The sequence below is a fragment of the Podarcis pityusensis genome, assembly GCF_964106645.2.
Source record: "Podarcis pityusensis genome assembly, chromosome: 7".
Classification (NCBI taxonomy): Eukaryota; Metazoa; Chordata; class Lepidosauria; order Squamata; family Lacertidae; genus Podarcis; species Podarcis pityusensis.
The window spans coordinates 12,987,911-13,132,089 of NC_138031.1; the positions used below are offsets into that span (position 1 = coordinate 12,987,911).

A 144,179-nucleotide genomic window follows, 5' to 3' on the forward strand; every position below is an offset into this window, starting at 1 on the left:
TTAACCCACTCTGAGACTCTTGGAATTAAAGTCCTAAACTAGGGAGAGGGTTGCAAGCAAAATATATTTTAGTTTTATTTTTGGAGAAAGTGACTTAAAGATAATGAGATCTTCTTTAATGAGATGTGTATAAATGAATGCATTCCACCGATACAGCTGTTCCCTTGATTAATGAACCAATAACTCATTGTCTCCCATAGACATTGGATTATTGTTCCTGCCATAGCTGTCAACGTTTCCCGTTTTTAAAGGGAAATCCCCTTATTCCGAATAGGATTCCTCGCAAGAAAAGGGAAAAGTTGACAGCTATGTTCCTGCCAGTGTGGGCTGGGAATTGGATTTTGAAAGTGGCAACAGCAGCTTTCTGGACAGCCAAGATGCTTGCCTTGTCACCTGTGAAGCATATTGGACCTCAGCCATAGAGTCAGGTTGGTAAAAGAAACAGATTATTAGGCAGGGTTTTCTACAGATCCCTGGCAGGGTTTTTAACAAAGACCTGCAGTAGGGTTTCTCCTAGTTCACAGGGAAAGAGGCAGAGGACATCTGCAGACGGGGATGTCCTTAAGGGGGCAGTCAACTGTTAATTCTCACTGCCTTAATACAACACACAACCAGGAGTACGGTGAAGGTAAAGGGACCCCTGACCATTAGGTCCAGTCGTGGCCGACTCTGGGGTTGCGGCGCTCATTTCGCTTTATTGGCTGAGGGAGCCGGCATACAGCTTCCAGGTCATGTGGCCAGCATGACTAAGCCACTTCTGGCGAACCAGAGCAGCGCACGGAAATGCCGTTTACCTTCCCGCCGGAGCGGTACCTATTTATCTACTTGCACTTTGACATGCTTTCGAACTGCTAGGTTGGCAGGAGCAGGGACCGAGCAACGGGAGCTCACCCCGTCGCTGGGATTCGAACCGCCAACCTTCCGATCGGTAAGTCCTAGGCTCTGTGGTTTAACCCACAGCACCACCCGCGTCCAGGAGTATCCTGTTATATTTTCCTTTTGGGGTATGAGATGCCACACCTGTTGTTCCTTTAGTATGGACATCTGAATGAGATGTCAATGTGGCTTTAGGGACCTGAGATGACATCAAAAGTCGCAACATGGCAGCTTCACAACCAGCCACTTGAGGAGAAGAGTGACAGAGACAGAGAGGAAAGAGGCCAGAAGGTGAGAAAGAGGCAAATCGCTCCAGTCCAAGCCATGTCCAAGATAATGGATTAGAATCCCCCTTGATTCTTACATCTCACCAGGGTTCCTGACCATGACCAGAGATGTCTCCACTACAGAAATCCCATGACTTGCCTGGAACGCACTGGTTGGATCCCCAGACTGGATTGGCTTGGCAGTAGAGATGTATTTCCTTTCTGACCCTTGTTCATCACAATCAGGCTATCGATGGCTACTTCACTACTGTGAAGGCAACTACTGTAGGAGGCAACAATGCTTCTGAATACAGTCATACCTCGGGTTAGAATCATAGAATCATAGAATCATAGAGTTGGAAGAGACCACAAGGGCCATCGAGTCCAACCCCCTGCCAAGCAGGAAGCACCATCAGAGCACTCCTGACATATGGTTGTCAAGCCTCTGCTTAAAGACCTCCAAAGAAGGAGACTCCACCACACTCCTTGGCAGCAAATTCCACTGTCGAACAGCTCTTACTGTCAGGAAGTTCTTCCTAATGTTTAGGTGGAATCTTCTTTCTTGTAGTTTGGATCCATTGCTCCGTGTCCGCTTCTCTGGAGCAGCAGAAAACAACCTTTCTCCCTCCTCTATGTGACATCCTTTTATATATTTGAACATGGCTATCATATCACCCCTTAACCTCCTCTTCTCCAGGCTAAACATGCCCAGCTCCCTTAGCCGTTCCTCATAAGGCATCGTTTCCAGGCCTTTGACCATTTTGGTTGCCCTCCTCTGGACACGTTCCAGTTTGTCAGTGTCCTTCTTGAACTGTGGTGCCCAGAACTGGACACAGTACTCCAGGTGAGGTCTGACCAGAGCAGAATACAGTGGCACTATTACTTCCCTTGATCTAGATGCTATACTCCTATTGATGCAGCCCAGAATTGCATTGGCTTTTTTAGCTGCCGCGTCACACTGTTGGCTCATGTCAAGTTTGTGGTCAACCAAGACTCCTAGATCCTTTTCACATGTACTGCTCTCAAGCCAGGGTTACAGATGCTTCAGGTTGCGTTTTTTCGGATTACGGACTGCTGAAATCCGGAAGTACCGGAATGGGTTACTTCCGGGTTTCAGCAGTTGTGCATGCACAGAAGCGCTAAATTGCGCTTTGCACATGCGCAGAACTGCTGAATCGCAACCCACGCATGTGCAGATGTGCCGCTGCATGTTGCAGACTCTGCGGGTTGCGAACGTGCATCCCGCACGGATCACGTTCGCAACCCGAGCGTCCACTGTGTGGTGGCGGGAAACCACGGGAGGGGAGAGGGCTCTTATGGTCGAATCCTGCCTGCTGCTTTTTCACAGGTATCTTGTTGGCCTCTGTCAGAACAGGATGCTGGACTAGATGGGTCACTGGCCTGATCCAGTAGGCTCTTCTAACATACTTAAAACTTTGTTTCCGTGTTGCTGAAGCCAGTAGGGTAAAAGCCATGTATTAAATTGCAAAATATGAACTCCTTTGTCCTCGCCACTGGCATCTCACCCTTCATTACAAAATGTACCATAAAGAGATATATAATCTGGTAATATGCCAGCGATTTCCTGGAAAATATCTGCATTGGAAAGCAATTCACATCTTCCTCTGCTAATTTCATGCAAATTTCTTAAAAATGCAAGACATGTTACAACAGATATCTTTCCCCAGGCTGGATTTGTACCCGTCATCTCTCTTGTCTTCTCCTTTGTGCGGGGGAAAACAATTGTGTTTATCTAATTCCTTTTACATAAATGCACATTTTTATTTGGAGAAGGAGGAACCTCTATCTGAAAGGGTGGATTATCACTGCGCTTGCAAAGCTTGCGCCTCCTCCCCAAAACACAGGGTTGCTATTAAATTGAGAGCTATTACTTTGGAAGATGCCTTACAGCAAGAGAGGTCAGCTCAGACTGGCAGTGATAGACCATAGTTTCCAGCAAGAGTCTTCCCCGACCCCAGCACTAACTGGGAATGCTGAGGATTGAACCGGCAACCTTTCACATACAAAGCAAATCTTCTACCTCTGAGTTTAAAACAGCAGTATATTTTACAGCAGTGGTGGGGAATTTCAGACCCAGGGGCCAAATGTGGCCCTCCAAGCTTCTCCATCTTCTCCATCCAACACAGGACTCGAACCCACAACCTCAAGATTCAGAGTCTCGTGCTCTACCAACTGAGCAGTTAAGCAATAGACTTGATGCTCGAAACAATTTGTTTTCCCTTCGTGTGGTGGGCAATCTTGATTTCCTCCCTTTCTCATTCATAGAATACTTTCTATGAAAACCAATTCACAGAATACATCAGCAACATGGGAGCTGCGGCTGAACAGCTGTTCGCAGAGAGGTTACAGGCTATAATTTTAATTGCAAGCTCCTTGAGGCAAGCTTCTCACCCACGCAAAAATATTTGCTTCTCTTGCTTTGCAGTGGGCTGCCGATATTGACAGTTCTGTATGCGATACAGTGATCCTACTAATATTTTCCTAACCCATAACCCTGGTGTACTGTTTGCCATGAGGATCTGAGTTGCAGCTGCTGTCCTTTGTATTCAAAAAGGCATTGTTTCTGCCCCCACCCCTCAGGCATTCATTTTAAAGATGTTATATCTGTTTCTTTATAGAACAAGGACAAAGCCCTGTAAGGACATTTTAAAGATTGGGAGCCAAAGACTGCCAGTTAATTCCTTTCGTTCTCAGGGATATGAGCTTTGATATACCGGGCTTCTGATACATAAACTTGCATTTTTAAAAATGTCAACAGATAAAACTGCTTCAATCTGAAGCAGCAGGTGTGATGCAAGGCTGAAAACACAAGCCTTGAGGAATGCAAGGAGGTTTCTGGCTTGCACCTTGACCTCCCATTGGCTATTTTTACAAATGTAAATACAAGTGTCTGCAGAGAAGCTGCAGCTGAATGGATAAAATGCATTGTCTTAGAACAGGGGTAGGCAACCTAAGGCCCAGGAGCCGGATGTGGCCCAATCACCTTCTGAATCCGGCCCATGGACGGTCCAGGAATCAGCATTATTTTTACATGAGTAGAATGTGTGCTTCTATTTACAATGCATCTCTGGGTTATTTGTGGGGCATAGGAATTCGTTCATTCCCCCCCCCCAAAAAAAAATAGTCTGGCCCACCACATGGTCTGAGGGATGGTGGACAGGCCCATGGCTGAAAAAGGTTGGTGACCCCTGTCTTAGAATCATAGAACCATAGAACTGTAGGGTTGGAAGGGACCCCAGAGGCCATCTAGTCCAACCCCAGCAATGCAGGAATCTCAGATAAAGCATTCATGACAGATGGCCATCCAACCTCTGCCTAACAACCTCCAAGGAAGGAGAGTCCACAACCTCCCAAGAGAGACCGTTCCACTGCCAAACAGCTCTTACTGTCAAAAAGTTCTTCCCAATGTTTAGTCGGAATCTCCTTTCTTGTTTCTTGAAGCCATTGGTTTGTGTCCTACACTCCAGAGCAGGAGAAAACAAGCTCGTTCCCTCTTCCATGTGACAGCCCTTCAAATATTTGAAGATGGCTGACATATCTCCCCTCAGTCTCCTCTGTTCTGGCTAAACATACCCAGCTCCTTCAACTGTTCCTCATAAGGCTTGGTTTCCAGACCTTTGACTTTAATCCAGGGATTGGAAGGGTCTCAGCATACAGCTTACTCACCGCAAAAAAAACCCCTCATACCAATAATGTTCCCTAAATTTGTCAACTTAGGTGATTTTTCTAAGCAATGGACCTCAATTCATCTCAGTTCCAAAAATCCCACCTATGAGAAATGAATGGGAGAAACAAAAGGGCTTTCAATTGTGTATGTACTAAGCTTGGATCCTAGAACAATAGGCAAGTAGGATCCTAGAATGCAACTAGTGATTGGCTTGCAAGAAAAAACCAATCAGGCTCCAGGAAGAAATTAATCAGCCTATTAGGCTGGTAGGATCCTAGAATGCAACAACTGATTGGCCTTCAGGAAAAGACCAATCAGGCTCCAGGAGGGAAGCAGAATCAGCCAATCAGACGGGACTCATTGTGTAAATATTGTATATAAAAGCCTGAGGTTTGGGGGGCAATTCAATCACTGTTTTACAAGCTGCAATAAAGAGCATGAAATCACTACAGGACTCCGAGTATATTTCAAATTGTTTCTCTCTTCTCTATATTTTCATTCATTTCTCATAGAAACAAATTAGAAAGAGATGGGGGTGTACTTGTTTCATTTTTTTGCTCATTTTGCAAATGAACGCACATCTCTACCTGCAATCTAGTTTAATGAGCTTACATGATAGGACTCTGTGAACTTGAGTTTTTGAGCTTTTTCTGGTAGGAGGAGGAGGAATGAAAACCACCGGCCACTGCCAAGTAGTACAAAGTATCTGAGCTTGCTGGTCCTGGGTAGGAACCTCACCTCTTGCTATTTTCATGATCAAATACAGAGCAATTCTTTCTGGCTGAGGGAGTTCAGGCATCCAATTTGAAACACCAGGAGTGGTGTTCAAAGGCTCTCCACAGGCCACACCCTCTTTCCTCAGGCCACACCCCTCAGCAGTCCTGCTCCACACCTTTGAACTCTGATAAGGTTTTGTGCTTGCCTGGATAAGGACAAGAAGTAGATACAGTGGAGAGCCAGTGTGGTGTAGTGGTTAAGAGCAGGAGATTCATAATCTGGTGAACCGGGTTCACTTCCCCGCTCCTCCACATGCAGCTGCTGGGTGACCTTCAGCTAGTCACACTTCTCTGAAGTCTCTCAGCCCACTCACCTCACAGAGCATTTGTTGTAGGAGAGGAAGGGAAAGGGGAATGTTAGCCGCTTTGAGACTCCTTCGGGTAGTGATAAAGTGGGATATCAAATCCAAACTCTTCTAGAAACCAGCCTACTGTACAAAAGTAACACTTTCCCCAGCAGCACAGCAGGGGTTGCCAGTGCCCGGGGCCTCATGGAAGGGTGGTGGGGATGGGAGCAGGTGGAGCATGCATGTTCATTCAACTTCCTAATGGCATCCGTGTCACCCAGGAGATTGCAGCCATGGACACAACAAAAGAAGAGTCGTTCCGTTGTTTGGAGAGATCACTTCCTGGTTCATATAGAGAAGCCGTTTTCAACAGAGCCCAGCGACGGAAGCACACAGCTGTGCACACAGCGCCGGATATTGAAATTACACTCCTAACAATTTTGCTCCCTGGACAATCGCCCCATGCTATGCCACTGCTCCTCACACTTTTGCCTTTGGGTTCACGCACAACTGGCCTGTGGCCCCCAGAAGGTTGTGCAGAAGCAAACATGGCCCTTAGTTTGAAAAAGATTCCCCATGCCACGTCTGCATCCTCCATTCGTGACTCGGGTACACTTGTCCAACCCTGCTCTGATTGGCTCTACCACGTGATTCTGCTGGACATTGCAACTCAGCTCTGTAAAAGGACGACTAAGTACCGCATTGCCCACGGAGTTAAAAATCTGGTTTGACATTGGCAGCAAAAGATCCCTTCCGAACAATCCTTTGTTTTGTCTTCTACTTCTGTAGTCTTCTACCAATTATCTTCTGCTTATGTTCTGAATCAAAAGGCTTCTGGGCCACTTCAATATACTGTAATTAAATGCTTGCTGGTCAAGTTTACTTTCCGCCGAGTCATCTAAATCTGCTTTCGAAGGTGCTCACATATTATGGTAATCATATGCTAATTTTATACCGTATTCCTCTGAGAGCAGACCAGATGTCTACGACTCGTTAAACATGTCTTGATACTGTCTCTCCCCCCCCCCCAACCCGCCGCCCTTTGTTCTCATAATAAAGTTAACAGTATCTATGGTCAAATACTCTGCGGTTCAATTACTCATTTTTAAGAGAGGACAAAATGCATAGATTAATCAAAGACTTTGCAAGATGTTATCTCCTCCTGTTATGTTACTGCATCTTGTTATACGGTATTATGTATGTTGTGTTAAACGTTAAATTATCGCATGTTATGCTACATTATGGTTTGTTTATATACTGCTTTTTGGCCCGGAGACCTAAAATATAATACGGCAGTATAGTAGATAGCTCAGTTGGTACAGCATGAGACTCTTAATCTCTGGGTCGTGGGTTCAAGCCTCACGCTGGGCAAAAGATTCCTACATTGCAGGGGGTTGGACTAGATGACCCTCGTGGTCATTTTCAACTCAATCTCAATCAAATTTATTGTACATAGTCAAATACCTTTACAATGGACAACAGAGAATAAAAGGAAAATTTCCTCTAAACTCATACAATGTAACCTGTAGCAGTTTGCAACATAAAAGAAATTTACAACATTAACATTTAAGATTGGAGCGCATTCACACAGCTGGAACGGAGCTTCTTGGTTGACAGCACAAATTTGGCTACCTGGCCTGTAATGTTTGGGTGTTTATCTGCTAGGAGTTCAACTGTCACTTCCTGTGTGGATCGACCTGGAAGCCAATTAAGAATTGGCGTTATAAATTTTCCTCTGGCAGGGCAGGGCAGAGTCGTGCTCTCAAGCAACTTGCAAGTTACATGACATGGCCAATGGTTTCCATTTGGCTTAGTGACTCCCAAATTGTGCAGGTCTCTTCTACAGCTTCTGGCTGGAGATGCTTCTGGGCTTTTTGAAATTAAAAGGGGTGAGTCAGGTGGTTATGGGGACACAGCAGAGGTGTGGGGAAAAGTGGATTAGGAGAAGGCTCACTTCCTTCTCTCCTACTATTAGAACTCAGGGCTCATCCAATGAAGTTGAGTGTTGGAAGACTCAGGAGAGACACAACAAAGTACTTCTTTACACAGCACATAGTTAAACTATGGAACTCGCTCCCACAAGAAGCAGTGAGAGCCACCTATTTGGATGGATTTAAAAGGGGATTAAAGAAATTCATTGAGGTTAAGGCTATCAATGGCCACTAGTCTCGGTAGCTATTCTGTGATTCAAGGACCCGCCACCCGCTTGAGGATAAGAAAGACACATGGACACGCTATATTAGGTTAATGGGCTAAAAAAGGCCACAACTTTATTGATTACAGCATGTGAGAGGTCTCCAACCCCATCGTTCAGCCCGGACACTGAGATCCAGCACCGAGGGCCTTCTGACGGTTCCCTCATTGCGAGAAGTAAGGTTACAGGGAACCAGGCAGAGGGCCTTCTTGGTAGTGGCGCCTGCCCTGTGGAACGCCCTCCCAGCAGATGTCAAGGCAATAAACAACTATTTTACTTTTAAAAGACAACTGAAGGCAGCCCTCTTTAGGGAAGTTTTTAATGTCTAATGCTGTATTGTTTTTAATATTCAGTTGGAAGCCACCCAGAGTGGCTGGGGAAACTCAGCCAGATGGGCGGGGTATAAATAATAAATTATTATTATTATTATTATTATTATTGGCTTAGGCATTGGATAAAACAACAGAGTGTGACACCCCCTCAGGGAGGGGTGAGTCTATCAAGGGTTAACCACCAGTGGGGGGAGCCTGTTGATGCAAATACAACTGAAAGCTCCCCCTGATGTCACCGGGGGTCGTGCCATGGCCCTAGCCACCAGCAAGGGTGTCAGACAGGATCCATGACCGCCTGATTCCTTTACCGGAATACCCATAAAATGGAGGGGTAGGCGATGGCCACACCCTGCCCTCCAACACACAACCATATTCCAATGCCTAACTGCCAATACCCAAAAGTTGTGACAATTTGCTACGAGGTAGGCGGAAAAAAATTGATGCTTTTGAATTATGGTGCTGGAGGAGACTCTTGAGAGTCCCATGGACTGCAAGAAGATCAAACCTTTCCATTCTTAAGGAAATCAGCCCTGAGTGCTCACTTGGTCCATGGGGTCACGAAGAGTCGGACACGTCTAAACAACAACAACAAGGTGGAAAAGCAAGTGGCCGGTGCCAATTTGCCGGTTGGATAAAAATTCCTACCAGGCCCGACTTCCGGGTTGGCGCCACCGGCAATGGCGGAATTCCTCTGATCGGGAGGAATTTGCCTCATGGAAATTCGGGTCTGGCCGCCACAGCGAAGGCGGAGACCCACTAAAAATCACAGGCGGTTGAAGCCTGTGAACGTGGGATTCGGCGGGCACCTTTTACGCCACCCCTACTCGCGGGGAAACCCGGTTTTGGGGATCCGGAGCGATGTGGGGTGAGCGGCGCGGTGCTTCGGATCGACTGCTTCTTCCACGAAGCGAAGCCGCATAGCTGTTGCCGGAGAGCGCTGACTTTTTCCTGTGGACAATTTGATCTATAAGCAACTACCCGTGAGTAGAGTGAAGAATTGGATTTTTAAACGTTTTAAACGTGAGAGCATTTGGGTCAAAATTAAGGGAGAGAAGAATAACAGTGACCTCATTGTGGGAGTTTACTATAGATCCCCAAGCCAAACGGAGGACATAGACGATGCCTTCCTGGAACAGATGACCAAGCATGCAAAAGGAAGGGAGATAGTAGTAATGGGGGACTTCAATTACCCGGATATTTGTTGGATGTCAAACTCAGCCAAGAGCATAAGGTCAAACAGATTCCTCACTGGCCTTGCAGACAACTTCATTGTCCAGAAAGTGGGAGAAGCAACAAGAGGAACAGCCATTTTAGATCTGGTCCTAACCAATGTTGATGACCTGGTTAGTGGGGTAGAAGTGGAAGGATCATTAGGCGCGAGTGATCATGCTCTTCTGAAGTTTACTATACAGCGGAAAGAAGCAGCCAAGCATACTAGGACTCAATTTCTTGACTTTAAGAAAGCCGACTTCATAAAACTTAGGGAAGTGCTGGGTGAGATCCCATGGACAGTAATACTAAAAGGAAAGGGAGTTCATGATGGCTGGGAGTTTGTTAAGAGGGAGATACTAAAAGCACAACGTCAGGCAATACCAATGAGACGGAAACATGCAAGGTGCCTAAAGAAGCCAGGGTGGCTATCTAAAGAACTTTTAACTGAGTTAAGATTAAAAAAGGATGTGTACAAAAAATGGAAAAGGGGGGAAACCACCAAAGAGGAATTCAAACAAATAGCCAGCACGTGTAGACACAAAGTCAGAAAAGCTAAAGCACAGAATGAACTCAGGCTTGCTAGAGAGGTTAAAAGCAACAAAAAAGGCTTTTATGAGTATGTTCGTAGCAAAAGGAAGAACAAAGAAACAGTGGGGTCACTCAGAGGAGAAGATGGTGAAATACAAGCAGGGGACACAGAAAGGGCTGAACTCCTCAATGCCTTCTTTGCCTCAGTCTTCTCCGATAAAGAAAACAATGCCCGGCCTGAAGAATTTGGAGCAAATGATTCAGCAAAGGAAACACAGCCCAGAATAACAAAGGAGATAGTACAAGAATACTTGGCTAGTTTAGATGTATTCAAGTCTCCAGGGCCAGATGAACTGCATCCAAGAGTATTAAAAGAACTGGCAGATGTGATCTCAGAACCACTGGCAGTCATCTTTGAGAATTCCTGGAGAACAGGCGAAGTCCCGGCAGACTGGAGGAGGGCTAATGTTGTCCCTATTTTCAAAAAGGGGAAAAGAGAGGACCCAAATAATTACCGCCCAGTCAGTCTGACATCAATACCAGGGAAGATTCTGGAGCAGATCATTAAGCAAACAGTCTGTGAGCACCTAGAAAGGAATGCTGTGATCACCAATAGTCAGCATGGATTTCTGAAAAATAAGTCATGTCAGACTAACCTGATCTCGTTTGTTGACAGAATTACAAGCCTGGTAGATGAAGGGAACGCAGTGGATGTAGCCTACCTTGATTTCAGCAAGGCATTTGACAAGAAGCCCCATGATATTCTTGTAAAGAAGCTGGTAAAATGCGGTCTTGACTATGCTACCACTCAGTGGATTTGTAACTGGCTGACTGACCGAACCCAAAGGGTGCTCATCAATGGTTCCTCTTCATCCTGGAGAAGAGTGACTAGTGGGGTGCCACAGGGTTCTGTCTTGGGCCCGGTCTTATTCAACATCTTTATCAATGACTTGGATGATGGACTCAAGGGCATCCTGATCAAATTTGCAGATGACACCAAACTGGGAGGGGTGGCTAACACCCCAGAGGACAGGATCACACTTCAAAACGACCTTGACAGATTAGAGAACTGGGCCAAAACAAACAAGATGAATTTTAACAGGGAGAAATGTAAAGTATTGCACTTGGGCAAAAAAAATGAGAGGCACAAATACAAGATGGGTGACACCTGGCTTGAGAGCAGTACATGTGAAAAGGATCTAGGAGTCTTGGTTGACCACAAACTTGACATGAGCCAACAGTGTGACGCGGCAGCTAAAAAAGCCAATGCAATTCTGGGCTGCATCAATAGGAGTATAGCATCTAGATCAAGGGAAGTAATAGTGCCACTGTATTCTGCTCTGGTCAGACCTCACCTGGAGTACTGTGTCCAGTTCTGGGCACCACAGTTCAAGAAGGACACTGACAAACTGGAACGTGTCCAGAGGAGGGCAACCAAAATGGTCAAAGGCCTGGAAACGATGCCTTATGAGGAACGGCTAAGGGAGCTGGGCATGTTTAGCCTGGAGAAGAGGAGGTTAAGGGGTGATATGATAGCCATGTTCAAATATATAAAAGGATGTCACATGGAGGAGGGAGAAAGGTTGTTTTCTGCTGCTCCAGAGAAGCGGACACGGAGCAATGGATCCAAACTACAAGAAAGAAGATTCCACCTAAACATTAGGAAGAACTTCCTGACAGTAAGAGCTGTTCGGCAGTGGAATTTGCTGCCAAGGAGTGTGGTGGAGTCTCCTTCTTTGGAGGTCTTTAAGCAGAGGCTTGACAACCATATGTCAGGAGTGCTCTGATGGTGTTTCCTGCTTGGCAGGGGGTTGGACTCGATGGCCCTTGTGGTCTCTTCCAACTCTATGATTCTATGATTCTATGATTCTATGAAACGTTTTAATTTGGCACCGAAACGGGGAGGTTCAAAACAGGAAGTCCACCTCCCCCTTTTTGTAAATAAGACTGAGGCAAAGAGGCTGCAAGCTAAAGTCTTGGAAAGCCCATTGTAAAGGACTAAATTCTCATCAGTAAAAAATATTAAACCCCCCTTGGAAGCAGGGGAAGAGGGGGGAGGCTTTGGATTGTATATCCCTGCAGGAGTGAGTGAGGAAGTTAAAATACCACCGTTCCGAACCTGGAAACGGGCTGCCAGTAAAACCGATGTGCCTTGGAAGGTTCATTGACAGCGAATAGAACGTTCGGTGACAGTTAGCATAAGAGAGAGACATTGTTTCCATGGTCTTCGTCTGCACTTAAAAAGGAGTAAAGTAATGGAAAATTGAAACAATCTTACTGAACTTTATTAAAAAAGAAGGCAAGTAGCTGAAAACTGAAACTAATTTTGGATTATTGAAACTGTATTTAAAAGAGGACATACTGACCGATACAAATACAATTCACTTTCCCCTAGTGGAAGCTTTTGAAATTGGTTACTTGATAGGAGCTGGGCTAGGGGATTTTCCAGCTGTAAGATAAGAAAGTGTGAGACTTTGGAATTGACCTTTAATCTTTTAAGTGTTATGGCAAACGGAAAGGGAAAAAACAGACGGGATGTCGACAGAGGAGGCCTTAGTGGCTGCATTATTGAAAATAAACGATTCACTGGAACAACTCCACAAGAAAATAGATGCGAGAAATGTGAAATTGGATGTTGCAAATATTGAAATTGATTCAACTGTAGAAAGCTTAAATAACTTGGGACAAAAGGTGAATACTAATTCAGAAACCACTCAGAAACTGACACAGGAATCTACTTTGTTGTGGCAAACTGCAGATGAAGTCAGGGGAAAAACCCTTGCTGCTGAATCTAAAATAATACAACTGGAGAGGAGAGTCCCATCCATACAAAGACAACCTGACGAACATAAGTTGACATTCGTTATGATTGAACTTAAAGAAGAACGGATGAATTTGAGGACCAGAGCCCTATCTGAATTGGAAAAGGAAAGCTTGACAGAGTTTCAGGAGGCGATACTAACATTGGTTGAGAAAGAGAGGTATTTGGGGGTTGATATGACTGCCAAAAATGTGAATCTGCTTAAGGATAACTGTGAAGGATGTTGGATTGAAGAGAAGGGGGATTTGGAAATATGGACAAATCAGAAGTCGTCACTGTTGGGCCGAGTTATTGTGGTGGGGATGAGGGCTGCTGTGTTGTTGGGGATGTTGCTTTTGTTTCAAATACTGCAAGCTTTGGATGGGATGGAGGGTTTCAGGAGGTGGCAGAGGGATGCTCCTAGAGTTGTTTGGCAGGGCAGGAAGCCTCGAGTAAAACTTAAGATATTGATGGATGCCAAAGAAGGAGGAGGACCTGCCCTGCCAGACCTTTAAATTTTGCTGTGAACCATCTGCTTTTTGCTGGTTGAGAGAATGGTTGCTTTTTGAAAACATTGAAGCATTGGACAATGGCAGATGAAATTGATGGACTATATGGAATTGGCGGAAATGACTGATTGGCGGAAATGACTGGCAGAATCCGAGACCAGGGAGAAGAGTCGGTGGAAGAAGACTGGAAAAAGTTTAAAGACTATTTACAGAAATATTGTAAAATTAATGAATGTTAGAAAAATGTTGGAATGAAGTTACAGTAGTACTACTAAAGAAGCTTTAGTAGAAATGTTATAAGGAATTAAGTATAAATAGATTAATAGAGTATTAAAGGAAAAAATAAGGTTAGAATGAGTTAAGATAATTATAGGATAGAAAACAGAGATAGATGGAAAGGAATTGCTGAAATAATTAACAGAAGTGGAATACAAAAAGGGAGGTGTGAGGAGGTCATGGAAATAAGTGACTGAAAGATGGGAAAATGAAATTGTTTGATTTATTTTATTGTTGTTGTATTGTTTTGTTAGTTTAATGTATTAATGTATTGTATTGTATTGTGTGTTTTTTTTAGTGTTTAAATTTTTTGGAAAAGTAATAAATATTATTTTTTTAAAATAATAATAATAAAAAAATTCCTACCAGGCCCCTTGGCCAACAAAGGCAACCAACCACAGGTCCATAGCAATGTCAAGAACTGTCAGGGAACTGACATCAGAGCTAGAGGCGGAGGGGAGGCTCTCAAATGATGCTGGAGAAGGGCCCAGCAGGGAGAGAGGCAGCTCAGCAGATGGGGAAGCAAATAAGCGCAACACCAGGGATAAAGGGGGGCAGATGGGGGAATCAGCGAGAGGGCTCCAGGACTCTTTGCCGGACACCAGCGGGGAGAGCACGGGTCCTCCGCTACCCACGCCCTCCCTGCGCAGAAGACTTCCGCGCAGGGAGAGTAGGAGGAGACTTGGCGTCAAACAACTTTTATGTTGGAAAAGGTTTAAGAAACGCCCACTGACGGATTCTGCTAGCGACTGAGGCAGCCACGAAGTGAAGGGCTGTCCAGACAGAAATGTTTAAACAAGGCAACATAGCCAGGACAGGCGGCAACTTACACACGAGCAACCCATACTCATTACAAGAACCAAGCAATGAACTAAAGGGAGGGTGGGTGGGTGATCCGACGAAAACCAGCAGCGGAATGGCTGGGAAATGCTGCCGTGGCTAAACCCCGCCCCCAAGCCTCCAGCCAATTGGCTGGCCACCTGGGGGTGTGGCGCGGCAGCCTGGGCAGGGGGTGGAACGCAGGAATGCAGGAAATGTCTCCTGCTGACAACTCTTCCCCTCCTTTAGGAGGAGAGGCTTTCTCCCTCCACTGTCAAATGCTTTTGAATACTGTTGTAAAAAATGTCAGGAGGGAAGAGTGCTGTAGCTGTCAGATCCTGCTGGTGAGCATCCTATAGGCATCTGTGAGGAGAGGATAGTGGACTAGATGGGCCTTGTCAGGGAACTGCCATCGGCTCAGGGGCGAGAGGGGAAAAGCCAGCTGGATTACAGAGAGCCCCCAAAGATCGTGGGAAGCAGCACCTCCTCAGCAGAGGAGAGTAGCCACACCTCCAGTGGAGAGGAGCTTCAGGGCTCGGAGGAGGCGAGGCGGTGCCAGGACACCTTGCCTGGGCAAAGCGGGGAGGAGAGATGTCCTCCATTACCCATGCCCTCCTTGCGCAGTAGGCTTTTGTGCCGAGAGGGGAGGAGCAGACTGGGCGTCAAGAAACTACTCTGCTGGGGAAGGTTTAAGGACCGCCCACTCACGGATTCTGCCAGTGAATGAGCCAGCCACGGGAGAGTGGCGCTCTGGACAGATAAAGTTTATTTAGGCATCAAAGGCAAGGCTTCACAGCCGAGCAGGGAGGCATTTGCCTACTTGCTCTCGTGCAACACCTTGGAACCATAACAGGCCTTTTCTTATGTTCTGATGATGAAAAGCCAAGCAATTCTGCATTGCGAGGCTTCCATTAACAAAGTGACCATAATTGTGCCAATTGGCCTGTCAAGTCAATAACTTTTAAAATCATTGACGGTTCAAAAGATTTCACCAGCCTCGGTTTACGTATGTGCCAATTTATTAAAAGGGCAGATTGGCCTTGTCCTGCCTAGTCTTTTATTAAAGTAAAATTAAATAATTTTCGAAGTCAATTATTAATATCCCCCATCTATAAACCATGTCTCCATCTAGAAACCGTATTGACACGAAGTCTAGACATTTCAAGAGGGGATTCGCAGCATGAATATCAATAAAGAGGTTATACCGAAGACCGGGGTTGGGGGATGAAGAAATGATATTAATTTAAGAAAAAGCATTGGATGGTCGACAATGATAATGCAATAATTAAAAGTTCACATTTCCTCCAATTTCTTTCCCTACAGGTCAGCATTTTTACAAAGCAATTGCCAGATCTTCAACCAAATTTCCAGAGTTCTTTGGAGTTGTATCATTTTACACCAGATAGGAATCAAACACACACACACACACACACACACACACACACACACACACACGGCACACATTAACATAATAAAGCACAACAAATCTCTTTGTCCTGAGTCTATATCATCCAGGAATTGGTTTAACCTTCCCTTGAGCTCAGTTTGGCACGAGCGCTTCAACAAAGGATGCCTGCCAATGGAAATAAAAGAGATGCTTTCTAAAATGTTAATCCTCTTTTACACTGATGGTCCCCATTTGAAAAGGGAAATGTTGGTTATTTAATCAGAGGGCATATGCAAAAAAAAATCGTAGCATCTCATCACATCCCCCTTGTCGGATGCACTGTGCTTCATTTATGTGAAGTTGTCATATATATTTTTCAACCAAGCTAAGGATGAAAAACAAGAGGTTCTTCTTGGAGAATTTACTCAACAGGGCGTGCGCATCCTATGGCTGGGAATCTGGGCATCCCCGATCTGCCAGTGGTAGTTCTGAAGTGCCCAAACCATCTCCTTTTGGGTATCTATTAGCTGTCCTGGCCCTTCCAACCTTCAGCTTCATTCAATGTCCACTTAAGGTGACCCTGATCGTCAGCCTAAAATGACTGCTCTGTGTCACTTCGGTGTAAGGCTGACCCTGTTCTCAAACTTGCCTTGACTCCTCAGTTATTGATGCTGGCAAAGGGTGTCGCTTCTCTAATGGATAATGAAGGAGCGAGGAGGGGCGGGGTGTCAGATAAGATGATGAACACAACTGAAGGTAGTTTACATTAAGATGCTGCATTATTTATCAGCCAGTATTAGCCACTGGCATTTTAGACTACACGAAGAATTCATTACTGTCAATTGTCTTATTTGGTGATTCCCATTGGCAGGCATCAAAACCGCTGCTAATTTGACTAGAAGATATTTAAACACATGGAAATTCAAGATTTGAAGAGGCCAGAATTGATATGAACAGTGCTTTCAAAACCTGTACACAACGTGTGAGTAACTGTTATCTTTGCCAAGCTCAGGTTTGAAATAAAATTCATGCAAAAATCCAGTGCTATTTTTTCTAGACAAAAAGAGGTGCTGGAACTCATCGTGAAACCCCTCATTCCCTCAGAACGGCAATGGCTCCCACCTGAGAAGTGCTGGAACTGAGTTCCTGTGAGTTCCCCTTGAAAAAAAAGCCCGGCAGAAATCAAGTCTGTAGTTAAGTGGTGGTGGGTATTATGTGATATCCGCAGCCTCTCTTTAAATTCCTTGCCCCATGTCCAGCAAACTAACACGTCCCACATCAATTTTAACTTGAATGCTCCTCAGATGAGGAAGACTATTTCTGAATGACTAAATACAGTGGTACCTCGAGTTAAGAACTTAATTCGTTCTGGAGGTCTGTTCTTAACCTGAAACTGTTCTTAACCACTTTAGCTAATGGGGCCTCCTACTGCCGCCACGCCGCCACCGCGCGGTTTCTGTTCTCATCCTGAAGCAAAGTTCTTAACCCGAGGTACTATTTCTGGGTTAGCGGAGTCTGTAACCTGAAGCATCTGTAACCTGAAGCATCTGTAACCCGAGGTACCACTGTATAGGTTATATGCCCTCCAACTTTTTTACCTTAGAATTTGGGACATGGCCCTGCTCCCATGCAAATCATGTGGCCCATGCAAGATCACGGAGCCCAAACCATGTGTTTTGAGGCTCCATGATATTGGGTGAGCTCACACTACTCTATCAGAGGGACCATGGCTATTTCAGTTCTGAAACCCAGGTCTAAACCCATATTGAAGTGGATCTAGATAATCATGGTCATCCAGGGATACTTGTAGCTGCTCCACCACCCTCTAGCTGCCACCACCTTCCCCACAAAAGGGGTACTGGTGAGAGACTGGTAGTTATCACAAACCATTCACATGGTTGTGAAACTGAGTAAAGTTCTGGATCTGTTCTCAAGTCTCCTGTTGCAGCACATTTAATTATCTTTCGGAATGAGACAGTAATTGCCTCCTTTGCTCATGTTTCCAATGTATGTTTCACAGCATTGAGTCATGGCCAAAATACCTTCTTCCCAGGGAGTTAACCTACTTCAAAGGGAAGCAATAAGTTTAACTTATGGGCTATTTTTCTTTTTTAAGTATTCATACACATATGTTTCAACAAAAGCAAACGCGGCACTGGTTGAACGTTATCCTGAGGACCGGCCAGCCGAGATACAGCTGAACCTCAGCGAAATGCACACTGTTTTGGTATTTTTACACTGTCCTAACCCTCCGCAAGTAAATGCGTTGATGCAGGTAAGCATCTTGGCTTCGGCCCAACGTCAATTGGCAACATTAACATTACAGGAAATGCTTTCTTTGAAAGAGGGAAGGTGGAGGGGGCGGGGAGGGAGAAAACTTAACTTCTCTGTTGCCTCAAGCAGGCTCTGTTAGTGGTCCCGTTCCAAGGGTGTGGCAAATTCATTAATCTGAAGCACATATGGCTTCTGTGGGAACAAAGCCAGGAGGAACAGATGAGCTACCCGGATTGTGCTGAGGAAGAGGACAGTGTTACCGGAGCTGTAACTTTCAACTCGGGGCGGAGAAGGTTTTCCAGCCCTCCTCAAGGCCCCAATGCCAATTTAGGAAGTCAATGGCAGAGTGGTCTTCTTCAGTCCAGGGGCCGCATTCCATTTTGGGCAACCAACCAGGGGCCTGGAGGAAAAAAATAAGTGGGGCAACGAATGGCGAACACTAGATCTGTACAGCAGGTTAGTTTTTACACACACTGGATTCAGCTATAAAGCTGCAAATATAATGTGTTAAGTGCATTTTAGGTGCATTTACAGTAGAAGGCGATGGTGAACTTATGGCAAATTCAATATATTTTAAAAACATTTTTATAAAAAGCATTTTCACAGTGTTTTCTATATGTGTCTAGATTCCACCACTCTCACATAACCTTCAACATTTCTCTGATGAAAATACGGACATCCTATTCAACAACAACAACAATTTTATTTATACCCCACCCATCTGACTGTGTTCCCCCAGCCACTCTGGGTGGCTTCCAGCATATATTAAAACATAACGAAACATTAAACATACAAAAACTTCAGATGCCTTCTAAAGGTTGCATTGTTACTCATCTCCTTGGCTCAGGGGTCGCATAACTCCATAACCCTTCAACATTCGGGACATTCTAAGGAAAAGTGGGACATTCTGGGATCAAATTAGAAACCGGGATGGCTTCTGTAAATCTGGGACTGTCCCTGGAAAATAGAGGCACTTGGAGAGTCTGTTCTCTCTCTATCCTCCATCTACTGTAGGCAAACAAGATGGATCAGAGTTCAAGGGAGCATTCCAGCCAGAGCAAAACATTCAAGGAGCAAGAGCTGATGGAAGTTGATGGAGGTTTGGCTGGGGAGAGTTACAAGGGCCAGACAGAGAGGTCTGGAGGGCCACATCTGGACCTCTGGCCTAAAGTTCCCCACTTGTGGCCTAAATGGCTTAGAAACCAGTTTTCTCCATAAATCTCCTTATCTGGGTATGACAATCTGCTGGGATGCCCTAAGAAGCAGCTCGTCAGGTGGTACAGTCCTGCAATGGTCGCTTCCCAGCAGGTGGGTCACTGCTGCTCACTGGGATGGAGAGAGAGAGGTCAAGTGATGAGGGAATGTCAACAAAGAGCAGCAGTACCCTCAAGGGTTGGGGTGTGGGTTTCAGGAGGTAGCCAAAGATGCCGTCTCCTGTTGCCAGTGTTGGCTATTACTTCTAGTTGCACCCTGTAGGTTACAACCAAGAGGTCAGAAGTGTCCTAGGAAGAACAAGTCCCTTTCATCCTTGGGACACCACCATGTGTATGTCCTGCATTGGTTTTACTGTGTTCTGTTAACTGTAGAAGCATAAGCAGAGGTATCTCACGAGTGGGGCCTGCAGGCATGGATATATTGAATTCCCCAAATAAATGCCGCAACGACACCTGTAAAAAGTCAGGAGAGAAGTTGAACTCTTCTCTGCTCTCCAAAAAAAAGCATTATGAGAATCAGATGACTTCTAAAATAGAAAGTGTGATATCTGCATTCATTTAGCACAGAAGGTAGATTTCCACTACTACTAATTGTGGGAACATCCGAATCTTTGCTCTCTCTCTCTCCATTTTCCAATTTACATTTTGTTCCCATAAGTCCACATTATGTAACGACTGGAAGCTGTGCAGACTTGAAATCACTACCCAAAAGAACGCTGTTTCCCAGGCTTTGGTAGCTGGAAGGCTCAGAGCATTCAGACGCCCACAGAAGTTTTAATCTTTTAACACCTGGTTTGACGTCGGAGAGGCTGGCTTTGCTGCTGTAAGCTTTTGAAAAAAAAGGTGTTGCCATGTACCATGGAGGGCATAACAGAAGGTTTGAGGGCAAGAGTATTGCTACAGCATGCTTTGTGCTGACTCACAAGATTTGGCAGCAGAGGGGAAAGTGAATCACCCGGGGTTGACATATGCAAAAAACTTCTGATAGCTGGCTATGCACCATTTGCTCAGGGATTTAATCCCTTTAAGAAAAGGACTCCTCCCAATATCCAATACAAAGAACACAAAAGCTCAAAAGAATCTAAATATTATTATCATTTATTTTTTTATTTTTTAAAAAAAGGAAGGATGGAGGAACGGAAGAGTCTTGATTTCCGCGTAGGAAAGGTCTGTTCAGAATACCTGTGTCTATTCAGTGCTAAGCCAGAATTATCTGCCTACTGGGGAAGGATTTGATGCTGTGGCATCAGAAATATCCCCCAAGGGGACATGTCAAAAACAGGCCCTGGGCTTAGAGCCAAGGTAGTGTTTGCCAATGCCAGTTCCCTTATGGAAGAAGAAGAAAAAGTTGCCTCAAGGAAGAAATACATTGTCATTTTGATTGTTGACTTGTAGGGTACAACATCTGCTGAAGATGACACAACTGTGTGAGATAAACATTGGTACCAAGCCTATAGCTCTCTCTATCTCTCTGTAGATAGATCGATAGGCATGATAGTTAGAAGAAGAAGAAGAAAAAGAAAAAGAAGAAGACGAAGAAGAGGCAGAAGAAGGAGAAGAGTTTGGATTTGATATCCCACTTTATCCCTACCCTAAGGAGTCTCAAAACGGCTAACATTCTCCTTTCCCTTCCTCCCCCACAACAAACACTCTGTGAGGTGAGTGGGGCTGAGAGACTTCAGAGAAGTGTGACTAGCCCAAGTCACCCAGCAGCTGCATGTGGAGGAGCGGGGAAGCGAACCTGGTTCACCAGATTACGAATCTACTGCTCTTATCCACTACACCACACTGGCTCTCAGATAGATAGATAATCGATAGATAGATAGATAGATAGATAGATAGATAGATGATAGATAGATAGATAGATAGATAGATAGATAGATAGATAGATAGATATAGATAGATGATAGATTGATAGATAGATAGATAGATGATAGATAGATAGATAGATAGATAGATAGATATAGATAGATAGATAGATAGATAGATGATAGATAGATAGATAGATAGATAGATAGATAGATAGATAGATATAGATAGATAGATGATAGATATAGTTGAGGAAATATGATGGCCATCTTCAAATATCTCAAAGGCTGTGACATGGAAGATGGAACAAGCTTGACTTGAACCAATGGCTTCAAGTTACAAGAAAGGAGATTCCGACTCAACATCAGGGAGAACTTTCTGGTGGTAAGAGCTATTTGACAGTGGAATGGTCTCCCCCGGGAGATGGTCGACTCTCCTTCATTGGAGTTTCAAAGCAGAGGTTGGATGGCCATGGATGCTTTGGTTGAGATTCCTGCATTGCAGGGGGTTGGACTAGATGACCCTCGGGGTCCCTTCCAACTCTACAATTCAATGATTCTATGAGATAGACAGACAGGGAGATGGATTAGGGTGGTGAAAGAGGGCAGGGCTCCTGAACCTATAATAGTGGTGTAGGAGGGGGAATTTCAGCAGGTGGAACTTGTAAACCTGCTGAAATGCCCTTTTCTGCATAATTGCAGCTCGTCAGGTGAGTGAGCTACAATGGGTTGCCCTAGCCGCTGAGCAGCTTCCAGCATATATAAAAACATAATAAAACATTAAACATTTGAAAAAAACCTGCCCTTTACTGGGCTGCCTTCAGGTGTCTTCCAAAGGTTGCATAGTTACTTTTCTCCTTGGCTTGGGGGGTCTCATAACTCCATACCCTCCGATGAAAATAGGGACGTCCTACCACAGGGGTCAGCAAACATTTTCAGCAGGGGGCCGGTCCACTGTCCCTCAGATCTTGTGGAGGGCCAGACTAGATTTTGGAAAAAAATAAAATTGAACAAATTGCTAGGCCCCACAAATAGCCCAGAGATGCATTTTAAATAAAAGGACACATTCTACTCATGTAAAAACAGACTGATTCCCAGACCGTCCATGGGCTGGATTTAGAAGGCGATTGGGCCGGATCCGGCCCCCCTGCCTTAGTTTGCCTACCCATGTCCTACCACACCATCCAAAATTTCTCAGATGGAAATAGGGACATCCTAAGGGAAAGTGGGACATTCTGGGATCAAATTAGAAACCAGGATGGCTTCTGTAAATCCGAGACTGTCCCTGGAAAACAGGGACACTTAGAGGGTGTGTGGATGCTTTAGCTGAGACTCTTGCATTGCAGTGGGTTGGACTAGATGACCATTGGGTCCTTCTTCCTGCCCTACAATTCTATGATTCTATAACCCCACCCACCCACTAGTGTGCGGCCCAGAAGAGAATGTGGCCCATAGGCCCAAGCAGTTCTCCTGTCCCTGCTAAATAGCGAGGATAAGATCATTGCCACAGAGTTCATTTTCTGTCTCCTTTGCAGTACGGATGTAAACAGAGAGCTCCTTCCTTTCCATTGGAGAATATGATTCATTGGAGAGGGGCAATTAGCTAGAGGGTGCTTTGCTGTGCTTTGGAATCAAATAACCTAGATGCGTGTTGCACGTAGTGAGGGAAGCAACTGGAGTGGCGTGCTTCATTTGTCATGTGTTTTCTTTGCTTGCCCAGAATATTATGTGGCTTCGCGATGGCTTCCCAGCTATTGCAGTGCCATTAAGCCACCATTAGCCATGAGTTCAACAAGAAGGGTTGTAAAGGGCTGGATTTGCAAGGGATATAATGAGAAGACAGGGCAGGAAAAACAATGAAAGCGGGGAGAAAATCAATTTTAGTATGGATTGCAAATGAGGCACTGGGTGACTCCTCCGTTTGAGAAATTGTCAGATGTACAGCGCAATCCAAATCATGTACTCTTGGGGCTAAATCCGACTGCAATCAATGTGACAATTCCAAGTAAACATGGGCAGCTTTGCAGGCACAAAATAAGAAAAGGATAACAGTGATGTTCTGGTCCATTAACAGAGATGGGATGGAGTTTTGTCTCAGTGAGAACCTAGGTTGCTGGCAGTGTTTCTGATAAAACTCTATGCTCATTTTTAAAAGTAACTACAGTGGTACCTCGGGTTAAGAACTAAATTCATTCCGGAGGTCCATTCTTAACCTGAAACTGTTCTTAACCTGAGGTACCACTTTAGCTAATGGGGCCTCCCACTGCCACTGCGCCACTGCTGCACAATTTCTGTTCTCATCTTGAAGCAAAGTTCTTAACCCAAGGTTCTACTTCTGGGTTAGCAGAGTCTGTAACCTGAAGCATCTGTAACTTGAGGTACCACTGTAGTTTGCTCTGTCCAAAAAGGAGCTGGTTCTTGTTCAAGTTCGTCCTTCTATAAAACAAGCTAGTTCAAGTTCATCTGAATGAACTCTTGAGTTCATAAGCAGTTCATCCTCAGGAAAAACGAGAAGAAAAGACAGGACTAAGAATGTCGTCACAAGGGCGAGAGATCCGGAGGGTGGCAACATGAGAATGGGCCTTTTCTGAGGTGGCTCCCCATTTGTGGAATATTCTCCCCAGGAAGACTCAACTGGCGCCATCATTGTATATATTTAGGCGCCAGGCAAAAAAGTTATCTTTTCCCCAGGTCTCTGGCAAATTAAACAGTCTATGGCGTCTTAAACTGGGAGGTGTTACTGTTTTCGTTTGTTACTACAGTGTGTATTTTCATGTTTTTATATTGTAAACCACCCTGTGATCTTTTGATGAAGGGCAGTGTAGAAATTTAATAAATAATAGTAATAATCTACCAAATAACATAAGAAATGGGCGACTGGCTTGATGTTTCCTTAGCTCATTCATGGAACATTAAAGCTGGGACGTCTGGTCATCTTTCTGTGGTGGACGTACACAGAGTCTAGTTCTAAGCAGATGGATCAGGAAAGTTCTGCCATAATTTTTTATTTTTTATTATTAGTTAATTAAAAAACAAGCAATGGGGGAAAGACGTTGTATGCCCATTTGACATAAACTGTCAAACCAACTTAAACATATTTTCAGCTGTATTTAGGTTGTGATCCTAATCTTGGATTTTATCTTTTGGTGTGTGCGTGCGTGCGCACTTAGATTTCCTTATCTTTTGTTTATTTTTGGAGCTGTTTTTTGTGTTTTGGTTTTAAACATGTCACAACGTGCACTCTGTCTGCAGGATAAGCCACCAATAATTAATTAATTTTAAAAAGAGAAGCTGTCTCACAAACAACTGCTCAAAGGCCCTCAGAATAGTTAATTTAAGGAAGTTCTCCAAATGAAAGTTTGTCATTTCCTCTTCCCCTTTGGTCACCTACAATCCCGGGGGAGGGGGGGCAGATATCTGGAAGGTCAGGGCCCTCTCTCAAGTAAGGTGCACTGCATCTGAGAAGGTTGGGAGGTGGAGAAGGGAGAAATGGATTGGCAGCTTTTCTCCTGTGAATTTCCATGGGTTAACTTGTCTTAGGGTTCAAGCTCAATTTGGGATGATTTACCATCTCACGTTGCGCAAGAGGGTCCCCTCACTTATTTAAATAAGGCTGCATCCACACAGCAGTTTATCCTGCTCTACAGATGTCTCCCTGATTGTTAATTTTCACATTATGTCTGAACCTTTGCACAACGTAAAAGCCACTCCCCAAAACATAGCGAAACAAAGTGCAAGTCTTCTTTTTCTTTTTTGAAATAAACGACACGAGCATTAAATTTCTGACTTCAAATGTCCCTATTTTCCAGGGACAGCCCCGGATTCACAGAAGCCGTCCCGGTTTTTTCATTTGATCCTGGAATGTCCTGCTTTTCCTTAGGATGTCCCTATTTGCACCAGAGAAATGTTGGAGGGTATCAGGGGCAGAGTGCTGCCCACAAATGCCCGGGCTCCCTCTGCACTCACCCAGCCCCCTCTGCTGATGGGCGGGTGCTCACGTGCTGGGCGAGGGCAGAGGGGGCGCAGAAGATGCTTTTCATCCCCCGTGCCCTGCTCCCATGCCGTGTGAAATATACTCTGAGCCAAGAGTGGATTTCATTCTCTTTATTCAGCTCATATTGGTGGGGAAGAATGGAAGTTCCCCCAGAATGTCTGCTTTATATACATTATTTACACAATGGGCCCCACGTGATTGGCTAATTCCGGGATTCTCCTGTAGGCCAATCAGGTTGCGGATTCACTTCCACCTGGAGCTGGATTGGGTGGCTCCTGTGGACCAGTCAGACTGCTGCATTCTGAATCCTATTGTTCTAGGACCAATCAGACTGCTGCATTCTGAATCCTATTGTTCTAGTGTGGGAGTCATAAAGCCAGGCTCCGACATTCTAGGACCAATCAGACTGCTGCATTCTGGATCCTATTGTTCTAGGACCAATCAGACTGCTGCATTCTGAATCCTATTGTTCTAGGACCAATCAGACTGCTGCATTTTGGATCCTATTCAACTCAGTACATAACACAGTGCGTGAGCGCCCACTCATCAGCTGGCGGGTCCTTGTGCGAGTGAGAGCATGGCGGGCGAAGAACAGCCTCTGTGCTCTGTCCCTGCCAGGCACATGAATGCCCGTCTGCCAGCTGTGCTCTTTGCCCTCTACGCCCTGCCCCTGCCCAGCACCAGCTAGCTGGAAGGAATGGAGCAGGGCGCAGAGGGTGAAGAACAGCCTCTGCACTCACCCAGCGCCCATCAGCTGATGGGGGGCTCACACACTGGGTGCATGCATGGGACACCTGCTTCGTGCCCCCCATGTTTCTGCACCCAGGCCCATAGCCCCCTCCTCAAGCCCCTGGAGGGTATGGAGTTATGCAGTCCATTCCAGGATCAAATCAGAAACCAGGGCAGCTTTTTGTAAATCTGGAACTGTCCCTGGAATATGGGGACATTTGGAGGCTCTGCTAACTTACATCATTTCACAAAGGTTTGCTGCGATTTTAAACTGGGAAGCAGGTACTTAATGCCAATGGATGTATTTACCCCCTTTTTCATGAACCACAATGGCTATTCATGCTCAGAAGGGTATTGCAGAGTTCCTGAAAGTCTGGATATTTTACTTCTTTCGTCTCTTGGCTTCTGTCACTCAACCCATAAAAACTCGATTGACTCTTGTTTCAAAACCTTGTTTACTCTCTCCCACCCCCTCTTCTCTTTCTCTGAATCAAGCAAAGCTGGGAACCCTTTTCTTTTTGGTGCTTGAGAGATATCCCAATCAATATTTGGCTTTTATACAGTCGTTAACATTCTGTGTTTGTTGTTCCCAGACCTGCCAACTGTTTACACGCCAAACAGATCATGTTTTGCTTGTCAGGTTTCTAAGCCGGGTTTTAAATGTTTCATTTCCCTGACTGGTTCAGAGGACTTTCAGCCTGCACATTACAACACACGAAGTCCGAGACAATGTCGTGAAATGCTGTCTTACCCTAGACTTTGTTTTGAGGACTGGAGATGAAATATATATTAAGGTGCACGGCAAGTATATTTTGTCAATAAACAGAAGTGCATACTTTGGTTGCACGTATCGGGGAGGAAAGCTTACCTAAGTGCTATCAGCCCTATGCAAATCCACACTTCTAGGAGGAAAAGCAAAACAAGGATTGCCTCGCTGGAGTCTCACTTTGGCACTAATTTGCCCTCCCTTTGTCTGCAACGGTGGACAGAAGAATGATAACAATGCACATTTTTGACATCTAGGAATGGTGGTGCTTAATTTTTACACCCATTTGATGCACATTCTTAATAACCCAGTGATGTATAACATTTCACCAGTCTTCTCAATCAATGTGACAGCTGCAGTATGAGGGATGCTGGCTACACCATGCCAGCTGTCTGAAGCATATATTAAAAATCAACCTTTGTACTGAAAGAATGGTTGACATCTTATCTACAGTAGTGTTAAATCATCCAGTCTCCTGTGTTGCCTTGAATACATCTACATAACAATTCAGAAGAGAAGGGACAGACCATTTGAGAAAAATAAAGGCCAAGGACCAATCTACCCATTTCCCCCTATGCTCTGCTTGGTGGTCATAGAATCATAGAATTGCTGAGTTGGAAGAGATCCCTAGGATCACCTAGTCTAACCCACTCAATGCAGGAATCTCAACTACAGCATCCTGAACAGATGGCCACCCAACCTCTGCTTAAAAACCTCCAAGGAAGGAGAGTCCACCACCTTCCAAGGGAGACCATTCCACTGTCAATCAACTCTTACTGTCAGAAAGTTCTTGCTGATGTTGAGTCAGCATCTCCTTTCTTGTAACTTGAAGCCATTGGTTCAAGTCAAAGAACTCTACTTGCGAGGTTCTGATTTTGACCACTGATGGGGAGCCACTGGCTTTAACGGCTCTGAAATTTTTGAGGAAGGACTGTAGTGGCTGTGCATTCCGTTGGTCCCAAGTTTAATTTCCAGCATCTCATAGAAGAGCTGGTGAAGGTCCCTGCCAGTAACGCTGGAGAGCCCTTGTCCATGTGAGAGGGATATCTTCTTCTTACTGTGCAGCACAGAAGCCAAGTGATCTGCCCATGGAGAAAGAGATTGCTCTTTATCCAATGACTTAGACAAATTCTTGCCTAGAATGATGCATGCTTCTGAATTCCAGCTGCTAGGGTGCACAAGCTGTCCTACTCAGATCATTGCTCCAGGCTTCCCATCTCTTTGGACATCTCTTTGAACACTGAACTAGATGGGTCTTTGTTCTGCTCCAACAAGGATCTTCCCATGTAAGTTCACATAGCACAGAGATGGAGACTCTAAAGACCTCCAGATGTTGGACCCCAATTCCTATAATCCAAGATCATTGGGCATATACTTACTGAAGCTGACAGTCATCTACATCTGGAGGCCCACTTGAATGGAAACCATGACACTCTAATGTTTTTTTAAACAAAGCAAAACAAGCTAGGATTCCTAAGTAAGCTTTGTACGTAAACATGATCTTTCAAGTTTTATCAATCCACTCCTGTTTATAAAATTGTTTGGGAGACTTCCAGTTACATACTGTATACATGACTTCATTGTTGTAGGCAATTTCTTGAGAAGCTCTTTATCAGGAATCTAGGGTTATTGAGTCCAAGACCATAAAGAAGCATAACTTTAGGAATTATGTGCTATGTAATGCAAAGAAAATCCTGGAGGCCATCAGCAACTGTATTGCAGAACTCCATGATAATAATCCACACTATAATATGTGCAATTTCTTTCCTCTTTTAATCTCATTTTCTTCCTTTTGGTAGCTTGCATTTTAAACTTTGTTTCCAAATAAAACCGCATGCTTAAGAGAAGCATGCGACTCCCCTGTGAATGTCAGACTCCATGAAAGATTGCATTGAATAAAAGTTAGCAAGAGGTGCTACACGCTTGTAAACAGCATGCACTGAAATTAGTCCTGTGAGGCTGCAAACCTCTGATATTGAGTCTGGTAAATCTAGTTCAGTGTTGTCTACACAGACTAACAGCAGCCCTCTACAGTTTCAGACAGCAGATATTTCCCATCTCTACTTGAAGATGTCAGGGATTTAACCTGTATGCAAAGCAGAGACTTTGCTGATGATCTATGGACTTCCCCATGTTAGGGTAGAAAAGTCATAATGCAGTATTGTCCAGCTCTCCTGTTCATGCAGATACAGAGGCTGATAGGCTATACTTAATAGAAATATCCTGAATGGGTCTAAAATGCAATAATATTTTTTTTAACTACTGTATGTGATTAAAATGCCATAGCGGAGGACAGAGTGAAACAATGTTGTGATAATTCTACCATGTGCAGTTGTTTCTCTGTGTTCCAGTTTGACATTCCAAACACAACCATTATAAGTTCCTGGATTTTTTCCCCAAGTGGACCCCATTTCCTGCTCTTGGTGTGGTCTGTGTCTTGACTTCAGCCAAAACAGGTGAAAGCAGAGCTGCTGTTCAGGAAGCGGAGCCTAGTCGTTTTGCATTTTTAGGTGTGTTTTGATATTATCAGTAAGCACTTAGTTCTTCGTTCACCTGTTCCTAATTCCTCCGGGTCAATGGAGCAAGAGAAGGTATTTGGCTTGGTCAGGAGATAACCTTTGGATAAGAACCTCCTGCTCCACTCTTGTGTTGGGACTCCATTTAATTGTATAGTTGCTAATAGCCGGGCAGGCAGGTTATCGTTCCTGTAAAAAAACTGTTTCTCAAAAGAAGTGGAATGCAAACATGAGTGTAAGTTACAATTTAACCTTTTCAGAAATAAATTAGGCACCATCCTTTGGAATGTTGACCTTAGGTTGTGTGTGTTGGGTGTAAGTACCAAGGCTGAGACGAAAACAACTGAAATTAAAATTATGGCCATTTTTGAGGCTGTACATAATATAAGAACATATGACGAGCCTGCTGGTTCAGGCCAATGGGCTATCTCATCCAGCATCCTCTTGTCACAGTGGCCAACCAGATGACCATAGGAACCCTACAAGCAGAATATGAAAACAACAGTGCTGGGATTCCCAGTAACTGATATTCAGAGGTATAATGGTGTCTGACAGGGATAGGGGAGCTGATTTGTGCCCCAGGTTATGGGTTCCCAGTGTGCGTGACATCATGACATCATGTCATGATGTCACATCATGACGTCACATGTGCCTCCCCACCCCAGCCTCAGAACCTGTCTTCTGGTGCCACTGGAAGTCCAGGTTCTGAGGTCTCGCATGGTCTTGTGAGACCTTGGAAGTTGCATCAAGGGCCCTGCGGTATGGGGTGCTGAACATCCACAACAAAAATTTTGTAGACAACAAAGAGAGCCCCCTGTAGATGGTACCCCTGGACAGGGAGGTTAACTTCAGAGGTCACTCATCAGCAGCAGAAATGTCAATGGCAGGTGGCTCACCATCTCTGTTGCCTGGTGCAGGGGGTCCAGGGCCTGTGGATGTGTGGGGTGATGGGACCCCAACAACTGCCTGAGGATTCTGGGCACCAACATAAACATCAAGTGTACCTAATATCACCTGACAGAGGGTCAATTGTCGCTGCCAAAGGGGCAGGCAAACAGGTTTGTACTCACACACAGTTACTGTATGCCTCCATTTCAAACCAATTGCTCTGTTGTTTTCGTGTCCTGGGTGACTTAGATGACAACTTGGGCTAGTCCTGTCTTGCTTCATTGTTTAGGAGAACTACTGACAAGCTGACACTTTTTCTAAACTCTTATTTTTTTGTTTGTTCCTCATGATTCACATCCATTTTTATTTTTTTTTACTGCTGTGCATTTGTGTGTGTGGTCCACATTAAATATGAGAAGCCGGAGTTAGTCACCCTTTCTTTTGTGTGTGAGTTAAGTTAAAAAAAAATGAGAGAGGGAGCTCATTCACATTTGCTGAACGATATGCTCCAGCTGGTTTCAACTTCTTTCATCATATTTACCTCGGGCCTCTTATGTCAAGAGAGCAAATTAATGCACATCGCTTTGGGATGCTGATGTCATTGGTGACTAAGGACCACCTGTTCTTCCCGAGGCTGGTGGCTGAGTCATAATGACACAGCACTTTCTTCCCTAGACCTATCATTCACTCAGAACAGCTGTTCTGGCTTCTAATAAACCAATACAACTCTCTTTCTCACTCACCTTATTTTAAACACAGCATTGTAAGCTTGTATACCAGCAAATAACTCCCAATGTACACAGCAGGACTTATTTCAATGTAAACATGCTTTGGATCAGGCTGCATCGAATTCTGCTTCAAGACAGAACTTAAACACGTTTGGGATGCACTGATTAGGAACTGGTGGGCCCATTATGATCCAGTTTTACTCCAGTTCTATATGGGGTGGGGTGGGACTAAGTTCATCCTGCCTCACTTCTGTGTGGATTTTAAAGGGGAAATCCTTTAAAATCTGCATGGAAACGCAAACGTAAAAATATAACAAGGCAGAAATTGTCCAGTATGGTTGCGAACTGCCCTGAGAGGTTGTGAAGTGCCCTGACAGTGGTGAACAGCCCTGAGATCATAGAATCATGGAGCTGGAAGGGATCCTAAGGATAATCTAGTCCAACCCTCTACAGTGCAGTTGTTGTTTTTTTAAAAAAGCATCCAAGATAGATGGCCATCCTACAAATCTACGGATGAAGGGCAGTACTGTGGTACCTTGGGTTACAGACGCTTCAGGTTACAGACGCTTCAGGTTACAGACTCCACTAACCCAGAAATAGTACCTTGGGTTAAGGACTTTGTTTTAGGATGAGAACAGAAATTGCACCGCAGTGGCAGCAGGAGGCCCCATTAGCTAAAGTGGTACCTCAGGTTAAGAACAGTTTCAGGTTAAGAACGGACCTCCAGAACAAATTAAGTTCTTAACCCGAGGTACCACTGTATACAAATTTAATAAATAATAATAAAACAAATAAAATGAAAATGAAAGCACTTACAGGAGGTAGTCCATGGGTTGTAATGGCCTCAGTCCAGTATACCCGAAGGAGCGTCTCCATCCCCATCGTTCTGTCCGGACACTGAGGTCCAGTGCTGAGGTCCTTCTGGCAGTTCCCTCACTGTGAGAAGCTAAGCTACAGAGAACCAGGCAGAGGGCCTTCTCAGTAGTGGCGCCCTCTCTGTGGAATGCCCTCCCACCAGATGTCAAAGAGATAAACAACTACCTGACATTTAGAAGACATCTGAAGCTAGCCCTTCAGGGAAGTTTTTAATGTGTGACATTTTAATGTATTTTTAATCTTTGTTGGAAGCCGCCCACAAATTTATAATAACCCACATTGGCTCAGTTGGTAGAGCATAAGACTCTTAATTTCAGGACTGTGGGTTCGAGCCCCACGTTGGGCAAAAGATTCCTGTGTTGCAGTGGGTGAGACTAGATGACTCTTGTGGCCCCTTCCAACTCTATAAGTCTATGATTCTAATCCACACTTTCAGAAAAGTATAGCAGGTAGAGTACAACATACAGTGGAACCTCTGGTTGCGAACAGGATCCGTTCCGGAGTCCCGTTTGCAACATGAGCAGAACGCGGCCCACGTCTGCACAGGTCATGATTTGCCGCTTCTGCGCATGCCCATGACATCATTTTGCACATCTGCACATGCTAACTACTTCCAGGTCGCCGCGGGACGCAACTTGAAAATGCTCAGCCTAAAGCAAAAGTAACAAGAGGTACGACTGTATAAGGATAAAAACAACAAAATATCAATTAAAGCATTAATAAATACTGATTGGTAAAAGGAAAATGATCCATGTTGTAAAGACCTGTCCAGGCAAATCAGTTTTCACAAGACAACTGAAGCGGGTGGGGAGGTGTTTCTCCTGGCAAACCTCTACTGGGCTGCAACTTCCATTGTCCCTGATCACTCATAGGATTAGCTTAATCATGAAGTTCAATTTTGTGTCTATGCTATTCTAAATAGCTCATGCGGCAATATGATATGGTCCAGTTTTTAAAGGCAGCAATGCAATTGAGTCAATATCATAGCTCTAAAGTCTTATTGAAGCTTGAATGAGACAATAGTAACCCAAGTTAAAGAAGGTACATTTCTTGTCTCCCTCCAAATTCGCTGCCTTCTTCCGTTGGAAAATAGGTGAGTTTTAAGGTGCTCCCAGACTGTCCTTATTTTACAAGGAGGGATTCAAGCGCATGCCGATAATTTAGGTTTGGCCAATTAAGGTGCGTTAAAGCGCTCTGTTGCCCTATTGCAGTGAATCCACTTTTGAAATAAACAGCAGACTTTTTGCTGTTGGGAAAATGCATTAAAAAGCATGGGATGAATGAATGATTAAGGGGGGAATGTTTATTTTATTTTTTATTTTTTTAAAAGATATTTATTAAAATTTCAACATATTACAAAAATAAGCGAAAAAAGGAAAAGGAAAACAGATAAAAAAGAAAAAAATAGAAAAATAGAAAAATACAAAATACAAAATAAAAGCAGTTAAACAAACAGATTAGTCTTTCTATGTCTTATCCTTCATTTACTTGTTTCCTCGACCTCCTCACACCTCCCTTTTTTGTATTCCAGTTCACATATTTTGTTCAGCAGTTCCCTCCCCTCTTTTAAATATCCCAATCAATAATCATAAAGATATTGTACTTTTAGATTTTTACATATACATAGTAAACCCTTTTTTCATCTTCCCTTATAACATTTCAGCTAAGAACCACTTAGTTTTTATCGAACATCATTCTAACATTCATTAATTTTACAATATTTCTGTAGATAATCTTTAAATTTCTTCCAATCTTCTTCCACCGACTCTTCTCCCTGGTCTCGGATTCTGCCAGTCATTTCCGCCAATTCCATATAGTCCATCAGCTTCATCTGCCATTCTTCCATGGTGGGTAGATCTTGTGTCTTCCAATACTTTGCAATAAGAATTCTTGCTGCTGTTGTGGCATACATAAAGAAAGTTCTGTCCCTCTTTAACACCAATTGGCCGACTACGCCCAGGAGGAAGGCCTCTGGTTTCTTCAAGAAGGTATATTTAAATACCTTTTTCAATTCATTATATATCATTTCCCAGAAAGCCTTAATCTTTGGGCATGTCCACCAAAGGTGAAAGAATGTACCATCAGTTTCCTTACATTTCCAGCATTTATTATCGGGCAAATGATAGATTTTTGCAAGCCTGACTGGGGTCATGTACCACCTGTATATCATTTTCATAATATTCTCTCTTAGGGCATTACATGCCATAAATTTCATACCTGTGGTCCACAACTGTTCCCAGTCAGCAAACATGATATTATGTCCTAAATCTTGTGCCCATTTAATCATAGCAGATTTCACAGTTTCGTCCTGAGTATTCCATTTTAAGGGGGGGAATGTTTAAATACCCCGCAAGCAAATCAGAATGAATGCTCAATAAAAGCCAGACCTTCCTTAAGCTTTGTGGGAGCAGATCAGGTGGAATCCTCAATATAACAAAGGTCATCTGCTAAAAGTAAATTTTGAAATACTGTACCCCACTTCTTTGATAATCTGCTAGCAGAGACAAAATGTTTCTACTGGGTCTAGTAAAATCTAAAAGTAAATGAATTCAACTAAATTAATATTTTTTTGGGGGGGGGGGTTTAAGAAAACAGAAGATTTCAACTGAGAGGTGTTAGCTAACGTCCTACAGGACTGATGGGCAAACCAACTTCTGCAATTTATTTTGCCGACAACTTGGACGTTTTCAAGGAACCCACCAGTCCCTGATCTCAATGACCCCTAAAAAGTGCCCTTTCCATGAGAAAACAGCCAAATACGGCTGCCTACTATGAACTGTTAAGAGGGAACAGTCACGGCTAGCTGCCGACTGACTGGAGATTCATAAAATCACAATCCATTAAAAAAAAAAAAAGCACATCCAGTATGATCCTCCAGAGCTCCGTTTAAGATTTCAAAGCAGCAGCTTTTATTCTGATTCCGCTGGCCTCATTGAGAAGGAATGGGCAGCTGCTGAGTTCCATCACGGTCACTGAATCCTTGCAATTCATTCATACTCATGTCAGAGGCCCCACTGCACACACAATGGCATTCCTGGCAATGTGCTAGGCACCAACACACACACACACAAAATCTGTGTGTCAGCACTGAGCTAGAGACAGCCCAGCTGAAGGAGGAGAGAGAAATCAATTTTCACATACCCTCCAATATTTCTCCGATGAAAACGGGACGTCCTATTGCATAATAATAATAATGTTATTATTTATACCCCAAACATCTTACTGGGCTGCCCCAGCCACACTGGGCAGCTTCCAACATATATAAAAACATAATAAAGCATTAAACATTAAAAATCTTCACTATACTGGGATGCCTTCAGATATCTCCGATAAGTTGTATACTTACTTATCTCCTTGGTTTGGGGGTTGCAAAAAGGCCATGAATGATTCGAAGCCTAATGAAAAAGAAATGTTTTCGCCTTGTGCCTAAATAAATACAATGAAGGCACCAGGTGAGCCTTTCTGGGGAGAGCGTTCTACAAGCAGAGAGCCACTGCAGGAAAGGCCCTGTTCTTGGGTTGCCACCCTCTGGACTTCCTATGGAGGGGGCACATGAAGAAGGGTCTCAGATGACCTTGGCCCCTAGGAGTTGCCTCCTATGGGGCTCAGAAAGAGGAATAACTGGGCACAACCCCGCTGTCACCCCATCTCATCCCACTGCCCTCTTTATCCAATGAATATTATGTGCAGGATTCAAATCATAAGATGCAGTAGGTGTATCACAAGATACAGCAATGCTTCCTGACTCTGTGAGTCAAAAATTGAGACGATTGTCTCTTTCCAGCCTCATAAACATTTTGGGTAGGCTGTCTTCATGAATATTATGCAGGAGACCATCTCAGCCAGACTGGCACTGCAATTTCTGGAAAGAACTGTTAGCTAAACTGGCAGCTCTCTTTCTTCGCACACTTTAAGGTTATTTCATTGCCCTGCTGTCTGGAAGAATACAAGCTCTGTGTCTGTGACTGAGCTCAGATTCACTTGTTTATTAGAGGGAAAGCTCTCAGCCTCCAAAAGAATTTTATGAGATTGGACTGGAAGTTAGTCTTATCAGAGTGAGCAAGACTGAAGGCAAATGTAATCTAGCATTCTATAGCTTGCACGTATTAGATAGTTGTTCCTGTAAGAATCTGGTTAGGCACTGTGTGAACAGGTTGCTGGCCTAGGTGGGCCCATTGGTCTGATCCTGCGGGCTCTTCTTGCATCTACTTATCAACTGAAACTTATTTGCTAGAGAACTCAGACTGATGAGAAAGAAATAATTCTTCACACAAATTGTATTTAATTTATGGAATTTGCTGCCACTAGATATGGAAATGGCCCTGAGTTTAGTGGGCTTAAAAATCGGATTAGGTTCTATGGATGGCTACAGTTAAGGTGGTTATATGCAACCTCAAAATTGAAACATAGCATGTCATTGGACTACCAGTTGCTGTGCTAGGAATTTACAGAAATCCACTCACTGGGAAACACAAGAAACTAAGTACAGTGGTACCTCGAGTTCCAAACGCCTCAGGGTACAAACGCTTCAGGTTACAAACTCCGCTAACCTGGAAGAGTTACCTTGAGTTGAGAACTTTGCCCCACGATGAGAACGGAAATCGTGTGCTGGCAGCACAGCGGTAGCAAAAGGCCCCATTAGCAAAAGCACGCCTCTAGTTAAGAACAGTTTCAGGTTAAGAAAGGACAACCGGAACGAATTAAGTTCGTAACTAGAGGTACCACTGTACTGGCATTGTCATTCACATGTAGCATGAGCATGAATAGATTTCATACCTGTCAACAGCCCTAGATATCCCATTTTTTCCTGTGAGAGTATGGTTGCCATTTTGGGCACCTTGCTCTCTCTTGATTTGGGGCTGAGGTTTCACCCCTCAAAAAAAGTGCCTTTTCGGGTCTGCTATCTTGTACGGCTCCTCAAAATCAATGTTTTTTGGTGCTGTGCCCCCCAAAAGCACTTTTGGGGGTCTGCAATTTTGCACAGTGCCCCCAAACGTATGTTTTGGGGCACCTTGTCAAAAAACGCTTTTTCCGGATCCGCAATCTGTTGCATCTGGGATTTTGGACCCAGAGGATGGACCCAGATTTGGGTCACGTTGTGCTGAAGGGTATGAGATTTCAAATATTAATATTGTGTGTGCATGTGCACGCGCACTCAATTCTTCATATAACAAATTTACCACGAACCTTGGCAAACGGAATGCTATCCCAGAGCACACTTGATCTTAGCTGACAGGCACAAAATAATATAAAATGGCAGAAACAGAACAGTAAAGCTTTGATAGGGGTAAAGCTAAACAGTAAAGCTTAAGGTGTGATTACCATCTGTCCAGGTTCTTTTTTTCCTCTTCCTGGGTTGCTAATGGAAGCATCAAGCCTTGGAAACTTAGGAGGAAAGGTTGAAGGAGCTGGGTATGTTTAGCCTGGAAAAGAGGAGATTGAGAGGAGATATGATACCATCTTCAAATAGCTCAAGGGCTGTCACATGGAAGAAGGAACAAGCTTGTTTTCTCCTGCTCTGGAGTGCAAGACTCAAACCAATGGCTTCAAGTTACAAGAAGGGAGATTCTGACTAAACATTGGGAAGAACTTTCTGACAGTAAGTGCTGTTCGACAGTGGAATGGACTCTCTCAGAAGATGGTGGGCTCTCCTTCCATGGAGGTTTTTAAGAATGGAGGTTTTTAAGCAGAGGTTGGATGGCCATCTGGCATGGATGCTGTAGTTGAGATTCCTGCATTGCAGTGGGTTGGACTAGATGACCCTCGGGTCCCTTCCAACTCTACAATTCCATGAATCTATGTTTCTATAAGCTGCTACATTGAAGGAACTCCAAGTAAACGTCTCTTCAACATTAAGGCTGCAGTCCTTTACTCACTTAACTGGAATTCAGGGATGGATAAATCTGTCACTTTTTGCTCTCTTGGTTTCTTTCTTCCTTTATTTTTTCAATCTTCAGCTCAGTTCTCCAGATTTCAGCAACAATTTGTGAATTCTCATTATTTCAATCATCATCGTTCTTATTACCCACCCTTCACCATAAGGTCTCAGGGCGGGTTCCAACAATTAAAGCACAACATTAAGGTTAAACACAATGTTGCACAATATGAAAAACAGTTTAAAATGACTTAAAATTGCAGAAATAAGGTGGGTCCTATAAACATACATCTCAAGTGTCAAAAGCCACGGTAAAGAGGCGCATCTTCAGCATTTGCCCAAAGCTGTATAATTAACGTTCCAGATGCATCTCTGTGGGAAGGAATTCCACAACTCAGAGGCTGCCATGGAGAATTCCCTCTCCTGGGCTGCCACCCACTGAGGGCAGTGGAACAACCAAGAGCACACCTGGCCCACCCATGAGGCAAGGTGAGGTGACTGCCTTCTGAGGTCTACTAAAGGTCTACATCACGCTCAGCTTCCTCTGTGGATGCTGTTGCAGACCCACAGAGGAAGCTGATCCTGATGTAGACCTTTAGTAGACCTCATGTTCCTGATGAAAATCTTCACTTGCTCCTTCTTCCTGGGGGGAGGGGGGCATTTTGTGGTTCACTCAGGTGCCAAAATGTCTTGGGCCAGTCCTGACCAAGAGAGCACCTTCCAAGAGGGTCTGTAGAGAATGAGGTGGTCTTTCAGGTATTTGGGGCCTGAGTCAGTTAGGACTTCAAACACTAATGTGAGCACCTTGAATTGGACCCAGAAACAGGGTTGTATGAGTTTTGAAGAGACCCCCCCCCCCAGACTACGATCTGGCTGCTGCATTTTGGACCAATTGCAGGTTCTGAATCATTTTCTAGAGCGGCCCCACGTAGAGTACAATAGGTAAAAGGTAAGTTAAAGGACCCCTGAATGATTAAGTCCAGTCAAAGGTGACTATAGGGTGCAGCGCTCATCTCGCTTTTCAGGTTGAGGGAGACGGCGTTTGTCCACAGACAGCTTTCCAGATCATGTGGCCAGCATAACTAAACTGCTTCTGGCACAATGGAACACTGTGATGGGTATCAGAGTGTATGGAAATGTTGTTTACCTTCCTGCCACAGAGCTACCCATTTATCTACTCACGCTGGTATGCTTAAAAAGGTAAAGGTACCCCTGACCGTTAGGTCCATTCATGGATGACTCTGGGGTTGCGATGCTCATCTCGCTCTATAGGCCAAGGAGCCGGTGTTTGTCTGCAGACAGCTTCCGGGTCACGTGGCCAGCGTTACTAAGCTGCTTCTGATGAAGCAGAGCAGTGCACGGAAACGCCGTTTGCCTTCCCACCAGAGCGGTACCTATTTATCTACTTGCATTTGACGTGCTTTCAAACTGCTAAATTGGCAGAAACTGGGACAGAGCAACGGGAGCTCACCCTGTTGCAGGGATTTGAACCATCGACCTTCTGATCGGCAAGCCCTAGGCTCTGTGGTTTAGATCACAGCACCACCTGCGTCCCAGATATTGGATTACAATGAAACATATTTCAAGGTTCGTCCTCTGTAAACATGACCCAAGTTTGCTAGAGTCAAAGCATCCTGCGTAAGCCTGGCATGATATTCACCCCCCATAGGATGAGCTGGGTAGTACTTTCTTGACCAAAGCTGTCCCCTAAATCTCTATGCTAAAAATAGGCAACGGTTTCTTTGTTTAAGGAGAAAAAACTCAGTGCAGAGGGGAAGTGACAGTAGTACATAAATGCCATGAATCTAAAGGAAACAATCACCAGCCACCCCCACCCCTCCTGAGGAATAAATAAGAGACAATGAAATCCATGACTTGGACAGAAGCGAAAGACAAAGTTGTGAGCCGTAAATCCACCCCCTTTTATCGTGTCATAAATCCTGCCACCGTCCAAACAACACATGCATATCTGCATTTTGTCGCCTATCAGGAAAGGGGAAGGAGTGCCAGGTGACAGGATGCTAGGAAGTTAGAAAATAGCTTTTTCGTTAATGGGAAAAGGGAACCATTAATAAAAAGAACAGATTTCAGAAAGGAAACGGACTCTCACCTTCCTTCTGCAAAGCCTCTTATCCTCTGCCCCACGGACTGTTCACCTCTTTCCGAAAACCCTGAACAAAAAATTGAGGTTCAGATTTTATGGCATTTGTCCTACGCTTTGCTCAGAGTAGAACTACTGGAATTAATGAACATGATTAACCACCCACTAGGCTTACATCCAAATATACATGCATTGCATTGTATTACTTGAAAAATCCGTGTTAGATTTTGCTAGACTGGATCACTTCCTTTCACCCATAGATGAATCTTCCAGTCTGATGTTACTCTGTGTTTCCCCTTCTTTTAAATCAAGAGTACTATATTTGCTTTCATCCCATCTCCTGTCAACTTTTTGGTTTGTCACTTGATTGTATGGCAGGGCCAGTGCGGCAAGAAACAACAGCTTTTCTCATGCAGGCTGCTTGTGTCCTTCTCCTCCCATTTATCCTCATTGCCAGACTTCCCCCATCTTGGCAGTGCCAGAACTCCATAAGTGGACCCAATCCAGGCCAATCCAAGGCTACCCTATCTCACTCCAGTAGAATTCCAGGTCAACCAGAACCAGTTCAATTCAGTTCACGACCCTGGATTCATCAGGAGTGGTGCACAGCCCCAGACCCTCCAAGTGTCCTTATATTCCAGGGATAGTCCCGGATTTACAGAAGCTTATCTGGTTTCTGATTTGATCCCAGAATGTCCCGCTTTTCCTGAGGACATCTCCTCTTGTGGCGGCCCAATTAGTGCCATTGCCTTCCATTGGGTGTAATCCTTGACGCCTTCCTTTCCATGGAGGCGCAGGTTACAGCAACAGCCAAGGCGACATTTTTCCACCTTCACCACATCAAGCAGTTGGTCCCTTACCTTTTCTGCTCTGACCTGGCCACAGTGATCCATGCGACGGTCACCTCCAGGCTTGACTACTGTAATTCGCTCTATGTGGGGCTGCCCTTGGAGCTGTCCCAGAAACTCCAGTGGGTGCAGAATGCTGCACCTCACGGGGTCCCTGCCATGGGAGCATATTCACCCAGTGCTTTTCCAGCTGCACTGGCTCCCGGTGGAGTACAGGGTCAGATTCAAGGTTCTGGTCTTGACCTTTAAAGCCCTTCACGGCCTAGGACCCTCGTACATATGGGACCACCTCTCCCGGTATGCCCCACGGAGGACCTTAAGGTCCATAAATAGCAACACCCTAGAGGTCCCGGGCCCTAAGGAAGTTAGATTAGCCTCAACCAGAGCCAGGGCCTTTTCGGCACTGGCTCCGGCCTGGTGGAACACTCTGTCTCATGAGACCAGGGCCCTGCAAGATCTGATTTCTTTCCACAGGACCTGTAAGACAGCTGTTCTGCCTGGCCTTTGGCTTGGAATCAATTTGGCTCCCTCCCACTCTTTCTTTCTTTTTTCCTCTCTCCTCCTGTGATGAGGCTGCATTTTAATGTTTTAATGGTTTAATGTTGTATTTTAATCTTGTTTTTTAAGTTGTATTTCAATCAACTTGTTTTTATTATTGGTTGTTAGCTGCCCTGAGCCCAGCCTTGGCTGGGGAGGGCGGGGTATAAATAAAATTTATGATTATTATGATTATTATGATTATTATTTTCAGCAGAGAAATCTTGGGGGGTATGCGGCCATATTATTTTGCATTATCTGCCATTTTATTGATTTCTTTTCTTCATGCAGTCCCCACCCCCCCTTGATTGTAGTTTTGTTTGTATTTTAGTTCAGGTTGTCTAACCCAGCCTGGTATAGAAAAGTGACATCTTGGAAAATTAGGGGTGGGGGGGATAGGTTTTCCCTCTTTTTTCCAGTTTCTTTTCCAGACCTTCACATCTCTGGCCATGGAACATTTTGTTTGAAATATGGGATGTAAGTGTATTCATAAAAATAAATGATTTCCAAACCAAGAGAGGATGCCATGGGTATTCAGGCAATGCATTCCTAATTCTGAGTATTAGCTTCCCCATACTTTAGAAAGACAACCCACGAGAAGCCTCTTGACCGCTCTGATGGGCATATAGCTAATAATTTACTCTTGCAAACTGGCAACTGCATTGGGTTATTTTAAAACTTCCAAGCTTCTCTGCGGGTTTCAAAGTCTAGCCCCTTGTGTGATCTTGAGAGTATGCATGCCTGGTAAACATTATGCCACTAAATTAATTTTAATGGATTCCTCAGAAGAAGAGCAGCAATAGCATCAACAGCAACAATAGACAGCTAGCTCCCAAGAGAGCGATAAAAAATGAGGGGGGTGGGGAGGGAAACAAAAGGTGTGATGGATCAGGAGAAAGAAAAGTAAAAAGCCTTGCTTCTGGAAGGAGCTGGAAATTAATTCCCACATCTCCCCTTTTGCAATTAATATATCCCCTTGATAGCCTCCTTAGCTTTTCAATTTAAAATGTAGCAGAATTAGAATGTTCCTGTTGGTTTTCGGGGAGAGGTTTTCAGACTATATTCTAAGGAATCTTGTGGGGGGGAGGTCCTCCAAAAATGATCAGGGATCCTCAATGAGAAGGTCATGAAGCATAGAATCGTACAGTTGGAAGGAATCACGGGGATCATCTAGTCCAATCCCCTGCAATGCAGGAATCTCAACTACAGCATCCGTGGCAGATGGCCATCTAGCCTCTGCTTGAAAATCTCCAAGGAAGGAGAGGCCACCACCTCCTGAGGGAGACTGTTCCACTGTCGAACAGCTCTTACTGTCAGAAAGTTCTTCCCCATATTTAGTCAGAATCTCCTTTCTTGTAACTTGAAGCCACTGGTTTGGGTCCTACCCTCCAGAGCAGGAGACAACAAGCTTGCTCCATGCCATCTTCAGATATGTGAAGTTGGCTATGATGTTTTTGGAAACCACAGGAGGGGAGAGTGCGGTTGTGCTCCCATCCCGCTTGCAGGCTTCCTGCGGGCATTTGGTTGGCCACTGTGAGAACAGAATGCTGGACTTGATGAGCCATTGGCCTGATCTAGCGTGCATCTTCTTATATATTCTTGTATGTTATACATCTCAGGCTACTGTGTTGCTGTTTGATATCTAAAAGGAACCCTGTCAGAAGAAAAGATGGCAACTGTACACCAGCTGTGCCAGCTGGCTGGGCCTCCACTTGTACAGTGGTACCTCGGGTTAAGAACTTTATTCGTTCCGGAGGTCCGTTCTTAACCTGAAACTGTTCTTAATCTGAGGTACCACTTTAGCGAATGCGGCCTCCCACTGCCGCCGCACGATTTCTGTTCTCATCCTGAAGCAAAGTTCTTAACCCGAGGTACTATATCTGGGTTAGTGGAGTCTGTAACCTGAAGCGTCTGTAACCTGAAGCATCTGTAACCCGAGGTACCACTGTATTCTAAAGCATCTTTTGAGGTTGCCCAAGGTAGCTTTTGGGACGTGGGTAGCGCTGTGGGTTAAACCACAGAGACTAGGACTTGCCGATCAGAAGGTTGGCAGTTTGAATCCCCGCGACGAGGTGAGCTCCCATTGCTCGGTCCCTGCCCCTGCCAACCTAGCAGTTTGAAAGCATGTCAAAGTGTAAGTAGATAAATAGGTACCGCTCCAGCAGGAAGGTAAATGGCGTTTCCGTAAGCTGCTCTGGTTTGCCAGAAGCAGCTTAGTCATGCTGACCACATGACCCGGAAGCTGTATGCCGGCTCCCTCGGCCAATAAAGCGAGATGAGCGCCGCAACCCCAGAGTCGGTCACGATTGGACCTAATGGTCAGGGGTCCCTTTACCTTTACCTTTAAGGTAGCTTTGGGGAAAAGGGAAGCTGACATGGGGAGGAGGAGAAGGATATCCTCTGCCCCGAACCTTTCCTCTTATGCCTGACTCTGCTCCACATGCCTTTAGATGAGCCTTTTAGATGAAAGGCAGGGAACGGGATTAGGTATCTTATCTGTATTCATTGCTTATGTTACAAATAGTGCGGTTTTCACTGCAGCACTGCTTCTGATTACCAGCTCTGTCTGCTGCTGTCATTTCAGAACCCCCCCGCCCCACTTTGATTTTAATCGCTTCTGTCTGATTGACTCAAGGCACTGTTTCATTAAGCTCTGCTTTGTCGCTCCTACTCATAAACGGGCTGTGTTGTGTATATACCTCATCTCGCCATCCTACTATTTTTGTCTTCCAATTGCTACCCCTTTCCTTCAGAAGCATTCCTTTCCCAGTCGCCTCATGTCGATTCCCAGGGCTGCCAGCGCTTCAAGAAGAGCGTCTCTGCTGACTTCAACATGGCCCAAAAAGGGTTTGGATCAGGAAAGACATTGTTGGAGACCATCTCCCATCAGCATCAGTCGTCAGGTCAGGGATGATGGGAGTTGTAGTCCAACAGCACTGGAAGGACCACAGCTTCCCCATTCATGGTTAGGAACATGGGAAGATGCCTTCTACCAAGTCAACCTATTGGTCCATCTAGCTCAGTATAGTTCAAGCTGATTGGCTGCAGGTCTCTGGGGTTTCAGACAGAAGTCTCTCCCGGTCCTATCAAGAGATGCTGTGGATTGAAACTGGGTGTCAAGGCTGCCTCAAGTCTCAGCTCACAAAAGACCAACGCCTATCTCTTCTTATATACAAAAGTGTTTATTGCAGTTCATTGTTTGCTTCACATCCGAGGCGCGCAGCCCTACGTCTGCTAGGCTTAGACCGCTGAAGTCCCCTCTGAATCCGTCCCTCCCCTGCACCAGTTTAAGAGGCTTGCGCTGCTCCACCTCTTTCTCTCTTTCCTTTTCCGCAGGGTCTTTCTGCCCGCTGGGGTTTCGCCCCTCCTGGATTCCTCTGACACGGAATCAGACTGCTCTTGCCCCCTCCTGCGGGCTTTGGGACCTGGCCCCTCCTCCGGGCTCCCTGTACTTCCGCGCGCCTCTACATTTGAACTTGGCGCGCGCGCCCAACCTCTAACCTTCCTTTTAACAGCTACACTACTCCCTTCGCTACTCCCCTCCCCTTCCGGGAGGGTGGCTTGCTCCGACCTCCCTCCTTTCTCTCCTGCCGGAGCCGCTTCCCCTGATACACTGAAACCTCCACCCCCTTCGCTGCACTCTGGCGGGGAGGCTGGTCCTGACGCCCAGCTGCCACTTTGGGATCCCCCGCTGGCCCCCTGCTCCTGACACGTCCCCCCTGGGGCTCCCCTGGCCTTGACCACCGGCGCCCCCTTCTGGGAATCCTCTGATTCGCTGGAAAGACTCATGGAATCTCTTGAGTCATTGTCATCCTCTTCCTCGCTGTCTTGGGATTCATCCCCATCGCTCTCCATCTCCTGCCTACCCTGTGCCTCTGTCCCTGAACCCCTGACACTGGGACAGTCTGCATGCAATGTGTATGTTCTACTGATAAACCATAGGTCTTCCCAGAAGGGTCTATACTGAGGTGGAGAATTTTTTTCTGCATGCTCATGGGGAGGGAAGTCACATGTCAGTTATGGGTACTGCCAGAGGCAAATGTTGGTGGAATGTGACTCTTCCCTTTCTACTGTAGGCTACACGCTGGCCATGCAAAAGCCAGAGCTTTCTACCACCACCCCCGTACCTCTATCTTCCTTTCAGAGAAACAAGAGGCATCATGTGGCCTAGGACCCACGTACCTACAGGACCGCCTCTCCTGGTATGCCCCACGGAGGACCTTAAGGTCCACAAATAACAACACTTTGGAGGTCCCAAGTCACAAGGTGGTTAGGTTGGTCTCAACTAGGACCAGGGCCATTTCAGTACTGGCCCCGACTTGGTGGAACGCTCTGTCACAAGAGACTAGGGCCCTGCGGGACTTGACATCTTTCAGCAGTCCCTGGTGTTAGCTGCCCTGAGCCCGGCTCTGGCTGGGGAGGGTGGAGTATAAATAAAAAATATTTATTATTATTATTATTATTATTATTATTATTATTACAGTTCAATAACTCACTCCAGCCACAAGGGCTCGAGGAAGGCATAGAGCAGATCCAACAAGAAGGTGATTGTTAGGGCTTCAAAGCATCCTTCGTTGTGACACCAGTTGATTGATAGCTGGGTGGCACTGCCCATCTGATAAATTTGACCCATGGGGTAGATCCTTCCGACCAGATCCAGTTCCCCATCCCTGCTGCAGATCAAGGGTAGGGAATCGTTTTCAGCCTGAGGGGCATATTCCTTTGCAAATTAAATGTCTAGCCTGCCACTGGAAGAACAACAAGGAGGGAGTCAAGTCTAGCTTCTCTTGGGAAGGACTTCCATAGTCTGGAAGCAGCCACTGAGAAGGTCCTCTCCCATGTCCCCACCAAGTGTGTCTGTGAGGGAAGAGGGACTGAGAGAAGATCTCAGAGCCCAGGGCAGCTTCACGTGGGAGAATATGGTCTTTCAGATAGTCTGGACGAAAGCCATATAGGGCTTTATAAGTCACAAGCTATGTGCATATTAGACAACAACATGAAGAAGTATATTAGGAGGAATTTGCACCAAAATGCTGGAATTTCCACAAATACATTTTGATATTTTAATTTTAGGTTGTAAATCACTTTGAGATTTTCCCCCTTAAAAATATAAAACGATATAGAAATAACATGACTAATAATGATAATGATAATAAATATGAGGACCTGAATTTCAGATTGGAAAAATGGGAAATCAAGAGTAACAAACTTAACAGATCACCCATCCCTACTACAGATTGCCCCGTGTTAGATACCATAACAAATTAAAGTAATCAAACAAACAAAACCAAATACACGCGCATACATATATATAGTTTCTATATATGGCTGCCCATTTGTATCTTATGACACAGTGCCTATGTGATTAGTTCAGAGATTATGTAAAAGCTAAATCTGAAAAAATGAAAAAAGGGAGTTGGAGAAATCTGTGAACACAATTCATAACTGGATAGTATTTTTAGAGGTGTAAGTTTACAGGGCAGAGATGGACTTCAGCAGCATATGATTGAGAACACACAGGAAACAATAGTAGCAAGATGAGAGTGTTAATATTTGCCAGGCAAGCAAGTTCTGTGATTTTTGGGGGGTTGGTCAGGGACTGTTTAATCCCTGCAGTATCTGACTGGAAAGAATAAAGATGTGAAGAATTATCGCCACAGAAAAAAAAAGTGATGTATTATTTACAAGCACAGTGTGAGCTGTCAGGTCAGTTAAATCAATTATTCACCATTTGTTCAATTTAGGTTTGTATAAATCTTCATTTTCTCACTCAGCAGATTCCAAATTTACTACAAAGTTGTATGCCATGACCTTAATGAAAACAGACTGGGGAAGCTTATAACCACAAAAAAAGGAAAGAGAAAAGGGGGGAAAATGGCTTCCACTTGCTAAATTTATAAGCAGTCATCTGAGAAACGATCAGAGCACTGCTTTATTTTATCTGGAGTGTGATTTTTAACCATAAATTGTAACTGATGTCTACATCGCTTTACCTCTTGAGATGGAGGGCTCTGTTTCATTTCCTTTTCCCCCAGTATTTGCTGCTCAGAACCACCGACTTCCTCAAAAGCTTCCTTGTGCCTTTGTAGCTTGGATACCCAGAAATAGTACCTCGGGTTAAGAACTTTGCTTCAGGATGAGAACAGAAATCGTGCTCTGGCTGTGCGGCGGCAGCAGGAGGCCCCATTAGCTAAAGTGGTGCTTCAGGTTAAGAACAGTTTCAGGTTAAGAACGGACCTCCAGAACGAATTAAGTACTTAACCCGATGTCAGGGAACTGACATCGGAGCCAGAGGCGGAGGGAAGGCTCTCAAGCGATGCTGGAGAAGGGCCCAGCAGGGGGAGAGGCGGCTCACCAGCTGGGGAAAGAAATCAGCGTAACACCAGGGATAAAGGGGGGCAGATGGGGGAATCGGCGAGGGGGCTCCAGGACTCCTCGCTGGAGATCAGCGAGGAGAGCACGGGTCCTCCGCTACCCACGCCCTCCCTGCGCAGAAGACTTCCGCGCAGGGAGAGTAGGAGGAGACTTGGAGTCAAACAATTTTTATGCTGGAAAAGGTTTAAGAAATGCCCACTGACGGATTCTGCTAGCAACTGAACAGCCACGAAGTGCAGGGGCTGTCCAGACAGAAAAGGTTTAACAAGGCAACCTAGCCAGGAGTGGCACCAACTTGTGCACGAGCAACCCCTACATTTATTACACCCGAGATACCACTGTATGGTAATTTATGGGCCTAATAGGTATCTAAAGCCATTTGCACATAACAAAATATTTATTTTATCAAAGTAATTGATATAGATATGAACAAACCAGTGATGTTTTAGGGAGCAGGCTAGCAGGCAGGGCCCATTACTTACATCATAGGAGCCTACACAACACAAAACACTGTTGCTGTATGTTGGTTTTATTTTGTTTTTTATCTTATATTCTGGAAATGTACATCCAGTTTTTTCCCCCTTTAATTTTTTTTGGAGGCCCCAAGAGTGTGGGGCCCTAAGCTATAGCTTGTTTAGCTTATACATAAATCCAGCACTGACCACAATGGAACCAAGAAGTCCCAGAGTAGCTTTATTTTAAGGAAGAGATTCTGAATGTTTTACCATGACACCTCAAACATCAATCTGGGTTGAGTTCCAGGCCAGTTCACACTTATTCGCTGAAGACGTGAATGCCATGAAATACCTAACAAATAAAATATGAGTAAATGCTTAATAAGGGATGCAGGTGGCGCTGTGGGCTAAATCTACACAGAGCCTAGGACTTGCCAATCAGGAGGTCAGCGGTTCGAATCCCCGCAACAGGGTGAGCTCCCGTTGCTCGGTCCCTGTTCCTGCCAACCTAGCAGTTCAAAAGCACGTGAAAGTGCAAGTAGATAAATAGGTACCGCTCTGGCGGGAAGGTAAACGGCGTTTCCGTGCACTGCTCTGGTTCGCCAGAAGTGGCTTAGTCATGCTGTATGCTGGCTCCCTCGGCCAATAAAGCGAGATGAGCGCCGCAACCCCAGAGTCGGCCACGGCTGGACCTAATGGTCTGGGGTCCCTTTACCTTTACCCTAAATGCTTAATAATAATAATAACAATTTATTTATATGCTGCCCATCTGACTGGGTTGCCCCAGCCACTCTGGATCGCTCCCAACAACAACAACAAAATAGCATTTTCAACTTGCTAGAAAGAACTGCCATCCGTCTCCAGTCAGTTAGACTTTGATGCAGATGCTATTACATCAGTTATCAACATGTGTTTCCGTAATGACAGAAGCTTGCAAAGATGCCTCAAAAGTCAACCAGAGGAATCCTTAATGGACTCTTGTCTTTTTGAAAGAAATGCTGTGGGGCATGGCTTAGCTTTGTCATCCCTTGCCAAGGGAAGAGGTGAAGACTACAATGCGCTTACTTCCAAAACAAGCCATTCTAAATTTTTGGACCCTCAACCCCCTCCCAAAGAAACAGTAATGCATCTTTCATGGGAAGCTTCTTCCAAGAAGCACTGCGAATGCCCACTGCTAATAAAATCCCATGGAAATGCTTCCGGGGAGAAGGATCTCTGGCAAATCTCTAAAGCCACAGTCAGGATTTCTGCAAACTCTTCTGCATGGTTCACTCAACACTCAGTAGATTAGAAGTAACTGAATCCGCATGAGTTTGTGTTGAATAAATAACGCGAAACACAACAGCTGGGGCTACTCGCTTCTCCGGCAGATGACAACCATTGTCAAACCCAAAGGGGACTTGTCAGTATTGCAATTACTTAACTGGGTCAGTGGTTAAATAGAGTGTGGTGGGGCTAGTCAAAGGAGTGTCCTCATTTTCTCTGCCTTGGTCTTGCCTTCCAGTGGCTTAGACAAACAGCTTGATCTTTCCATTCCACCCGAATCCTCTACAATAGATCTGAAATGAAATGTGCAATAATCAAAATGCAGCCCAAATCGAAATATACACGCACCGCATTCCACGCCCATTGAAGAATTTGATCGCTTAAGGAGCTGGCTTTTCCAAGCGATTCTTGTTATTGGGTTTTCAGCAGGTTAAACAAAAGGTAGCAGGAAATGCTGAAGGAATTTATGGATCCACACAAATTAACAAAGAAAGCATGTGTGGTTTTTGGACAAAACTATGTAATATGGGAGAAGCCCACGTGGTGATCACCAGAGGGTTCTAGACTGCAGCTCCCATAATCCCTTGCCATTGTTCATAGAATCATAAAATCACAGTTGGAAGAGACTCTAAGGATCCTCTAGTCCAGCGGTTCTCAACCTGTGGGTCCCCAGATTTTGTTGGACTACAACTCCCATCATCACTAGCGAGCAAGGCCAGAGCTCAGGGATGATGGGAGTTGTAGTCCAACAACATCTGGGGACCCACAGGTTGAGAACCGCTGGTCTAGTCCAACCCTCTGCAATTCAGGAATCTCAGCTAAAGCATGCATGGCAGATGTCCATCCAACCTCTGCTTAAAAACCTCCAAGGAAGGATAGTCTACAACCTCCCAAGGGAGACTGTTCTACTGTCGAACAGCTCTTACTGTCAGAAAGCAAGACAAGTCATACTGGCTGGGCTGATGAGAGGTAGAGTCCAACAACATCTGGCTATCCTTGATGTAGTAGAATCAAAGGAAAGGAAAGTAAGCAGGTAAATTGAACAAAATTCCCCTGTGAGGGTCACCTTTAAGAACATATCTAGATCATAGTTCTTACTGATGAATGTTAAGAGGATAATGTTATGCATTACAGTCTCCCGAGACAGATGGATGCCAACCAACCCGCTAAACTCAGTGTTCTTGCTTTATTCCTCTCCTAAAATCCCTACGTCAAACATTATCTATTACTTAGTGCTTTTGTGAACTTCATTTCTCTTGAGTCAGTATGGTGTAGTGGTTAGAGTGTCAGAGCAGGATTGGGAAGATCCATGTTCAGGTCATCACTCAACGGTGCAGCTGACTGGGTGACCTTGGGCCAGTCACTGACTCTCGGTGTAACCTGACTCGGGGGGTTGTTGTGAAGACAAAATGGAGAGGGAGAGAACCATGAAGGTCACCTAGGCTTACCTTGGAGGTAAGGTGGAATCTAAAAATAAATTAAGAAACCAAAACTGGTGACCCATCTGCCCTGTTTGGCAGCCCATCCAGAGTCCCAGGAAACTTCCTGGTTTTGCTACCAACCTAGGACTGTAAAAACAGTGTTGTGTTAAGGATCTGTCATGTCACCCAATATAGACAGCGGACTGTGTTTGGCTTGCTGGGCCCCGTGTTTCATAGCCTGGATGTATATAAACATACATGCTTTTTTCATTTACTGCTGAACACAAGGAGGATGAGCAATGCTACACTCCTCGTTTTCTTTGTATTCTTCTGCAATAAACGTGTCCAAGCATGTAGTCTTGGATGAGGAACCCGCGCATGATGTTTGTTGACTTGACATCCCTTTTTCCGTAACTTGCACGCAACATGCCTCCTACCACAGGGCTTAGGTGGGAACCATTTCGAGCTCTCTTTGGAAACCGCAGTTGTTGGTTTATGCATTGTTTCGTTTTGAAAGAAAGTTGCTGTGGGTTCTTAATTTCGATTTTTATTATCCCTTAGGGATCACTTCCTACACTTAATACAAAACAAAACACAAAAGGAAATATTTGAGGATTCCAGGCCAGGTTCACATGAGTTTGGTGAGTTGTCTCCCACGTCTGCTGCTATGGTCACCACAACTACCACTGTTAATAGTGTGTCCACATGTTTTTCTAGGTTTCCAGAAGCGGGTTCTATGTTGTGCGAAACACTACATAAAATGCGAAAATTGTCAGGTCAGGAAATTCCCAGAATTCCCTGGGATGAAGGACTGGTTGTTAAACTGCTCTGGGAATTGTAGCTCTGTGAGGGGACTGGAGGTCTCCTCACAACTCTCAGCACCTTTCACAAACTACAGCTCCCAGAATTATTTGGAGGAAAGCCATTAGTGTTCGAAGTGGCATCATAGTGCTTTAAATGTATATAGTTGTGAATACATCAGCGTGGTGTAGTGGTTAAGAGCGGTAGTCTTGTAATCTGGGGAACCGGGTTCGCGTCTCCGCTCCTCCACATGCAGCTGCTGGGTGACCTTGGGCCAGTCACACTTCTTTGAAGTCTCTCAGCCCCACTCACCTCACAGAGTGTTTGTTGTGGGGGAGGAAGGGAAAGGAGAATGTTAGCCGCTTTGAGACTCCTTCGGGTAGTGATAAAGTGGGATATCAAATCCAATATGGCCTGTCTGAACGCAGTCTTTCTCTTGTGGTAGCTCTCCTCCCAAACAGTGTCATGTGCCTCCATTGCACCCTAGGATAGGAAAGTGGTAAGCGCCTCAGGGTCAATTTTTTATCTCAGTTGTACGGGTGTGTGTATATATCTCAATTTTAACTCATGAGCTATTGCTGCAATCTGCTCCGATTGTATATTTTATCTTTATGAACGCTGTTTTTATTGTGTTATGTTATGTGAGCTGGTCTTTGACTGTAATAAATAAATTATTATTAAGTGGTAACTAAATTAAGAAATCAAAGGGACACGGATGGCGCTGTGGGTTAAACCACAGAGCCTAGGACTTGCCAATCAGAAGGTCAGCAGTTCGAATCCCCGTGACGGGGTGAGCTCACATTGCTCGGTCCCAGCTCCTGCTAACCTTGCAGTTAGAAAGCACATCAAAGTACAAGTAGATAAATAGGTACTGCTCCAGTGTGAAGGTAAACAGCATTTCCGTGCTTTGCTCTGGTTCGCCAGAAGCGGCTTAGTCATGCTGGCCACATGACCCAGAAGCTGTACGTCAGCTCCCTCAGCCAATAAGTGAGATGAGTGCCGCAACCCCAGAGTCGTCCACGACTGGGCCTAGCGATCAGGGGTCCCTTTACCTTTACCTTAAATTAAGAAATCAACTTTTGCACCAATGTCTTGTTTCCTGAGTCGAACTATTTGGACGGCAGAGGCATTGCATTTCAAAGGTGTGCAGTGCCTCATTTTAGCACTATTCTTAGTGGCATCAGCAAGACATAAATGCCTGTCTCCATCAGCAAGACATAAATGCCTGTAAAGGACACTGCCCTGGAAGAGGAGACATGGGACAGGAAGCATGAAACAAAGGCAATGCTGCCTTTAAGAGCAATGGGATTTAAAGCACCTCGTAGGCAATAAGAGGAAGGAGAAGATCAAGGCAGGAAGAGGAACAGCGGGAGGAATGTTCCCTGAACGGCTGGGTGGGTCTCGGTGTTGCCATGGCTATCGTACATCTAAAATCTGATACGCGTGTCGTTTTTGTTTTGTAACATTTAACGTTCATGATGAGGGAGAGAGGGCAATTATCTTTTCATTTCATTACTATTATTATGTTCAGGCTGTTGTGTGACAAATCACATTTCCCTCCTCCTCCAGGCATGTCTGTACAGGGATAGTGAATGTTCACATATTTTCACCAGCTGACTCCTCTCAGAGAATGGGCAAATCTGCAAAAGAGCGGCACCGTGGTTTTCAGACCGTTTCAGTTCAAGGGGCCAGCTTCACATTGACTTGTCTGGGTTCACCTGCTGGAGAACTATTGTACACCGCACTAGATTCTGGGGGTGGAGGAGGGCCAAAAATACACCCTCCCTTCACACAATTGCTGTCCAGGTTTTCTGTGTCTCAGCGCTCCCCCCTCGCTGTGAAGTGAGGGTACACCCTCTGGTTGTGTGTTGCAGGGGAAGATTGAAACAGTACCTCTTTCATGAATGAACTTCTCATAATTCACTGCCAAGAAACCCCCATTTTCTCCCCAGAACACCAGATTGAAACCCCCAGGCATAGCAGATCATAAGGCAGGGGTGGGGAAGCAGATCATCTGGCAGGCTGGATCACTATTTCACCCACCCATCACAGGCCAAGTTTGACTGGTGGGCCATCAGTCAATCACCTGCTGTCACCCATGATGTCAAGGGATCTGTTTTTGTTGTTGTTGTTTTGCTTGCATGGACAATTGGCTGACAATCCTTTTGGCCCAGCTACTTCTTCACCCACCCCACACCTGGTGTCATATATGAGAGCAGGTAGCGGTGGCCTGGCTGAAATGGCCTCTTGAGCCAGATGAACAGACTTGGCTGACCAAACTAGCCCACAGGCTGAGATTCCCCACTTCTCTTATGGGTCTCAAACCTAGGCATTGGCAAGGGACGCCTTGCTCTCTGTGCCACAAAAGCAGCCGATATGCTGAAGGAGGTGCAGGCTTGATCTCTGTTGCTCTTACAGCGCCACCAGAGCGGATGGCCAGTAGTGGTACTGCAGCTTCCAAGACAGCAAAATCAGGCAAGATGAGAAGCCATTGTGCCAGTCTCTCTTGGTCCTACACAACTACTGCCTTGGACAGGGGTCGGCAAGGATTACCTGAAGGAGTGTCTCCACCCCCATTGTTCTGCCCGGATGCTGAGGTCCAGCGTTGAGGGCCTTCAGGTGGTTCCCTCATTGCAAGAAGCAAAGCTACAGGGAACCAGGCAGAGGGCCTTCTCGGTGGTGGGGCCCGCCCTGTAGAACGCCCTCCCATCAGATGTCAAAGAGATTAACAACTACCTGACATTCAGAAGACATCTGAAGGCAGCCCTGTTCAGGGAAGTTTTTAATGTGTGACATTTTAGTGTATTTTGGGTCTTTGTTGGAAATTGCCCAGAGTGACTGGGGAAACCCAGCCAGATGGGCGGGGTACAAATAATAAATTATTGTTGTTGTTGTTGTTGTTGTTATTATTATTATTATTATTATTATTATTATACCTTGCCTGGGGCGGTTCACTCCAGCGGAGATCCCTCTGTGGGCTGGATAGTGTGCGCGCCCACAATTTCTGGTGTCTGCATCTGCGCAGATGCAATTTCCGGTGAATGAGCATACCCAGACGCGATTTCCGGTGCAGCAAAAGCGAGTCCCCGCGCCGTGCTGCGCTGATTTAGCACAGTGCGCAGGGACTCGCCAAGCGGGTGGCTCGGTTCGGGGGCTGCTCGGGGGCTGGTTAAACGACCACAGTGGGCCACTTGTGGCCCATGGGCCTTAGGTTGCTGACCCCTGGTCTTGGGCTTGGCTCCCCAGTCACAGTAAATGTTCCAGTGCTGAGCTGGAGCGGACTACCTTGAAGCCCTGTCTAAGCCTTTTAAACTGTGCCTCTGGCTTGCCCTTCCTGCTGTTGGCACACAATACTGAGGCTTGGTTAAAGCAGAACTTTTTTGGGGAAGTTTTAAGGGTGGCGGTGGGAAAAAGCATCCCAGCCTCCCTCCTTCCTACTTACCGACAATCTGTACAAACAATGTTAAACCATTGTGGATTTTCCTGTCACCCTCCATCAGGGCTAAAGAAAGATTCTGCCACTCACTTGCAATGCAGAGATAACATGAAGATCTGATAGCCAATCCCTTAGTTATGTGGGAGAAATAGAGAGGGTGATGTAGGGAGGGACGAATCTCTTAATGTGGGCATCTCTCAGTGTCTCTTTCTTCCAATCTTATATTCAAGTTTGCCATATTTCCACCTCTAGTTGTCTCCACAAACTGGTCCCCACTTGTCAGCATTTTTTATTTTATTTATGTATATATAAAACAGCACAGATAAAATACAAAAAAAGCCTAAAACATATTTTACTCCAAAAGCTGAAAACATATTTTTGCATGCATTCCCCCCCTCCCCAACATAACTTTTGTTTTGCAAGCCACTACCCTGTATATAGACGCGGGTGGCGCTGTGGGTAAAACCTCAGCGCCTAGGACTTGCCGATCACATGGTCGGTGGTTCGAATCCCCACAGCGGGGTGCGCTCCCGACGTTCGGTCCCAGCGCCTGCCAACCTAGCAGTTCAAAAGCACCCCCGGGTGCAAGTAGATAAATAGGGACCGCTTACCAGCGGGAAGGTAAACGGCGTTCCGTGTGCTGCGCTGGCTCGCCAGATGCAGCTTGTCACGCTGGCCATGTGACCCGGAAGTGTCTGCGGACAGCGCTGGCTCCCGGCCTCTAGAGTGAGATGAGCGCACAACCCTAGAGTCTGGCAAGACTGGCCCGTACGGGCAGGGGTACCTTTACCTTTACCTTTACCTTACTCTGTATATAATGCATTTTATTCTATGTCGTTTTGAATGATCTGTGCATTTCCCTTCACCCATGCAATTTTGGGTACATATTTTTTTATGGTGGGGTTGGAGAACTGCACCTTAACATTTGGAGAAGTGAGCATTTCAAAGGATAGGTGTGTTTCCGTTCTGAGATGGTTTCAGGATGTGGGAACTGTGTAGGTTCACATTAGAATGCGAAGTGAACTGAACTTCTCCCCCTTCCCTATTGGGAGGCAATGAGTTCTCTGGGTTATTTCCTCCCCAGGTTTTTTGATGAAAGAAGAAGAAAGTTGCAGCACCACTCTTTGCTTTTTTTGAGGGGCGGGGCCTCTGCATGGACCTTCCAGCTGCACCCCACCAGCCTCGAGCCATTGCCCTGCGACTCTCCTTGCCCTCTTCTATCTGCACCTCTCATCATTTCAATCCCTGTTCTTTCCTTTGGTCAAAGATAATCTCCGGTCACATCCATCTGACTGCTGGACACAGGGCTTCTTCGCAGGTGGCCACGACAAGATGAGAAAGCAGTGCTTCTAAGAAGCCTCGCAAGCAACGCTGAGTTGACTTGGCAGTGGATCTCGGGTGCTCTTTCTGCAGTTGCCTAGCAACCCTGGGAGGGGTCTGGTTTTTCCACTCGTCTCCAGCAGAATGTCTCTTTGGGAAATGAGGACAGGAACACAGGAAGCCGCCTTATACAGAGTCAGACCGCTGGGTCCCTCTAGCTCAATGTTCCCTGCACTGATTGGCAAGTTCTGTCCAGGGTTTCAGGCAGGGGACATTCCTACCTGGAAGAAGAAGAGTTTGGATTTGATACCCCACTTTATCACTACCCGAAGGAGTCTCAAAGCGGCTAACATTCTCCTTTCCCTTCCTCCCCCACAACAAACACTCCATGAGGTGAGTGGGGCTGAGAGACTTCAGAGAAGTGTGACTAGCCCAAGGTCACCCAGCAGCTGCAGGTGGAGGAGCGGAGACGCGAACCCGGTTCACCAGATTACGAGTCCGCTGCTCTTAACCACTACACCACACTGGCGTCACCACACTGGAAACGCCGGGGACTGAACTCGGGACCTTCTTCATGTAAGGCACTGAGCTATGACCCTGGTGAAGTGAGCCCAGTGGGTTGTTTAGTCGTTTAGTCGTGTCTGACTCTTTGTGACCCCATGGACCAGAGCACGCCTTCTGCTGCCTCCCGCAGTTTTGTCAAACTCATGCTGGTAGCTTCGAGAACACTGTCCAACCATCTCGTCCTCTGCCATCCCCTTCTTCTTGTGCCCCCAATCTTTCCCAACAGCAGGGTCTCTTCCAGGGAGTCTTCTCTTCTCATGAGGTGGTCAAAGTATTGGAGCCTCAGCTTCAGGATCTGTACTTCCGGTGAGCACTCAGGGCTGATTTCCTTCAGAATGGAGAGGTTTGATCTTCTTGCAGTCCATGGGACTCTCAAGAGTCTCCTCCAGCACCATAATTCAAAAGCATCAATTCTTCAGCGCTCAGCCTTCTTTATGGTCCAGCTCTCAATTCCATACATCACTACTGGGAAAACCATAGCTTTAACCCAGTGGGTAGCCAAGAGGTAACCTCTCAGTGGCAGGGATGGCCCCAAATCCAACTGGACTGGCAATTGAGTTCAACAGAGGTGATAGCAGGGCCGGCCTGACGCTATGGTGGGCTTAGGCAACTGCCTCAGGCGGCAGAACCACAAGAGGAGGCACCTCTGCAGGTGCCCTGCTTGCCCCCACAACTTCCATCTGACGGAGAGGTGGCCGCTTCCATTGACATCTCATGCACTCTGCTAGATCTTGCAAGAGCTCTATGAGATTTCAAGAGATCTTGCTGGAACCCTCTGCCACCAGTTTACACGACCCAGGTAAAGGAGACAGGGGTGGGGGGAGAGGCTTCAGATGGCAAAACGGGATGTGTAAGCCCTGGGCAATAGGACAGTGTCCTCCAACACACCTGAGGGCAGCTGACAAGTTTAGGGGGTGTGGCGCATACAGCTGTCTTCTCCAACATAGGGGAAGAGTTGAGCGGGAAGCTCGGGAGAATCGCAGCACTGCTGCCTCCCAGTGCGTGCTGCCTGAAGCATATTGAGAAGGGTGACAGTGTGGAAATGCAGTGAGCCAATTCCGCCAGGGGGTTTTCCATATAGAGGAGCTGTTGACATGCTGATTTTGAAGCATACATTCCTTTTCAGGCTGCAAAGCAGCGTTGCAATGCAAACCCCAGAAATAAGCAGATTGCCTGACTGCGTTCCTCTTCTAAACGCCATCATTCTTATTACAATAGGGTTACCAGACATCCCCATTTCCCGGGAACACTCCCCAGATTTGCAAATGTCCCTGGACAAATTCCATCCCTGGAATGTCCCCGGATTTCATCTAATGTCCCCGGGAAATGCAGCAGCGGCAGTCTCAGCAGCCAGGAGCAGTTGGCTCTTCAGGAGTTGCTCAGAAGTCCCCATGTGATGGTGGTGCAGGGGCTCTAACATGCACTTCCAGGCTGCCTCCACCTTCCCTGACCCCAGCAACTAGGCTGTGAAGGGAGGCTTCATGCTGCCTATCGGAGCAGCCTCCCAACTCCTACTTGCGTGTAAGCAGGAGGGGGCAGAGATCTCTCAGTTAGGCAATGTAAAGCCTCCCTTCCCAGCTGAGGGATCCCCGGCCTCTCCTGCTTACATGCAAGTAGGAATGGGATTGGGGCTGCTCCGATGGGAAGGGAGGCATCACACTGCCCAAGTCTCGCTGCCACCGCCGCTCTCGGCCCTCCTTCTCTGCCTTCCATGCCTGACCCACTGCACACCGCTTCCCCACCACCACCACCAAAGAACCAACAACTCAGGGGCCGCCCAGGCTCATGGAGAAAGGAGACAGAAGCCCTGGAGGAAGGGGAAACATGGCTGTTGAGGTCAAGGCGGTGGCCGCCCCTCTACCACCGCCATCACTGCAGCATCAACGTCCAAACATGTTGTTGTTGTTGTTTAGTCGTTTAGTCATGTCCGACTCTTTGTGACCCCATGGACCAGCCTTGCCATGGCGAAGGGGCTTGAATAACTCAGAGAAGCTATGAGCCACCCACAATGGACACGTCATAGTGGAGAGTTTTGATCAAACGTGATCCACCTGGAGCAGGAACCGGCAAGCCACTCCAGTATCCCTGCCAAGAAAACTCCATGGACAAAGACAACAGGCATATAAGTATATGTATGTATGTATGTATGTATGTATGTATGTATGGTGTCCCCGGATTCATTGAAAAAAAATCTGGCAACTTTATATTACAGGGCAATCCTGTGTAGGTCTGTTGCAAATTGCATACTGTTTAATTCGGCGGTGCACCTTCCAAAGTAAGTTTCTAAAGGGTTGCAGCCTTAGAATTCCAAACCTCAGTACACACCAACAGAGTTGCCAGGTCCAGAGAGATACAAGCGGCTATTTGTTCCACCAAAACAGCCAAATTCAGTATCCAGCTTGTAGTAAGAAAGGAGGCCTAGCTTGGAAGCAGGTTTGGGGCAATGCTTCTGTGACATGCTCTTGGGGTGATATCCCCCTTTCTCCTAGGAAGGCTTCTCTGCTTTTAACAGTTGCATGACAGGCATAGATTCAGCAGGTGTAGCTTTCTCAGGCAGGCATAGCTCCTCCCACCTTTAAAGAGACAGTGATATGGGAAACTTGTTGAAATTATGCTTGCCTTAACCTTAAAACAGTTTACACGAATTGTATTTGGGGCATCTGACTGCCTCAACCCAAATCCCAATATTTCGTGAGGTAGTCAAATGTTCTAAAGCAATTCAGGAAAAAGGCACACAAGTCCATTTTCAAATCATTTTTTGTTTGAAAATCCCATGGGACTTAAAAAGAAGAAAAATCCAGTACTTTCCACTGGCTTGGATAAAAAAAGAAGTCCACTGACAAATAGCAATAAATTATTATTATTATTATTAGTAGTAGTAGTAGTAGTAGTAGTAGTAGTATTAACTGATACTTGTTCAAAGATATACAAACATTCATACTCAATACAAAGCATCTTTTTATAATGAACCAAAATAAAATAATTTTTTTCTAAAAATCAAACCTAAAAAGGAACGGAGGAGGAGAGAAGGGAAAAGAGGACAGATTTAGATTTATTAGAATATATTTTCCCCATGATTTTCAGTAAGAAAACACTATATGGGCACTTAAATTTGCTTCCCTGAATCAGATTTGGTAGGACATAATTTTTTACTCTGTTGATTGGGAAGGCAGGATGGACCCCAGACACAAGAAGCCATTGTGATTTTTCTTCAGATGTTTTGTGCCCCAGCTGCTTTCTGTGCGCAGAAGGAAATTGGAAATACATAGCTTGCAGGTAAGAATGTTCAAGATTTCAGGTGGGGAGCCCAAGCCCAATGGGTTGAATATGGCTCTGTCTCCAGGCTTCCCTATCTGTTCCTTGGCCACACCCCCTCCCCAGGCCACACCCCTTCTTCCCAGGCCACACCTCCTTGCAGACCTTGCTTTTCACCTTCCTTAATTGTTCTTACTTGACTAGAATGTGGGTTGTTGTTGTTTAACTCAGATGATGCTCCTTGCTTGCCTAGATGGAGACCAGAGAGGGGTGTGTGAGTAAATTAGCATGTGTTGCTCCGCCCATTTCTGCTCCTGGCCATACCCACCTCCATGGCACGTGGAAAGTTGCCTGGAGGGAAATGCAGTCCTTGGTCTGAAAAAGGCTTGATTTGATTTAGCACTGTAGAATCGAGGAATTGTAGAGTTGGAAGGGACCCCGAGGGTCAATTAGTCCAGCGGTTCTCAACCTGTGGGTCCCCAGATGTTGTTGGACTACAACTCCCATCATCCCTGACCACTGATCATGCTGGCTAGGAGTGATGGGAGTTGTAGTCCAACATCTGGGGACCCACAGGTTGAGAAACACTGCGATGCAGGAACATGCCGTTGCCCCATACAGGGATCAAACCTGCAATCTTGGCATCATCAGCACCATGCTCTCACCAACTGAGCGATTCAGGTTGGTTTGATTTATTCTGTTTCTTTGCCACTTTTCTTTCAAATGAATCTCAAAGCAGCTTGTTGTTGTTGTTGTTGTTTAGTTGTTTAGTCGTGTCCGACTCTTCGTGTCCCCATGGACCAGAGCACGCCAGGCACTCCTGTCTTCCACTGCCTCCCGCAGTTTGGTCAAACTCATGCTGGTAGCTTCGAGAACACTGTCCAACCATCTCGTCCTCTGTCGTCCCCTTCTCCTTGTGCCCTCCATCTTTCCCAACATCAGGGTCTTTTCCAGGGAGTCTTCTCTTCTCATGTGGTGGCCAAAGTCTTGGAGCCTCAGCTTCAGGATCTGTCCTTCCAGTGAGCACTCAGGGCTGATTTCCTTCAGAATGGAGAGGTTTGATCTTCTTGCAGTCCATGGGACTCTCAAGAGTCTCCTCCAGCACCATAATTCAAAAGCATCAATTTTTCGGCGATCACCCTTCTTTATGGTCCAGCTTTCACTTCCATACACTTCCATACATCACTACTGGGAAACAAAGCAGCTCACAAACAATAAATAACAAGAACATAATAGAACGTCGCAAATGTCCGATTATGCGGCTGAAAGAGAGGCAGAGCTGGCCTAGGCTGTCCAGTTGTGATGCAATTGTTATTCAGGAAAAAAGGGAGACTTTCTTTTGGTGGTGGAGTAAGTCCAGGACGCGCCAAAGCAGGGGAGTACATTTAATGGAAGGGGACTGATTTATGAAGATCTGGGTGGGGTTTGATTAGAGTGGTACCTCCGGTTGCAGGCAGGATCCGTCCCAGAGCTCCAGTCGCTTCCTGAGGAATTTGCAAACAGAGGTGCCACTTCTGTGCATGCTTGCAGCGTGGTTTAGCGCTTCTGCACATGCGTGCGCGGTATAACCCGGAAAAATACTTCCGGGTTTGCCGCGTACATATCCCGAAGGATACGTAACCGGAGGTGAATGCAACTACAGGTACCACTGTATTATCACCACCATCACCTTCATCATTTATAAATTTCTTCCCATAAAGCATCATGAAGCAATTTCACAGTACATTAAAACATATATAAAAACAACCACACATATAAAAAAAATTAAGAATAACTGCATATACACAAAATAATTTCAAATCCAATACAGATACCACCTGGTGAATCTCCACTTAGAAGATTTGTTAAAAAACACACACACACCAGAAAGACTTCAACAGACACAGAAAAGACAACAGAGATGGCATTTGTCTGATTTATAACCAGCGGGGTGGCAGGGAGTTCCACAGGCAAGTGCTGCCTCATGAAAGGCCCAATTCCTAGATTGCATGGGATGCACCTTCTGATAAGAGGGATATCTGCAGGAAGTCCTTTACACAGTGTGTAGTTCCTTACCCCTAAAGGTAAAGGGATCCCCGGCCGTTAGGTCCAGTCGCAGATGACTCTGGGGTTGCGGCGCTCATCTCACTTTATTGGCTGAGGGAGCCGGCGTACAGCTTCCGGGTCATGTGGCCAGCATGACTAAGCCGCTTCTGGTGAACCAGAGCAGCACACAGAAACACCGTTTACCTTCCTGCGGGAGCGGTACCTATTTATCTACTTGCACTTTGATGTGCTTTCGAACTGCTAGGTTGGCAGGAGCAGGGACCAAGGAACAGGAGCTCATGTCGTCGCGGGGATTCAAACCGCTGACCTTCTGATCAGCAAGCCCTAGGCTCTGTGGTTTAACCCACAGCGCCTCCTGCGTCCCTTACCCCTACGTCTGTATAAATTTGAGACCGGGAAGTCTATCTGGGGTAGGATTGGGTCCCAGCACTGCTCAGCACAGTTGCCCTGCCAGAAAATAGGTGGCAACATGGCGTTCTTTCTGCTTGCCAAGACCCCAAAACTATTTAGAATTTGCAGCTATTAGCTGGGCATCTGCAGAAGAGTAACCTCAGAGATGGCTTTGAGAAGCCAATCTGTCTTTGGTAGGATTGGAGTTGGGGTGGGGGGGGGATGCTCTGAGGAGCTTCCCAGACAAAGCAGGGCGAAGATGGCATCTTGGGAATGGTAACACTGCCATCGTGTGGCTTTTGGGCAGAATAGCCCAGCAGAGGGAGAAAGCCATAACTGGGTGAAAGTTCATTGCAGGCATTAATAGCCCAGGGGCAAATGAATCCAGCCTGATGGAAAAAGCACAGGAGGGGGGAAATTGCTCCCGAACCACCAGGTGAGCTGAAGTGCATCTTACCTCTCCTGAGTTGAAAAGAGGTTGACAGCCTTGCGGGAAAGGCTAAGGAAGATGCACAAACTTGACAGACAGGGGAAATGCTTCTATATGTCCATCAAAGTCTTCAAGCAGGAATCTACAAATCTACAGAATGCATTATCCAGTAGAATGGCGCAGAAATGCAAATTTGAGCTGAATGTCCAATGCATGCAACTTAAAACAGAGAATTCCTCTATATGCATGAATTTTTGAAGTTTGGCCTCCAGTGCTGTCACGCAGTCTTGCCTTTCGGCAATCATGGCTTGAGTGGAAGACAAGCTGGGGGTGGAGAAAAAAATCATATTGTCTTAGCAAGGATCAACAATGTGGTTCTCTCCAGGTGTTGATGGGCTGTAGCTCCCATTATACCCAGCCAGCATGACCAATATTTAAAGATGATGGAAATTGTAGTCCAACAACATCTGGAGGGCTTCACATCAACTACTTCTGGTTTTGGGATGCGGGTGGCGCTGTGGGTTAAACCACAGAGCCTAGGACTTGCCGATCAGAAGGTAGGTGGTTTGAATCCCCGTGACGGGGTGAGCTCCTGTTGCTCAGCCCCTGCTCCTGCCAACCTAGCAGTTTGAAAGCACGTCAAAGTGCAAGTAGATAAATACTTACCGCTCCGGCGGGAAGGTAAATGGTGTTTCTGTGCGCTGCTCTGATTCGGCAGAAATGGCTAAGTCATGTTAGCCACATGACCCGGGAGCTGTACACCGGCTTCCTCGGCCAATAAAGCGAGATGAGCACTGCAAACCCAGAGTTGGCCACGACTGGACCTAATGGTCAGGGGTCCCTTTACCTTTACCTTTATCATGGTGATGTTGACGATTGCGCAACAGCAGTAGCATTTCTTGACAAAAAATGTCTGAATTGTTTTTAAATTCTTGCTTTCTCCCTAGGTTTCTAACTGTTTCTATTTTAGCTGTAATATTCTTCTTCTTCTTTGGTGATCACTTGTAGCTGAGTAAGAATGTCTTCCATGAACACAGTCTTCTTTTTGTAATCATTCCTGTTTGATTTTTCAAATATAGATTTATAGCAAAACCAAATACATTTCCATATACAGAGATTTCTCTGAATCTCATGACTTTCCCCCCCATTACCTCAGTGGGTCCTAATGTCACTGTTTTCAACTGCATATTGTATCGTAATCTATGTTTCATATCTATCCATATTATCCATTGTATTTGTTGCACTAAAAGATTTATAATAATCCTGCTAATGTTTTCATCTGCTTACAGTGGTCTCCTAAATAAATTATAATATTTTTCCAATTCTTTCTTGAAGTTTTTGTCTTCTTGGTTCCCGAGCTTTCCGGTCAGCTTTGCCATTTCGGCGTAGTCCGTCGTCTTAGTTTGCCATTCCTCTCTGGTAGGGACTATAAACACAGTGTTAACAGTGAGTCCATGGAGGCCAATTCTGGATCCACACATCCTTCCACAGTGGGGACATAGGTTTCTGGGCGGGAGTTAATCACGGGATGGGTTTTGGGAAGCCGCTTGTGCATGAATTTGTTTTATGTGTTGAGATCAGGGCATGCTGACCAATGCACAGTCTTCGCAATAGACTATTCTGGTGGCACGACAGGTAGATTCTTATCTGCTGCAGCTTTCTTCCACCTTCACAGCTGTTGTAACATACCACTTGCTATCTTCCGCCTGTTCTGCTGTTGGACTTCTTTGTCTAGCTCCTCCCCTTTGACCTTACTGTCTTGGGAGACCCTACTGGGAGTACGACACTCCCGACAGCTTTGCTCACAAGGATTACAGGAATGTGCAAGCCCACTCACCATGACAAGGTGATGATCCAGCGAGTGAGAGCTGTAACGTAAGCCACCTTGAATCAGGGGGAAATGCAAGGTATAAAAAAAATAGGCAAGAGATAAATAAATATAATAATAGGAATAAGTTTGGCCCAGCCTTAAATATTTATTATTTTCATTTCAGATTTATAAACTGTCTTAAATCCAGAGAATATATGTTGTTGTTTAGTCATTTAGTCGTGTCCGACTCTTCATGACCCCATGGACCAGAGCACGCCAGGCACTTCTGTCTTCCACTGACTCCTGCAGTTTGGTCAAACTCATGCTGGTAGCTTTGAGAACACTGTCCAACCATCTCATCCTCTGTCGTCCCCTTCTCCTTGTGCCCTCCATCTTTCCCAACATCAGGGTCTTTTCCAGGGAGTCTTCTCTTCTCATGAGGTGGCCAAAGTCTTGGAGCCTCAGCTTCAGGATCTGTCCTTCCAGTGAGCACTCAGGGCTGATTTCCTTAAGAATGGATAGGTTTGATCTTCTTTCAGTCCATGGGACTCTCAAGAGTCTTCTCCAGCACCATAATTCAAAAGCATCAATTCTTTGGCTATCAGCCCCTTCATGGATCACTGCCTTGCCGTGGTGAAGGGCCTTGAATAACTCAGAGATGCTATGAGCTATGCCATGCAGGGCCACCCAAGATGGACGGGTCATAGTGGAGAGTTTTGACCAAACATAATCCACCTGGAGCAGGAACCAGCAAGCCACTCCAGTATCCCTGCCAAGAAAACTCCATGGACAAAGACAACAGGCACATAAGAGAATATATGAGTGGTGCATTTAAATAAAATAAAGAAAAATAATACAGATTTTTAAAAAACTCAGCAAGAATTTAAAACTGGAGAGACAGATTACATTTGGAAAGGCTTGAGAAAGGGGGGGGGGTGTTCCAGGAAGGTGGAAAACATAAACAGTGTTGGGACTTGCTTCCCTTCTAGGAGAAAAGAATACCAGGGAACTGGTGCCCCAATGCTAGAAGCATGTGCTCAAGTCACAACATGATTTGCCACAGAGCTGTGTGTTGCGTGCAAAGTAGCTATATGAATCTTCTTCTTGTCCCTCCATCCACCCTACCAAAATCTATGGATTTTTCCTAATATACATATGCAATTTTGCCTAATATACACATTTCATAAAGCAATTCCAACTAACATAATGCATTTTAGGTATGCCGTTTCCTCTCAATATATGCACACATTTTCCTTGGCATAACAAAATTAGGAGAAGTGCAAATTCTGAAGGACAGTCTTATTCTTTTGGAAAGTGTGGATGAGGTTTTTTTATTTTTTAAATGATATTTATTAAAGTTTCAAAAGAAGGATACATAAATTAAAAAAAAGAAAAATACAAAAAAGAAAAATACAAAATACAAAAAAAAAAACACAATTAAAAACAGTTCCATCTTTTCATCACTTCTCTTTCATTTACATGTTTCCCGGACCTCCTCATACCCCCCTTTTTTGTATTCCAGTTCAATTTATTTAGTCCCGCAATTCCTTTCCCTCCTTTTTAATCCTGATCTTTATCTTAATATATTATAGCATTAGGTTTTTACGTATTGAAAATCCAATTTTTCCATATTCTTTTATACCATTAAAGCTAGAAACCACTTAACTTCAATCCAACATCATTCTAACATTCATTAATTTTACAATATTTCTGTAAGTAGTCTTTAAATTTCTTCCAATCTTCTTCCACCGACTCTTCTCCCTGGTCTCGGATTCTGCCAGTCATTTCCGCCAATTCCATGTAGTCCATCATTTTCATCTGCCATTCCTCCAGTGTGGGTAAGTCTTGTGCCTTCCAATGCTTTGCAGTAAGTATTCTTGCTACTGTTGTAGCATACATAAAGAAAGTTCTGTCCTTCTTTAACACCGATTGGCCGACTATGCCCAGGAGAAAGGCCTCTGGTTTCTTCAAGAAGGTATATTTAAATACCTTTTTTAATTCATTATAAATCATCTCCCAGAAAACCTTAATCCTTGGGCACGTCCACCAAAGGTGAAAAAATGTACCTTCAGTTTCTTTACATTTCCAACATTTGTTATCGGGCAAATGGTAGATTTTTGCAAGCTTGACTGGGGTTATGTACCACCTGTATATCATTTTCATAATATTCTCTCTTAAAGCATTACATGCCGTAAACTTCATACCTGTGGTCCACAACTGTTCCCAGTCAGCAAACATAATGTTATGTCCAAAATCCTGTGCCCATTTAATGGAAAGTGTGGATGAGTTAGGGCTGCCGGTGGATTTCTCCTTAATCCTTTCTCTTGACAGCCACGCAAGGATGTTCTAGAAAAAGACGGGCTGATCTTTGAGAATGCAAGGAACGTGTACCTGTTGAACTCTGAGACCTTCCCTCTGCCTTACGGTGAATGATTCATGAGAGGCCTGAATGAAGATGAGGATGGGTGTTAAATATTTGACTTCCTCCTCTTTATTCTTCCTGTTCATCTGCCCCGAGGGAGGCCAAGTTTATTCATTTGTTTGCTGCCACTGACAGCTTCTCAGGAGGCCTTAGACTTCTAAGTAATAGCAGGGGCTTGGTTCAGGTATGCCTGCGTGTTTATTGATCATCAAGGCACGGAAAGCTGTGAGGCAAAAGTTTTGGCAGTTAAACACGACAGGAATTTTTCACCTGTCAGAGGCACTGACGTATGTCCCTGATAATGACTGGCAAGGTCAGTACCCATATTGATAGCAGTTACTTTCTTAAAAATAAATAACCTCGGCGGTGTGCGGCAGGCCACAATTATCCCCCTGAGGGCAATTTTTCATGCTGAGCGGTGCTTACGGTGTTTGGAAGGAAGCAAGTTCAGCGGGAAGCCGGAAGAACATCCTTAGGTGATGGATGGGGAGAAACAGCAGGAAGACTTTATGGAGTAAATTGGTGGGTTTGACTGGCTTTTCCCAATCAATATGTGATTTGTCCACCTTCCTGTATTCCTTGGCACACATTTCTCTGACCGTACAGCTCCTTTGCTTTTCTGTTCTCTTTTCTAGACAGTCTTGCATGAGATGCTACTATCTCTCAGTCAAACTGCCTTTTTACCGTAGTTCTCTCACAGTTGCAGTGTGTACACAGATGCTTCTCCCTTATTGGCTAGGAAGTTCGTGAGCATTCTGTGATAACAGAGCAACTCAGCCAATGGCAGTGGAAAGGGAACAAAGATTGATATATTGGTGAAAATAACATACAAAGAATGAGCACTCACACTTTACATTGTGAGTGCCCTTTGTGGGATCGTGCGTGGTGCTACAGTTCCCAGGGAGCTTACTGGCAAACAGGGGCTGGCTTGCCTCTTGATGTGAATTTTTGGAGGTTCACACAAATAATAATAATAATAATAATTTATTTATACCCCGCCCATCTGGCTGGGCTTCCCCAGCCACTCTGGGCGGCTTCTAACAGAATATTAAAAACAATACAGCATCAGACATTAAAAACTTCCCTAAACAGGGCCGTCTTCAGTTGTCTTTTAAAAGTAAAATAGTTGTTTATTGCCTTGACATCTGCTGGGAGGGCGTTCCACAGGGCAGGCACCACTACCGAGAAGGCCCTCTGCCTTGGTTCCCTGTAACCTAATTTCTCGCAGTGAGGGAACCGCCATGGTATCTCCTGCCCCAATATCATCACTGCTTAGCAAACTCCCACTGGTTTCAATGGAAGCATCAACAGGAGTCTTAACCCTTTCGGTCCTCTCTCGCTATCATCTGCGCAGTCTTGTAACATTAATCAGAATTCATCTCGTTGACTTGTTTGTCTTGAACTCTGTTGTTCTTCATCGTAATAATTTATGTAATGCACATAAGTGTTCTCCGCTGTCAGAACAAGTCAAAATATTTGTCTTTGGCAGTTTCATTTAAATGTAAAACACTATTTCCGCCTTTTTACTGAGCTTTCCTCCTTTATTTTTGAAAGTGTTGTAGTACATGCAAAATTGGTGTTTTCTTTTATTCCTTTGTATTGCAAAACTTCAAAGGGAAAAAAGCCCATTCCTTTTTTAAAAAAAAAGTCAACACGTTTTTGCTTAAATTTGCATAGGGATTTCCTGCCTTCCTTTTTGATGGCTTAGGCAGTCAGCAACAGAAATCTGCCAGCCTCCAATGTTAGACATATTTTGAGAGGCAGTGTTAGATCTAGGAGACGAGGATTCAAATACCCACTCAAGGCGGATGACCTTGGCCAGCCTCTCACTCTTAGCCTAGCCAACCTCACAGGGTTGTTTTGAGGACACTGTAAGTGTCGAGTGCGGAACTATGAGCTCCTTGGAGGAAAGATGAGATATAAATGTAATTTTTTAAAAAAAAATGATTTAGCACAGGGTTATAGAGAGCTTTTTTGTTTATCTACCAGGGCACTTGTTGTGGAAGAAAATGTTTCAAATGTGATGTGTCCTGGAATGCTGTGTCCAATTCTGGGCACAATTCAAGAAGGATATTGACAAGTTGGAACGTGTGCAGAGGAGGGTGACCTATATGATCAAGAGTATGGAAGCCAAGCTTGATGAGGAATGGTTGAAGGAGCTGGGTACGTGTTATGTACTGAGTTGAATAGGATCCAAAAGGCAGCAGTCTGATTGGTCCTAGAACAATAGGATTCAGAATGCAGCAGTCTGATTGGTCCTAGAACAATAGGGTCCAGAATGCAGCAGTCTGATTGGTCCTAGAACAATGCAGCAGTATGATTGGTCCACAGGAGCCACCCAATCCAGCTCCAGGTGGAAGTGAATCCGCAACCTGATTGGCCTACAGGAGAATCCCAGAATTAGCCAATCACATGTGGCCCATTGTGTAAGTAATAATATAAAGCAGATATTTTGGGGGAACTTTCATTCCTCACTACTATGAGCTGAATAAAGGAGATTCTGACTAAACACCAGGAAAAAATTGTACATAACCTGTTTCTAACGCTAGTGATCTTGGTTCACGCACGCATACCAGCATCCGGCATCAGATCCCAGGCATCTAAATCCTAGCAGTGTTAGCAACTACTCCCACTGGGTTTTATTCCGTGAAAGAAATATGCTTGTCCCCCAAGGAAGCCATCTCACCTCGGCCCACCCTGAGCGATGCTAACAACCCACCGTTTCATATCATCCCCCCTACAGCTGCCCCATTCTTGGCTCGCAGTAATAACAACAGCTGCAATGAATTCAGTCCTCTAGCTGCGAGTCTTTACATCATATTCCTTGTGATATACCCAGAGATTTAATAGTCTGGGAGGGACTGATGCCCCACGCCCTGGCAGCTGTTGCCTACTGTGGCGTTCTTGGTTATCCATGATTTCAAGAGGAACAGACAAGTGATCTTTTAACATATGTGGGGTGTGGAAAGGCATTCCAAAGCCCTCTCCCCACTCCTAAAGGACACAGACAATTTAAAGGCATTATTGCCATTTGAGTTCATTAAAGATTTCCTACTGCCATCTACAAGGGACGCGGGTGGCGCTGTGGGTTAAACCACAGAGCCTAGGACTTGCCGATCAGAAAGTTGGCAGTTCGAATCCCTGTGACGGGGTGAGCTCCCGTTGCTCGGTCCCTGCTCCTGCCAACCTAGCAGTTCGAAAGCATGTCAAAGTGCAAGTAGATAAATAGGTACCGTTTCCGTGCGCTGCTCTGGTTTGCCAGAAGCAGCTTAGTCATGCTGGCCACATGACCCGGAAGCTGTACACCGGCTCCCTTGGCCAATAAAGCGAGATGAGCGCCGCAACCCCAGAGTCGGTCACGACTGGACCTAATGGTCAGGGGTCCCTTTACCTTTACCTTTACTGCAATCTACACCAGCAGGTTTCAAATCTTCTCCCTTCACAACTTGTAGAATAAGAGTGTTAGAGCTGGGATACCAAGGGTCATCTAGTCCAACCCCCTAAAATGCAGAAATCGTGGCTAAAACATCCATGACAGATGGCCACCCGACCTTTGCTGAAAAACCTCTATGGAAGGAAAGTTGCAGGGAATCCATTCCATTGTCAAACAACTCTCGCTGCATACTGAAAGCCTGTCTTAATTCAGCCACGCATTTCACTTCTGGAATTTTAGTAGACATTGCCCATGCGCTTCCAAACATATCTTTACAACCCCATGGACTAGAAACTTGGGCGGTAGTGGGAGAAGAAAGAAAGCTGGTGATCAGGAAGGAGATTTCTGAGCCAAATACCACCTCTTCTGTATTTCTTTTCTGTGCACAAACAACCCTGGGTTTCACAATTGCACCGGGACGTTTGCATATGACTAAACTTGGGTGATGCTCAACCTCACAATCAGACTGGTGTGAGGATGCAGATGGAATGGTGGCATGCAGGTTTTTGTGTGGTTTTTTTGCCCAGAAGGCTTGTTTTCCCACGAGACTGAGCAAATGAAAAAACAAAAAAGCTGAAGGGAAACAGAGGCTCAGATTACAGAGACAATTTTTCGTGATTGCACACATGGTTTTGGAGTGGAGGAATGCTCTGCGGCAGATCAGAGGCCTGGATTACTTGAAATGACGTGGAAAGAGGATGGAAATGAATACAAGGCTGGAGTCCAATTTCTCATTTCCTTGTGGAACTTTTTTTTTTGGGGGGGGGGGTTTGGAAATCCGCTGGGATTGGGAGGGAAATATCCACTTGGGAAATCAGACTTTATGCTCAGGACCTTGGTGTACTCTTTAAAGCAGGGGTCAGCAAACTTTATCAGCAGGGGGCTGGTCCAGGCAGGCCCCACAAATAACCCAGAGATGCATTTTAAATAAAAAGACATATTCTATTCATGTAAAAACACACTGATTCCCGGACCGTCCGCGGGCCGGATTTAGAAGGTGATTGGGCCAGATCCGGCCCCTGGGCCTTAGTTTGCCTACCCATCCTTTAAAGCTTTTTCTTATTTTCTGCAGTGAAGTTCAGGATGTGACATTTGACCACTCATTTCTGGTGCAACCTTTTCAAAATCCTTTGCATCGAAATGATGATGATAAATGATGATAAATGCACTTAGTCATAGTCATTCACGCAGTTCCAAAAGCGGTGCTAAAATAAATAGATGACCTTAATCATTCCAAAATTTAGATCTCTTTGAGTCTGGCATGCTTAAATGAATCTGAGGTTGACTTATTCAAATGACTATCACCTGCAGTTGGGGATACAGGAGAAGGAGAAGGAGAAGGAGAAGGAGAAGGAGAAGGAGAAGAAGAAGAAGAAGAAGAAGAAGAAGAAGAAGAAGAAGAAGAAGAAGAAGAAGATTATTTCACCAGTATGTCCCAGGGTGGGTTACATCAATAGTAAGGTTGGTTTTCATAAAGATCTTCATTTTTCTTGTGCTGTTTTTACAGTACCTGACATTTTAATATCTCTCAGCATCTGAAGAGCAGACATGGCTTTCACATTTAGGATGTTCCTTACAAAAAGTGAAGCATGGCAGGTATCTTTTCTTGAAAAGAGCAAGGGTTTGCAGGTGAATAATGAGCAAAAAAAATATCTTGCCATTAACTGTAGTTAAATAACTTCATCTTGTTGCAATGTACCATACGAAGTGATCTGGTGCCCTCTGATGGTAAGGATGTTATTAGCTGCTGAACTGGTTAATCGCGCTGCTAACTTGTAATGGATGCAGCTGGGGGAAACGGACCACTCAGAATGATGGTCATTGACGGTCCATTGATTCATACAGCACTCTCATTGTGCCTTACAGTTTACTGAGAAACATTAGAAATCAGGGGCTCCTTGCTCTCATGAGCATACAACCTGTGTTTTGAGAGTGAGGGAGACAACAAAAGAGGTACGGGTTCACACAAACCCATCTGTGCATTAAAAGAGCATAAGCAAAGGATTGTGGGGCTCATGGCAAAACAGACCCAGGCTGTAGGGGGAGGAAACAAAAGAGGGACCCAGGGAAGGGAAGGAAGGGAAAATGGAAGCCACTCAGAGTACCCGGGGCAACCCAGTCAGATCAGCGGGGTTGAAATAAATTTTAATTTAAATTATCATATCAGCCATGAATTTGTTTAATCCTCTTTTAAAGCTAGGAGGAGGAACCAAGGGTCGCCTAAAACCCAAAGAGGAGAAAATAAGCAATATTTTCTCATCCCTGATCTGGTCCCCCCGCCTCAATTTATTTATCTTTTCAAATGTTTTCCTTCTGGATCATATCTGGATCCTTCCAGGTCACATTCTGGATCTGCTTTCTTTTTGGATACTGATGCCAGTGTGAAAGAAAACTAGAGAGCTGAAAGAGGAAGTAGCACGAACTGACGCTCTTCCCACTTCCTGTCTCCCAACTCGCTTGTACTTTACCGGGTAGAGAGCAAACCCTTCTAGCTTCCAAAAGGGGGGTGGGCGTAAACCCCAAGAAAGGGGGACTGTTCCTCCTTCATGTGTTCATTTAATTCTGAAGTAGAAAGCCTGAATTCTAAGCATTAATGAGGTCTCTCAACCATTAGACCAGACTTCCCCATCCTGGTGTCCTCCAGACTTTGTGGACTAAAACTCCCATGATCTCTGATTGCTAGCCATGCTGGCTGGAGCTGATGGGAGTTGGAGTCCAACAACATTTGGAAGGCAGCATTCTGGGTGCATCATGTTAGACCCGCAATCCACCTCCTTCTCCTGGTACACATATTCCAGCTCTGATACAGAAGCCTTCAGGCAACTGCGCTAAATGTAGCCAGCTACCAGGAAGCTAAGGCCTGGTCTAACTATGATACTTAAATACTAACTAACTATGATACTTAAATACTAACTAACTATGATACTTAAATACACCCCATTAAGGTTTATGCCATCATAGAATCGTCGGGTGAAGAGGTACCAAGGGAAGATAAAAGACTGCTTATGTATGCAACAACTGCGGCAAGAATTCTTTTAGCCCAAAAATGGAAACAGCAAGAAGTACCAACGAAAGAAGAGGGGCAGATGAAGATGGTGGACTTTGCAGTACTGGCGAAGCTGACAGGAAAAATCCAAAACTAGCGTGATCAAGTATTCCAAAAGGATTGGAGTACAGTGGTACCTCTGGTTGCGAACGGGATCCATTCCAGAGCCCCGTTTGCAACATGAGCAGAACACAACCCATGTCTGTGCGTGTGCAGGTCACGATTCACCACTTCTGCGCATGCGTGTGACATCATTTTAAGCTTCTGTGCATGCGCAAGTGGCGAAACCCAGTAGTAACCCGTTCTGAAAGAATGTAACCTGAACTGAACGTAACTAGAGGTATGACGGTAAATTTATACGATATCTGATAATATATATAATAACGATGTGAATATATAGTAATGATGTGAATGTACAGTGGCACCTCAGGTTACATACGCTTCAGGTTACAGACTCCGCTAACCCATAAATATTACCTCGGGTTAAGAACTTTGCTTCAGGATGAGAACAGAAATTGTGCTCCGGCAGCGCAGTGGCAGCAGGAGGCCCCATTAGCTAAAGTGGTGCTTCAGGTTAAGAACAATTTCAGGTTAAGAACAGACCTCCAGAATGAATTAAGTTCTTAACCCGAGGTACCACTGTATAACATTAAATGGAATATATATATTCCATTAAATGGAATATATATATATATATAGTTGGAAGGGATCACAAGGCTCATCTACTCCAGCCACCTGCGATGCAGGAATCTTTTTGCCCAACGAGGGACTCGAACCCATGGCGCTGAGATCAAGAGTCACATGCTTTATTGACTGAGCTACTGAGCTTCATGAGTGACGACGTACCAGGGGAGATCGCTTTGTGCTTGCATTTCAGCAGGTGAGAAACCGTGCTTGTTTGCCTTACAGATGCACCGTGACATTCACTTCATTAACAGCTGTTGTGCTCCTCTCCGGAGACAACACTTGCACCTGTTCGCTCTTTCGATTCCCTCCGCACCTGAGCTTGTGGCAAGTAACCACATGGTGGCGTTCTCTGACCACCCTGAGATGTTTCTGTGAAGTCAAATCTCCCCTAAGCCAGCCTCTATTGCTTTGCTTAGACAAGCTCTTGCAGAACAGCAGTTTATCTTGCTTGAAAGCTCTTCTCCCACATTCAAAACTTTGCAGCTTAGGAGCAGCTGAGAAACAAGTGATATCACTGATCATCCTTCAAACACCCTTTCTCACATGCAGTGTGCTTTACAGTCCTTACCTCAGTCACTAAAAAAACAACCACTCTCTGAATTTTAGGGCTTTTTTTGCTATCCACTCCCACCCCACCCCAAGAGCCTTGGGGGGGGGTCTTGTGTTCAGTGACCACCTATGATTTAAATGACACTTGGTTCCCCTCAGCATCTTTAAGCTAATCCCTTATATCCCCACCCAATCACCGAGATCTTCAGGGGAGACACTTTTAGTGGTTCCCCCATGGCTCAGATGCATGGCTTGACTCCACCAGTAGCCATGCATTCAGTAAAGGGACGCGGGTGGCGCTGCGGGTTAAACCACAGAGCCTAGGACTTGCCAATCAGAAGGTTAGCGGTTTGAATCCTCGTGATGGGGTGAGCTCCCGTTGCTCGGTCCCTGCTCCTGCCAACCTAGCAGATCGAAAGCACGTCAAAGTGCAAGTAGATAAATAGGTACCACTCCGGTGGGAAGGTAAATGGTGTTTCCGTGCGCTGCTCTGGTTCGCTAGAAGCAGCTTAGTTGGGGGGGCCACCAGGGGGCACATTGGAAGATGGCCAACAATAACATCTCTCCGACCCACACAAGGTAATTAAGAGGCTGATATGGGAGTATGCAGCCTCCCTTGACCCCCAAGGGAATGGGGGGTACTGCCTTGCCTGCTGTGTCCATAATTCACCCCCAGATTCGAAAGAAGGGGGTGAGGACACTAGGCACGAAGCCCTCAGGTGGAGTCGGCTCTCCCGGATGCTGTCTCCGAATCGCACACTGGTTTGCATCAGCTTGAAATATATAATTGGAAATAGAAGCAAATGCACATACTTGCATTTGGCTCTTGGAGAGTGTAAAATCCACACAGGATATGTTTGTTTTCAACCCGCTTGTGAAGATTATCAGAGATCACAAAGAAAGGAATATATGATAACAACAAGAAGATGAGGAAAATAACAAAGAGACTATCTGGACAGAACTGTGTAATTAAAGCAGCAGCAAGAGTGATGTTTGGATCCCTTTCGGAGCTTGAAGTATGGGTACCCCCAATAAAAAATAAAAAATTTGGCTCTATAATTTGGAACTAATGTGATTTGGAATTAATGTGATTTGATTGGCCTGTTAATAAAAATTATTTAAAAAAAGAAAATAGAAGAGGCTTAGTCATGCTGGCCACATGGCCTGGAAGCTGTATGCCGGTTCCCTCGGCCAGTTAAGCCATAGCAGTCAACGTTTTCCTTTTTTTAAGGGAAATTCCCTTATTCTGAATAGGATTCCTCGCAAGAAAAGGGAAAAGCTATGAGTAAAGCGAGATGAGTGCCACAACCCCAGAGTCGTCCGCGGCTGGACCAAATGGTCAGGGGTCCCTTTACCTTTGGGGTTACGGTGCTCATCCTGCTTTATTGGCCGAGGCAGCTGGCGTTTGTCCACAGACAGTTTTTGCGGGTCGTGTGGCCAGCATGACTAGGCTGCTTCTGGTGAAACCAGAGCAGTGCACGGAAACACCGTTTACCTTCCCTCCGGAGTGGTACCTATTTATCTACTTGCCCTTTAAGTGCTTTCGAACTGCTAGGTTGGCAGGAGCAGGGACCGAGCAACGGGAGCTCACCCCATCATGGGGATTTGAACCGCTGACCTTCTGATCTGCAAGCCCTAGGCTCTGTGGTTTAGACCACAGCACCACCCATGTCCCATGTATTCAGTACTTGGGCCCAATTTTCTGGAACTCCCTTGCAGTTGCGGTCAGGCAGACCCCTTCCCGGTTGAACTTCTGGCACCTACTGAAGACCTGTGCTATTTTCCCCCAGAAAAAGTGGTGCCAGAACTCACCATGAACAATTCCCTTGTTCTCTTAAGATGGTAACGGTGCCTGCCTGGAAGGTGCTGGAACTGAGTTCCTGTGAGTTCCCCATGAAAGCCCTGCTGGAGACTATTTTATTTTTATTATTATTCCAGAAGAAACGAGCAAAGAGGAAGGGAAGTTTGGCAAATCCTCACCGTGATCAACTCCCAATGGGAAGCTTATGTCCCCACTGTGGAAGGACGTGTGGATCCAGAATTGGCCTCCACAGTCACTTACGGACACACCGTTAAGACTGTGTTCATGGAAGACAATCTTATTCAGCCACGAGTGATCACCAAAGAAGAGAAGAAGATGAGGAAAAACAAAGTACAGTGTGGCTTGCTGGGTATAAATGGGCATCTGGACTTGCCAAGAGATATGCTTTCTCTTTGCCACTGGGCAAGTAGTGCTTCCAAGCATTTGTCCATCAGACCTTCCAATGGCAGGAATGAGGCTCATTCCAGGAACATCTATTTCAGTAAAACAATAATGCTTCTGTGTTTAGAGTACAAAAATTCCAGCTGGATTTTCAACAGCAATGTGATAACTCTTGCGTTTTACAGGAACTGGTAAAGCATAAACATGTCAGTGGAGCAGCACAGGAGGCAGAAATATTCTGCGCTGAGGCGCCTAGCAGGAGGTAGGTGAGGATCTTCAAAACGGAGCATGCACAATTAACAGGGAAAATATTGCCAATAAAAAAGCAGCGGGAACGTGACCCGAGAGATGATTTAGATGTGCCGGATTACAGCGAAGTGTGACAGGGAGGGGGGAAAGGGGGGAGAATTAGTATGGCACATCGCAAAGCTGTTGAATGCAGGGGGAATAACTACAGTAGGTCATTTTTGCAGAAGTGTGCTGAGGGTGGGGCACACAGTGATGACATCATCAAGAAGCAACCAGCCTCCATGGTGCTTTCATCTCAGCCCATGTGTTGAAGATGCCCTAACTATGATTGTCAGAGGTTTCTCTGGGAAATCTTACACAGTCATCGCTCTCAAGATCTGCTCCGTGGTGACTTGAAAGCAAGAGAAATTTGCTTCACCTGTGTAGAAGTTTGCTATGCTTACCTGCACAGAAAAGGGAGTATTGGCAACAGGTCGATAGTTCTTCCAAACCAAAGGGTCCAGGGCTAGTTTCTTTAGCAGCCATTGTGCAACTGCCTCTTTCAATGCAGCAGGGACCACACCTCATGCAGCAAAGCTTTAACCACACTCTGGACCCAATCAGTTAGTCCCCCCCCCCCGCTAGTTTTAATAAGTCAGGAGGGACAGAGGGTGAAGGGGCACTGTCAGGAGCTCGTCCTACTCTCGAGTAGGACCCTGGCAGAGACATATGCCCAACTGGCATGTTCCCTCCCTTCTGGTCGATCGTTCAGGAGCTTCATTAGCTTTCTTCAGCTCGAACATCACAGTGACCGATGCCAACAGACACCGGCACACTTAGGGATCTGCAGAGTCTGCACAATTCACGTGGCAGACCTCAGCAACTCAGCATTTTGGCTAATCTACTTTATTTACATATAAACACACATGGAGCACTGCAACATGGCTCCCTCTCTCTCTAGCATCAGACAGCAAAGAGAAAAAGAACAAAGGACAATAGTCCCACTTCACGGAACACGGTAACATAAACATCCTGTCTCCGTCACTTCCCACTCTGCGGAGTCAAAACATACACGGTCATGTGATAGACAAAAATCCCATGACTGCAATCATGGAGCAGGAATTCTAATAGGCACATGATTGGACGCATTGCCACCAGCATCTTGTGCATGTCAATTGATCTGAGAAGGTGAAACTGATCCCACAAAACACCATTGAGTAGCAATGCGTTCTTCATCTGGAGCTGCAACAAGTTAAGTAAATTGTGTTTTAAACGGAATCACTAAACACACACACACACTTGAGACCAAGGAGCAAAAAGGGAAGTAGAAAAATAAATAAATGTGTGGATAAGCTCAACATCAAGCTTTTCAGAAAATCCCACCCTTAGCCAAGTCTGACTCACTGTGAGCTCTCCAAGGTACTAATTCAGTTACCTGAGCTTGCATAGTCTGACTATCTCTTATGCAACTCATATACCTACCCGGATTCAGATGTGGTGATACCTACTGTGATCATACCTGGCATGTCTGTCCTAGCATGAGTCTCCCTGCTGCAACTACCCCTAATGCGATCTTAACTGCTGAGCTTCCCAGACCTTTGCAAAACAGGATAAAATAAAGGGATTCTAGAAAAGCTATGTTCATTTTCGTTAGGGAGTTTTCCTAAGTGTGGTCAGCCAAACTCAGAGCTTGCATAGTTCATGTGTCCACAGATGTTGTGAGTCTTCTGAACAATGTGCCCTGTGGGCTAGCTAAGAGAATGCACAATTCATTGGGGTCCTAACAAAAACATTAGTTTATGGGTGACTATTACATTGTTTCTTCTGAGCCATGATCAGTGTTCAAGAGTTGCATGGTAGATCAGGGTTTTCCAAACTTGGGACTCCAGCTGTTTTTGGACTACAGTTCCCATCATCCCTGACCACTGGTCCTGCTAACTAGGGATGATAGGAGTTGTGGTCCAAAAACAGCTGGAGATCCAAGTCTGGGAAACCCTGTGATAGATGGGTGAACAGTTCCGTTAAATATTTACCAAAAAGTGGAGTTGCTTTTCAGCAGAAATGGAAGTGAAAATGAAATACGAGAGACTGTTAACAACGCAAGTCTACTGTGAACCCAGCTATGCAACTGGTAGACCAGCAGCCTTTGATTTGTGGAAATGTTGTGAACTAAACTGGAAACGGGAAAAACGAGAAGCTGAGAGAAGCTGAACTTGACAGATTTGCCCCTCACTCAGTGTGCATTCGGTATCAGGGGAGCTTGGTTGGTGGACTCCCAGGTGATGTTCAAACCCCATCACATTCTTAGCGATGTCATCAGAGTCAACATTTCAGAATGGGGCTTTCAGGATAGAAACACACTTGTCTTAATAGCTAGCATGTGATGCCATTCATAAAGTTGTCTAATCTAAGCTATTGGTGTTGTCTGCCTTCCCATCCAGCCGAATTGACTGGAAGTTTCTCTTTAGTGATATGAGTAGGGGATTGCAAAAGAGAGAGGTCATTGTGACTTTTTGCATGTCACCATCTGAGTCAGACTAACAAGAACTTCTATCTTCCTTTAGAGCAATGATCTTTGCAACAATAAAAAAAATCTTTTGAAGACCCGCAGAATGGTGACTCTGACATTTTGAGTTCCTCTCCTTTTTTCTTGGAATGTGATCTTTTTAAAAATGAAGGATGTTGCAGGGATGACTGCAGAGTCAAAGGGTCGTGATCCAGAGAACCATGTGACTAGCACCACAGGCTGAGGGACTCTCTGGGCTTCTATGATTAAACAGCAGATAATTGGCTTAGTCTGAGTGGGAAACTTACCTAGGGAGATTTGGTTCTCTGTATGATTACTTCTTCTCTGTAAGCTTCTGGTCAAAATCCCCCCAGAAATACATTGCAGATACAGGAATTTCACATCACTGAAATTAATGGAAGGACATCCCATTTTACTGCGAATTATACAACACATCCTTGCAGATGCTTCTCAGTGGGTTTATCCATTTGGCTTGCATACTGCACTAGTTAATATGTTCTGAAGACAGAATAAAACCAGGCTGCAAAAAAGAATCCTCTTATTTGAGGACTATATGGCATAGATTCCATCATGAGAAGGGGTGTAGTGATAAGCATTGAAAGGAATCACAAAGGCCAGATGGCATTCATTTGATATTTCTGAAGAAACCACAGATTTGTCTAAACCACAATGCACCTAATATGGAACTGATCATTAACAGTAGCAGGACATGTTCCAGAGTCCAAGTATAGTCCCGTATAGTGAAAGATGCCACCTTTTGAGCTGTTTGGCGCAATAGGAAATGGCAAAAAGATTACAGCTTCCTCTTAAAGGTGTTAAAGACGTAACACATGTTTAGAGATGAACTAGGACTACTTTTGCATGTGCTTAAGAGTAAAAGTGCCTACTTCTTGGAAGAAAAGCAATGACAAATCTAGACAGCATCTTAAAAAGCAGAGACATCACCTTGCCAACAAAGGTCCGTTTAGTTAAAGCTATGGTTTTCCCAGTAGTGATGTATGGAAGTGAGAGCTGGACCATAAAGAAGGCTGATCGCTGAAGGATTGATGATTTTGAATCATGGTGCTGGAGGAGACTCTTGAGAGTCCCATGGACTGCAAGAAGATGAAACCTCTCCATTCTTAAGGAAATCAGCCCTGAGTGCTCACTGGAAGGACAGATCCTGAAGCTGAGGCTCCAATACTTTGGCTACTTCATGAGAAGAGAAGACTCCCTGGAAAAGACCCTGATGTTGGGAAAGATGGAGGGCACAAGGAGAAGGGGACAACAGAGGACGAGATGGTTGGACAGTGTTCTCGAAGCTACCAACATGAGTTTGACCAAACTACAGGAGGCAGTGGAAGACAGGAGTGCCTGGCGTGCTCTGGTCCATGGGGTCACGAAGAGTCGGACACGACTAAACGACTAAACAACAACAAGATTAAATTGCAGCTCTCTCAGCTACAGGGTCACAATTCGAAAGAGCTTATAAAAAGGGGGCTGCCAAAGGATGGCTAAAGTATACCCACCGTGGGACCTGCTCCCCACAAAGTAATGGCAGAAGAGACTCGGGAGAAGAACCCAGTTATGTCATCCAGCATTCCAGTTCTGGCTGAAGGCAATTACTATGGGGGAGACCAGCCAGACCTTCACAAAAATGCCTTAGCAAGAATAGGCTAGTGCAGGGTTTCCCAAACTTGGGTCTTCAGCTCTTTTGGGACTACAATTCCTGTCATCCCTGACCACTGGTCCCGCCAGGAATTGGAGTGGGTGGGTGAGGTGTGGGGGTGTCTGGAGTGGTGATGTGGAGGTCAGGAGTGGGGGTGAGGGATGATGGGAGTTGTAGTTCAAAAACAGCTGGAGACCCAAGTTTAGGAAACCCTGGGGTAGAGCATTTCAGGTGGGAGGAACATGAAAAGTTTTCATATACTAGATCAGACTATTTGTCCATGTATAATCTGCTCTGCCTGGCAATGGCCCAGACTCCACTTGGACAAACACCTAGACAAACTTGTACAGTGGTACCTCGGTTTACAATCTTAATCCGTTCCGGAAGTCTGTTCTTAAACCGAAACTGTTCTTAAACCAAGGTGTGCTTTCCCTAATGAGGCCTCCCGCCACCGGTGCCCTTCCACCATTTGGATTCCGTTCTTAGACCGAGGTAAAGTTTGCAAACCAGGACACTACTTCTGGTTTTGTGGAGTTCGTAAACTGAACTGTTTGTAAACAGGACTGTTCTTAAACCAAGGTACCAATGTATTGGTTTCCATAGCCTGTTTATACCTGACAATTCTTAATCTCATTCTCACTAACTGCCTCTCTCTCCCTCCCCCTCTCCCTCCCTCCCTCCCGCTCTCAAAATAATAATAATAATTATTATTATTGGTGAGAGCCAGTGTGGTGTAGTGGTTAAGAGCGGTAGTCTCGTAATCTGGGGAACCGGGTTCGCATCTCTGCTCCTCCACATGCAGCTGCTGGGTGACCTTGGGCTAGTCACACTTCTCTGAAGTCTCTCAGCCTCACTCACCTCACAGAGTGTTTGTTGTGGGGGAGGAAGGAAAAGGAGATTGTTAGCCGCTTTGAGACTCCTGAAGGGGAGTGAAAGGCAGGATATCAAATCCAAACTCCTCCTCTTCTTCTTCTTCTTCTTCTTCTTCTTCTTCTTCTTCTTCTTCTTCTTCTATTATTTATACCCCGCCCATCTGGAGGGTTTCCCCAGCCCCTCTGGGCAGCTCCCAACAGAATATGAAAAACACAATAAAACATTAAACATTAAAAACTTCCCTAAACAGGGCTGCCTTCAGATGTCTTCTAAAAGTCAGATAGTTGTTTATTTCCCTGAAGGGAGGGTGTTCCACAGGGCAGGCACCACCACCGAGAAGGCCCTCTGCCCAGTTCCCTGTAACCTCACTTCTCGCAGTGAGGGAACCGCCAGAAGGCCCTCAGTGTCTGGGCTGAACAATGGGGGTGGAGACGCTGCTTCAGGTATATTGGGCCTTAGTTTAGACCAGTGCTGGTGAAACCCAAGGCCCAAATTCCTTCACGTCTGCACACACTCACCAAACAGGAAGGAGCTGTCCAATCTGATCTGCTTCCTGAGCACTCACTGATCATCTCTAATACCTGGGAAACATCAGAGCAGATCAGAGTGCTCAGGAAGCTGGATGAAGCACTTCAATCTGCTCTGGTGTTTCCTGTTTCTGGAGCACTTTGGTGAATGAGAGCTCCCAGTGCAACATCATGGTTTACTTTGACCATTGTGTCCAGTAAACTGGGTTGAAAATTGATGTGCTACTGATAGACAGTCAATGGGCTGGATCAGGTCTGTGGCTTGGCATTTTTCCAACCCTGGTTTAGGGGGAGAGATAGCCCACTGTCCAAACCCAATATGTTGCTTCATTGCACCACACTGACTTCCTGTGGAGGTTTATTATTATTATTTCACATCCGATGGGGGTCAAATTTGAGTAACTGTACATTCATCATGAAAACAAGGACAATATCTCATAAATCACAAATCTCACCTTTTGAACCAGGCAAATTGTCCAAGATAATAGGCTGGATATTGATTTTTATTTTTTAAGGATTTTTATCCTCAATCTCTTTTTACAGCTTGGAAAATTGAAGCAATTTTAAACCACCCTCCTGTAGGAAAGAATGTTTTACCAGGAATGATTTACCAACATCTGCTGTAGCACAGCTTTTTCCATGGGAAGAGTGAGATCTCTTATGTTTCCCTTACTTCTAAATGCAGTTCCACTGCTAACATATTGCTACCCCAGTGGCTAAACACAAGTCAGTGTAATATTGCACCAGCTTATATATATTTTCCCCTTTTGCCAACCCATTCCTGACCTTTTGCTGAAGGACAGGAAAATCCATCATGGATGGAAGTGATGCAAAGGTCTTTGCTCTGAGTACAATACCAAAACGTACCCTCTAAGTCCAGGGGGACAAATCTGATTTATGAAACCATATCATAAGCAGACGAAGGGCACATTTACAGAACAGACCAACTTGTACAACATCAAATTCCCTATATAAACACACCCATGAGCCCTGGGAACTGCAGTTCTCTGTAGAAGGGCAAAGAATCTCTAACAAAGACATCTCAGCCAAACTACATCCCAGAATTCTTTTGGTGAGAAACCATGCCTGTAAAACTAGCATAATGTCATGTTTGTAACATGGAGGTCTGATGAACAACAGTTCGTTGGCCCTTAGAGACTATTCTGTAGCTGATTTTTTAAAACCACATATCTGTACCTGGTGAGGTAAAATTATTACACGTGCCTGGGTGATTGACGTATTGAAGCTATCCCAAGATGACAGAGCTTTCCAATATACGTTGATCATCTGTGGTTGCTTCCCCTCTAGGAACTTCAGTGCTGCTGGAGAATTGTTCTTCCCCACAATCAGCTGGAAGTCAGATTAAAGCAGTGTTTCCAAACGGCACTTATATTAACTCCCTCTAATGGTGAACTACGCTAGTGATTGCCAATTGAATTGTAGCCCAAATGAAGTTACTGAAATACGAAAGGAAGGCATTAGACTGCTAAGATGAAGCTTGACGTCTGCAGATTATTTATATATATAAAAAAACTAAGGTGTCAAAACAACAAAGCCCCAGTCTTGTGAGCACTGAGCACTGTTGAGTATCCTTGAAGAAAGCATGGCTTTCTGGTCGGAACACTGAGCAGTTTGTTACAGGTTCCACCTGCAATGATATGGTTGTCCAGCAATGCCCTTGGGATAATGCATGGTTAATGTCAGGGTCGTGGGTTCTTGCCCCATGTGGAGCAAAAAAGATTCCTGAATTGCAGGAGGTTGGACTAGATGGCCCTTGCGTTCCCTTCCAACATGACAATTCTATGATTACTTAGCAAAGGTCCCCTGCAATGTTTAACTTTGCAAATAAAGGATTGGATTCAGGCTTAATCGTGCTCAGAACAGACCCATTGAAAAAAATGAAACATAAATCCAGTGGGACTTTAGTTGTTGTTGTTTAGTCGTTTAGTCGTGTCCGACTCTTTGTGACCCCATGTACCAGAGCACTCCAGGCACTCCTGACTTCCACTGCCTCCCGCAGTTTGGTCAAACTCATGCTGGTAGCTTCGACAACACTGTCCAACCATCTCGTCCTCTGTCATCCCCTTCTCCTTGTGCCCTCCATCTTTCCCAGCATCAGGGTCATTTCCAGGGAGTCTTCTCTTCCCATGAGGTGGCCAAAGTATTAGAGTCTCAGCTTCAGGATCTGTCCTTCCAGTGAGCACTCAGGGCTGATTTCCTTAAGAATGGAGAGGTTTGATCTTCTTGCAGTCCATGGGACTCTCAAGAGTCTTCTCCAGCACCATAATTCAAAAGCATCAATTCTTCGGCGATCAGCCTTCTTTATGGTCCAGCTCTCACTTCCATACATCACTACTGGGAAAACCATGGCTTTTACTATACGGACCTTTGTTGGCAAGGTGATGTCTCTGCTTTTTAAGATGTTGTCTAGGTTTGCCATCGCCTTTCTCCCAAGGAGCAGGCGTCTTTTAATTTTGTGGCTGCTGTCACCATCTGCAGTGATCATGGAGCCCAAGAAAGTAAAATCTGTCACTGCCTCCATTTCTTCCCCTTCTATTTGCCAGGAGGTGATTGGACCAGTGGCCATGATCTTCGGGTTTTTTGATGTTGAGCTTCAAACCATATTTTGCGCTCTCCTCTTTCACCCTCATTAAAAGGTTCTTTAATTCCTCCTCACTTTCTGCCATCAATGTTGTGTCATCTGCATATCTGAGGTTGTTGATATTTCTTCCGGCAATCTTAATTCCGGCTAGGGATTCATCCAGCCCAGCCTTTCACATGATGAATTCCGCATATAAGTTAAATAAGCTGCATATAAGTTAAATTCTGCATATAAGTTAAATAAGCCCTTGGGATAATGCAAGGTCGTGGGTTCTAGCCCCATCTTGAGCAAAAAGATTCCTGAATTGCAGGGGGTTGGACTAGATGGCCCTTGTGTTCCCTTCCAACGTGACAATTCTATGATTACTTAGAAAAGGTCCCCTGCAATGTTTAACTTTGCAAATAAAGGATTGGATCCAGGCTTAATCGTGCTCAGAACAGACCCATTGATTTAAATGAAACTTAAATCCAGTGGGACTTTAGTTGTGACTAATGCCAGCACAACTGACTTCAGGTGCTCTACGTCAGGATTCAACCCCCAAAGTTTGTTTTAAAATCAGTAAAGGATGGCAATTCCAGAGGGTGAGAAGGGTTAATGGAAGCAGGCAGTGAAGGCTCAGACAACCCACTTGCCAAATATTTGTTTGCAAACCCCATTAAGTTTCCACTGGGCAAATGGTTGTTTGTAGCCACCAGGTAACAGAGGGAAGAAAGAAAGAATTAAGTGATAGGCTGATTCTGAAACTTGGAGCAAGATGACTTACTCTGAAGCATTGCTGCCCTCCATTCCATTAATGCCTAGGGTTTTCTGAGTGCGTTAACCTGAAATCTGCCAACACCTTGTCCCCGGTTCCAAACTCCCCTTTGCTGGATTTAATATATCACCGTCTCACCTCTGCTTGATTCATTTTCTTTGTTAGAAACACTCCATAGCTCTGGCGTGTTCATTAATTATCTCCTTGGATAAGGGCCTTGCTTAGGTACAGCCTAGCTGCCTTTCATCTCAAAATATCAGGTAATATGATATGATTTTTTTAAAAAGCAGTGGAAATGCCCCATAAAATACCAGCAGCTGACACTGTGTCACGGTATACTCTTCACATACTGTTATGCTGTGTGATTCTTTTCTTTGAGGGGATATTCCCACCCCCATCTTTCTGAAGAAAGAAGTTCAGGTTAGTTTCTGCAGGAAATTGCAGGTACAAATCTGAATGGTTGCAACGGAGGGCAACATGGACAGAGTCCCTCCAGAATGCTGGTTTTTAGTAGGTGAATTCAGCAAGTTGTCACTAGTGCAATAACAGTACATTAGTGGTGGGTTTACAGAGGAACGTCCAGACATCATCCCACATGGTGAGCTGTTCTGTGATGTTTCCTCAAGGTCACCAATGATTGAGGGTAGGGTTAGTGACCCAGCACAACAAAGGCATGGGAAGCACATGGAGACAAAGAGAACATTTGTGGCATGAAAAGCAGGCAGGATTTTTGTAAAGAGAAAGAAGGTTCCTTTTATCATAAGTGGTGGTCTTGTAGTAAGGTTTAAGCTTACTGGGAAATGATATATAATGAATTGAAAAGGTTGTTCAAAATAACCTTTATTTTAAAAAAACAACCCAGAAGCTTTTCTTTTGGGAATTATAGAGACAGAACTACCTAAATTGTATAGAAATTTAATCATGTACGTGCCCCAAAAAGGAAAGAAGCAGAAGTCCCAGCAAAGGAAGAATGGATACAAAAAACTTATGGAATACGCAGAAATGGCGGCAGAATAAGAAATCAAGATAACAAACTTTTTTATAAAAGAATGGAAATGGTTTATTGAATATTTACAGATAAATTGCAGACAGATAAAAACATTGGCAGATTATTGTAACAACCTGCAGTTTCATATATTTAAAGGAGATAATTAAATGAGCAAATTAAATGAATTCAGATATGCAGAAGGTATTAAAAATAAATTTAAGGAACTGCAGAAAGAGGGGAAAGGAAGTCAAGCTTTGAAATGTTAAAATGATTGTAAAACTAATGAAATGTATAAACCTGAAAAATATTTTAACTTTTTTTTAAAGAAAACAACAAGAAGAAAAGCAGGCAGGATTTCAGCAGGAAGTCACAGGACAAGCACTGGTGAGAAATGAAGCAGTATTTCCACCCAGAAACTTCTGCAGGTAGAGACAGTATTGAATTGCCCTAATACCACCATGACAATAAATCATCATGTTGTTGTTGTTGGCACCTGTCTGTCTTTAGAGACCGGGGAGTGTACATCCGGGGGTGATGTCAAACTGTTGTGTTAGCAACACCAACGTCACCTCCTCAGGGTACAAGCCTGGGCAGGGTATATGGGGGAAGAGGCCAATGGTCTCCTGGACCAACGGTCTTTGGAAAATGGCTCCTTAAATCAAAGCCACTCTATTTAAGGAAACGGAAAGCATTTCAGATGAGCTAAAGCACTGAAATCTGGACAAGATGAGTTGCTATAGCTGTTGTAGCACGTCATTTGGCCTAACCGTCTTAACCTAAAAAGAATAATGGAAGGTTGGGGGGTGGAATCAAGACTGATTGTTTAGAAACTTAAATTCCATTTTGGGCTGCAGTTAATTAAAGCGGCTGCAGTGGAGTTGAACTGCATTTATTTCGGATTCACATAGTGAATGTGAATATTCATTTACTTGGGTGAATACACAGATTAAAATTCTTACTTTATGAATCTGTGGGATGTATCCAGTCTGATAGGTGCTGTTTATGCTCCCTTTGAATCTACAGAATAGGCCACACATCAGGGGAAGCCAGTGTGTTTCACTCCAGATGTCACTGGACTACCAGATCCACCATCTCTGACCTTTGACCTTACTGATTCCCATATGGGATGGTTACATATTCGTGCATATTCCAAGATGATCCTCCTGCCAACTCTACAATTCTATGACCAGGACTTGTGTGGAAGCCCTAGACTTGCAAAGATTAAAGAAAGGCATGAACAGGAAAGGAAGTGTAAATTAAGGTTACCAGACGTCCCTGTTTCCCAGGGACAGTCTCTGGATTTACAAATCAGTCCCCATACAAAATCCATTGAAGCTGAAAAGTGTCCCCATATTCATTGAAAAAAATATGGTAACCTTAGCATAAATGGGGCTTTAAAAGTGGGAGGAAGAAGGGCATACCTCAGAGTCAGCAAAAACAAACTTGGAAGCCGACGCTGAGTGACTGAGCTCCAGAGTGATTTGTGTGTCTTGAGCAAAAAAACCTGAGTTAATTGCTGCCAGCATTGTCTTGCTTCTGTGGGAGAGACCCAACCATAACACCAGAAGAGTATGTTTTTATCATTGATATTTCATAATGTGTTTCTAGGGTTGTACATTGTCCTGAGGTCTTTTGATAAGGGTGGAATATAAATTGAATTATTATTATTATTAGTAGTAGTAGTAGTAGTAGTAGTAGTACAGTGGTACCTTGGGTTACGTACGCTTCAGGTTACAGACTCTGCTAACCCAGAAATAGTACCTCGGGTTAAGAACTTTGCTTCAGGATGAGAACAGAAATCGCCCAGCGGCGGCGCGGTGGCAGCGGGAGGCCCCATTAGTGGTGCTTCAGGTTAAGAACAGTTTCAGGTTAAGAACAGACCTCCAGAATGAATTATTCATATTTTTATGTTGTGAACCACCCTGAGAGCTACAGATGAAGGGCAGTAAATAATTGTAATAAATAAAATCATCATTGTCATCATGAGAATCTGCAATTATAGGACGGTATACAAATTCAATAAATCATCATCATTATGCTGGCTTAATTTATGCCAGTGTGCTTTATGCCACTTTCTTGGTAATAGGATTGCTTCCTCGGTGTGTCACCTGTCCAGGATTTGTTCCACTACCTATGAAGTGAAACCAGAAGGGTCTTTACGGTGGTGGCTCAACCTTCTTCTTTGCCGTGACTTGCCTTGACCTCATTTGCCCTGTTTAGTCCTATTGGCTGCGGTGACCTATATCACAGCTAGCATAGTGATGCCACTGGTGAAGTAACATGGGTCACTCTAGACAGTGTGGGCAAATGAGGTGAAGAACAGGGAGGGCAGGACAGAAGGAAAACAGCATGGAGAAGAACATCGCAGAAGCAACGCAAGCACGGTTTCAAAGGACATGGAAATTCACCGGGAAAGGAGGTGCTTTTCACCACTTGCAAAAAGCAACGGCAAAACAATCTCAGCCACGTTAGGCTTTGCTCTAAATAAAACACGTTTGCCCATAATTCTCTCAAAGTACGCTGAACTTTGGAACTTTGGCATATCCCTGTGAAAGCAATTGTGAAGTCTGCTTTCCCTTAAAGCCTGTTCCCGTGGCTTGCTTTGCAGCAACCTAAACGCCACTGGACAGAATCTTGATTAGTCCCTCTACTAATTACAGTGACCTCGATATATTTGGCCCTCAGGTCGTCGTCCGTCCTGCTTCTCATCCCTTGATAAATGAGAAGAGAATGTCTTGGGAATGGCAGAAAGCCTGGCGGGCACAAAGATTGTACAAAGATTCATTGTTCCTCAGCCAATGCTTAGCTGCACTGCTTCTGTCTTTTGGGTAGTCTGTGTAGATGAGATCAATTAATCTGTCATGAAGCGTGTATACAGCTGAGATACAAAATGACTACAAAATGACTCCATCTAACCAGGGCCATTTTCAGGTTGGGGATAGACTGTGTGAACTATTCTTCTCCCTCAAACACTTCCCTTGCATTGCATAAGCCGTTTTAACTTCCTCTCGGTGTTTTCCCCGAGTAGAAACCTCAAAATTTGCACAGATTTTGCTTTGGGTGGAATCTGATAACACGAAAAGATCTGCATGCGTACCTTTTGCTTACTCTTCTAGCTCTGCTCTGGAGGGCCGAGTGAACCCCCCAGAACAGATTTAGAGGGGGGGGGAGGAAGAGAGGGGTAGAACCTTCCTTCACACAAGGGGAAACTCCTGCACTGTCATAACATTCACCTTAGTCCTACACTGAACACAACCCAAAGAATATAAGGGAAGTGAACAGGCAGGATCATACAGGTCTTCTATATACCGGATGCAGGTGGTGCTGTGGTCTAAACCACTGAGCCTCTTGGGCTTGCTAATCAGAAGGTCGGCAGTTCGAATCCCCATGAAGGGGTGAGCTCCTGTTGCTCTGTTCCAGCTCCTGCCAACCTAGCAGTTTGAAAGCACACCAGTACAAGTAGATAAATAGGTACCACTGTGGAGGGAAGGTAAACGGCATTTCCGTGCGCTCTGGTTTCCGTCATGGTGTTCCATTGTGTCAGAAGCGGTCTGGTCATGCTGGCCACATGACCCAGAAAACTGTCTGTGGACAAACACCGGCTTCCTCAGCCTGAAAGCGAGATGAGCGCTGCAACCCAACCCCATAGTTGCCATTGACTGGACTTCACCGTCCTTTACTATTTTTTTTTTTTTAACCATATACCATGGTCTCAGAATGGTTAGGGACTCCAAAGTAGCATTTTGCATTGTGCCTGGAAGCACGATACTACGGTTCTATGTAATAATATTTTACTTTTGCATCCTGACAGAGAAATAGTGTTGTGTACAGGTGTCTTACTGTTAATTGACTACCAGAAATGTTTGCCAATCTGATGTGAATTGACTTCATTTAATTATGCAATTTCTGTGTCTCTGTATGTGATTTTTTTCCAGTTGCCTATGACTGACAGTAATAAAACAAAGCAGTAAGATTTACCCACTTACCTCCTGAATCCACTTACCTCCTGAACTCAATGGGGCAATATAGAATTGGGCTGCTTTTTCCGATCTCTGCCTCAGATCCCCAGTGTAATATTTATTTGGGGAAAAGATTAATCTTCAGGAGCCAAAAATGCAAACTGAATCAGAACCACCCTCCTTTATTACACTGCCATGTACCTTTGTCTCCACCAGATTTTGCCTCCATGACTTCCAAAATAAAATGGCACAACAAAAATGAAAACAAAACAACAACTCCCAAGCCTTGAGATCTGTTGGTTTCAGCTGGACTGGCTTCAAGAGATCAGTTGCAAAAGCAGATGATAGATAGATTGATTAATGATAGATAGATAGATGATAGATAGATGGATAGATGGATAGATAGAGATGATAGATAGATAGATGATAGATGATAGATAGATAGATAGATGATAGATAGATAGATAGATAGATGATAGATAGATGATAGATGTTAGATAGATCCACATGCACACCTGGCCTTCTGAACAAACAACCCAGCAAACATTTATGATTTACTCCTTGCTGGTTTGAAGTTCCCCAGCAATATTTAGATTCTGCTAGCCATGAGTCAGGGCAGATTCCATGCATTAGAAATAAGAAATGATTCCGTCATTGTGACTGGGGATAGCTTTGGAGGTGGGAGGACTGAGGAGTCAGAAGTCCCTGAATATTTTTAGCTTGCCTGCATGGAAACAATTTAGGGGAACCAAATCAGTCTTTAAATTGCTACAGAGCGCAACTATGAATTACCCTGGAGCCTTTATTGGAGCATATTGATTACTCTACAGTCAAGTGCAAATAGATGCATAGTCTACAAGAGCCATAAAAAAGAGACGGTTTTATTTATTTAGAGTTTTAATCAACACTGCTCTTAAAGGCTCAGTGAATAACAACATTTTTAAAAAAATAAAAAAATGAATTTAAAATAGAAATACATTCCCAGATGCTAAATGCTTGCATGGATAAAAATATCTTGCATTTCATTTCTGAAAGGTACCCAAGCTCAGTCTTTAACATACAATTATAGTAAAGGGACCATAGTACGGTGGGAAATGAATGGAGGATTTGCAGAGAAGCATTCTCAGAGCAGACCACTGAGATTTAACTTTTTATGGACCTTCACAGCTTCATAGCTTTCTCTTTTATTACAGTGTTCATGTTTGTGGGGTTTTTTGAGGGAGTTAACTGCTTAGAAGATATATTTAGAAGTCAAGTGGTATACAAATTATATTTATTTATATAATTTTTTAAAAAAGAAAAACATAAGAAGAGCCTGTTGAATCACGCCAACGGCCCATATAGAATCATAGAATCATAGAGTTGGAAGAGACCACAAGGGCCATCGAGTCCAACCCCCTGCCAAGCAGGAAACACCATCAGAGCACTCCTGACATATGGTTGTCAAGCCTCTGCTTAAAGACCTCCAAAGAAGGAGACTCCACCACACTCCTTGGCAGCAAATTCCACTGTCGAACAGCTCTTACTGTCAGGAAGTTCTTCCTAATGTTTAGGTGGAATCTTCTTTCTTGTAGTTTGGATCCATTGCTCCGTGTCCTCTTCTCTGGAGCAGCAGAAAACAACCTTTCTCCCTCCTCTATGTGACATCCTTTTATATATTTGAACATGGCTATCATATCACCCCTTAACCTCCTCTTCTCCAGGCTAAACATGCCCAGCTCCCTTAGCCGTTCCTCATAAGGCATCGTTTCCAGGCCTTTGACCATTTTGGTTGCCCTCCTCTGGACACGTTCCAGTTTGTCAGTGTCCTTCTTGAACTGTGGTGCCCAGAACTGGACACAGTACCGTTACACAGTAGCCGGTGCTTTTTTTCTGGGGGGGACGCACGGGGATGTGTACCCTTAAACATTTTGTGAACCTTGTACTTTTGTCCATTTACTGTAATTATTTTTCCCAATTTGAACTATAAAATGGTGGTTTTCTTGAGTCCAAATGGGAGTATCCCTAAACATTTTCTAAGAAAAAAAAATGCACTGCGTATATTCCAGCATCCTGTTGAAAAAACTGAACAACGAATGGTCAACCTTCAAAGAATATCTTAAAAACTATACTGACAACGCAAATCTCCTGGAAGATATAGATTAAATCTTGAAAACAAAGGAAAGATATGACAAAACCGGGTTAGATAAAAACAAAAGAAAAGTAGAATAGCAACATGAAATGCATCTAGAGTTAAGTTTGGCAACAAAGTACAAAGAGAAGAGTTGGAATTCTAATATTTGTGGTGTACATGTAGGATATGTAGGTATGTAAGGTATGTAATGTATGTAATGTATGTACAGTGGTACCTCGGGTTAAGAACTTGATTCGTTCCGGAGGTCCGTTCTTAACCTGAAACTGTTCTTAACCTGAAGCACCACTTTAGCTAATGGGGCCTCCCGCTGTCGCCGCACCGCCGGAGCACGATTTTTGTTCTCATCCTGAAGCAAAGTTCTTAACCCGAGGTAATATTTCTGGGTTAGTGGAGTCTGTAACCTGAAGCATCTGTAACCCGAGGTACCACTGCAATGTATTTGTCAAGTTTTTTGTTAAGTGAAATATTATAAAGATCATAAAAAAAAATAAATGAGAACGCCAGTAACTGCTCAGTGTTGATAACCTTTCATGACCTGGACTAGCCATGGGTGGGATTCAAGAGAGTCAAATCCATGTTGACCCCCTCTCTGTGTGAACCATATCCTGAATGAGACTCGCTCACTCTCACTTTCTCCATCCATTTTGTTCTGCATGGAGGCTGAAGATCGCACCCAGTTCACAAGACAACCATGAAAATAAATCAAGCGGCACTTTCTCCCGGGTGTCTCAAGATGTTCACAGAGTCGAGATCGCACTTTCATATCTAAACCAGTTCAATTAGCAGTTCCAATCAAAGGAGCCAGAGGCTGCTGAACATCTATCGAGGGTGCAGACTTCAGAGCAACCATCTATAACAGTGTCCTGGACAGTGCAGCTCCAGCACCGCAAGTGAAGATTCTCTGAAATATTTTGCATTTTCAATTAACGTGGCTATTTTTACAAAGTCGTCAGGAGAGTCAGGGGGGAGGAAAAGGTGATGATAGATGGAGCTGCACCCTTCCTGCTTCTCTCACATTGTGCCACCTACTTCCTCCTCAAAGGGATGGAAGAGAACTTTAGTTCAGGCCTCATTTCAAGGTGAAGCCACCTAATTTGCACCTCCCAAAACAATGCACAAGCCAATGCATAGCCATTGTTCAAAATCTGCACTTCTCTAAATTCGCAGTGCAGTACTCCAGCCAATCGGGGTGTGCAAAAAATGAGCAAGCTAGCATAAAAGGTTCATAAACATGCACACATAGGTGAAAATTGTTGTTGTTGTTGTTGTTTAGTCGTTTAGTCGTGTCCGAGTCTTCGTGACCCCATGGACCAGAGCACGCCAGGCACTTCTGTCTTCCACTGCCTCCCGCAGTTTGGTCAAACTCATGATGGTAGCTTCGAGAACACTGTCCAACCATCTCGTCCTCTTGTCGTCCACTTCTCCTTGTGCCCTCCATCTTTCCCAACATCAGGGTCTTTTCCAGGGAGTCTTCTCTTCTCATGAGGTGGCCAAAGTATTGGATCCTCAGCTTCACGATCTGTCCTTCCAGTGAGCACTCAGGGCTGATTTCCTTAAGAATGGATAGGTATGATCTTCTTGCAGTCCACGGGACTCTCAAGAGTCTCCTCCAGCACCATAATTCAAAAGCATCAATTCTTCGGCGATCAGCCTTCTTTATGGTCCAGCTTTCACTTCCATACATCACTACTGGGAAAACCATAGCTTTTACTATACGGACCTTTGTTGGCAAGGTGATGTATCTACTTTTTAAGATACTGTCTAGGTTTGTCATCGCCTTTCTCCCAAGAAGCAGGCGTCTTTTAATTTTGTGACTGTTGTCAGCATCTGCAGTGATCATGGAGCCCAAGAAAGTAAAATCTCTCACTGCCTCCATTTCTTCCCCTTCTATTTGCCAGGAGGTGATGGGACCAGTGGCCATGATCTTCGGTTTTTTGATGTTGAGCTTCAGACCATATTTTGCACTCTCCTCTTTCACCCTCAATAAAAGGTTCTTTAATTCCTCCTCACTTTCTGCCATCAATGTTGTGTCATCTGCATATTTGAGGTTGTTGATATTTCTTCCGGCAATCTTAATTCTGGCTAAAATGACATGCAATAAATGCATTGTATTAGGGAAAGTGGCTTTGCAACAATGTACCTAAAATCGCTTACAAGAATGTGTCTTCCTCTCCATGCAACCCCACCCCAGATCACCTGCAAAATGTTTTTGTGTCTGCCATGAAAGATACGGGAGAGCTGGTAGCAACCAGAATCCTCTCTGGAATTGGTTCATTAGCCTGTTCGTTCTTTCATTGTTGCCTTTTTAGACCCGGGTACTAAAGAACAAGCCTTGCGGCCCCTTTGATACTGAGATAACCAGTTTCCCAACTTTCTGACATGCCTAAGGTTGCCTAGTCTTCAACCATCTCTTTCAGCTGTTCCTTTAACAATGATCTGATTTGCACTAATCAGCCAGTGCTTGTGCTTATCTCCAAACTGTGAAAAGCTACACCTCCAGATTGCTGAAAATTGAACTGCTGTTGAAAGTACAGGAGCAGGTCAGGCTGTGGTTTTTTTTCTGAACAGTTGACAATACTAGTTCCATGTAGCTTCTTGCTCAGCTCCTGGCGATTTCACTCATTTTCCTCTCATGTTTCCAAGGGCAATTTGCTGACAGCGTCTGCTTTATGGTTACCAGACGTCCCCATTTCCCGGGGACAGTACCCGGATTTACAAATCTATCCCTGGACAAAATCTATCCCCGGAATGTCCCCGGATTTATATTTTAAGTGTTGTAGATTTATTAGTAGGGAATGAATGCTGCGTGATTGGTTTGACGACACAAGGCACATCATATGGGCACTTCTGGCGAGGCAAAATGGCGGGCGCCATGGCAGTGAGCAGCTCCTGAAGCCAGCCAGAGCCAACTGCACTACCAGGCTGGCTCCGGGTTGCTGAGACTGCCGCTGTTGCCACCGCCACTGCCGAGGAGGAACCAGGGACGCACGGCGCATCCTCTGAGGGAACCGCTGACCCCCCCCCATGACCCAAATTGAGCTGGGAGCGAGAGCGGCCCGCCACCCTGCTGACTACCCAGTGTGTTAGAGGGGTTTTTTCCCTCTGGTGGCAGATGACAGAAACTATGACACCACGAGACCGATGTAAAACAAATCAAATAGAGGTTTTATTACAAAAACAACAAACAACAAAGTTTGTGGGTGTTTTCTCCCTGCAGGCAAATTCAAACTGCAACTTTTCCTCCTTTTGTAGTCATGACCAGCTGTACCTAATCTACCCAGAACTCACAGAAACAGTTCTTAAAGTTACAATCATCTTTTCTGTTTCTTTGCAGAATGACTCCCAACACAGTGGTGCTCCGGGGCCAGGAAAACCCCGGAGCCGATGCAGGGAGAAGGAGGAGAGGAGAAGGAGAAGGAAGAGAGAGAAAGAGGAATTAGAAAAAAGAGGGGAGCCCCGACCTTGCTGCTGCCGCTATAGAGAAGTAGGAGAGCACCGGGACGGTGAGGACAGATGGCCCACCCCAGGCCCAACCTGAGCCTACTCCACAGTGGCTAGTGCTCCAAGAGAGCAGGCTGGGGTCCAGAGGAAGGCTGTGCAACAGAGGAGACCACAGAAGATATTACTTCTTATTTTTTAAAAATAACTTTTTTGTAATAATTTTTTTAATCTTTTTTTTTAAAAAAAGTGTCCCCGGATTCTTTGGGGAAAAAATCTGGTAACCTTAATCTGCTTGACCTCCATTTTTTTAAAAAAAATTAAAAATCTTTCTGCAAAAACAACTGGAGATAACAAAGCTGCGACAGAAGATTAGAAGTCTGAACGGGCTTGTAGGAAAGTCAACGATGCCCAAATTGTGTGCCCTCTGCCGTCTTCCATCCCTGTCACCTGCTGATAAAGCGCAGTAATTAATGCTCTCAAGGTCTTCAGTCTCCTTTCAGTGTTTAGCATTCTGACAGATGATGGCTTCAAGGTAGCTCCATGCCAGCTTCCATTGCAGATCTAGGGAGGACTGTATGCCCAAAACAAAACAGGAAGCTCAGCAGTGAAGGACTAACGACACTATTAGAGAAGACACTGGCTGAGTATGGGGTGCAGAATGATTTGATGGAAAAGGTCCTCAGTGGTGAAAGATTATCCTCACCATTCAGGACATGTCTACAAAAAGAATTGATATGATTGATTCAGGAAGCATGGCCTGAACAGACAAGTTTATTTACTGCATTGCAGCACCCTGGCTATTGGCCATACTGACTGGGGCTGATGGGTCACAGGTTCTCCAGCCTTTGTGTCAAGGACTGGCTTGATGAAATGGTGGAAGGCAACAGCTGGAGAACCACCAAGGGAAGAAGGCTCAGAGTGGTGGGTTGACGATGAGTGATCAGAGGGCAAAGACTGGGGGGGGGGGAGGCGTCGGAAGCTGGAGGGGCAACAGAGTGCCCAAAATATTGTGTCACTCTTTTCACCCAACTGATCATTACACACTACAGTACAAGAAAGGGCCTCCCGCACGTACCATCTTATCGGAATTCCCATTCCATACAATGTAGGAACTGGGCCTTGAGCGTTGTGGTGCTATCCTTTGAAATTCCCTCCTGTTATGCACCAGATGGGTGCTGTCTGTGTTGTCTTTTTGGCACCTATTCACCCCCCTCCCCCTCTTCTCCCCCAACCTTATATTATTGTTGTTGTTGTTGTTTAGTCGTTTAGTCGTGTCCGACTCTCCGTGACCCCATGGACCAGAGCACGCCAGGCACTCCTGTCTTCCACTGCCTCCCGCAGTTTGGTCAAACTCATGCTGGTAGCTTCGAGAACACTGTCCAACCATCTCGTCCTCTCTCGTCCCCTTCTCCTTGTGCCCTCCATCTTTCCCAACATCAGGGTCTTTTCCAGGGAGTCTTCTCCTCTCATGAGGTGGCCAAAGTATTGGAGCCTCAGCTTCAGGATCTGTCCTTCCAGTGAGCACTCAGGGCTGATTTCCTTCAGAATGGAGAGGTTTGATCTTCTTGCAGTCCATGGGACTCTCAAGAGTCTCCTCCAGCACCATAATTCAAAAGCATCAATTCTTTGGCGATCAGCCTTCTTTATGGTCCAGCTCTCACTTCCAACCTTATATTATATACAACATTAATGTCTCACATCGAATGTAATTGATCTGTAGAAAAGACTCTGTGACCTGGAAATAGAGACAATGCACGTACTTTTGTAACCCAACAATAAAATAAAATAAAATAAAATAAAATAAAATAAAATAAAATAAAATAAAATAAAATAAAATAAAATAAAACAATTTTTAAAAAGAATTGTAGACATGGAAGACATCCTGAAGATCATCTAGTCCAATCTCAGTATGCAGTCTCCCATCCAATCTGAAACCATACGGGACCCTGTTTAGCTTTGCAAATGTGCTCGCCATCTTATTGCTGCACCACTAGAAAACCTTACAAGCCTCTTAAGTACATTTTTAATAAAAATCTCAGTCTGCATGGTACTTATTTTTTTTAATTATGAAATTATTTTAATATTTTTATATATGAGCTTTTTAATGTGTGATATTGATTTAAATATTATTTTATTGTTAATGTTTTAATTGCTACAATTTTCCACGAATGAGTCACAGGAAGCAATTTACAAAGGAAACAGACATGCTCCCTTCTTAGTACAGTGGTACCTCGGGTTAAGAAAAAGTGGTACCTTGGGTTAAAAGAAAGATCAAATAGAAGTTTTCCCCCTAGAGGGAGACTGTGAAACTGTAACCAACTCCTGGGAGCTGGCAGCTGTTACAGATTACAATCGTGGGAATAGACATCTGACCTTGCAGGACAATGTATTCAGAAGCTCTGTTGTGTGCTTTCTAGAAAACAAATGCCCTACTGGAACAGCTACATGAGAAGATGAATTTGATGGCTGATTCGATTAGAAATTTTGAACAGGCAGTGGGAAAATATGTGGAGCCCACCCAGGAATTAAATCAGGAGTGTGCTCTGACGGAACAGGCCCAACAGGAATATGAGCTTTCGGATTTGACAAATGAACTTGGAAAAAGCCAGATTTGGAAAGAAAAAGTTTGGTTTGGTTTGGAAATGGGGGGCTGGATAGACCCTCCTATGCAGGGATTTTTGGACTTTTCAAGTCTGGCAATGGGCCGTGAGATGTTTGGGATTGTGGGGGCTCTCAATTTTGGAGGGTTTTTGAAACATATTTTTAAATACCACATGGAATTTAGTGTTGATTATGGAAAAGGGGCTGATCTGTTGAGAAGGGTCAAAAATATTGCTAAGCTGGAGTTCCCACGAGTGAAACGAGCAGGAGACAAGGGAAAATACAGTTACAAATATGAAGAAGAGCTGCGGAAGGGACATGGAAGAGACTTAAGGGCCTCGGATATAAGGTCACGAGGTTAATGCGCCTGATCGATGGGATGATAAGGACTGACAAACCCGGGACCAGGAAGAAGGGACGCTGGATGAAGATTTGTTTTTATTTCTTTTTTTCATCACTAGGACTGTTTTATAAAATTGATGAATGTTAGAAAAATGTTGGAATGAAATTATTTGGCTTTAGTAAAAATGTTTAAAGAATTATGTAAGAATATTATGGTTATGAGAAGTTGGTAAAAATAAGAGTTTTAAGTTCCAAGGTTTTTTATAGTAAGATAAGATTAAAATAGTTTAAGGTAATGTAATGACAGAATATTATGAAATATGGAAAGGATTTGCTGTGACAATTAACAACCAGGACACAAGGAAGGGGAGGAGGAGGAGGTCAAGGAAAGAGGGTAATGACAGTTGAGGAGTTGAAAATAATGGATTTGTTTTTAATTGTTTTTAAATTTTTGTGGTGTATTTTTGTTTTTTTCTCTCTCTTATTTTGTGTATTTGTATGGTTGGAAGTGGCTTGTTTTTCTCTTTTTCTACTTTGTTTTCTTTTGTAACTTAAAAAAAAAAATTCCTTCAATAAATATCATTAAAAAAAAAAAAGAACTTAATTCATTCTGGAGGTCCGTTCTTAACCTGAAAGTGTTCTTAACCTGAGGTACCACTTCAGCTAATGGGGCCTCCCACTGCCACCGCGCCGCCACCGTGCAATTTCTGTTCTCATCCTGAAGCAAAGTTCTTAACCTGAGGTACTATTTCTGGGTTAGCGGAGTCTGTAACCTGAAGCGTCTATAACCTGAAGCGTCTGTAACCCGAGGTACCATTGTAATGTCTAGTACACAGTCAGGTCAGCACTGGAAGGGAGCATAGTTAGAAGGTGCAACCCTCTCGCCGCCCCGTTCTCTGAATAAAAGGAGGGGAGATGCTTGAACATCTGTGAGTCACTGAAGCCTAAGAATGCATGTGTGAACTGGCCCCAAGTGTTAAATAAACCTTGGTTAGAAATCCTGCGAAATAAATGCTTGTGTGAATCAGCACTCAGTCTAATGTTAAAAGCATATTATATGAAATGGTAACCTCTGGTGAGAATCAGCAGTTGATTATTTAAAAAGTGAGGAAGGACACAGTTGAGAACTTCCACCTTGTGTAATTTGTCTAGAAAAAGAGGTGCCTGAACTCACCACAAACACCTCCCTTGTTTTCTTATACACTGGTACCTCAGGTTAAGAACTTAATTCGTTCCGGAGGTCCGTTCTTAACCTGAAACTGTTCTTAACCTAAAGCACCACTTTAGCTAATGGGGCCTGCTGCTACCTCCACATGATTTCTGTTCTCATCCTGAAGCAAAGTTCTTAATCTGAGTTACTATTTCTGGGTTAGTGGAGTCTGTAACCTGAAGCGTATGTAAGCTGAAGCGTCTGAGGTACCACTGTAATGGTAATGGTGCTCACCTGAGAGGTGCAGGAACTGAGTTCCAGCAAGTTCCAGCTGAAAAAGAAGAAGACCTTTTTCCACCCATCTGTCCTTTTAGACTTACCACTCTGGAGAAAGTCTTGCAAGGCCACCAAAGGTTTTTTCGGGTGCTTGCTCGGAAATTAATCCCCTACAAACTGGAAGTGTCTTGGCAGAAGCGGCAATCCCTCCCTCCAGATGATGTGGTGACTATTGAAGCCTTTGCAGCCTGATGGAATTCTCCCAATAATATGACTCTCTCATAAGATAGCCCATAATTGCTATTTCTGGCTAGGCTGTAAATCCAGCAGAACAGCTTTATTTTTAATGGCATTCGAGGCAGCAGTTCCTGGTCCGGGCAGAATGCTGTGTAATAATATAACTAATATTTCACCCGCAAGCTCATACACACATAATGTGGAATATATCTTTGTGTGTGTGTGTTTGTACGCACATGTTGGTGTGTGAGAGACACACTCACCCATATAAATTATAATTTATTATATAAAGAACAATAAGTATCAATTATATATAAGAAAACAGGAGAAACAAGCTGCAAACAGAGGGGAAACCCTTTTCTTCGCCCAGAACAAGATGTTCCAGCCATGTAAAGTAATATTTACCGCATACACAACCGGTATAGTAAAGAGAGAGACATTAGTTCATTCTATGTTTATGAGTATCTCCAGGCTTGGTTGTGCACATTGCTCCTTAGTTTGCTTATTGTTTAGTAGGTTTATGAGCTTATATACCTATTCTGGTAAAATTGTCCTTTATATTCAGTTTTGGTGTTGTTGGTTTGTTGTATAATTATCCTCACAGTTGTCCAAAGATAATATGTGGTGATAATCCAATTTGCTGTTCTATTGTTTTGCAAGGAAATAACTTTCATCAAAGATTGGCAAGGCCACTCAGCGTCCTTTTCCTTCCTCTTCGGCCAGCACAAATGGAGAATCCATTTGTGAAAAAGCAAGCAACAAACAAAGGAAGAAACGGAAACCTAAAGAGCCACGGCATAAAATAATTTGAGTGAAAAAATGTTTTTAGCTTTGCCGATGAAACACATCTGGTCAGATTCAGATCCATGCAAATATATTCTGCCAGTACTCACTTCCAAATTACCTTAGTACTTTCATATATGCCCTGTTATATGCTATATAAGGGTAAATAAGGCAATATAAAGGGACGCAGGTGGCGCTGTGGGTTAAACCACAGAGCCTAGGACTTGCCGATCAGAAGGTTGGCGGTTCGAATCCCCGCAACGGGGTGAGCTCCTGTTGCTCGGTCCCTGCTCCTGCCAACCTAGCAGTTCGAAAGCACATCAAAGTGCAAGTAGATAAATAGGTACCGCACCGGCGGGAAGGAAAACGGTGTTTCCGTATGCTGCTCTGGTTCTCCTGAAGCGGCTTAGTCATGCTGGCCACATGACCCAGAAGCTGTACGCCAGCTCCTTCGGCCAATAAAGCGAGATGAGCGCCGCAATCCCAGAGTCGGTCACGACTGGACCTAATGGTCAGGGGTCCCTTTACCTTTAAGGCAATACAAGCAAGACCCCTAAACAGACTCACATTGTTTCCATCCGGTGGAACATGAATACCATGAAATATTTGCACAGCATTTTCAAGTATTTCAAACACTTCACATGCATTGGATGCAAGGTAACTCAGTTTTCTTATCTAGGGCTGGGCATTCAGTCCAGACTAATCCCACATCCCAAACCAAATTGAGCCAAACTGGGATTTGTCCAGAGTGGGTCAAGGCAGCCCTGGGTTGCTCTGGGGAGCAATCCAGAGCTGGCCAAAGGGAGCAGTTATGCAGTCCAGCAGTGAGGAAATGAACAAAACAATGCAGTTGACATTCGTGGGATCACCAAACCAGGTCCCAAACCAAATTGGAGGCACCTTTCACACCCCTATTATTATCTCCCCATCTTGAGCTAATGGCGGAGAAGAGATGGATGAGATTTGAACCACAGACGTCTTGATTTGTAGCACAAGCTCTTCGCCACTGGGCCTCCCCAGCTCTTCTCTAGCTCAAGGTTCTCCTGTAAGACTATGCCTTAGGTGGTAGTCTTCAGATTGGGTTCCCCACATTTCCTGGAAATTTACCAGTGGTTCCTCCACGAGCAGTTAAATAATGGTGGACTGTTGCTCTTTAGACTAGCTTGCCTAATAATACCCCTAAAATGGGCACCCTAGGAAGGGGGGATGTGGGGAGAGACCAATACTCAGTCATCAAGCTGATGGTTGAATGCAGAAGGCTCCTTGTTCAAGACCTGCCACCTCCAGCTAAAAGGGCAATGGGTGATGTGACAAAGCCACTGAGAGCCACTGCTGGTCAAAGTAGATAATAGTGCTCTAGATGGACAACTTCTAGGAGCCATCAGGTAAGAGCTGATTGCAGGGTGGCAACCAAAGGTGGACAAACTACCCCAGAAGGAGCATGATGTATCTTCTATCAGAGATACTATCTGTCCCCTAACACCCCAGTTGTCAGGGACTGGGCAGAGGAGGAGCAACGGTGAAAACCACCTCCCCATGCTGACCCTTCCAGGGAGGAGGAAGAGGAAGACAGTATAGATTTACAACGGAGGTTTGAGGGAGGTCACAGCTCAGAGGCAGATGAGGGGGAAAGTTAGGCAATAACAGGAGAGCCAGAGCAGCAGCTGGCTGACACATTGTCATTAGAAAGCATTTCAGACCCACCACCTCCCAGAACCCAGCGAGCCTTAAAAGTAGGAGAGCAAAGAGCTCAAAGGCAGAGGGCACTTAGCAGCACCGGTAGAGGAGGTGATGATGATGATGAATGAGATGGGGGATGAAGATTCACTTGGGATGACACCATTATCCAAGAGGCTGGGTTCTATAGCCTTTCCCTGTAAAGTCTGGAATAAAAAAGGACTGTAAGAAACTTTTCCTTGTCTTTATACTTTCCTCGGCAACCACCCAGGAGCCACTGGCAGCATCCTGACACCAGTCAACCTTATTGCCCCACACAATAAAGCTGCAACGTTTATAATCTATGCACAAACCCTCTGAGCTAGTCATTTGGGAGCACTTGAAATGTGCTTGTCCAACCCACTCGCTTTGCCTTTACAACCTAGACTGGTTCTTGTTTGTTCAGAAGTTACGCTCTTCCAACTTCACCGGGACCTACTCCCGAGTAAGAGTGAATAGAGTTGTATCCTTAATCACTTTTACATTAGCACCGGGTGATTCACTCTATGACCTTTTGAGATACCTCCTGGCTTTTAAATTTTATGATTCTATAATGAGAAGGCAGCGACTGTGCACCTTTGAATTATTTGAAAGAGGAAGCAGTGTGAAGCTGCCCTCCTTCTTCCTCCAAATATGTTTAAACACTGTGAGGTTCTGAGCTGGAAATAAAGGCAGGAGCCAAGAGCCTGAAGTGTTGTAATAAAAAAAGAGAAGGTCTAATGGGCTTCTGAGGGATATGAATTAATCTGTTTCATGGGGGACTGCTGTTTGATAACTCCGTGAATATTCTAGCAAGGGGATACATTTCACACCTACCCAGAATTTACTATTATGCATATCCTGAATGCTGTTCAAATCCCCTGCCAAATCTCTACCCTCTAATGTCTATATAATAAAAGCTAATGTGTATTCTTAGCACGCAGGTAATAAATAGGGATGCATTCAAAAAAAGGGGGGGCTCCTCTCTTCAAGAGGAAATTCGAGATCTTATGGGATACGCATTAGTCCCTGCAATAAAAGAACACAAATCAAAAGACAGGCCTGGGTGGGAGAGATGAGTGACTGATTATTCTGGGCTCCTAATGAAACCCACTCCATGAACGGCGTTTGAAAGATTGATTGGAGTTTAGTTAGCTGCCCAAAATGTCCATCGCCATAATGAATCTGCCCAGAAATATTTCACTTGCTTTCTGCAGTGGGGTGTTTTGCTGCGAGTTAAGCACCGCAAGCTCATTTACAGTCTCAGGGAATCGGATTGGTTCTCAGCAATTTTTGATGATCATTATGATTTCCAGGGCTTCGGTGAATATGTTTCTGAGCAGGCTCAAATTAACTGCCATGCTAAGTAAACTGTAGGATAAGGAGGCACATTTCTCAGAGAGCTAAGGCAGCGCAGTCCGAGAAGGAATGGTGGCTGCTAGCAGAGGAGTGAGCCTAGGAACATACACAGGGAACTGCTATGTACAAAGTCGGAAGCTTGGCCTACCTGGTTCAGTGTTGTCTACACTGACTTGGCAGCAGCTCTCTAGGGTCTTAGGTGGGGGTCTTTTTCAGACCTACCTGGTGGGGTGGCCCCTCTATCCAAGGATCCTCCCAGGCTGCCCTCCCCGCTGCCTCTGCTCCTTGAGCACCCTCACCTGGGTGGAATGTATTTCTCAACTGTGATAATACCTCTTGCACACCTGGATTGGTAGGTATGCGTTTGCATGCGCATAGAAAAGTCTCTGGCTTTTGTGTGGCTGGGACAATCTTACTGTACAAAACTAAGAGCCATATCCACTGCTCAGCTCACTTTTGCCTCTGGCTTGTAAGGGAATAATAATAATAATAATAATAATAATAATAAAGTTAAAAAGTGTGGGGCTAAAATGCAGCCTTGTTTCACACCACTAGTTGACTTGAAAGATTGAGACAAGCAGCCATTTAGGCTGACTCTTGTGTCAGTATCGCTGTACAGCTTTCGGATCACAGGAGGAGTCTATGTTCTAAATTGGTGTTCAGGAGTTTCTCCCACAATCTGCTACAATTAATGGAGTCAAAGGTAGCGGACCAATCTATGAAGGCAGAAAACAGCTGGCACTTTTTAATTCTAGTATACTTTCTGATGATATGATTTAGCGTAAAGCATTGGTCAATGGTGCTGAATCCATTTCTAAACCCCAAATGTTGTTTGTATGTAGCCAGTCAGTTAACTTTATTTGTAAATGCAGAGCATATAACTTTGAAGGGATATCTAACAGGCTGGTGGGGGCAGTGAATTTGTTGCAAAGATCTGTCACCTTTCATGAAAATTGAAACAATGATGTTCGTCTTCCAGCTGGGAGGAATTTGGGCTGTGTTATTTATATGTGTGGGACGCGGGTGGCGCTGTGGGTAAAACCTCAGCGCCTAGGGCTTGCCGATCGCATGGTCGGCGGTTCGAATCCCCGCGGTGGGGTGAGCTCCCGTCCTTCGGTCCCAGCTCCTGCCCACATAGCAGTTCGAAAGCACGTCAAAGTGCAAGTAGATAAATAGGGACCGCTTTATAGCGGGAAGGTAAACGGCGTTTCCGTGTGCTGCGCTGGTGCTGGCTCGCCAGAGCAGCTTCGTCACGCTGGCCACGTGACCCGGAAGTGTCTCTGGACAGCGCTGGCCCCCGGCCTCTTGAGTGAGGTGGGCGCACAACCCTAGAGTCGGACACGACTGGCCCGTACGGGCAGGGGTACCTTTACCTTTACCTATTTATATGTGTAAATAGCCTGGCCAAAATAGCCTAACCACCATTCCTAGTCTTGAAGAGCTCTGGAGGCATAATGTCTTCTCCTGGGCCTTTGTTTGAAGGACCCTTTAACGGTCCTCCTCCAGCTTCAGCAGTTTTTTTGTTTGTTTGTTTCTGTACTATCTGTCGCTCAATGTTTTAAATCCCCTGTCGCTTTAGTAACCCCCCCTTTCCCCCCCTCTTTCTTTAAGTATTCGCCCAGGAAGATATCTACCTTTACCTCCCCACCCCATTTCATGTTGTTATTTCAATGTATATCATGCTATGGCCACACGGCTAATGCAATAAAATCTATTGATTGATATGTGTAAATAGCCTGGCCAAAATAGCCTAACCACCATTCCTAGTCTTGAAGAGCTCTGGAGGCATAATGTCTTCTCCTGGGCCTTTGTTTGCTTTTAAGCCTTCAGTGAGATGTTTTATTTCATTTGGGGAAACCTCCCACCACTTGGGTAAATTTGACAGGTCGGTGTCCATACACCACCCATCTGACTGGGTTTTGCCCCAGCCACTCTGGGCAGCTTCCAACAGATATAAAAACACATATAACAAAACAGCAAACATTAAAAAGCTTCCCTATATAAGACTGCCTTCAGACATCTTCTACTGATTCCTCTTGCTTTGACTGGATTAAGGATATTGTTAGGAGAACCTGCTAACTCTGACTGTATTAGGAATGTGTTGAGAATGTTTGTGCAGGAAAAACTCGTAGATAGAGAAGAGGCACCTTGTTCTTTTCACTGAACCAAGCATCCAGCTCTGATAATGTAGGAAAGCTTTTCCTCAGAGAATGTGACTTAATTTCTATGCACGTGCAAAGCTATGATGCGCGAATGCCTTTGTATAAGCATGTGTAAAAGAAGTACAGTGGTACCTCGGGTTAAGTACTTAATTTGTTCCAGAGGTCTGTTCTTAACCTGAAACTGTTCTTAACCTGAAGCACCACTTTAGCTAATAGAGACTCCCACTGCCACTGCGCCGCCAGAGCACGATTTCTGTTCTCATCCTGAAGCAAAGTTCTTAACCCGAGGTACTATTTTTGGGTTAGCGGAGTCTGTAACCTGAAGCGTATGTAACCTGAGGTACCACTGTATTTTAAAAGACATCTGAAGGCAGCCCTGTATTGGGAAGTTTTTAATTTTTGATGTTTTATTATGTTTTTATATGTGTTGGAGCAATAAGTAGGAGTATAGGCCCATAGACTCCACTTTCTGGCTCCCTCAATGGCTGCTGTCTCGTTTGACCAAGTAAAGTCACCTCAAATACAGTGGACGCTCGGGTTGCGAACGTGGTCCATGTGAAAGGCATGTTCGCAACCTGCAGCGTTTGCAACCCACAGCGCCACGTCTGCGCATGTGTGGGTTGCAATTTGGCACTTCTGTGCATGCGCAGATTTAGTCTTTTTGCACATGCGCAAGTGCAGAAACCTGGAAGTAACCCATTCCGGTACTTCCGGGTTCAGCGCGGTGCGCAACCCAAAAACACACAACCTGAAGTGTCTGTGACCCGAGGTATGACTGTATCACAATGGTGTTTTCACTGAAGAAATCCACCACAGCCCCTGCCCACTTTATGCCTCTTTCACTAATCATCATATCTATGTGGCTCCCAGATACTTATCTGTAAGAAAGCGAAGCTCCTGGGCCATAAAAGTCCCCTCACATACACTTTGAAAGAATGAAGAATATCATCAGTTTTATAGACTATTAAATAGCCAACCTGTGTCTTCCTCTTGCACAAAAAGGACCATCCTGCCACATCCAGATGCCGAATGGGTTAACTTGTTTTGTTGCTTTAGGTTTCTTTACCTAATGAGTGATCGGAGAACCATTATCACGCACAACATTTCACCAGCTGGAGCCTTAATTGAAATTTGTGCTGAGTTCATAATAGCATTAGGTCATGTTCCGCTTTTAGCATTAAGTAGTGATTACATCTAATGCTTTTGTATTTTAATTAGCTCCTTTGGTTCTCCACGAGAGAGAGAACCTTCCTGGACCATAATTCACTTCAGTTTACAATGGCAACAGCAGAACAGGCAGTCATCTTGGGTGTCAAGTGTGTGGATGTATAATTTACATTAGTGACTTGAAGGCTATTGGGCCTGGTGATATTTTGATTTTCTGTCGCTTATCGGTTCTGCTAATTGTCCTTTAATGGTGGCAAGGTGCTAGCATTAGTACGTTCAGGGAAATTATATAACACATATATAACATTTCCTTCCCTGTGAAAAGAAGGAACTGCTGGCTGCTGTAGGAAGCCTTTCGGAAGAAGAAATATGGGGCACATCACTGGGGCTAAGATTCAAGAAGGCTGGGCAGCCGCCATTGCAATAGATGATTGAAGGGCCCATTGAACTCCAACCACAACACAATCCCTACAGTTACAGGTAGGAAGTCATGTTGTGTGTGTGTGTGTGTGTGTGTGTGTGTGTGTGTGTAAAACAGACCACCTCTTTAATATTCTATTCATGCTGCAGCATCTTAGCTCTGTTCCATATTTACTCTGCAGAGATGTTCGTATCTATATAGTATGAACTGTAAATTTTCTCTAGCCTTCAAGATATGATGGATATGGTAGTTAGTCTGAAGAGACCTTCGCTTTGTAGATTAAGAACATAAGAATTGCCTTGCTGGGCCAAACCAAAGATTCATCTCATTTGACACTCGTCTCCCACGGTAGCCAGCCCAGATGTCTCCTGGAAATTCACAAGGGCCTAAGGAGGATATCCATCTCCTATTGTTTACCCTAGCATCTGGTAATTAATAACAACCCTTAACATCTTGTAGAGCACCTTTTAAGGGTTTAAAGCTGGAGCATCCTTGACAAGTGCCTTTCTAAAGGTGGGCCACTGAGCCCTAAGCAAGCACTTCAGGCAAGAGCATGGAACCTGGTGCCCTTTGTATGTTACTGGGCTACAATTTCCATTATTCTTGTCTACAGGCTATGCTCTCTGTGGATGATAGAAGTTCGGTCCAGCAACAACTGGAGGGGCACAGCTTCTCCACCCCTTTTAAAAAGGACTTCACATGCATGACCTTGTAAAGTAGGTCTGAATTATTATTGTTGTTGTAGTAGTAGTAGTTGTTATTGTTATTGTTATTTTATTCGAGTTCGGGATTTTTACATACATTATATTATCTCCTTTCAATTTTTTAATTTCCCATACAATTTTTTTCCTTTCCCTCCCTTCACACCCCCCAACCCCCATATCCATTGAAGGGTTCAAACAATTATCCTCAGCCATGGGCATAGCGTCTTTAGTTTCCACCAAATGTCTTTTGTTCCAGTAGTTTTTATCCATTGAAGATAGGGGTTCCATCTGTTCCTTATCATGGTGGACTTGACCTTCCACGTTGTTTCCTGTGACATTACTGCAACCATGTCCGACTGAATAAGTTCAAACAAATAACTATTCCATGCCTCTACTGTCCATTTTTCTCTATCTTTCCAATCTAAAGCTATCGTTGCCTTTCCCGCTAATATCATAGCTTTGAAGGTAAACTGGTCACCTTTCTCTATAGCCATGTTTCCAAGTATACCCACTGTCATGAAATCAAAGTCTATTGAAAGCTTCGCTGAATTATTATTATTGACATATTGTAGGCAGGGAAAGGGCTGAAGATGAGAACTGTTTGCCTCTGATCGCCTAGCAAGCTCATGAAAAAAACCACAGTTTGAACTAGGGACCACTTGTCTCTGGATCACTCCACTATGTCAGCTCTTATAGGAACATGGTAAGCTGCCTTCTACAAGCGATGTTCAGTGGCCATCAGTTTCACCTTCTATCTGCAGCATTTGTAAGTAGCCTGATCAGTTTTGGATCCACACTGAATGTATTCCAATTCAATCCACTGTTTGGGTACAAAGCTGTTCTCTCTGAAGCTCTGTTTCACCTTCGTTGACTCTAACAGGGAATCTAAAAATGTCTGTAGGTTTCCCCCCAACTATCTTCACAGAAGTGGATAAAATTTGCAGGGAAAGATGTTCCTATGAAAATGGTTAAGCATGCCAAATTAAGAGCCAGACTAGCTTGTTCTGAGTCAGATTTGCATGAAAACAGCAAGCATAGTTGCAGTAGTTCTGCGACGGAAGAATTTACTGTTTGGGTGTGAGAAAATTGAAATAATGAGTAACTTACAAGTGTTACAGGTAACGCCTCAATGCCTTCCACATGCACTGTGTCAGGAAGATTTTGGGTATCACATAGCAGGACTGTCTCAAACAAAGATGTGCTCTCCCAAGTCCACATTCCGAACATGTTCGTACTCCTGTCTCAGAGACGTCTTTGCCAGCTTGTTCATGTCCACAGAATGGAAGATGGCAGAATCCCCAATGACGTTCTTTATGGAGAGGTGGATTCAGGCATCAGGCCTGCTGGCAGACCAATTCTGCATTACAAAGATGTGTGCAAATGAGATAGGAAGGCTGACAATATCAGCCCTGCCATCTGAGAGTCCCTTGAAGCTGGCAGAAATGCCTGGAGACAGTTAGATCATGCATCTACACTAGTGACCAGAAGAGGAACGACCGCTATGCGGAGTGCAGAAAGAAGAAAATGCCATGGTCAGGCCCTCCAAGTGTCCCTATTTTCAAGGAACAGCCCCCAATTTATAGAAGCCGTCCCAGTTTTTGATCTGATCCTGGATTGTCCTGCTTTTTCTTCTTCTTGTTGTTGTTTAGTCATTTAGTTGTATCCGACTCTTCATGACCCCATGGACCAGAGCACGCCAGGCACTCCTGTCTTCCACTGCCTCCCGCAGTTTGGTCAAACTCATGCTGGTAGCTTCAAGAACACTGTCCAACCATCTCGTCCTCTGTCGTCCCCTTCTCCTTGTGCCCTCCATCTTTCCCAACATCAGGGTCTTTTCCAGGGAGTCTTCTCTTCTCATGAGGTGGCCAAAGTATTTGAGCCTCAGCTTCATGATCTGTCCTTCCAGTGAGCACTCAGGGCTGATTTCCTTCAGAATGGATAGGTTTGAGTTTTCTGCAGTCCATGGGACTCTCAAGAGTCTCCTCCAGCACCATAATTCAGAAGCATCAATTCTTTGGCGATCAGCCTTCTTTATGGTCCAGCTCTCACTTCCATACATCACTACTGGGAAAACCATAGCTTTAACGATACGGACCTTTGTTGGCAAGGTGATGTCTCTGCTTTTTAAGATGCTGTCTTTTCACCAGAGAAATGTTGAAGGGCATGGAGCTAGGTGACCCCCAAGCAAAGTAGATAAGTAACCATACAACCTTAAGAAAAGACATCTGGGGGCAGCTCTGTATAGGGAAGTATGTGTGTGTAATGTTTTATTATGGTTTTATTATGTTGTAAGCCGCATGCAATGGCTGAGGCTACCAAGTCAGATGACTGGCTTATAAATAATAAAAATTATTATTACTAATAGGACAGTCCTATTTTCATCAGAGAAATGTTGGAGGGTGCATCTGTAGCAGCACAACTGGGCACCTTCATCTGCCCCAGTTGCAACAAAACATGTCACTCCCACATTGGTCTCTACAGCCACAGCAGGCACTGTGACTCTTCAACAGTTTGACTTCACCCCAAAGGCGTGCTCCTCCATTGTCTCCCTCCCCTTGATTTTTCTTTTCAACCAGTTTGAAAACTGAGGGCATGAGGGAGAGCCAGTGTGGTGTAGTGGTTAAGAGCGGTAGTCTCGTAATCTGGTGAACTGGGTTCGCTTCCCCGCTCCTCCACATGCAGCTGCTGGGTGACCTTGGGCTAGTCACACTTCTCTGAAGTCTCTCAGCCTCACTCACCTCACAGAGTATTTGTTGTGGGGGAGGAAGGGAAAGGAGAATGTTAGCCGCTTTGAGATTCCTTTGGGTAGTGATAAAGCAGGATATCAAATCCAAACTCTTCTTCTTCTTGTACTGCCAAAGTTCAGACAAATAGGTCCAGGGACTATTGAGTTAGGTGATTTTACCTTCATTCTATTAGAAAAAGAATGGGGAAAGCCATCGTTTTTTCTTGCTGTTAACTCTTCCTGGAAATACCGTGCAGGAAGAAAGTAGGATGGGGGAGAGAATTTTGATTTCAAATTGTTTAAGAAAAAGAATGATTGGAGAAGAAGCAGGCCTCCCCAATTGCCTAACTTTGCTACTTACTCCCAGCTGTCAAAGCCAAAATAGAAAGGGAATGATGTCCTGCTTGAAGAACAACTCTCTTTATTTACTTCAACATCCCTCCTCCAAATCATTGTGATTGAGTGCCCATGGGAAATAATTCACCGTGATTAAAAGCTGGACCTGTCCGTCAAAACAAAAGATTGCTTCATTTCTCCACTCGCTCCCATCTCCTCTATAACCCGCTGAGAACTGGGCTTTCCCCCCAGTTAGTTTGGATGTGTTTCTCAGAAAAGAAAAGGAAGGGGGAATGTTTTGTGCTTAATTTTTTGTTGTGAGGGGACGAGGACCCCAAGGCAACATAGCTACTATGAAGGCTGGGGACTTCCGCATCAACCTCAGCAAGCTTTGTTGATGATATGATTCAATAATAATAATAATAATAATAATAATAATAATAAATTATTATACCCCACCCATCTGGCTGGGTTTCCCCAGCTATTCTGGGTGGCTTCCAACAAAATATTAAAATACAATAGTCTGTCAAACATTAAAAGCTTCCCTAAAGAGGGCTGCCTTCAGATGTCTTCTAAAAGTCAGATAGTCATTGTTCTCTTTGACATCTGTTGGGAGGGAGTTCCACAGGGCGGGTGCCACTACCAAGAAGGCCCTCTGCCTGGTTCCCTTTAACTTGGCTTCTCGCAGTGAGGGAACCGCCAGAAGGCCCTTGGAGCTGGACCTCAGTGTCTGGGCAGAACGATGGAGGTGGAGATGCTCCTTCAGGTATACTGGACCGAGACTACCAGAGCTGGCCCACTAAGGCTGGTTGCTAGGATTCCCACCCTTCATCCCAGCCATTTGTTTGGGAGATTAATTCAAACTGAGAAAGATCATCTTCCCAGGATATCTTGCCAACATGAAGAGTGGACCACACCAAATGCAGTTTCCTGCCAGTCAACCAAACCAAAGCTCTTCCCTATCTATAGTCCTGTGTGCTCTGCTTGCTAGCAACTCAGCTGCTACTTTTGTGAATGGGCAAGAAAGCTGAGAAAATGACTCATCCATTTATCCTCTTCCTGGCCAGGCAAGCTAAACTTTCTGTTGTGGATTCGGACTGTACTGGGAAACGAAGAAAGCTGAATTGCTCTCTGCAAGAACCCTGTGATACCAGTGCACCCCAATGCCCATGAAACCTACTGTATTTTTTGCTCTATAAGACTCACTTTTTCCCTCCTAAAAAGTAAGGGGAAATGTGTGTGCATCTTATGGAGTGAATGCAGGCTGTGCAGCTATCCCAGAAGCCAGAACAGCAAGAGGGATTGCTGCTTTCACTGCGCAGCGATCCCTCTTGCTGTTCTGGCTTCTGAGATTCAGAATATATTTTTTCTTGTTTCCCTCTTCCAAAAACTAGGTGCATCTTGTGGTCTGGTGCGTCTTATAGAGAGAAAAATACGGTAATGGTGAAGCAGTATCTGTTGGAATATTAGAGCTATAAGCCTCCACCTTCTCCTCAACTCATACACTTGTAAATAAATGCAAAGAATATTACAAAATGTCGCAGGTCTTTTGTGACCTTCTAAAGGATACTGAATTTGACATGAATGCTGATCTCCTGAAGCATCTCACTGCTTGAAAGGGGATGTGATGGCCTGGGATTCGGACTCGGATGCTGAGCCTGAGGGATCCCAGCCCGCACAGGATTCCCCGCCTCCAGAACCAGCTGAGCCGGGGCTGGGGCATGAGCCTGAAGGGTCCTCACCTGTGCTGGATCCTCAGGTGCAGGCATCAGCTGAGTCTGCTCTGGCTCCTGAGGTGATGGAGGACCCATTGCCTGCAGGTGCTCCACTCTCAGCCCCGTCAGAGGAAGCTGAGGTTGCTTCTGGGTCCAGTGACCCTCCAGCCTCTCCTGAGCTGCAGAGGCTCAGGGCAGAGAGGCGGAGGGAACTAAGTTCTCACAGGAGGAGTGCTCACCTTCAGGCCAGGAGAGGTGAGTCACCTGTGGACCGGGGCCGCCCTATGCCTTGGGGTAGATAAAAGCCAGCCAGCCCCAGTCCCAAGTTGTGGGAGCAACATTGTTGGTTCCTGCCTGAACCCTGTCCTGCTTTTCTGCCAGAGCTCCTGACCCGCCTTGGCTTCCTGCTTGCAAGCCTGTTCCTGACTTCACCCGACTCCCTGCCCTGCACCCAGCTTCAGCTACTACAGACTACCTCCACATTGCACCTTTGACCATGGACCGGACTTGGACCTTGCCTCTCGGGAACCCACGGGACCAACACAGGGGAGTCAACATGCACAGGAGTGTGGTGTAGTGGTTAACGTTTCAGACTAGGACCTGGGAGACCAGGGGTCAAATCCCCACCCAGCCAAGAAGCTCACTGTGTGATCTTGGGCCAGTCTCTCTCTCTCTCTCTCTCTCTCTCTCTCTCTCTCTCTCTCTCTCTCTCTCCCTCCCCTTGGAAATAAAGGTAGAATGCAAATGTCACAGCCACAACAAGCAACACTGTGTGTGCTGCTTTGGCCAGCGAGGTTGCATGAAACCCCAGTCTTGGAGACATTTGAAGGAAACGAGGATGTCTTTTTGGAAAGAGGCAGGTGGAAGTAACTGATCCATCTGTGCAACTCCTTAAAAAGAAAAGAACATTTGGACAAAAAGGGAATCCACCCATGTTTGTTCGTCTCAGCTGAGTGATGTGCAGCAGGAAGCCTGCTGGGCTCAAGGAAGAAAGCACCAGAAAGATGTTTGTGTGTGCAACAGGAGGACAAATTGTCAGAGGCCACATACATTCCTTTTTGTGGCTCCTTCTGCTTCACTGACACAGGAGAAAGAGAAGCAGCCCGACGGATGGAGACAGATTTTCTCACACACATGCACACCGAAAGCTGAAGATAGCGTGAAAGAGCTATTTTTGCTTGTGTAGCGCATGGACAGACTCATTAAAAAATATAAATCCTGCTAATGTCTTCAAGCAGGTTGTGCAGGTTTGTTGTTCTTCCGAAGAAAGCAGTTATGTGCACCACAGGCTGTTATTAAAGAATAGAAAAAAGGTTTTTTTTATCCCTTCCTCATAACATTAAAACCAAATTTCAATTTGGTTAGCAAGCTTAGCCCTACTATCTTTGGACACAGGTTTCACAATGCACCACAGGGAACTAGTAGGCTTCTTCCTGACCTCAGCACGAATAGCGATTGCTCAACAATGCAAGGACCAGTCTGAAATAGTCCTGAATATATGGGGAAATAATATATGGGATACAGCAATATCCAGGCATCTCACCAGGCGCAAGAGGGTAATTAAAGACATAATGAATAGAGACACCTTCCAAGAAACATGGACTCCTTTATTTAACTATGTTAATGGCCAAAATCAAGAGCTTCTTATATCAACCACTCAACATTCTCAGTGGAGAGGTCACATTAAGTAATCTGTTTGAACGTTGAATGTGTAAATATATGTCTAGAGACAATGGATAAAACAAATACCATCAGATGTACTGCTGGATGAGTGTTTAATGGTTATTGTATTTGTTTGAAAACAAAAATTGAATAATAATAATAATAATAATAATAATAATAATAATAATAATTGTACCCTGCCCATCTGGCTGGTTTCCCCAACCACTCTATTTTTAAAATAGAACCTGTGGACACACAAAGAAACTGAATGCTGGAAGATTCAGGACAGATGAAAGAATGACCGCTCCCCACATAAAATGAGGGGCGCCCTTTGCGTGGACGCACACAGCCCCTGGATCTGGAGCAGCTCCATCAACACAGGCTTAGCTTCGCCTTCCCCCGGGTGGGATACCTGGAGGTCTCCACCTACCTCAGTCAGTTGTCCAATCCTGCCTGGGGGAAGCATTGCCAAGGAGACCAGGCCAGGGAGGGGAGGGACTACCTGCCCACACAATAGAGGGAGGATCTTACCTGGGAATCCTCACTTGGCTCCAGAGCTTCTCCCACCCTACCCACCCTCAGTTAAGTCTTATTTTGCAGGTTAACTTTTCTTCACAGGTATGAGGGCACTGCTACGTCAAGGTCGCTGTTAAAGGGCTGGAAAGGAATTCCCCTGCATTGGCAGGTTTTGCCTTTCCTGTAGCAAAATGTCACAACTTTGGCGGTATCAGGCCATGGGCGGAATCCTTTAGTCCTTTGCAGAGGTGATACCAGGGTTCCCCGTTAAAGGGGTTTTCTGAGGGGAGGCTTTGACCGTACGCTGAGAGTTTGTCATTGCTCTCCCCTGCGGTGGCGGCAGAATGGGGGCGGCTATCTCTGCTTGAACATATGTTCTCCCTCCCCCCCCCCACACACACTGGATAGCCCTGATGTTCCCAGGTCCCTGTCTGGGGACTGGGGAGGGATAACACCCAATGCCTGAGCCAAGGTCTACCCACATCTGAAATATAATAAAGTTGTGGCCAATTTAATCCCATAGCATGTTGTCTTGAGTCGTTATTCCACATGACGGGGGCGGTTGCCCGGGATCTGGGGGACTCCGCCTGTCCACGCAAAGGTCTTCTCATACAGTGCATAGCTAAACTTATGAAACTCCCATCATCCCCTAATTCCTAGTCCTGCTAGCTAGGGATGATGGGAGTTGTAGTCCAACAACAGCTGGAGACCCAAGTTTGGGAAACTCTGTTGCAGACAAACAGTGTAGACCCCAAACAAAAAGTAAAAAGGGATGATTTGGGGCAGGCTCCCACACAATACCCAGCTCTACCTCTCTTTTAAATCAGAACCAGTGAAGGTGGTGAAGGTCCTGCGTGAGTGGCTGGAGGTGGTTAGAGGATGGATGGTGGCTAATGGATTGAGGTTGAATCCTGACAAGACAGAAGTACTGTTTTTGGGGGACAGAGGGCGGGCAGGTGTGGGGGACTCCCTGGTCCTGAATGGGGTAACTGTGCTCCTGATGCACCAGGTGCGCAGCCTGGGGGTCATTTTGGACTCACAGCTGTCCATGGAGGTGCAGGTCAATTCTGTGTCCAGGGCAGCTGTCTACCAGCTCCATCTGGTATGCAGGCTGAGACCCTACCTGCCCGCAGACTGTCTTGCCAGAGTGGTGCAGGCTCTGGTTATCTCCAGCTTGGACTACTGCAAGCTTGGACTACTACGTGGGGCTACCTTTGAAGGTGACCCAGAAACTGCAACTAATCCAGAATGCAGCAGCTAGACTGGTGACTGTGAGTGGCCGCCGAGACCATATAACACCGGTCCTGAGAGATCTGCATTGGCTCCCAGTACATTTCTGAGCACAATTCAAAGTGTTGTTTAGGACCTTTAAAGTCCTAAATGGCCTTGGTCCAGTATACCTGAAGGAGCATCTCCACCCCCATCGTTCAGCCTGGACACTGAGGTCCAGCTCTGAGGGCCTTCTGGCGGTTCCCTCACTGCGAGAAGTGAGGTTACAGGGAACCAGGCAGAGGGCCTTCTCAGTAGTGGTGCCCTCCCTGTGGAACACCCTCCCATCAGATGTCAAGGAAATAAACAACTATCCAACTTTTAGAAGACATCTGAAGGCAGCCCTGCTTAGGGAAGTTTTTAATGTTTTATTCTGTTTTTAATGTTCTGTTGGAAGCCGCCAAAAGTGGGTGGGGAAACCCAGCCAGATGGGTGGGGTAGAAATAATAAATAATTATTATTATTATTATTATTATTATTATTATTATTATTATTATTATCATCATCATCATTATTATCATTATTATTATTATTTCTCCCATAGGAGAAAATGCAGCGTTATCTAGAATAACTTCAGGAGTCGCAGGAGAAAGGCAGAAGAGGCCTTTGCAAAGTTTGCTGAGGAGCTGAGGCATAAGGCAGACCTACCCAATCTCTCACTTCCCGAAACAATTATGCACACTGAAACACAGCTATCCTTCTAAAGTCACACTTCTCTGAAGCTTGTGATGCAGTACCCCAAGCAAATGCTTTGCATTAATGTGCACATATTATATTTGACATAAATGCATGCAAACACGCACAGAAAGTGACAAATGGATGCGGATGATAGAGGAGGAAAAATGAGAAACTGAAATTTCCAGGTTCATCAGCAAATGCCCAGGCCAGATCTAAACAAAGTACAAACTCAAAGGTTTGGGAAGAATCCTTGAGAGACCATCCAGAGCCCCCCACAATGTAATAACAACATGACACAGAAGCTGCCTTCAACCAGGTAATGCTATTTGCCCACCTAGGCCTGTATTGTCCATTCTGTGACTAGCAGTAGCTCTCTAGGGTCTCGAGGTGAGAGTCTTGCCCATCACTCACTGGCAACTGATCCCATTAAATTGCAGTGACCAGGAATTGAACCAGGGACCGAGACCACATAACACCGGTCTTGAAAGACCTACATTGGCTCCCAGTACGTTTCCGAGCACAATTCAACGTGTTGATGCTGACCTTTAAAGCCCTAAATGGCCTCGGTCCAGTATACCCAAAGGAGTGTCTCCACCCCCATCACTCTACCCGGACACTGAGGTCCGGTGCCGAGGGCCTTCTGGAGGTTCCCTCACTGCGAGAAGTCAAGTTACAGGGAACCAGGCAGAGGGCCTTCTTGGTAGTGGCACCCGCCCTGTGGAACACCCTCCCACCAGATGTCAAAGAGAAAAATAACTACCAAACTTTTAGAAGACATCTGAAGGCAGCCCTGTTTAGGGAAGCTTTTTAATGTTTAACAGACTGTATTTTAATACTTTGTTGGAAGCCGCCCAGAGTGGCTGGGGAAACCCAGCCAGATGGGCGGGGTATAAATAATAAATTATTATTATTATTATTATTATTATTATTATTATTATTATTATTCCATATGTGGTTCTGCTTCCCATTGCTCCTGTGTACGTGGGAAGCTATCATATACCCTTGGTCTATCTAGCTCAGTATTGTCCACACTTAGCTCTCCTAAGAATGACCTGCTGAATCAGGGCAATGGCCATCTTGTCCACCACTCAGTTCTGACAGTGGCCATCCTAATACTCATAGGAAGCCCATAAACAAGAACCCAAGGCTCTCCAGGGTTTCTTTCCCAACCTTACCTGGAGATGCCATGAATTGAACCTGAGACCTTCTATTTGCAAGGGAGATGCACTCCCTTGAGCCACAACAACCACCACTCCATGTCCAGGTAATATGAGATGCCTAGGGTCATGTGGGAGGAACCCAATCTATGGCACTGCTGGAAATCCTGGGTTAACAATGGGTTAACAATGGGAGTCATGGTATGTGTTATATATTCAGTGCTCTGTGTTTGCCTGAGCTTGATTCTGTGTTCTGATTCGATACATGATATCCAATCACAGAACATTTCAGGATGTGGGCCTCTGCTATTGGCCCTTAAACTCTGAGTTATGATTCGCAGCTTGGAAGCTTAGACAGCCAATCACGTTGGGAGTGGCAGTGGCCCAGGCCTTCAGAAATGTATATAAGCTTTGCCCCTGTTGTCCAGTTCGGTTAGTTCAATAAAGATTGTTGTTGCTATCACTGTGTCTTGCCTTGTGGGAACCCACCTACACTTCAGACTGGGTAAAAGGTAAGTCCAGTCAAAGGCAACTATGGGGTTGCAGCACTCATCTTGCTTTCAGGCCAAGGGAGCCAGTGTTTGTCCACAGTTTTCCGGGTCATGTGGCCAGCAGGACTAAACCGCTACTGGCGCACGGAGGACTGTGACGAATGCCAGAGCACACGGAAATGCTATTTACCTTCCCGCCACAGCAGTACCTATTTATCTACTTGCACTGGTGTGCTTTCGAACTGCTAGGTTGGCAGGAGCTGGGACAGAGCAATGGGAGCTCACCCCATTGCGGGGATTCAAACCGCCAACCTTCCAATCCACAAGCCCAAGAGGCTCAGTGGTTTAGACCACAGTGCCACCCGCGTCCCTACTTCAGTATGGACCTCTGACATGACCCAGAGCATTGGAAAACAGAATCCAACTCACTCTCTCCTTTTTCATGGTTCTGTATTCCCCTTGCTGCTATCAGTCTTGTGGAAAAACCAACATATCAAAGCTACAAGCTTTGTCGTTCTTCCTCTCGACTACTCTTTTTCTCACTCAACTCCTAACATTAATATTAATGGCAGCTGTACCTGTCTTCGTTGTTCCTGCTTCTGTTGCTGCTCCTTTTTCTTTTGGTCTCTGGGGAGTTCTCAATCTCTGTCTCTTTTTGCAGGAGCAAATGCTTGCTTGACGGAGCACCAGGACATGTTGAGAGGGATGCCTGTGATAGATGTTATACGGTAAAACTTGGGAATAGGCTGCATTGTAGAGAAGTGAACCCCAATATGTTCAAACTTGTACAGTGGTACCTCTGGATGCGAACGGGATCCATTCCGGTGGCCACTGCTACCACCCAAGAGAAGTGCCCGCTCATCCTTCTCCCTGAGCCAGGCGCTGGCAGTGCCGACCGGGGAAATAGGGACATTCTCAGATCAATTCAGAATAAGGTTACCAGATTTTTTTTCAAAGAATCCGGGGACACTCTTCTTTTGTAAGAAGAAAAAAAAGTTCTTTTTAAAAAAGTTTGTGTTTTTTTTTAAAGAAGTCATATCTTCTCTTCTGTAGTCTCCTTGTTTTGCAGCATTCCTCTGGGCCCTGGCCTGCTCTCTTGGAGCACTAGCCGCCATGGAGTAGACTCGGGTCGGGCCTGGGCTCAGCCAGAGGTCCTTGCCCTCCCAGTGCTCTCCTACTTCTCCTCCTCTGGGCGGTGGCAGCAGTGCGGCAAGGTCGGGGCTCCCGACCAGAGAGTCAGTGTGGTGTAGTGGTTAAGAGCGGTAGTCTCGTAATCTGGGGAACCGGGTTCGGGTCTCCGCTTGTCCACATGCAGCTGCTGGTTGACCTTGGGCTAGTCACACTTCTCTGAAGTCTCTCAGCCTCACTCACCTCACAGAGTGTTTGTTGTGGGGGAAGAAGGGAAAGGAGATTGTTAGCCACTTTGAGACTCCTTCGGGTAGTGATAAAGCGGAATATCAAATCCAAACTCTTCTTCTTCTTCGCCTCTTTTTTCTTCTTCCTTTTTCTCTCTCTTCCTTCTCCTCTCCTCCTTCTCCTTCTCCCTGCATCGGCTCCAGGGTTTTCCTGACCCCAGAGCACCGCTGGGCAGTCGGCTGGGTGGCTAGGCGCTCTCGCTCCCAGCTCAATTTGGGTCGTGGGGTGGGAGGTCGGCGGTTCCTCCAGTTGACGGACCGGGCGTCCCCGGTTCCCCCTCGGAAGTGGCGGCAGTCTCAGCAGCCCGGAGCCTGCCTGGTAGCACAGTTGGCTCTGGTTGGCTTCAGGAGCTGCTTGCTGCCATGGCGCCCGCCATTTTGCCTCGCCGGAAGTCCCCATATGATGTGTCTTGTGCCGTTGAACCAATCACGCAGCATTCATTCCCTTCTAATAAATCTACAACACTTAAAATATAAATCCGGGGACATTAAATGATATCCGGGGACATTCCAGGGACGGATTTTGTCTGGGGAGAGATTTTTAAATCTGGGGACTGTCCCCGGGAAACGGGGACATCTGGTAACCATAATTCAGAAGCCAGGGTGGCTTTTATAATTCCAGGAGTGTCCTTGGAAAATCGAGACACTTGGGGGCTATGCATTTGTCGTTTGTTTTCCTGTTTGTCCCATGATTTCCAGGCACGAGTTGTGATAGGTTTTTCCTTTGTTCCACCGCTTTCCCTGGGGAAACCTTTTGTTGACCGCTGAATCAGAACAACTGCCAATCCACAGAGAACCCAATTGACGTGTGCAACTAGGATGGTCAAGGGTCTAGAAGCCAACCGTTATGAGGAACGGTGGAAAGATCTGGGTATGTTTAGCCTGAAAAAGAGGAGACAGAGAAGAGATATGATAGCCATCTTCAACGATCTCAAGGGCAGCCACATGAAAGATGGGGCAAGCTTGTTTTCTCCTGCTCTGGAAGGTAGGACTCAGACCAGTGGCTTCAAGTTACAAGAAAGGAGATTCCAACTAAACATAGAGAAAAACTTTCTGACAGTAAGAGCTGTTTGACATTAGAACAGACTCCCTTGAGAGGTGATGGACTCTCCTTCCTTGGAAATTTTAAAGCAGAGGTTGGGTGGCCATCTGTCATGGATGCTTTAGCTGAGATTCCTGCATTGCAGGAGGTTGGACTAGATGACCCTTGGGTCCCTTCCAACTCTAGGAGCCAGTATGGTGTAGTGGTTAAGAGCAGTGGACTTGTAATCTGGTGAACCGGGTTCGCTTCCCCGCTCCTCCACATGCAGCTGCTGGGTGACCTTGGGCCAGTCACACTTCTCTGAAGTCTCTCAGCCCCACTCACCTCGCAGAGTGTTTGTTGTGGGCAAGGAAGGGAAAGGAGATTGTTAGCTGCTTTGAGACTCCTTAGGGTAGTGATAAAGTGGGATTTCATATCCAAACTCCTCCTCCTTTTCTTCTTCTTCTTCTTCTTCGATTCTATGACGTTTGTTCCAATTCACTGGTAAACCCCACCAATGTCCCCATCTGAATTACCCTCCAAAGATTCTGCATTTCCCCCTTATAGGCACCCCAACAAAGACTGTTGGTGCGTCTTTTAAAAATAAATAAATAAATAAAAATCCTCAAAGCCCGGAAATGCAGCTGAAAACCATGTCCAAAATCTGTTTCTCTCGTCATTTTTCTATCTTTTTTTTTGCAAAAGGCCTAATTTGAAATCCGAACAGCAAAGGTCTTTTGGGCTTCATGCTAAGAAATCTAACACTGAAGAACTGTCTGTATTTGCAAAACATAGAGTCTAAGCAGGGTTGTTTCTGAGATCTCGGCAGGGAATGTAATAGGAAAATTCAAATCAGGTTTCTGCGCTTCTGGCAATTTCAAACACCCCCCCCCTCAATAAAAAAGATCTCTCTGTTCCCCAAGCTTTTAAACTTAATTAACTGTCTCTTACCCAGCCTAGAGTATAGAACAGCCCTCCCCAAACTAGTGTCTTCCCGATGTTTTGGACTACAATTCCTATCAGCCCATCAGCAACGCTGCCTGGAGTAAAAGGAGCTGTAGACTAAACATCTCGAAACCTCCATGCTGGGGGTGGCTGAGATAGAACTTTAGTGGGGGTGGGTTGCTACTTCCTGGACCACCTGCTTCCAAGTTCTTCCTGCCCCATTGTTCATTTGTTCCTCCTGTCTGTGCTTCAAAGAACAAGCAAGCTGTCTATAGGTTCAGCATTAAACCTATAGTGTCCTCTGTGGCTAGCAGTTCCTTTTATGAATGTTGTCTGGTTCTCCAGGTCTGGCCATTCCTGGACAGGGATAGCTTGACCACTGTAGTCTATGTGTTGGTGACCTTGAAGCTGCAGTGCTATGTGGGACTGCCCTTGGGTCTAGTTTAGAAGCTCCAGTTGATGCAGAATGCAATGGTCAGACTGCTGATGGGGACATGTGGGCAAGAACATGTATATTGTTAGAAGAGAATTATATGAAAATGATGTATGGATGGTATATCACACCCTTAGGCAGGTCACAAAATGGCGCCCTGCCCCCTACGAGGGAAGAAGGGATGAGTGAAGATTTGTTTTTGGTTTGTTTAGTATACTACCCTATACCCATAGATCAGGAACAAGGGAGGGAGGAGACCAGCAACGCCTCCGATTTGCCAAGAAACCACAGTAGAGGCAGCACTGGGAGCAGGGCTACAGAGGAGATGGCAGATCAAAGGAGTGCAACGCAGCTGCCACTGCTACCATGGCAGCAGCGGCAGTGGGCAATACATTCCTTGGAGACTAGACCTGCTGCCCCTGTGGATCCTGCTGCCTGAGGTGGCTGCCTCACCTTGCCTCTTGAGTGGGCCGGCTCTGCGTGCACAAGCTTTGCATGGAAAGTTCAATCCTTGGCATCCCCAGTTAGGTTTGCCAAAGGACCCTGGTGACTTTCCAATGGAGAGCTGGTGGCATTTGGACCAGGCGTTAGATGTGCCAATGATATGAATCAACAGAAGGCCGCGTTCTGTGTTCATATGCTCACCGGATTCCTTAATAATTGTACATTATCTATAAGCATATTATGTTAAGGCATTTTCTCTGGCTGCAACAGAGGAAGACATGGCTGGGAGGGAGGGCAGCTAAAATGCCTCTTCCTGAACTGTCTTCATTCTGACTGGTTGATCATAAGCCCGGTTTTGTAACTTGAATGACTGGTGCCTTGAGTTCCCATTTCCTCTTCCTTACCCATCCCTTTTCTCCTTTTGTGCCATGCCTGTGGGCAGGGATTATATTCTGGGGAAATTCTAGAAGCTTTACAAACCAGCAGCACAACAACACACAGCTGAGACACAACACATTTCTACTAGAACCATCAGTGTTGTCTCTACTCCCCCACCGCTGATACTGGCTGCATCAGGGATGCAGAAATAGTTAAAACACCATCATCCGCCTGTATTTTTCAACCAAATGCAATTTAGGGCACAAGAGTGCCAAGAAAATAAATTACATTTCAAGTTCGGTTACACTGTGTAAAACTGATAGAACTGAACACTCAGCAAGCCCCGGCCTGCGTTCAGCTTCCAGCTGTGACGCTGCAAAGCTCCATTTCTGATTGCCACATATCCATACCTTTCACAGAGTCCACAAAATATCACTAATATGTTTTTTTTTTCCCCTTCCCTTTCCATTTCGCCTTTTCACCCCTTTCTCGCTGAGGCCCAAGCTGTTGCTTTAAACCTTTTGAAAGAAGCCAGCCGGCTCAGTTGCAAATTTTGCTTGGGTGGACAAACATGGAGATTTTACTGAGAGGGTGGAAATCTGCAGCTCTGGCTTCTGAATGCTCCCCTCCTCCCAGGTTTAGACATGGTTTATGTCTTTAGGAGTTAACAGTGGTGCATAGAGCATTATGATGGGATGACTGCTCTGGAAACAATGGGCTAGATTTCTCTTTTGTAGTCCAACTTTTTCTTACTGCTCTCAATGGATGCTGCCAAGGAGAGGAGAAGACGGAAAATACAGTGGTACCTCAGAAGTCGAACGGAATCCAATCCGGAAGTCCGTTTGACTTCCAAAATGTTCAGAAACCAAGGTGGGCCTTCTGAATGGCTGCAGGAAGCCACAGAAGCACGATCAGACATTCGGCTACCAAAGAAAGTTTGCAAACCAGAACACTCACTTCTGGGTTTGCGGCATTCGGGAGCCAAAACGGATGAATACCAAGGGGTTCAACAACCAAGGTAGGACTGTAAGAGAGTTTGATCTTCAATAAACTAGCGGCCTTGTACCCAGCATTGGTAAGGCATTCTAAGGGAGCAATTCTATGTAAAAGAATTGAGGTTGAATCCTGACAAGACAGAAGTGCTGTTTTTGGGGGACAAGGTTGGACTGGTGTGGAGGACTCACTAGTCCTGAAAGGGGTAACTGTGCCCCTGAAGGACAATGTACACAGCCTGGGAGTCATTTTGGACTCACAGCTGTCCATGAACGCGCAGGTCAATTCTGTGTCCAGGGCAGCTGTCTGCCAGCTCCATCTGGTATACTAGCTGAGATCCTACCTGCCCGCAGACTGTCTTACCAGAGTGGTGCATGTTCTAGTTATCTCCAGCTTGAACTACTGCAATGCACGTTACATGGGGCTACCTTTGAAGGAAATTGAAATTAATCCAAAATGCGGCAGTTAGGCTGGTGACTGGGAGTGGCTGCCGAGACCATATAACACCAGTCCTGAGAGATCTGCATTGGCACCCAGCACGTTTCCGAGCACAATTCAAAGTGTTGGTGCTGACCTTTAAAGACCTTAACGGCCTTGGTCCTGTATACCTGAAGGAGTGTCTCCACCCCCACCGTTCTGCCCAGACACTGAGGTCCAGCGCCAAGAGCCTTCTGGTGGTTCCCTCCCTGCGAGAAGCCAAGTTACAGGGAACAAAGCAGAGGGCTTTCTTGTAAATGGTGCCTGCCCTGTGGAACGTGCTCCCAGCAGATGTCAAGGCAATAAGCAACTATCTTACTTTTAGAAGACATCTGAAGGCAGCCCTGTTTAGGGAAGTTTTTAATGTTTAATGCTGTATTGTGTTTTTAATACAGACATACCTCAGGATGAATACGCTTCAGGATAAGCATTTTCGGGTTGCGCGCCGCGGTGACCCGGAAGTAACAGAGAACGTTATTTCCAGGTTTCGCCGCTCACACATGCACAGATGCTCAAAATGATGTCACGCGCATGCATGGAAGCGGCAAAACAAGACCTGCACATGTGCAGATGAGCAGTCGCATGTTACGTTCGCTTCAGGATGTGAATAGGGCTCTGGAACAGATCCCGTTTGCATTCAGAGGTACCACTGTATTTGGTTGGGAGCCGCCCAGAGGGGCGGGGTATTTATTATTATTATTATTATTATTATTAACATAGATTTGCTCAGCCAAAACAAGATTGGCGCATCATGTGCCTTCAGGCTGCACCCTATTCTCCTTTGAATCAAAATATTTCCCCCAATTTTGATTTGCACAGGGCATTTTTGTCTACACTGAAAGTTGCCTCCATGTAGAAGCTGCTCCCTAGCAGTGGGACTTAAGATCCCCAGAGGGCTTTCATCAGTTGTAGTATGAGGACCTCAGTTTCACAACTTGCCTTACTCATGTGCATATTGCAAGCAGAATAATGGACCCATTCAGTCTTAAGAACCAAAAAAAGAGGAAGAAAACTTTTGAGTCAGAAATGCCCTGAGATAAATGCGCAGTCGACACGTTTGTGTGACTCTGTGCCAGGAATGGGGAGCCTCCAAACTCCCTTCCAAACATTGCTAGACTACAACTCCCATCGTCCCTGACTAGTGGCCCAGGGCTGAGTCCAACCACAAAAGTCCTCATCCCTGATGCATGCAATGCTTTGAGGGTTCCAATTTACTTACTATTTATTTGACCAAGTTAAAAAAAAAAGTCAAAATAGATCCAAGACGACTCCATCACTAATTTTTCCCCCCAGTTCAGAAGATGTTTGCAATTTGCATTAAAATTACAGAACCCTGCAGCATTTTTTAAGCTAGATAACAGATGTATATAGTATCAGATGTGAAGGTTTATGGAATATGGACGGTTTGAGCAGCATTCGTTTGGCTGTGGTCAACTGTGAAATAGATTTGGAGCCTGTATTTTACTAATCAGTAAGAGCTTTTCATCTTTTCAGGATTTCATTAGCATCCTATGAAATGTGTGGATTTTGTATTTGTTCCATATGCATTGCACTTCACTTTTAAACAGCCAGTCTTTCTTTCTTCAACACAAATAGCCATATATTACATTGTGCTTGAAAGTTGATTGGTTTATATTAGAACCGCTTTGGGAGTTGACTTCTCAAATCAGCTATCAGCTTCAGATCAACATGTTTCAGATTAGCTGTTTGCCTTTTTATCATTTATAATAAATAATAATAATAATAATATATTATTTGCTTCAGGATGAGAACAGAAATCGTGCTCCGGCGGCGCAGTAGCAGCGGGAGGCCCCATTAGCTAAAGTGGTGCTTCAGATTAAGAACAGTTTCAGGTTAAGAACAGACCTCCAGAAAGAATTAAGTACTTAACCCGAGGTACCAGCGCAAAATATGGTCTGAAGCTCAACATCAAAAAAACGAAGATCATGGCCACTGGGCCCATCACCTCCTGGCAAATAGAAGGGGAAGAAATGGAGGCAGTGAGAGATTTTACTTTCTTGGGCTCCATAATCACTGCAGATGGTGACAGCAGCCACAAAATTAAAAGACGCCTGCTTCTTGGGAGAAAAGCAATGACAAACCTAGACAGCATCTTAAAAAGTAGAGACATCACCTTGCCAACAAAGGTCCATATAGTAAAAGCTAGGGTTTTCCCAGTAGTGATGTATGGAAGTGAGAGCTGGACCATAAAGAAGGCTGATCGCCAAAGAATTGATGCTTTTGAATTATGGTGCTGGAGGAGACTCTTGAGAGTCCCATGGACTGCAAGAAGATCAAACCTATCCATTCTGAAGGAAATCAGCCCTGAGTGCTCACTGGAAGGACAGATCCTGAAGCTGAGGCTCCAGTACTTTGGCCACCTCATGAGAAGAGAAGACTCCCTAGAAAAGACCCTGATGTTGGGAAAGATGGAGGGCACAAGGAGAAGGGGACGAGAGAGGACGAGATGGTTGGACAGTGTTCTCGAAGCTACCAGCATGTGTTTGACCAAACTGCGGGAGGCAGTGGAAGACAGGAGTGCCTGGCGTGCTCTGGTCCATGGGGTCACAGAGAGTCGGACACGACTAAACAACTAAACAACAACAACTATATATATATATATATATATATATATATATATATATATGAATGAAATACTAGAGAAGGGAAAGTGCATTAATACATTGGAGAAGGATGCTGAGCTACAGGCCCCGTGAACAAGACGGCTCGTTCTTTTGGCAAATCCTGCGGGAAGGACTCTGCATCCGCCCTTCACTCTCTCTTTTTGCTCTTGGTAGATCAAACTGAAAACCTTCCAGTTCAGGGAACGTTCTGACCATTATCCACATTTCCCACCTATATATAGGCTAATGCATCATGTATTTTAATACCAATGCTTAATGGCTGCGAATGGCAGTTTCTGAAATGAAATGCGGGTAATGACCCAAGGAGGCAGAACCCAAGGAGGCCTGGCGAAGGAGGAAACAGAGCATACATTACAGCCGAGGAGGTTCGAACAATAGCTCTTTGACACCAACAGTCTTGGCTCAGTGGCCACGGGTCTCATAAAACCAGCACATACAATTAGGTGCAACCTGTGATCTATATTTTGTTCGGAGTCTGCCATAAGCAGGCTGGCTAAATTCTCATTCATATGCTCTTGAAGACGCAGGACCTTTACAAGGTCAGGGGTGTAGTTGTGCCCTTGCAGTGGCAAAGACCTCCTTATTTGTGGTGTCCGTCCGTCTGTCCCCCCCAAAATATACTCAGAGTTGTGTAGTGATTTCATGCTCTTTATTGCAGCTCGAAAAACAGTGAATGAATTTCCCCCCAAAACCTCAGGCTTTATATACATTATTTACACAATGAGTCCCGTCTGATTGGTTGATTCTGTTTCCCTCCTGGAGCCTGATTCGGCTGCTACTGCAGGCCAATCAGTTGTTGCATCCTAGGATCCTACCGGCCTAACAGGCTGATTAACTTCCTCCTGGGGTCTGACTGGGCTGCCCCTTCAGGCCAATCAGGTTAGAATCATAGAATCATAGAGTTGGAAGAGACCACAAGGGCCATCGAGTCCAACCCCCTGCCAAGCAGGAAACACCATCAGAGCACTCCTGACATATGGTTGTCAAGCCTCTGCTTAAAGACCTCCAAAGAAGGAGACTCCACCACACTCCTTGGCAGCAAATTCCACTGTCGAACAGCTCTTACTGTCAGGAAGTTCTTCCTAATGTTTAGGTGGAATCTTCTTTCTTGTAGTTTGGATCCATTGCTCCGTGTCCGCTTCTCTGGAGCAGCAGAAAACAACCTTTCTCCCTCCCCTATGTGACATCCTTTTATATATTTGAACATGGCTATCATATCACCCCTTAACCTCCTCTTCTCCAGGCTAAACATGCCCAGCTCCCTTAGCCGTTCCTTATAAGGCATCGTTTCCAGGCCTTTGACCATTTTGGTTGCCCTCCTCTGGACCCGTTCCAGTTTGTCAGTGTCCTTCTTGAACTGTGGTGCCCAGAACTGGACACAGTACTCCAGGTGAGGTCTGACCAGAGCAGAATACAGTGGCACTATTACTTCCCTTGATCTAGATGCTATACTCCTATTGATGCAGCCCAGAATTGCATTGGCTTTTTTAGCTGCCGCGTCACACTGTTGGCTCATGTCAAGTTTGTGGTCAACCAAGACTCCTAGATCCTTTTCACATGTACTGCTCTCAAGCCAGGTGTCCCCCATCTTGTATTTGTGCATCTCATTTTTTTTTGCCCAAGTGCAATACTTTACATTTCTCCCTGTTAAAATTCATCTTGTTTGTTTTGGCCCAGTTCTCTAATCTGTCAAGGTCGTTTTGAAGTGTGATTCTGTCCTCTGGGGTGTTAGCCACCCCTCCCAGTTTGGTGTCATCTGCAAATTTGATCAGGATGCCCTTGAGTCCATCATCCAAGTCGTTGATAAAGATGTTGAATAAGACCGGGCCCAAGACAGAACCCTGTGGCACCCCACTAGTCACTCTTCTCCAGGATGAAGAGGAACCATTGATGAGCACCCTTTGGGTTCGGTCAGTCAGCCAGTTACAAATCCACTGAGTGGTAGCATAGTCAAGACCGCATTTTACCAGCTTCTTTACAAGAATATCATGGGGCACCTTGTCAAATGCCTTGCTGAAATCAAGGTAGGCTACATCCACTGCGTTCCCTTCATCTACCAGGCTTGTAATTCTGTCAAAAAACGAGATCAGGTTAGTCTGACATGACTTATTTTTCAGAAATCCATGCTGACTATTGGTGATCACAGCATTCCTTTCTAGGTGCTCACAGACTGTTTGCTTAATGATCTGCTCCAGAATCTTCCCTGGTATTGATGTCAGACTGACTGGGCGGTAATTATTTGGGTCCTCTCTTTTCCCCTTTTTGAAAATAGGGACAACATTTGCCCTCCTCCAGTCTGCCGGGACTTCGCCTGTTCTCCAGGAATTCTCAAAGATGACTGCCAGTGGTTCTGAGATCACATCTGCCAGTTCTTTTAATACTCTTGGATGCAGTTCATCTGGCCCTGGAGACTTGAATACATCTAAACTAGCCAAGTATTCTTGTACTATCTCCTTAGTTATTCTGGGCTATGTTTCCTCTGCTGAATCATTTGCTCCAAATTCTTCAGGTCGGGCATTGTTTTCTTCATCGGAGAAGACTGAGGCAAAGAAGGCATTGAGGAGTTCAGCCCTTTCTGTGTCCCCTGTTTGCATTTCACCATCTTCTCCTCTGAGTGACCCCACTGTTTCTTTGTTCTTCCTTTTGCTACGAACATACCCATAAAAGCCTTTTTTGTTGCTTTTAACCTCTCTAGCAAGCCTGAGTTCATTCTGTGCTTTAGCTTTTCTGACTTTGTGTCTACATGTGCTGGCTATTTGTTTGAATTCCTCTTTGGTGGTTTCCCCCCTTTTCCATTTTTTGTACACATCCTTTTTTAATCTTAACTCAGTTAAAAGTTCTTTAGATAGCCACCCTGGCTTCTTTAGGCACCTTCCATGTTTCCGTCTCACTGGTATTGCCTGAAGTTGTGCTTTTACTATCTCCCTCTTAACAAACTCCCAGCCATCCTGAACTCCCTTTCCTTTTAGTATTACTGTCCATGGGATCTCACCCAGCACTTCCCTAAGTTTTATGAAGTCGGCTTTCTTAAAGTCAAGAAATTGAGTCCTAGTATGCTTGGCTGCTCCTTTCCGCTGTATAGTAAACTTCAGAAGAGCATGATCACTCACGCCTAATGATCCTTTCACTTCTACCCCACTAACCAGGTCATCAACATTGGTTAGGACCAGATCTAAAATGGCTGTTCCTCTTGTTGTTTCTCCCACTTTCTGGACAATGAAGTTGTCTGCAAGGCCAGTGAGGAATCTGTTTGACCTTATGCTCTTGGCTGAGTTTGACATCCAACAAATATCCGGGTAATTGAAGTCCCCCATTACTACTATCTCCCTTCCTTTTGCATGCTTGGCCATCTGTTCCAGGAAGGCATCATCTATGTCCTCCGTTTGGCTTGGGGATCTATAGTAAACTCCCACACTGAGGTCACTGTTATTCTTCTCTCCCTTAATTTTGACCCAAATGCTCTCACTTTGGCTTTGAGGTTCTAAATCTTGGATCTCTTCACAGGTATACACATCCCTGACATATAACGCCACTCCTCCTCCTTTCTTGTCTGGTCTGTTTCTCTGAAATAGATTGTATCCCTCCATTATTACATTCCAATCGTGGGACTTATCCCACCAGGTTTCAGTGATGCCTATTATGTCATATTTAGTTTGCTGTACCAAGAGCTCAAGCTCATCTTGTTTATTTCCCATGCTTTGCGCATTAGTGTACAGACATTGAAGTCCATTAATCATTCCCCCGTGTCTCTTATTTAAGGATTTTTTCCTCCCACCACTAGGTCTGCGTGCTGTTTGCTCCATTTGGTCATTCCTCCCAACCATTGTGAGGTGCAGCCCATCGCTTGCCAGAAGTCCATCTTCAAGAAACTGCAGTCCGTGATCTAAGAATCCAAACCGTTCCTGTTTACACCATTTGCGAAGCCAGCTGTTGTTGCATTCTAGAATCCTGCCTGCCTATTGTTCTAGGATCCAAACTTAGTCCGTAACACACACACACACACACACACACACACACACACACACACCAACCATCTTAAAACATTCTCCCCTGTGCAAAGATTAGCTAGACTTGACAGGAAGGGGGAAGAATGAACCTTCAGGTAAATATTTCTTTTCTTTTTTTTAAAGCAAAATAGTTTGTAACATCACTAGAAAATCACATAGAAAATGGAGGCAGAACCAAAAAATAAAGCCTCAATAGAAATTACATACCATCCCCCATTAGATAAGTGGTCTGTTTCCAAGTTCTGATCTCACAGGTGTGCTGAGAGCTCCAACGCTCTTTCTCCTTCAGAATCGCTATACAGTGGTACCTCGGGTTACAGATGCTTTAGGTTACACATTTTCGGGTTGTGCGCCGCGCCGAACCGAGAAGTACCAGAACAGGTTACTTCCAGGTTTCAGAGCTTGTGCATGTGCAGAAGTGCTAAACCGCGCTTTGTGCATGCGCAGAAATGCTGAATCACGACCTGCGCGTGTGCAGATGCGGCGCTGCGGGTTGCGAACGTGCCTCCTGTGTATCTGCTACGGGTTTCATCCTTCCATAACAGCAAAAATAGGTGACACATGCAAACCTGAGCCTTGTATGGATATGCAGGATAGTGGTTCCTTTGGATTAAGCCTGGCACCAAGGGAAAGGAAGTACAGTGGTACCTCGGGTTACAGACGCTTCAGGTTACATACGCTTCAGGTTACAGACTCCACTAACCCAGAAATAGTACCTCGGGTTAAGAACTTTGCTTCAGGATGAGAACAGAAATTGCACGGCGGCAGCACGGTGGCAGCAGGAGGCCCCATTAACTAAAGTGGTATCTGGGTTAAGAACAGTTTCAGGTTAAGAAGGGACCTCCGGAACGAATTAAGTTCTGAACCCAAGGTACCACTGTACTTCTCTTGGAGTTGCTTCTAGGAGCTAAGCAAAGCGATTATACATGATGGACCGTAAAGTCCAAAACCTTTTCTAATTGGGCACTTGATTTTCCCAGTTTGTCATGCTCCAAACACAACATAAGTATGGATAGCTGAACATTTCTTAGACTTCGTTTGCCTAGGGAACCTCCACTCACTACTCAAAGGACGAGTCCCACACCCTGACATGAAGAAAGATGCCGTGGATAAAACGGCTGCATTGCTGTTGGTTTCTGTTCCTTCCTTAGTGTTCCTCCTTATTAAATTCCCTCCATGCAACCATTTTTGGAACACTTTGGTTTCTACTTGGCATCACATCACAGTCAGAATATGACAGTTTGTTCTCAAGGTGGTGGTGAGGGGTGTTGCAGGTGGGGGACAAAGGAAGATATTTTGAAGGCCTTCAAAAGAGAAGAACATCAAAGAATCTATATAAATATTCGAGTACATTCTCAACAAACCAGACAGTATGTACGCTCAGTATGTACTTGGGTCAAGGGTGGGTGTGGAATTCTGCATTCAGGAGTTGCCAGGCTGGTTTCCCTAGAAAACAAAACATGTTTATGGGTTTGAGCACCTTCTGTGGGGACAAGAAGAAATAGCCGAGGGGGGAGCTGGGCTTTGATGTGGAGTTTCGAATCAAGCAAAGCTCACAGGTGGAAAAATGTGCCAGCCTTTTCCCATTCATTCCATGTTATCTTGTTTTATTTGATCGTTTTATTTTACAAATGTCCACTCTGCCCTTTGATATGCGTACGTAGTTCAGGGGCAGCCAGCAATAGTAAATGCGATGGAAACAATGGAATCGAAACGATAAAACAGAGAGTAAAAGCAACGAGGGGGGGAAAGTAAACTAGTAGATTTACTTGCAGTATAAGGTTAGTGTCAAAAAGGTGAAACCTGAACCAATAAGCTGCTTCCATGTGATCTGTTTATTGACCCTCCATTCTGATGTGTTTGGGGGGAGATTAGGCAAGAAATGGTTATCTTGCACCTCAATTACTTTTTAGGGAAATCGGTTTGGTTATGAAAAAAAATCTCCGATTCACTTTGAACACGCAACCCAACTTTGAAAATAGGTGATTGAATCTCACCTGAAAGCAGTAACAGTCTGGTAGCACCTTTAAAAAGACCAGACATTCCTATTGGCATCATCACACTTTAAAAAAAAGTTGAGCGGCTGTGAAGGTAGGCTTTAAAAAAGGTTCATAAAGCCACCCATTGTTTGAACGTTGCATGTGGTTCCTAATCCCAGTTTAAGCCCAACCAATTCAGAGCACCTTTACCCCATTTGGCAAATGAATGAGCAGAGTAACGAAAGATGGGGGCCTACCTAGTAAGTAATCCAAGAACTGTGAAACAAAGCCTTAATCTTAGCAACTGGGGGCTTTTGTGCATTCCAATCAGACACCGGCAAACAATGGGGTGCGGGGAGGAGACATTCCAAGCCAACCTAATCAAGGACAAGCTTAAACCCTAAGAACTCAAAGCTCCTTTTGTGATAAAGTGTGTGAACTATGCTACTGGGAATATTAAGGAGCCAGCTTGCAGTTCGGAGGAGCATCAAGCTTCCCATTCTGCAGAGGAAATGATATTTTCAGGACTCTTGGTGGTTGCCTCACATCCTTTAAGGCTGCAATCCTATACACCAAGGAGCGCTGAAATATACTCGGAGTCGAGAGTGGATTTCATGCTCTTTATTCAGCTCATAGTGGTGAGGAGGAATGGAAGTTCCCCCAGAATGTCTGCTTTATATACATTACTTACACAATGGGCCCCATGTGATTGGCTAATTCCGGGATTCTCCTGTAGGCCAATCAGGTTGCGGATTCACTTCCACCTGGAGTTGGATTGGGTGGTTCCTGTGGACCAAACAGACTGCTGCATTCTGGGTCCTATTGTTCTAGGACCAATCAGACTGCTGCATTCTGAATCTTATTGTTCTAGGACCAATCAGACTGCTGCATTTTGGATCCTATTCAACTCAGTACATAACAAGCACCATGGGGCTGAGGAAGTTTCAGGGTCCCCAAAGTATTTTTGAGGGGACCAAGCCCCTTCAATATTCAGGAGGCATTTGGTTCCGCCCCCTGACGCTGTACACAGACCGTCAGGACGTCATGAGCTGTTATGTGCATGACGTCATGATGTTGTACAATGTCGTGCACATGCCCCCTCAATCCCCTTAAGAAGATGGCATTTCTGCTACACATGGAGAGAAAGTCCCACTGAACTCAATGGGGCTTTCTTCTGAGTAGGTAGCTATAGCAGTGGCTCCCAATTAGCTAAATAGTGTGGACCTCTCTTTTTTTTCAAAAGCCAAGTCAGGGGGCCCCCTACTTTTGAATATTTTTGATATCTCCATGGTAGTTTTTGTTATTTGAATGGTGCCACAGACCCCCCCTGGGTGGGTTACACAGACCCCCCTGAGGTCTGCAGACCCACACTGATCTATAGGATTGTATTAATGGCCTGACAAACTGGTCTTTGATCCAGAAAGGATGCTGGAATTTGCCTCAAAATACCATGTTCAAAGCTATTTTCAAAACAATTTTTCTTTGTCTCGCTGCCTGTAAATTGAAGATGCGTCACTTCTGACCTTTTGGTTTATTGATATTGGAGGGCTCCCAAAATCTGGAAATTAGTGTGTGACGGCGTTGACAGTCTCAAACAATCTCCAGATTTGATTTTCAACCCCAAAACAATGATTTCAAAGGAGTACGGTGGTACCTCGAGTTACAAACACCTCAGGTTACAAACGCTTCAGGTTACAAACTCTGCTAACCTGGAAGAGTTACCTCGAGTTGAGAACTTTGCCCCCGGATGAGAACACAAATTGTGTGCCAGCGGCGCAGCGGCAGCAAGAGGCCCCATTAGCGAAAGCAAGTCTCTAGTTAAGAACAGTTTCAGGTTAATAACGGACCTCCGGAACAAATTAAGTTTGTAACTAGAGGTACTACTGTACAACTATTGGGTGTTGACATTCTGTGGTAGCAATGGAACTTTCCCCACCTGGGCTCTCTCCTGAAGGCCTCCCCCAACATCCTCAAAAATTGCTCCAGGGGGTTGGGGGAGTCTCTGGGGTTGATTCTGAGAGAGTATGGAGAGAAAAGAAGGGAAGTCCGACTGCATGAGAAGAATACAGCTTATGCAGCATTTGATGCAACTTATGTCCTCCCCATTGGGACGCGGGTGGCGCTGTGGGTTAAACCACAGAGCCTAGGACTTGCCGATCAGAAGGTTGGTGGTTCGAATCCCTGCGACGGGGTGAGCTCCCGTTGCTCGGTCCCTGCTCCTGCCAACCTAGCAGTTCGAAAGCACATCAAAGTGCAAGTAGATAAATAGGTACCACTCCAGCGGGAAGGTAAACGGCATTTCCGTGCGCTGCTCTGGTTCGCCAGAAGCAGCTTAGTCATGTTGGCCACATGAACTAGAAGCTGTACGCCGGCTCCCTCGGCCAATAAAGGGAGATGAGCGCCGCAACCCCATAGTCGTCTGCGACTGGACCTAATGGTCAGGGGTCCCTTTACCCTTCTACTTTTATGTCCTCCTCAACATTTCAACTATGTAATTTTTTTTAACAATGTATTTTTAAATCCTGTTTGTCTCTCCTAGCTGCTGCTGCTTTGACACTTTCCCCTTCCGCTGCACCTAGTGCTCATAGCTCATGATTCAATCGTCACCTGTAGACACAGAGGCCTCCTGTGGTTCCCACGTGGTCTTCTCCCTGCCCTGAAATTAACTTGAAGGAAGAAAGTCAATACAGTAAGAGGTGATGTGTGCTTGGTGGGAGAGTGTGCTTGTCTGTGTGCCCACGACAGATTCTCTGCAACGCTAGCACAGTGGTACCTCGGGTTACAGACGCTTCAGGTTACATATGATTCAGGTTACAGACTCCGCTAACCCAGAAATAGTACCTCGGGTTAAGAACTTTGCTTCAGGATGAGAACAGAAATCATGCTCCAGTGGTGCAGCAGCAACAGCAGGCCCCATTAGCTGAAGTGGTGCTTCAGGTTAAGAACAGTTTCAGGTTAAGTACTTAACCTGAGGTACCACTGTACTCATGGGGAACCAATGAAGCTGATTCTTGGAAGATTCAAGACAGATAAAATTAAGTGCTTCTTCACAAAAACACTTACTTAAACTATGACACTCACTCTTGCAAGAGGCGGTGATGGCCAACAACCTACCTGGCTTTAAAAGAGGATTAGACAGAATTCTGGATCCCATTAATGTGGTCTGATGGGGAACATTTTCCCCATCCACAATTATGAAGGAGCGTCTCCACCCCTATCGTTCAGCCGGGACACCAAGGTCCAGCTCCGAGGGCCTTCTGGTGGTTCCCTAGCTGTGAGAAGCCAAGTTACAGGGAACCAGGCAGAGGGCCTTCTCGGTAGTGGCGCCCACCTTGTGGAACGCTCTCCCATCAGATGTCAAGGAAATAAACAACTATCAGACTTTTAGAAGACATCTGAAGGCAGCCCTGTTTAGGGTAGTTTTTAATGTTTGATGTTTTATTGCTTTATTATTAATAATACAGTGGTACCTCGGGTTAAGTACTTAATTTGTTCCGGAGGTCCGTTCTTAACCTGAAACTGTTCTTAACCTGAAGCACCACTTTAGTTAATGGGGCCTCCCGCTGCTGCTGCACGATTTCTGTTCTCATCCTGAAGCAAAGTTCTTAACCCGGGGTACTATTTCTGGGTTAGTGGAGTCTGTAACCTGAAGCGTCTGTAACCTGAAGTGTACGTAACCCAAGGTACCACTGTATTATTATTATTATTATTATTATTATTATTATTAGGCTAGCCAAGAGCTTCTGTGATCCTCATGCTCTCACAGAATCCGAGTTTAATCTGTAGACTGAAGCTGTAATCCTTTACCTGGGAGTAAGCTCCATTGGGTCAATGAGACTTCTGAGTAGACACTTGTAGGATAGCTAAGTTTGGTAAAGCCAGTGGCAGAGGAAGAGGGGTATGGTGGGGGCGAACCACCCCGGGTGTCATCCCTGAGGGGGAGTGACATTCGGCACGCCGCTCACCTACGACTCCCAAGCCTACCCTGAGCCATTGGGGTAAGAGGAGGAGCTGCGCCGCTTTGCCGGCGGCATTCCTCCCTTCCCCCTCCATTTTGACAGCTGGGGGAGGTTTGGGAGTCGCGGGCAGGCGGTGCGCCAAATGTCCGCCATGGGCAGGTTGCTCCGCCGCTGTGAGCGGCTTGCTCTGTCCCCGGGGGCAGCTCACTCCGCCCCTGGCTGGAGGGCGCGGGTGCTGCTCCAGGCACCCGAGCGGCTATCCCGCACATGGGAGGGCACCCTCCATGCCACACACCCCTCGGGAGCGTGCCCATCCTGGGCAGCGCGGGCATATGCTCCGTCGCTGGGTAAAGCATGAGACTCTTAATCTCGGGTTTGAGACTCACGTTAGGCAAAAGATTCCCGCTTTGCAGGGGGTTGGACTGAACAATCCTCGTGGTCCCTTCCAACTCTACAATTAGATGATTCTGCGAAATTCACTGAGAGGGTTATTGATGGCTACTGGCCATGATGGCAACACTCTGCCTCCACAATTGGAGGGAGCAACACCTGTTACTCGAATCAATATTGTGCTTGTCCGTATAACTCTACTCTGTAAAAGTTACTGCTTACAGCAGCTACTACTATGCTATAAGATCCACTGTCCTGTGGTATCATATATGGTATGTATGGTTGTTGATGGTTTTATATTATTTTTGCTGTAAAAATGTGAGAGATTACAATATGGTATTTATTTGCATTCCCCTTTATGGATCACTGCCTTGCCGTGGCGAAGGGGCTTGAATAACTCAGAGAAGCCATGAGCTATGCCGTGCAGGGCCACCCAAGATGGCCAGGTCATAGTGGAGAGTTTTGACCAAATGTGATCCACCTGGAGCAGGAACTGGCAAGCCACTCCAGTATCCCTGCCAAGAAAACTCCATGGACAAAGACAACAGGCATATAAGTGCCTGGCGTGCTCTGGTCCATGGGGTCACGAAGAGTTGGACATGACTAAATGACTAAACAACAAACAACAATTTATTTGCATTACCTAGTGTTTGTACTACTGATGAAGCCTAGGACGGCGAAACAAGGCTAATATTCCGGAAATCCTTGCCTTAGACTCTGTGAAAGGATTCTATGGAACTGCAACAACCTTTCGTGTGGATTGTTGGACTCTATGAACAGACAGGTGGAATTGACACTTTCACATATATGGACCTTATGCATAAACTGATTAGACAATGAACTGATCCACTGGGTCTTCTACTTTTTTTGTTGAACTTTATGATCTACTTCTGTTGGAAGCCACAGTACGGCAAAGTGCTCTGGTCCTTGGGTTCTGTTTGGGATGGGATAATGGAGGCAGTGAGAGGTTTTACTGTCTTGGGTTCCATGATCACTGCAGATGGTGACAGCAGCCACGAAATTAAAAGACGCCTGCTTCTTGGGAGAAAAGCAATGACAAACCTAGACAGCATCTTAAAAAGTAGAGACATCACCTTGCCAACAAAGGTCCGTATAGTAAAAGCTATGGTTGTCCCAGTAGTGATGTGTGGAAATGAGAGCTGGACCATAAAGAAGGCTGATCGCTGAAGAATTGATGCTTTTGAATTATGGTACTGGAGGAGACTCTTGAGAGTCCCATGGACTGCAAGAAGATCAAACCTATCTATTCTTAAGGAAATCAGCCCTGGGTGCTTACTGGAAGGACAGATCCTGAAGCTGAGGCTCCAATACTTTGGCCACCTCATGAGAAGAGAAGACTCCCTGGAAAAGACCCTGATGTTGGGAAAGATGGAGGGCACAAGGAGAAGGGGACGACAGAGGACGAGATGGTTGGACAGTGTTCTCGAAGCTACCAGCATGAGTTTGACCAAACTGCGGGAGGCAGTGGAAGACAGAAGTGCCTGGCGTGCTCTGGTCCATGGGGTCACGAAGAGTTGAACACGACTAAACGACTAAACAACAACAACAATGGACTAGACAAGCTCTAACATTCCATTTTACAAATGTGTCCACAGGCCCGAAAAGGATAGCAGGCCCCAGCCCTAACTGCTGCTTGAAGCAAGAGTCATGGCAGTTAAAATCTCCTTGGTGTACCAACTGTGATCTGCCCCGAATGCTGCTGCAACCCCCGTTAGTGCTTAACTTATTTTGCTACTTTTATTCCTTTGAAATATATCAAGGCTGCTTTTTGTTTTTTAATCTGGGCAAATGCCCATCCAAAGCAGCTCACGAGCAAAACAAAAGATAAAAACAGTGCTACGTTTAAAATAGTGCAACCTTTAAAACTTTAAAAACTTAGCACTACCAATCGGCACTTGACATAAAAATTATAGAAGTGGAGAGAACATAATTGAGTCAGACTGTCACCCAGCTAGCAGAATGTTACCCAGCTTTTTCTCTTTCCAGAAATAGTTGTGAAGAGAGAGGAGGAAGGGATGTAGCTGCAGGCAGAAGGACCCTGATTCAAACCCCTGGATCCCCAGGTAGCGCTCAGAGACACTCCCTCCTCAAAACCTCAGAGAGCTACTCCAGTCAGCATAGACAATAAAAGGTAAAGGTAAAGGGACCCCTGACCATTAGGTCCAGTCGTGACCGACTCTGGGGTTGTGGCGCTCATCTCGCTTTATTGGCCGAGGGAGCTGGTGTACAGCTTCCAGGACTTGTGGCCAGCATGACCAAGCCGCTTCTGGCGAACCAGAGCAGTGCACGGAAACGCCGTTTACCTTCCTGCCGGAGCGGTACCTATTTATCTACTTGCACTTTGACATGCTTTTGAACTGTTAGGTTGGCAGGAGCTCGGACCGAACAACGGGAGCTCACCCCATCATGGGGTTTTGAACCGCCGACCTTCTGATCGGCAAGTCCTAGGCTCTGTGGTTTCACCCACAGTGCCACCCGCATCCCTAGCATAGACAATACTATTCGCCAATTTCAATGTTCACTAGGCATGTGCTTCAATTCCCTTTGGTTTCCTTAGCGGGTGCTTTCTCCTGCTTCTTCTGAGAGCCAGTGTGGTGTAGTGCTTAAGAGCTGTAGTCTTGTAATCTGGGGAACCGGGTTCGCTTCCCCGCTCCTCCACATGCAGCTGCTGGGTGACCTTGGGCCAGTCACACTTCTCTGAAGTCTCTCAGCCCCACTCACCTCACAGAGTGTTTGTTGTGCTGGAGGAAGGGAAAGGAGAATGTTAGCCGCTTTGAGACTCCTTCGGGTAGTGATAAAGCGGGATATCAAATCCAAACTCTTTTTCTTCTATTAGACACATGGGAATTCCCATGCAATCAGTGATGACCCAGAGAACCGGATGATGTCACAACGCTATGTAGCCAATCAAGTTTAACAGTATGATGACATCACTGAGGACAAGTACAGGCAATTGGAAGCAAGAGGAATGCCAATGAATAAGCGAAACACTTTTGCAAGGAGTGCCAAAAACATGCAAACGAAAAACCCCAAAACGAAACAAAAGCAAAAATTGACTGACCTGAAGGATAGCTTTTTCTTTCAGTTCCCTTTGGTTTCCTTAGTGGGTGTTTTCTCCTGCTACTTGGATTAGACACATGGCGTTCCCATGCAATCACAGATAACCCAGAGAACCACACGGTGTCACAATGCTATGTAGCCAATCAAGTTTGGCAATATGATGACATCACTGAGGATAACCACAGGTAATTAGAAGCAAGAGGAATGTCAATGAATAAATGAAACACTTTTGCCAGGAGTGCCACAAACAAGCAAACAAAAAATCCAGAAACAAAAAAGCAAAAAATAAATAAATAAATCCATAGCTTTTCCTTTCCTTTTCTTTTTTGGGCAGAATTGAAAATGCTGGCAAAAAACCCCCCACTTGAGTATTTTCAGCTCAGCTCTAATTAGCAATAATGTCCTTTCCACCAGCCTATCCATAGGCAGTTGCATTAAGCCTGGTGCGTCAGGAGCCGAAGCAATGCAGCAGCGCATCTCCATATGGGTTTGCAACCAGTCTGTGGAGGCAGATGAAACTGAAAATGGCTGGGAGGTTGCCCTGAAGCAACTGAAGCTTTAAAGTTAGATTTCTGTCTGGGAGAGAGCCAGGCAGGGTGCGGGGGTACAAAGCAGGTTGGAAATAAGAAGACTTGAATTACAGCATCTCATTTGCTCTCCTCGTCCCCTCTGCCCAATAGAAATCAACTTCCAACACCGGGCGGAATGGCATCTGTCTGCGGGGGGCGGGCAAACGTGCACAGCTGTCAGTTCTGACAGGTATCAGAATCATTTTTACGAGCGCACGCATCATTATCCACGCTGAACTTGATAACTCCATTATCAGTGCGCCATCAAGCAGGCCAATCGCTTCCTCTCCAGAGGTGAGGTAGTTTTTTAATCCAGCAAGTGTGGAGGACTAAAGGAAGATCCATCTGCTGCTGCCAGTCCTTCCCAGAGAGCCCGTCGCAGATGCTTTTCTAATCATGAGCTCGTGAATGAAAACGGTGGCATCTGTGAAATTGTTCTGCACCAGCAGTAAGGAACCCCCGGCCCGTAGGCGTAATGTTTCTACCAAGTGGTATCCGCCTGCCCTCTAGATGTCAGCATCAAGGAGCTGTCAACGAGGCAGGTCAAGCACAGAACAGGCACACACACACACTGCAGGCATGGAATAATAATAATAATAATAATTTATTTATACCCCGCCCATCTGGCTGGGTTTCCCCAGCCACTCAGGGCGGCTTCCAACAAAAAACTAAAATACAATAACCTATTAAAAATTAAAAGCTTCTCTAAACAGGGCTGCCTTCAGATGTCTTCTAAAAGTTTGGTAGTTATTTTTCTCTTTGACATCTGTTGGGAGGGCGTTCCACAGGGCAGGTGCCACCACCGAGAAGGCCCTCTGGTTTAACAGACCACAGTATTTTAATATTTTGTTGGAAGCCACCCAGAGTGGCTGGGGAAACCCAGCCAGATGGGTGGGGTATTATTATCATCATCATCATCATCTGCTGCTGCCCCTGGAGACCCTGCCTCACCTAGCCTCATAGGTGGGCCAGCCCTGCCTGTGCCTGCAATTTGTTTTAACTGTTTTTAACATTGAATTTTATTATTTTTGTTATCACACCCTGGGACCTGATGGTGCAAAGCAGGCAGCAAGTCATCAACGGCAATGGTGTGCTGGTCAAAAGGATGTTGTGTGACCTGTTGCATTCACCTCTTGAGCATAAAGCAAAACCCTACAATAGATTAGTGAAGGTTGCACCAAGGAGGGGCCAGAGAGGAGGTAAGTGGCTCCTGCTAAACCCACCCCCACCCCCAATTTTGGAAGAATGTGGAACAAACCATCAAGTTGTGGGCAGAGGGGAGCCTCTCCTTCTCTCCCTTCCC

General features: G+C 45.2%; 1 long non-coding RNA gene across 1 annotated transcript; it reads right to left on the bottom strand.

The window, feature by feature from the left end:
• Positions 1-17,306: 17,306 nt before the first annotated feature.
• LOC308480980 lies at positions 17,307-101,029 on the bottom strand. Its single transcript, XR_013988382.1, has 3 exons — positions 100,945-101,029; positions 23,477-23,523; positions 17,307-17,337 (listed from the first exon to the last, which is right to left on the bottom strand). It is a non-coding gene; the product is annotated as an uncharacterized lncRNA (long non-coding RNA).
• Between the last annotated feature and the right edge of the window lie 43,150 nt (positions 101,030-144,179).